General features: G+C 37.9%; 3 protein-coding genes across 4 annotated transcripts; 2 read left to right on the top strand and 1 right to left on the bottom strand.

The window, feature by feature from the left end:
* Nucleotides 1-37,258: 37,258 nt before the first annotated feature.
* Nucleotides 37,259-65,099, bottom strand: LOC139723119 (uncharacterized). Of its 2 annotated transcripts, none has more exons than XM_071634387.1 (8): nt 65,029-65,099; nt 56,212-56,390; nt 53,532-53,688; nt 47,990-48,124; nt 46,453-46,641; nt 45,383-45,537; nt 41,775-42,554; nt 37,259-38,898 (listed from the first exon to the last, which is right to left on the bottom strand). In XM_071634387.1, the coding sequence occupies exons 2-8, from the start codon at nt 56,317-56,319 to the stop codon at nt 38,704-38,706; spliced, it is 1,719 nt and encodes a 572-aa protein (XP_071490488.1). In that variant the 5' UTR covers nt 56,320-56,390; nt 65,029-65,099; the 3' UTR covers nt 37,259-38,703. The 2 variants fall into 2 exon arrangements, with proteins under 2 accessions (XP_071490488.1, XP_071490489.1); XM_071634388.1 differs by lacking the exon at nt 65,029-65,099 and adding an exon at nt 64,402-64,497.
* Nucleotides 65,100-67,380: 2,281 nt separating this feature from the next.
* On the top strand, nt 67,381-97,462 carry LOC139723127 (ATP-dependent RNA helicase DHX58-like). Its single transcript, XM_071634393.1, has 15 exons — nt 67,381-67,704; nt 71,817-71,948; nt 74,067-74,399; nt 75,394-75,618; nt 76,191-76,426; nt 77,990-78,214; nt 79,564-79,641; nt 86,664-86,826; nt 87,537-87,635; nt 88,828-88,994; nt 91,413-91,560; nt 92,260-92,499; nt 93,911-94,078; nt 95,334-95,500; nt 95,954-97,462. Exons 1-15 carry the CDS (start codon nt 67,578-67,580, stop codon nt 96,467-96,469), a joined length of 3,024 nt encoding a protein of 1,007 aa, XP_071490494.1. The 5' UTR covers nt 67,381-67,577; the 3' UTR covers nt 96,470-97,462.
* A 17,600-nt stretch (nt 97,463-115,062) lies between these two features.
* LOC139723132 (BTB/POZ domain-containing protein KCTD9-like) lies at nt 115,063-130,613 on the top strand. The gene is made up of 10 exons (XM_071634397.1): nt 115,063-115,149; nt 116,595-116,716; nt 117,390-117,433; nt 119,338-119,461; nt 120,787-120,845; nt 123,125-123,256; nt 124,788-124,951; nt 125,701-125,850; nt 127,702-127,807; nt 130,606-130,613. The coding sequence occupies exons 1-10, from the start codon at nt 115,087-115,089 to the stop codon at nt 130,611-130,613; spliced, it is 972 nt and encodes a 323-aa protein (XP_071490498.1). The 5' UTR covers nt 115,063-115,086.
* Nucleotides 130,614-144,179: the final 13,566 nt, after the last annotated feature.

Here is a 144,179-nt window from a genome sequence, read left to right as displayed (position 1 = left end):
ACATCTGTGACACAATTACAGGACATGTGTTATGAATTACCCAGAACGGTCGCCAATAATAAGCTATAAGCTATAATTCATGAGTCGTGTAACATCATGATATATATATATATATATATATATATATATATATATATGTATATATATATATATATATATATATATCTATATGTATGTATATATATATATATATATATATATATATGTATATATATATATATATATATATATATGTATATATATATATATATATGTATATATATATATATATATATATATATATATATATTGACATTGTCAAGACTCCTGAAGAGGCGAAGGCCGCTGAAAACTTGGGTTGAATAAACACATTCTTTATTGGCAAGAAAAAAAAATGCATTACCAGTTTATTTCTTCATCTATTCGTGGAGGCAATACGTGAATCCTCAACCTGTTTGGATATCATATGTGTATTATATATTTATATATATATATATTTTTTTTTTTTAAAGGTAGAATGAGCACTTTATAAGAGCCTCTCTCTCTCTATCATATATATATATATGAAGATAATCTAATTGAGATGAGATGGGATAATTGAGATGAGATGACCTCATCTAATTGGCAAACATCACGCTTAAAATTATTACTTATTTTCAACTTGAAAAAAAAATCGTCTTCATTGGTAATGAATTGCATAACACTTTGGAATTAAATACTTTCAACTTATTATCTTTACCTTCAAAACAATAATTTCCAAATCATTTTCATGCGAGATATGCTTTCCCAGAAAAAAAAAACAGTAGGTACAATAGCCTAACCAGTGTTAATTTAAGAAGAGAACTGTTCGTATCTACAGAGCATGCCTATCCTTTACAGTTGCTGAAATGTTCATATTTTCTTCTTCAATAATTAAGATATTAATTTACTTCGTCTGACATTATTTGAATTTGTAGGCATATATACAGCTGTACATATTTACATAATATGCTTGAGTATGTTTAAAACACACACGCACACACACACACACACACACACATTTACGCCTTTATTACTTGTTTACCCTGTATGAATGATATGCCAATGAATAAAATGCTGCTAAATGTACTGTTGACTATTGCCATCTTTGGTTACTATACTAGTAACAGATTGTAATTACTGTACGTATCATACCTGGTACTTTAATTCTTTGCTGAAAATGGAAATGAATAAACGAACAGATATGATACATGGTGACAAGGGATATCGCAGGAAACATATTTTTTTTTTGGGGGGGGGGGGATAACCTTTCTGCATTAGTGTCTTCTTAAGATTTGTTTTCATGTACAAATACATGAAATATAAAGAAATAAACATAATTGGAGGTATAATGGGACGGAAAAGAAGAGCATAAAATCAACTGATAAGCTATACAGGGAATAAAAAGAATAATCGAAATGAGAGTATCTGGAGTTGAAATTATTTCATCATCATTTTTTAAACGACATTGACAAATAAAAAGCACGCGAAGGGACGGTGGAGGACGGTAACAGAACATAGAATACAGAACACAACATAATTGTAATACACAGTTGAAGAATTAACAAGAAACGTTTTGTTCCAATTATTGGTACTCTGCGTCCAAGTACTCTACGGACCAACGCACCATGCAGTGAATGGTTACATTTAAATACAATATATAGACATATTACACACACACACACACACACACACACACACACACACACACACACAAACTGTAAGTGGGTGCATGTATGCATAATCAATGCATTTGTATAATTATTATGTGTGTGAATATGCATATATGTATGTGTGTGTATATATATATATATATATATATATATATATATATAATGTAGATGAAGAAAAAGTATCATAAACATGGCTAGTTAGATAGTTGTCTTAAATCAAAACAAGATATACAAAGAAAAAACAACAACAGTCTATTGTATGGGACCAGCGAGTGAAAGGAAATACGTCTATAAAAGAAACAACTTTCTGATGGCTTTTTCTGACATTTCATAAAAGTCATAACGAGTTGTGTAATTGTGTCTATACACGCATGATTTTTCTTTTTGTCAGATTATGTCATGCATAACTCTGACGAAGGACAAAGAGTACTTCTTGCTTTACAGGAGCATCGTATCATGAGTAAACGCTAGGTTCACCATCGAATACATAAATCTCTTACCTTCCTTATTTTCGAACACGAACTAATTTTACAGCGCCTTTTTATATCTGACTAAGCCGGAAATGAAATATTGAAATGACATGGGGAAAAAAATGAAATTGCTATATTTGTCAGAAACCACAACGTAAGAGAAATGATTGCGTCATTGCCATCTTGAATTGAGTCAGATGATTTGAAATGAACTTGACACTGATGTAGGCTGATATTTCGTCAATTATGAAACCGGAAAACCACACACAAACGACATGCAAAGTACATGTATGATGTGGTTCACGACCCAATACTGACTGGTCGAATGTTTCGTCAAGACACATAGTTACTCGTACTCCTCAATCCTGTTAAACCTCTAAAGGGGATCGGTCACCTTTGCGCACTTTCACTGGAGTTTTGTGGTGGCGATTCCGAGGGGGCTGATTGGGGCTGCTGCTGATTCGTTGAGTCCCATACACTCCAACGAAGCTGCTCGCCGCTTATCACAAGTCTTTTATTCAGAGTCCCGACGGAACGCTTCTCCTTTTCACGTGCTTCAGTTGTGTCAAGAAATGACGTCACAGTACGTACTCTGATATATTACCTTTCTTGACACACCTCCTTGTGCTTCTTATGAGAGCGTCTATAAACTCCTTTGGCTGCAGGACTAGCGCCAGTTCCGTGTTAGACAACTCCAGCTTGAATCTGATCTAAAGGTGTGAAGTTGAAGGATATTTGAAAAACGAGATTTGTGCAAAGAAAAAGAGAAAGAAATGATATTCACATCAAAACATTAGTGATTACATTACAAACAATAAATATTGGATGCAACACCCACACCTTTGTACTATATCTGTGCATCAATGTCTATTTTCTAAACTCTGTCTTATTTAACTTACCACAAACTCAGCTCTCCATGCTACAGAGGCTTCAAAATGCGGCAGCACGCATCATTACACTATCCAAGAAGCACACTCACATCACACCTATTTTGAGATCACTTCATTGGTTACCAGTCAAAGATCGCATTATTTTTAAGATTTTACTTCTGACTTTTCATTGCATTCAGGGCGCTGCTCCTCAGTATAACATTGACTTACTCCATAATTACATCCCTGTTAGATCTCTACGCTCATCCAACTCTGGTTCTCTGATAATTCCAAGATTCACTACAATATGGGGCACACGTGCCTTTGGCCATGCTGCTCCCACCTTATGGAATAGTTTACCTTCAGCCGTAAAAAATTGTTCTTCATCAAACTCCTTTAAAAGCAGTCTAAAAACTCACTTGTTTAAAGCCTCAATTTGACTACTCATTACATGTATTTGATATTTGTATGTCCTTTATCTCCTTCATTTTCTCTTCCTTCCGGGCCTAGAGCACTCTGCAGAGTGGATTTGGCGCTATATAAATCATATCAATTATTATTATTATTATTATCATTATTATTATTATTATTATTATTATTATCAAATACACGCAATAAGCATTTGATTTCTGTATCTCTTTCATTCACTTTAATTCACTTCCCCTGTACATGCATTACTCCGTATTTTCATACCAAAATGACGATTGTCCTTGCCGTTTCTTCACACTTTTAGACAGTTGATGATACTTTATTAAGGCGTAACTCGTATAAATGATTAGTTTTTAATCTTATGTTGAAATGAGCTATGAATGAATATACAGTATTACAATACGTGTATTATTATTCATTATAATAATGCTGGCGGAGAGATAACAAGTATATTACTAAACAGCATTACAGTGGTATTAGTTCGTAAATCGACAGCTCATTGCATAGATTTGTGGGATTTATTGTGATCTTTAAGTAGAGAAACCAAAAATAGGTACTCTGAAAAATCTTAAACAAATCATACCGAACAGCGTTGATGACGTAGGAGCCCAACATCAATCTAAAGGGATCGTACAGTTTTTGGTTGAGACCGTATTTCAGGTGTCTAACATGTTTTGGTGAGATATTGAGAAAACTCTAATGAAATACGAAAGAGCATGTAATTCTATGAGGAATTCAACGTTTATTTGATGAAAATTGGTTTTGAAATGGCTGAGATATCCAAAAAAGAGCGATTCTGATAAAGTGTGGGACCCACACTTTATTACAATCGCTTTGTTTTACTTTGTTTTTGGATGTTTCAGTCATTCCAAACCCGATTTTCATCAAATAAACTTTGAATTCCTCTTAAAATGGTATGCTCTGTACTATATCATAAGTGTTTTCTTGGTATCTCACAAAAAGTTAAAAGCCCAATTCCAATCTCCACCAATACTGTACCATCCCTTTAAGAAAATGAAGCACTGTAATTCCATTATAATATACCACCGCTTGCTTAAAAGTTCACCTGTGTATATAATCTATGCATGCCATCTTCCTTTGTTCTGCTTCCTTGAGCCCTAACTCATGCATTCTCAATGGTGGGGCTGCCTTGGATCATCCTTTTTCATTGCAATTTGTTATAAACTTTGAAACACTCTTATTCCTCATTCCAATCACTATCAATTCTGAAACTCTGTACTAAGTATAATCAATTTATAGTTGTTAAAATGCAAAAGTCTGAAAATCATTCGGATGTCTCCTTTAAAGTAGATCTTCAGATCTGAGAGAGATGGAGTTATTCAGTCTTCGCACCTGCAGTTCATGAGTATACCTGATAACCCGTGTGGTTTTCAATCCCTCCCTCCCCTCCCCCTTCCATTCTCCAAAAACAACACAAGGCAAGCGCCAAATTGTGTGTCGCCCATTCGCGTAGAAGAAATTCATGTTTGTCTAACTCCCGGAAAATCATTGACCCGCCTATGACCTTTGACCTTATGGTGACCTTCAACTCCCGAAGTGACATTTACCATCCAAGTTTGGTCACAAACGGACATAGGGATCAAAAGTTATGAGCCATAATCGAAACGCGCCGTAAAAACTTAACATTGGGCCCTAAAAGTTCGTTGACCCCGTCTGTGACCTTTGACCTTTTGGTGACCTTCAAATTCCCAAGGGACATCTACCATCCAAGTTTGGTCACAAACAGATATAGGCCTATACATCAAAAGTTATGAGCTATAATCGAAACGCGCCGTAAAAACTTAACATTGGCCCCTACAGTTCATTGACCTCTACCTGTGACCTTTGATCTTGAGATGACCTTCATATTTTGTAGAATATGTAACTTTGTATAACCACTCTTCCCTCCAAGTTTGAGTGAAATTGATGTCCTCAGTAGAGAGTTATTCAAGTTTTTTTTTGTAGCATTACGGACGGACGACGGACGGACAGACGCCGCAGGCGATCCCTCAGTCTCCCCACACCTCCGGTGCATGGGCTTGACAAAAATGATACAAATGAATGAGCGCATGCACGTATGGTTTACATAACGCATACCTCCTCATCTTTACAGTTAATGATGCTGATTGGCTGATGGCCATATTCCGTGATGACCCACGTCTCTTGCCTGGCAATCGTCTCGCCCATCTCAGTCAGTAAAGGCGAGTTGTCGTAGATGTGTTTTATCTACAACAGTAAAACGAGATGAAACGACAGGAGCACTATACGGACAAAGCACAGACAGACAAATCCTGTTTTCTACCAATGCATCATAAGTTCTTTTTTTTAATTAATGTTATTCATACACTCAACAATGTGTGTATCTCTTGGTTTTGTTGTTGAGAGAAGCGCCAGCAAAATACCCGTCTTTGAAACGTTCGATACTTGTCATTAGCACGGTTACGAGAAATACCAACTTCATGTCCTACACAGACTCGGGTTAGCGCGTTTGTTTGAATACTTTTATAGCATATATTAAACTTTTGTGGCGTTATATGAGCTTGTAATGGACTGAATGTTAAATATCTCTTGGTCGGAGGAGAACTGTTAACAGTTCTGGTCAGTTCTGGTGATAGCAATAATGTTTATCATCATCCTCATCACCATGATTACAATGAAGGTGATGATGATGATAATGATGACAGCAACAATGGTGATGACTGAGAACTGTTAAGTGTTATGAATTAGGGTTGAACATCATTTTGTTGAAGGGCCCTTCCATAATCACTATCCAAGCATATACATCGGATTGGAGAGGAGTGGAATTTTGTCTTAAGAACATTGTGGAGTCGTTGAGTCGAAGAGTCAAACCAGCACATAGCTACCTATTGTGATTCTTATCTTGAAATGAAGAACGGAGCTGAGTTGAAGCTGAAAGCCACTGTTTACCATTGGGAGCAGTGATTTGATTTAAAAATGTTCTAGTATCACATTTTGATGCATTGTATTATGTGTAGGTAAGTTGTATCACAAAACAGCCTCTAAAAAAATCGCAATTATGCCTAAAATGATATAAGGAGATATCACTATTTTTCTTAATAAAGCAAAACTGTAGATGATTTATCTTTGAAACAATTTTGATAAAACTACCATTCACATTTTGTATATTGAACAATACTTTAACGCTGAATATATTGACTGATATTTTTACATTGGTTGTTTCTATCCCTAACTCACATTTTCAAACTTTTTGAAGCACTAAAGCTGGGTTTTTGTTTCATCTGCAAATGGTAAATAATGCCTTTGATTAAATAACTTCTGCTATGGTAGTTAACTCCCGACTCCCAATCGAAGGACCCGAGTTCGAATCCCGCCCAGTGCTTGGTTCCTTGGAGAAGATGTTTCACCCACAATGTCCCTTTCGACCCATGAGTATAAATGGGTACCTGGCAACGCTGGGGTAGTGATGATGGCAGGGCCCTCTGGCAGAGCAGTGGCAACACTGAAGAGGCCACCGTGGACAAATAAGACCTTATTATTATCATTACTTAGTACTTCGTTTCAGTCTTACTTCGTTTTTCTTGACGTCAAACAGCCACGGCTGCGGCTTCTCCTTGATTGCATGGACCACTCGTGCGTTCGGCAGACGTTTGAGAACAAGGGTAACCTAACCGGGTAAAACATAAAGAGCATACGAAACTGTATAGGTGTAATGTACGGCAAAAATGAAGGAGAAATCTAAAGTACTGAACTGTTCAGCGTATTTCATGAGCGACATACACACATAGTCAGACGAACACAAAATGACAAAGACAGTAAAATAAAAAAAAAAAAAACGGGATACATTTAGTAAACTTTTTTTCTTTTATTTGCACACTATTCTAAGACTCCGAATAATACTGGGCTCATCAGAACCGCAGCGGTACTTGTTTTATATTGAACTTCTACATTTTGGTCAGGAAAAGCGTTTGCATGTCATTTAAATCACGAGGAAAGTTTAGAGGGAGGGAGGAAAGATATAACAAATATGGAACATATTGCACATGAAAAAAAGCGTTGATAATGTTCATCGAAAGATATTTAGCTTGCTTACGATACTATCTATAATCAGGTAAACAGGAATAGACCTATAAAGGAAGCAGAAGTAGTTCAATATATATATATATATATATGTATACATATATATATATATATACATATATATATATATGCATATATACATGTACATATATATATATATATATATATATATATATATATATATATATATATATATATAATTGGGGAGGGAGGGAGAGGGAGAAAGTAAGATAACCAACTAAAAATGCGCCATAATCAATTCGTTAATTTCCTGTTTGATTGGTTCCCGGTATATAACCGGTACTTGTGGAAGTTAGATATGATAGTTCTCAAACCCATGCAGCCCACGTACGGTACGAGATAAATCATGGCACACATCGAGGCCTTACCTTTTCGCCAGCTGACGTCTTGATGAAAGATTCTGTATTTTTCCTCGTTGTGACCTGTTGCTCATTGACTTGAAGCAGCTTATCGCCAATGTGTAGACGATCCTGAAGTTTACTCAGAGATCGTTTCCACGAGCCGATCCTGTGAAACATGCGACATCAATGCACCATGCGTAAATCAATGGACAATGTGTCTCATCATGTCTCAATGTGTCATCATCATGTGAATAATGATAAATGATAATCAGCATTCCAATTAACAAAGTAGATATCATATCAAATGGTAGTCGCCATAAAAGCTGACGAGAAGTGGCTTGGCTGATCATGATAATGATAATGATAATGATGATTACGACGATGATAATTTATTATACTGTATAATGACAATAGTATCTCTTCATTTAGCCCCAGTAAACTTTTCGTGTGTGTGTGGTTTTTTTTTAGATAAAAGAATTAATTTCCCTTGAGAGATTAATTGTTATGTTTGAATTCGTGATGATATTCTTGCTGAAGTATTTCACAATCATTTCATTTTCAATTGTTCAATTCATAATAATAACACAAGGAATGCTCGAACTAATCATACCCAGTATACACCAGATTTCAAAACACAATCTCCTATATTAAAAATATCTTTATAATGGCCATATTCTTTGGAATATCCTTCTTACATCACTCAAAAGCAGTGAGACTTTTTAAAAGTCAATTTAAAATGATCTCTTAAAAAATTCTTTGTGATGAAATGTACCTGAAGTTACGTGAATGAATATGCAATGCTTCCTCCTTTGTCTCTTCTTTCTTTTCAATGAACATTCAATATGTTTGAATATGCAATGCTTCCCACTTTGTCTCTTCTTACTTTTCAATGGACATTCAATATGTTTGAATATGCAACGCTTCCTCCTTTGTCTCTTCTTTCTTTTCAATGGACATTCAATATGTTTGAATATGCAATGCTTCCCACTTTGTCTCTTACTTTTCAATGGCCATTCAATATGTTTGACTATGCTATGCTTCCTCCTATGTCTCTTCTTTCTTTTCAGTGGACATTCAATATGTTTGATGATTGCCCTTGTTGAAATGAAAGAATTATCGTTTGTACAGCATTGCACAAGCCTCGTGTGTGCTTCCGCCATTTATGGCGTAGTAATTCATATTACAGCTGTATTTTGGATTTTTAGGAATGTTTTCATGCCTGGAAATGGAAATAAATGAATAAATTCCGATGGAGAATTACTTTGTTACTTATAACACGTAGCTACTTCCTCACTTGTAACTTGTAACAGGAAAGACGACTCTCAGGAAAATTATCCGCAAAAAAATAAATAAATAAATAAATAAATAGATACACCCTACCCTGCGGTGGTTTAAAATTAGGCGTTTTACAAGGTACTATATGGGGCCCTGTACTCAAGAACACATTCTCAACTTTATTTCGCGAAAACTCCCACGAGAAAAGACTAGGACAAAATTTAACCCATTGAAGACTATCAATGCCGTTATAATCCCCATGGTCCCCAGGTACCACAAGCCTAATGGGTACTCGTCTTGAATGGTTTAAAAGGGAACTCACCAGACAGATGACTGATATTCGACGAACAGGATGCCGTTCACGTCGGCTTTGTCGAGCGTCACTCGAACACTTTCCTCCTCCTTCTCCTGAAGAATGCGGCTGCAGTTAAAGAAAGACAGAGAAGACACATGGCATGTTGTTTACATCCAGCATGACCTAATGTTGTGGGTCTTTTAAAAATCTATATTCAGATGAGATTGCCTGAAAGAGCTTTAGGTTATATGAATGTGTATTCCAGACTGTTTCACACTTTATGATAATACTATATAGAAAATAACGTCATTTTTATGACAATTTGTGCACTTTTGTAAAGTGATGTCAAAAAGCAGTTGTGACATCGCAAAGTACCATCACTCTGTAAAATGTTATAAACAATTATTGTGACATCAGAGAAATAGCATTTCTTTACCATTCACTTTTGTCTGACTTTACCCTGCCTCATTAAAACCAAGTCAGGCATGGAATTGCACTTTGGGAATTCTGTCAGTCTCATCGAGAATAATAATCTGCCTCACCCGAGAAGATCCTTGCTGTCCTGTTGCTCTTGGCTGAAAAAGCCATCGTCAGCGAAGATTTGAGGGTTTACGGAAGGTAGGCCTACCCGACTTCCCCTCTTCTCGGGAGTGTAGCTGGAAACCGGCCCGTAGGGTAGGTCATAAGTGTTATCCACCTTCAATTCAATTCAATTCAATTCAATTCAATTCAATTCGATTCAATTCAATTCTTTCTTATTGTCCATTAACCATGGAAATTTGTTTTGCTTGTATACATATACATTACATCGGTACGTACATTGAATGCATAGCTAGAGAGCATTAAACTTACTATATACATTGACATAATAGACACACTACAAGATAAACGGCAACGCAGCATCAATACCAATGTCAAGAAATACATGCACACACCAAGTAGAAATCTGAATCTGTATACATATATGAACTAACATCGTTTGGTGTAATATGCGCAGGGGCGGATCCAGGAATCCTGTAAGGGGGCGCAACTAATATTTCTGGTGCCACTTCTGGGTTTCATTTCATTTTTTTTTTGGTTTTTTTTTTTTTTTTTGTTTTTAAGGAAAAATAAAGGTGGGCGTGCGCCGGTTGCGCCCCCCTCTGGATCCACCACTGTATGCGTCTACATAGATATGCAAATATGTGTCGTATTAATAGTAATTATGTAAGAGTTTTAAACAGTATAGATATATGTATTTTATGCCTGAAAGAATGATCACATGAATATCTTGAAGATTATATACTTGTGTGTATGCTTATGCGTTTGAATGTGCTAAAAAGTGGGTACATGCATAAATTCAAAGAAAAACATATATCACATCACGATCTTCACTATTCTTCTCCTGAATCAAATTAAAGAAAAATCATAATATTGCTTTGACAATTCACATCCGACGTTGAAAACAACATACAGTAAGGATACATATATTACGATAACACTATAACAGATAGAGTTCGCTGACCATTATGCTGACCTTTGAACTTGTCAATCTTTACATATTTGAAACTTTATAACAAGCGTCATTATTGAAAATACACCACAATGTTATACATGACATACTTATCAAAATATATCATTCATTAACCTCATCGAACTTCCCCGTATTCAAACTTAACTTACATCTTTATTTAATATAATACAAATTTAATTAGGCCTATACGTCAAAATTAGAGAGCGAAACATAAAATACTACGTCACAATCAGAACAGTGCCGGGAGCACCTTTACGGGTGCAACTTTGCACCTGTCAGCCCAGTGTCCCCATCGGAGCTCCTTTCAAGGTGCAACTTTACACCTTTTTAGTCTAAAAGGTGCAAAGTTGCACCCGTAAAGATACGTTCTTCCGGTAGGACACTGTCAAACTTGCAAAGTTGAACCTGTTTTTCTTAGAGTGCATGGTATAAAAAGTGTACTTTCAAGATGGAGCTGTGTAGACGTTTATAACCCCAACTTAGTGTTAAACCTAATAAGAATTACACAAATACACTGTTTAGTTGACAAACGACCGACGTAAATCAATGTATATCCTTTGCACAAACTGTTGCCCACTGTGTGAAATACTTCACACCACCTGTTTACTACTGATCATCGTTAACGGGGTCAAAATTGTTTACTAACCACGTATTTCATAAAACACATTCTTGTCATACCTCCCTACAAAGTTAATGAAGATGCACACCTTGACCATTCTACCTCCTGCGTTGTTCACAGCGTATTGAGATTTTTTACCTTTAAATTTGAAGTTTACTCACAAAAACAAGGTCATTGGTAAAATAAGCTTACCTGTTTGTGCAAGGGAGGGTGTTGGGAAGGAGAACTTGGTCCCAAATATTCGTCATACAATGATTCTGCAGATAGAACGGCGTTTACAATGGAAAGTAGGAGAAAATATTACATAATATCATAAACACTAACAAATGTGAGGGGTAAATACTACTGCATAAAAAGTCATGGATATCGAAAGAGTCGGGTCGTTTAAAAAAAGGTTGGATCGAGCTACTGGCTGGGTTCCGACTAAGTTAACTCAGTGTACTATAAGTTCCGCTCTTATAAAAGTTGAGACCGAACTGCCGTTTTGGATATCTCGGTCATGTCAAAATTCAATTATTTTCAAGTAACCTTTCTTTTGATTTCATAAAGCGCTCTCTAGAGCAAAACCGTGCCAACAGTCCCCTCAACACAAAAATTGTAAAGCTCATAAAACCGATATTCTGAGGCGCAGGAACATTTGAGGATATCCTTGATCACCGTTTGATTGGATTTACCTTTCTTTTCATTCTGTGCCATGATCACATACTGACCCATTCCTGGATGAGACCTGTCGCTCTCCTTGTCACGGACGAAATCGGGTTTGGGATCTTCCGAGACATTACAGTTTGCGAATAGTGCAGGGGGTAAACTGTTTGGGCGGGTGGATAGGTCTTCTGACTTGCAATGTCTTGACTTCTGAAAGTCGCTTCTCTTCTCCTCAGTGGGCTTCGGCGGCAGAGTTCGTCTTCTCAGCCACGAGCTCTGTCGAGATATATACATGTATATGTATATATATATACATTGCTCTTAGTTGAAGCAAAAATATATTTGATGTGTGTTACAGCAGTTCAGTGTATAATATTGATGATACTTGTATCATACAAAAAACATTCAACACTAAGTTATCTTATTCGCTTCGAGGGGAGGAATAAATTGCGTTTTGTCTTTTCCCTGTGTCGCACAAAATCCTTGGAATTTTCCATCGCGTCTGTAATTCTTGAGAAAGGTTACCACATATATTTTGATACCAGCATTATCGCTCATCAAATGTCCCAAGTAAATTTGGGATTCTTACTACTGTAATAATCATTTGACTTGATTTCTCATTAGTCCTATAAGGCTGTTACTATAATAAAAGCTCACTGTGAAGACGTAGTAATTACTTGTACACAGACGCCTGTATCGTGCACTCGCAGTTAAAAACTCGTTCAGTCCTCTCAAGTGCAATCAGAATCAAAGAAATGCTGAAAAAAAACTCATGTGTTACGTAACTATAAATGAAAAAAAAAATCAGTGACCAGTCAGGTCTCGAAATCTCTAGACGAAGATGATTTGGCCGTTGTAGTTTGTTTAGAAAGTGAATAGGCCAGCGATTGTTATTTCCTATAGACAATGCATGCTTACGTCTTTAGGTGTCGCCGCAGGTGGACTATGAGGAGGGGAAAGCCTGGCCGAAACATCGTTAAAAGCGTCAAGCCATAGGCGAAATGTTTGTCTGTGAGTAAGAATGTAACAGAAGATTGAAGTCATATCTCACAGATCATCTATTTATTATCTTCGACCAATTGCCATCACGTTGATGAACTGCAGAGTTTATGTCTGATTATTCACGTCAAAAACAAAGGAGAAAAGAAGATGCAAACAAAACCATAATCATAAATTATGAAGAGCAGATTGTGCTGTCAAATTACATGCACATTTTCATAATAGACCTACATGTATTAGGCTTATTAGTTCCACTATGGAGCTATGCAACACGTAGATCCATGGTTTCGGTTGCAAACCTACAAGGAAAAGTGCAATATAACCTCACACGAAGAAAACGAATCCTTATCGATAAAAAATAATGTAATAGCCTGATCTATATTAGCCATGGAACTCTGCCTAACACCAGATAATCTTTCAAATTCATGAAATTCTTCCGTCGAGATGTTTTTCATTGCAACTGAATGACAAAATATCCCTGCATCGACGCAAATAAACACTGATCAATTCAGTGCTTATTTACGACGATGCAGGGCAACTAGATAATCTTTTCTTTAATTTTATTCATTTATCAATTACACCTCACATGAATCCAGTTACAATGTAGATCGAACAGCAATGTTATTTCGGAAGGCTATAGAACAGAATGACATGAAGAGAATGAAAAATGAATGTATGAATAAATGAATAAATGTATAAAGGAAAAGAAACTTAAAATCTTGTGTACATACTTTACACTTGGCTTCAAGTAGAGGGGATGATGGTCATGAATAACAAGTATTATTCTGCTCAGTTCATCTGAGGGGCACTTGCCCACTTCCATCATACGGACAGTGATGGGGAGGCGAAATGTGTAGGACCTGTCCGCGACCTGTCCGCGGCTTTGCTCGCTCTTGTAGCCGGCCAATCGGTAGCAACATGCGTCAACGCACTGTAGCACGAAATAGACCTTTTCTGACTAATGTTTTGAGAGAGATATAAGAAGAATCCAAAGCAGAGGTGTTCAGTTATTGATAATACAGTAAGGGGACAAAATGTGCCAAAAAAAAAATAGTGTATCATTCTATACATAGCCTCCACAAGAAACGCGACTGTCGAAGATTCTGTTTTTGCATCGTTATTTGCTTGTTTGCTTATTTTTGGTGTTGCTATACTTTGATTAAAGTATACTCAGTGGCGTATCTAGGGAAAAAGTTGTACTTGTAAATCATAAATTGCTGGCACACTGTTATATGGTGGTTTGCCCTGTACATAAAATAACAGATCATGCGACAATTGAATCCAAAAGCTTGCAAAAACTTACAAATCAGTGTGAGCATTTTCTCAACATGTTCGTATATAGGAAGTACGGGATTCTCTTCGATATGTGATTGATAATTCAAGTAATTATCAACATGATAATAAGATGGCTGGTCCGGCTGGATTTATGAATGGTAATTTATACTGACAAATTGAAAAAAAAAATCACAGAGCATAAGAGTTAGTGCAAGCGAGCGCAGCGAGTGAGCTCCTTTTATTTTTCACTTATAGGTTGGCAAATAGCTATATCGTGTTATTCTCAATAATGATATGGTGGCTAATTAATAAACGACATATTACAAACTGGAGAGAGGCATATATAAGTAGTGGAGAGTCAAAATTCTTGTATTATTGCAAAGGAAACGCTGGAGTTTTCTTCCATACATGTATTTGAATGTGAATCACGTTTTTCCTACATACGCCACTGCTAAAACTGCGCCCTTATTATATAGACCTTTTTTCTTTTGTGATCACCGCAACTCAACTACATATATTCAACTACACAACTCAACTACACAACCAAGACATTGGACACTATACAATACTCAGCATTAAAAGTTTGCAGCGGAACAACGTTCTTCACCTCTCTTTCAGCACTTCAAACAGAGTGTGGTGAGATGCCATTGGACTTAAGAAGGAAAATGTTGAGTTCGAAATTTTTAGCAAAGTTAAAAAGCTACCCAGTAAATCACCCAATCAGGGAACCCATATTACCTTGCTGGCAATACGAACTTTTAGATTTCAAAGACGAATCTCCTTTTATCAAAAGAGTCCTTCATCTCACTCGGGAAACTGAAAGCCGCATGTCAACCCATGCAAATGTACCACCCTGGCTCATGCCTCCCCCATTAGTATCCACCGAACTCCACGACGAAATAGAAAAGAAACACACCCCCACCGCAGCCATAACGAACATAACGCTCAACATTATTCACGAAAAATGGAACAAATACACCCACATCTATACAGATGGATCAAAAGACCAACACCAGAACACCAGCGCAGCAGTATACATACCAAAGCACGAAGTGAAAATCGCTCATAAACTTTCACCAATTTCAATATTCCGAGCCGAACAATTAGCTATAATATTAGCATTAGATTGGATTGAACAGAACAAAATAACCGACTCAGTTATTTTTTGTGATTCTTTGAGCGTTTTGTGTGACTTGAAAGATTCAAATACATCCCCTTTTACCATTGAGATTAGACAGAAATTATACGCATTAACAAAACAAAAAATCAAAGTCAATTTTGAATGGATCCCCTCCCACTGTGACATCAGAGGGAATGACAAAGTCGACACGTTAGCAAAAAACGCTCTGAAAAACACTCAGGAAACGGAAGTCTGTAGCAGCATAAGTGAGACGAATATTATTATATTCAATCATTATATGAAACAGTGGCAATTACAATGGGAAAACTCGGAAAGAGGTCGATTCTTATTTCACATACAACCATACATAATGCAAACATGTAAAAGCAATCTGTATTGCAGACGTGATGAGAACATTCTTCACAGATTTAGAGTAGGAAGCTGTTTACTGAATGAAACATTGTTTAAATTAGGAAAACATATTGATGGTAAATGTTCTCAGTGTGGTACATTAGAAACGGTGCAACATTTCCTCCTAGAATGTCCGGGTTATAAAGAATACAGAAATCAGTTGCAAAGTTATCTTGGAGTAAGTAATCTTACTATAGGTAATATATTGAATCATCCTCAACAAAAATATATTATATGTTTTGTAAGATGCACTGGTAAATATTGGATATTATAGTTTGTATTGATATGTTAACACTAGTTGTTTATGGAATAGCATGCATAATGATAAAAGTGCCCGGTGTGTATGCCTCAAAACCAAAATCTGTTTCAGGTTGACAGCAATTTGTTTTAATTAACCACAAAAATAAGTTATTTATGCTAATACAAGAAACAATTTGCCGGGAGCTGTTGCGCAGCAAGGACACAGAATAAAGAGCGCCATCAAACGACTTCAACCAGCAGTGACGACGTGACACACATGAACCACAGAACTCTTAACAGTTCTGTGACATGAACCAGGACTCGACAAGCCAACCCATACACCCCCCAGCCTCAGCCCAGTCAGTTAGCCACTGTACAAGCACAGCTGAAAACGCACCGTACAGAGTGGCGTAAATAGTCAAGTCTGACTGAAAAAACGCCAATAAACTCAACAACAACAACAACAACAAACTACATATATTTATGTACCTTAAATTTGGCAGAAATGCAGGAAATAGTCGTCGAACTTAAAACTGGTATTTAAATTTCTCATAATTATATGTGTCCAAAAATGGGTATTCATCTATAAACATTGTGTATATTGATTTGTTGTTGTTCTTGTTGTTTTAATGAGGGAATGTCTGTGATGACTTATACATTGTACATGATTAGGAGGTCGTATATTGAATTGCTAATGTAAAAACTTAGGGATTTTGTTTGTTTTTCTTTGTCATGCATTTATTTGTGATTATGTAAACTCAATTTTTCATCATCTTACTTTTACACATGCTCAAGTTTGCGTCAAATGAACACCTTTCTCTATAGTGATAGACCCTTTATCCTCTTTTATTCATTTCTTACTTATCCTTTTGCTGACTCATAATATTTTCTCACCTCCATCCTTCCATCCTACCACCCCAACCTCCCTCTGGCTCTCTCTCCCCCTCTCTATCGTTCTCTTTACATATCTCCTTCAGAACGTCTCAACTTTTGATTTATTTCAGAACGACACAAAAAAGAACATGCGCATATACGTATCGTTTTCAAGTGGTGTTTTTTTAATGTCCACCGATCTGCATTGTTATCCTGATACAATGCTTATTATTTTCATGATCTTCTTATTATTGGTGTCCGTTTTCATTACCAAAACACTTATGGAGCAAAAGCATGTAACACTGCATGGGGCACCTCCCGTCCGGGCAAGGTTTTTTTTCCGTTTCAATTTCTTTTTTTTTTTTCTCTTTTTTTTTTTGCGCCCCCAAGGAGTGGAGCCCGGGGCACGTGCCCCCTTGCCCCCCCCCCCCTGAATATACTAATTTACTAAAAGGAAACATGTTCGGTCTCACAAAAGCAAATCATTTTCAAGCTTATAGTCTCGGAGCCTGATTAGGATGAATGTTTCCATCCCTGAGAGTATTGTCTAGCATTATTCACAAAAAAAAAAATATATACCTGAATCGCATAAATAAAAGGTGTGTAAAAATTCATTGCAATCACGAGTATTCACTAATCGTAATAATCTGGCTGTTTAAACAAAGTTTATTCAGAATTGATTGGAATGAGTTTTTTTTTTCTTTTTTACTCTACTGATCAGAACGATGGGTAAGATAGATTTAAAAACATTTTGGTATCCTTATATCACTCACTGTCACACACTTTCCTTTGAGAAATCAAAAAGGAAATTATAAAAGGTTCCATGTTCACCTTGAAAAACAAAATCCTTACTTAGATCCATAAACAGGAAAAATATTTTGTTTTACAGATAGGCCTATGAATCACACAATGCAGCCTTGAATAAATCAAAGTACATTCTTACACTCTTACGTTTCTGTTGCTTTAAGCGAAAAGGATTACTTTTGTTTCTCTGTTTGAACAGCATAAGTCAGACGCAAAATCTACTTGGCATGTAATAAACAGTGTTATTCATAAACATGTAAATTATTGATGAAATTGTCTGTGAAGGCAAGAATTTAACAGATGATGGGGATATTGCGGAAATATTCAACTCTTTTTTATTGATATTGGTCTGAATATGGCCTGCAACATTTCATCTGAACACAGACCCTTTCATTCATACCCATTCAATTCTAATCCTTAGTCTGTATCTTTTTATCACTTTACTTGAAGCAGAGGTCTTAAATATTGCCAATAACCCCAAAGAAGAGTGCAAGTCATTATGGGATTTCTAATCATCTCACGGAATGTATTGTAAATGACATACTTTCCCCATTAGTTCACACTTTGAATTTTATCCTTAATCATTAACAGGTATTCTGCCCGCTATAATGAAAATTGCTAAAGTTACACCAGTTCACATGAAAGTTAAAAAGGATGAGTTGAGAAACAATTATCGACGAATGTCATTTTTGTCTTCCTTCTCTAAACTACTTGAGAAGGTGGTTTATAATCGTTTGATAATACTTTTAAATGAATGTGATATTTTAGCTGATAATCAGGTCGGGTTCCGGCAACAAACATGCAACTACTCATGCTATGTTACTGCTGGTTGAGAAAGTTGTGAGAGCTATAGACACACAGTCGAATACAGTCGGTCTGTGTCTGGACTACTCCAAGGTCTTTGACGGAATAGATCACGAAATTCTTTTGTACAAATCTATTCATTATGGTATTACCATTTTGTGGAAAGGCCTTGGAGTGGTTCAGAAGTTATCTCACTGGAAGAACTCACTTTGTTGCAGTGAATAATCATGACTCTGAAATAAACTGGATTTGCTGTGGCGTCCCACAGGACTCCCTTTAAGGTCCTCTTTTATTTATTTTAAGCATCAATGACTTCCGGAACTCATTCTCTCTTCCGTTCTTTCTTCTTTTCGCAGATGACACAAGTCTTTTTTATTCTTACTAAGATCCTCATGTTTTGCTTGATTCTTCGAATAATGACCTTTCAGGATTTTAGTGGATTCAGGGGAACAAATCATCGCTTATTATGAATAAGACAAATTACGTAGTTTTCAGTAACACAATAAAGTCTCTTTCAGGTTTAGTATTAATAAATGGATTCCAGTTAAACCAAATAGATTCAACAAAATTTTTAGGTATTTATATTGATAGCAATTTTCATGGAAGGTACATTTTGATTATTTATGTAAATTGTTGTGTAAAAATATTGGAGTTATTCACAAACTGAAATATATCTTCCCAAAGCCAGTATTCCATTCTCCCAATTCGACCCTTTTATTACCTTACTTGAATTATGGAATATTGGTCTGGGGAATTGCTTAAAGATTAAAATTGATTCGTTGTTTTTTTATTCAGAAAAAGGCCTCGCGGATAATAAATTGTTTTAGGGATTTTTTTTTATCATCTAATGAATTATTTCTTTCAAGTAAACTGCTAAAAATTTCTGATTTGTATTTGTATCATGTTGGAATTTTTATGTATAAGTTGAATATTGGCGATCTTCCTGGTATATTTTCCTCAATGTTGGTTAAAAATAGTGATATCCATACTTACCTTACAAGACACATGGAAAACTATCATTCATTCTTTCTGGAATGAGTTGGATTCTGTTCGGTTGCAATCAGGTTCTTTAAGTTTCTTTAAGCAAAATCTTTAAGCCATTTTTTTTAATCCTATATTTTATAAATCATTTTACCGTGATCATTTAAAATATCTCTAGGTACGATGATGCCTCGCTTGGGTGACTTCATTCGTTTGATCAATTCGGTACTTTGCTTATAAGCAATGACTAACCAATTTAGTTATATCATAAATATCATTTAATAATTTGTACCTTCCGTTAACTTTATTATTTTCTCGACATATTGTATTCTTTCATTTTTCGTTATTTATCGTCATTGACATATTATTGCACTAAACGCTTATATTATATCTATATGGAACCTACATCCTACAAGCTTTGCTTTTTATATTAGGTTTTTCATATTACACATCACTTATATTTCCTTATACATTTAATTGTGCAATTTTGTTTCAAATTGACCGTTGTGTTAAGCATTTTTTTTCTGAAATCAAATGGAATATAAAACTTGCAAGAAATGTGGATGTAACAAGAACAAATAAAAAGATACATACTTAATAAAGCTAAAAGCACCAAACCAACGCAGGCTTTGCTGTACTACAAAATCAGCTTTATTCTAAAATGTTGTCTTTGTGATTAAAAAACTATACATATAGTAACATACGAGACACAAATTTTGGTCCTGCATTGTGAAGTCCATAATATAACGGGTGAAATGTGCTTTGAGTTCATAACTTCCATATACTTACCTTGAAATTAATGGTTTCTCCACCAGTCCTACATGGTATTTGTTTTCCTTCTTCCATGTACCCCTCGCATAATATACTTCCTGGTTCCGCCATTTTTGCCGAGCTGCACCGAAATGACATAACATAACATTTAAACCAATGAATGTAGCTTGTCAATGGGCAATCGGACAGCGTTGATGATTGACCTGTTTATGTAACAAGTAAGGAAGTAAGAACAACGTATATTAAGGGAAATGTGTACGTCATCGACGTGTACTATACGTCGATGAAAGTTGACGGGGGAACAAAGTGTGGGAAAGTGGTACTCCCTCCAACACGACGGAGCGTTTGTCTCTTTAGAACCGAAATAAAACGATCTGATGCACCGTTTTTTGTGACATAGGGTCCTATCTGGAATATTGTCAGTCCCAGTCCGTACTAATTCTACGAAGGGGCAGAGCAAGGGGATAATGTGAGAGCGGAGCGCCCCCCCCCCCCAAAAAAAAAAAAAAAAAAAACCACACAAGGGAAATTTAGTACTACTGAGTATTATATATTCATTCGACGGATTGCTGTATAAGCTATAGATCCAGATCTATATTTAAAGATCGATATAAATCATAATTGGTCCAGTTCAACACGCACGTACTGTACACGATTAAACGATATGCTCAGACTATCATAAACGACTACTGGACCTGTTATAGGCCTGCACTTACTTGAAGACAGGTCACACGGTATACGAACCTGTGAATTACATCGATTTATAATATCAACTATAGTTTAGTATCGTCGATCTTCAAATTGAAGATGGCAGCGATCATCACGGCATCCAAAAAGCGCCCTCTTCAATCTTTAATCCTTTGACCGTTTAACCCTGTCGGGACCACCGCTGAGAATTGCATTTGAGTTATGCATTGTCTAAATGGTTGCCAATGATAATACGTAACAGGATCAATCAGTTGTACACGTTCAGACGGGAGCCCTTAACCTCAAAGTTAGGAAACTTCGAGGTTAGAGCTTGTAGTTAGGGACCGTGAAGACGCACTCGTAGTTAGCAAACCTCGAGGTTTGCTCGATGTTTCGAGCCACGAGAAATCTTATGGTTAGTGCTCTAACCACGAGCCGCGGGGGGTCCCCACTCGTAGTTAAGCACCGTGTGGACACAAAAAACAACGAACTCGAAGTTAAGAGTGACCTCGCCGTAAACTCCAGCCCCAACAATTTCCCTCTGCTTCCGGGTCAACCTCCCAAATGTACACCACAAATACACTACACGTGAAAAACCTATGACGCACGACACAACAACATCAACTTTTCTTCCCATAAGCTTGATCTCTGAAACTGAACACGTCGAACTCGCTACTGTATTCTATATTCTTCTCCGACGCTAAAAAAATGTTTTCGACGAATATCTTCATAAAGGCATAACGTCATCAGTGCAGTGCTATCTCTGCATACCATGACAGAGAAAAAGAGAACCTGTAAGCGAGTCCGACAGGGTTGGACTAAAGAATGAATAGACGCCTTGTTACCAGTGCGGGCTGTAACTTCCGGTTTTGTGGTTTTAACATCGAGTGGGACCCACTCGTAGTTACGGGTGGTAGAAGCTTAACCTCGAAGTTTCGTAACCTTGAGGTTAAGATTCGTCGTGTGGACACACGTCGTAGTTAGGGGGCAAGAGCTAAACCTCGAGGTTTCCTAACCTCGAGGTTAGGGCCTGCCGTCTGAACGTAAGGAAACATAATTATATCATACAAGAGACATAGTGGGGTCTTTGTATTGGATCATAAGATTATCACACAGTAGAAATCCCTCCTCCCCCCCCCCAAAAAAAAAATAAAATAAAAATGGATTTCCAACATCTGATAACGTTAAATATTGGATTTTTTTATTAAATCAGAATATAAGTCAAAACAAGACCTATTTTAAAGGCTTAGAAAAGTGTGCAACTATTGCACAATATTTACAAAAACTCTTTACCCTCGGAGGGATCCTGAACGCCCCGATTCCATAAGTGTGTTTTGTATATTTTAGGTACAATTTTAACGAAATTTAACTCTTTTTATATGAAAGCCAAATTGAAAATGGTGTGCAATGACACTATACATACGCAGACTTACATGACGCAGTGACTACATCAACCTCAAATAACTTCCTCTGGTTTGCAAACAGATCTTTGATAACTTTCTGTTTAATGGAAGAATCATAGAATTCCCTTTAAAAAGCAACAACAACAACAACGCCAGCAACAAACATAAAGATCAAAACTTTAAAAAAAGGAGACTTCCACTGATTCTCATCGGCTGAAATAACATGAAGCAGTTGAATGCATGTATTTCGATTTTGCTTTTTGTCCGAGAATAACGTTTTTTTTTTCTCTCTCTCATTATTCTGCTTGTTTGGATTATCTCGTCATTGTTTGAATTCCCTTTTATCAGATTTATTTGATCACAATGTGACATGAAGTTGAGTTTCCTCTCACTACTAGTATACTATAAGTATGTTGTCCGCAGGTTTCCTTTAAAGGAGAAATCCAGTCCGAAAAAAAATCGTAGTCTGAAAAAAAGAGTAAAATCTTACGAGTTCAACGGTAAAAATTTGACTGAAATCGGATAAAAAATAAAGAAGTTATGAAATTTTAAAGTTTTGCTAGTTTCGGCAAAACAGTTCTTGTACGGTGATATGAATATGCAAATGAGTGAGCTGACCATATCATAACCTCACAATTATCCATTGATCGTGTGCGAAAAAGAAAATGCTGAAAATTCAATATTTCTGTCATTGAGGTCTGAAACATGATGTTATTCCTGGTTGAATAACTTCAGAATAGTGATACGTTAGATATATCAGGATTTGAGCCTCGGGCAAAACTGCGTTTGAATGAAAAACTAGAAATTTCAAAATTTTATGTACAAACTATATGGCAAGTTGTGAGGGGATGACATGCTAACTTTGCTATTTGCATACACCGCCTACTTAAATCGACCTTTCAAGAATTGTTTCCTAAGAAATAAGCGAAACTTCAAAATGTAACAACTTCCTTATTTTTCATCCGATTTCGATCAAAATTTTACTGTTGAACTCGTAATATTCTATTCCTTCTTATCAGACTAACTTGGATTTGGACTGGATTTCCCCTTTAATCATCCTTCCACCTTTCGGCATGGTCGGACATGGTAATTACTTTAGGTTTGAGGTTCAGTGTTTTCTAATCATTTTACAGGACAAAAGCAACTAAATTGACTTTCGGACTCGCTACGAGATATACACTTGTAATTGTAAAATATTCCAATGTACAAGTCATCTTTAAAAGTTGTTGATGTCTCTTTACCCCTTCGAAAAGACACACGATCAATTCAATCTACGGCTGACTGCTTTACGCCTTCCTTTAGACACTGTTACAAGAGTTCATCACCATATTCTCAGAACTCCCATCATTCTATATACTTTGTAATACGTAGTATATGTCCTTCAATATAAGCTAGTTTGTTATTATGTGTTCAAAGTTGAGATTCCCTCGTTCTAAAGTCAGTAAGTTTAAAAGTTAATCAATAATATAACTTAACGTGCAACAGGCCCGATATGTGCTCACACAACAAGGAGGTGAGAACGGCAAATTAATGTAAATCGAAGACTAGTGAGAGAGGGAGTACATGCGCCCGCATGTGGGTACGAGTACAAGAGAAAGCGGCCGTTTGCTTCACAGTTCGTCGTAAGTTCACTAATGTAGGCCTATGTACGCATACAAGAGACTCCGCTTGAACTCTATACTAGAGTTCAGTGGAGATTCCATCTTATTGTGAAGTTATTCTTTTCACAATGCAATTGGAATGAAACGGGACCATCGTAATAATTGTTCTTTCTTTGTGAGTACGGTCGAATGTGTCATTATAGGCCTACATCAATAACTTGTGAAGTTCCATGTGTACACAGGCCTACGAGTCGCATTTATATCGGGTCTTCCTTGCGGCCTGCAGCCACTCGATGGTGGTTTTCTTGGGCTTGTGCCGAAAGGGTAGGTTGGGTGGTGGCGCGTCGCGTTAATGGGAACACCACCCTTCGTCCAAAGCAGCCCCCCCCCCCCCCCCCCCCGGTTTTGCCGAAAGGGTGCGTTGGGAGCGTTGGATCGCGTCGCGTTGACTGGAACCCCACCCTTTGTCCAAAGCGCCCCCCCCCCCCCCCGCGGTTTTGCCGAAAGGGTGCGTTGGTACTTTTTCTCATGTAATATAAAGCCCAAGCTATTTTGACCCTTCCCAGGCCCGGGGGGGGGGGGGGGGGGCACATTGTGCCCCCCTTATATAACTTCGTTATTGTTTGATGTTTCATCGTCACATTTGGCACATGGGTAGAGCAAATCATAGTCTTCATGACCGCATACTTTAATTTTTTCAAGGTCACACATAGAGGGCGCTTTTTACCAAATATAAAGAAATACATAGGAAATATGCTAAAGACATGATTTTTCTGTATGATTTCTTTATCCCCAGTATATATGTCTTATCATAGACTAATATTTTTCATATTTGCCACAAATGATCTGCAAGTCAAAGCTCATTATTTTTTATGGTTGAAATTTCTCAAGGTCACCACATGATGAAATAAAGAAATACATTAGGAGACCTGTGATGCATTGTTTGGGATAGGTACATGCATAGTTATCATATTTCATATTCCCATAATATCGGAATTTTAAGTTTGCAGATTGATAATGTGATAAACAAATGATATTAGAGGTATAACTTGGGTGAAGGAATCAAAATGACACAAAATAGAATGGCAATCTTTGTTATTTTCAAGTAACTCTATTATATCTATTGTTTTATGGCATTGTCACAGAAAAACAAAGGAAATAATAGGAAAAACATTTCAGGGCCATAATTACTTAACATTTTGCTCCTTCAGCAAATTTCAGCCTAGAAACGCCCATTCTATACATTATAATATGGTTAATTGGAATTGGAACAGAAAAATATGCAAAATCTGACTGACATGGTTGTCAGTTTATTGTTGCCATGGCAACCAGCAATACCAAATATAGCTAAATTATATATCAAAATGTTCGGAATAAGATTTTAGGAAACGTCACCAAATTTGGTTAAAACTGGATTAAGGAGTGGCGAATGAAAATCTGGTAGGGGGCACAATGTGCCTCCCCCCCCCCCGGGCTTTATAGGGTAAAAGACGAGTTTTGAATTTATATCTAACCAACTGATATTAAACAACAAATAACAATTAGACCAAACAGTAATTGGACGAAATGATGACTAACCAACTGGTTATTAGACCAACTGATATTAAACAGTCTATTAGACTAACTGGCTGTAGACCAAGCGGTAATAGAGTGTAAACCGATCCGGACGATAGCCTCTTTGAAATGGTTGTTTGAAGGTTAAATATAAATTCAAAACTCGTCTTTTAATATAACAATGAGAAAAAGTATCAACGCACCCTTTCGGCAAAACCGGGGGGGGGGGGGGGGGCCTTTGGACGAAGGGTGGTGTTCCCATTAACGCGACGCACCACCACCCAACCCACCCTTTCGGCACAAGCCGTTTTCTTGTCACCAGTATACAAAAATGCAATTTCATTATTTATCAGCCAAGTATAAATGCATATAGGCCAACTACTAGTACACTGATGCCAAAGTTTACCAGAGACACGCACGTACTTGTATGTGGAGACGGTGAGCCCAGAAATATAAGTAACAAAGGCCTATTGCGTGATATGCTTGGGAGAAAGTTCTTTAGGTTGAACCATTCAATGTTTGGACTCAATTTTTTCTCTTTCCCACGATGCTTGAGCTTCCTTCTTTATCAATAAATTGCAGATAAATGCATCGCTGTCGACCGCAAACTTCGTCAGTATGTCATACTAGTAATAAATTGTTTTCTCCATAAAAAACAGACATTCAACACATTTGGGTGTCCTATTACAGGGAGATGGCTATCCAAACTCCCCTGTACAAGTTGGGGCGCAGAAGTCAGAGGGAAAACAGACGCCATCGTATGCAGCAATCAGACTTTTTGTTTTACTGGATTCATCGCATTTGTGAAAGACTGAAAGACAACCCCCGAGACGAATCATTGTGACACTTTCCAATCCAACATGGAACACTTTTAGTAAGAACATACCTGTAATATCATCCGTTTTGGACCTATTTACCCCAAGTCTCTCGAAGGTTCAGAGAAGAACGCACGACTTCCAATCAGATGCTTACACTGCGGACTGTGTTATACGCTTCCATGCAACTCGTGTGTAGAAAAATCAAAATTGAGTTGCATCCAGACGACCAGGGGTATATTTAAGCCTTTCATTTCCTCATTTTATTTAGCATTCAGCTCCCATTCACGGTTGGACGCACAACGCCGAATAGACAAGACAAACGTTTTTATGGTTAAGTGTTTCATATTTGTCTTCCCCCCCCCCCCCCCCGAGAGACAGGGAGAGGGAGGGGGGGGGGGACGTGGGAAAAGTTCTGGATGATTGTCAGTGACTGATGAACAATGGTTTTCCGCTAGAGGGATTTTCCCTTCTAATGTACCCTCGTCCCGCTCTTCAGGTAGGCCTTTGTTTTGATCGCATATGTCAGAGGCAGAGCAGGACTTGGTTCGATGCGTTACCTCTGTTATGCGTTCGAGGTCTTTCATCACTGGCTGAAAGGCTCCAGTCAGTCCGCAGCGCGAGCGAAAACGCACGTATTTATTCAAGTCGTATGCACGGCTGAGCGGTGCTTGCATACGTAATGAGCAGATACATGGTCATGAATAAATCCGTGTAGAACGAGTATTTCTCGTCAGTTTTCGACACTTTTAGTATCGACTGAAAGAGAAAACATAAGCAAATATGCCCATGATCAAAATAAACGGAAAAGAAGAATATAGAATATCAAAATCCCTCTCGAAGTTCGGTATTGCATTCAAAAATATTCCTTCACGTTTGACGCCAAAAAACTAACCTGAAATCTTTCATGCCCCTCTAAAATATGGTGAAAACTATGTCCGCTAATGTATATAGTATCACAATAAGGGCACGTTTTCCCGTCTTCATTTCAATACGGGTCAGGAACTAGCAAAATTCAGAGACATGTCTAGCGTCGAGTTTAAAAAGATTATCCTCGCATTCGCACCGGAATTCCGGGTCTGTGATTGGTCGAAATCTGTCGCAAGACGCGGCGTGTCGCATTGCGTAGTATCCATTGGCTGCTGACTCAATGCTGTGAGTTTTAAATGTTAGGTTCCAGATTGTGATCGAATTTTCACTCTCTATACAAAACTTGAACTTTACACAGGAACCAATGATGTGTATGTGAGTGTGCACTTACAATGACCCTGAACAATGGACCTGGCTGCCACCTGTCCCGAGCTCTGCTGCAAGGCACATGAATGCTTAATCAATTATTCATGTGGATTGCCCCGAGCACTGCTAGTCTGAATTCTTGACACAGGGTGAAATGCATGCACATGAAAGAAGTAAGCACATGTTTCCATGTGCTTGCACACACCACATTTCAGAATGAACAAAGACTAGCTGCGATAGTGGAATTCCTCATGAAACATTCCAATCCTGGCCATTGTCCACGACCATTGTCTGGGTATCAACAACACATTCCACGCGTGTTCATTCACTACCCCAATTCCAGTAAGAAAACATAACTTGCCTTGTTTTCAACAGGAAAATTCACAACCTTAAAAATGGTGCCCCTCTTCGTTTTTTAATTGATCATACTCGCTCAAGTTTCACGATTGTGAAATCGAAGAAATTACGGAGATCTACGTATTTTCAATACCAGTCAGGAACTAGCAAAACATCAAACTATGATCTAAAAGCTTCTTGAACATTGGCAAAATAATCGTTTACTTTGATGCTAAAATGGACTACTATATTGACATCAAAAATAGAGAAATTAGGTATCAAATTAATGAGCATAATCAGCTCTATTACTTAACTAACCACCCTGGGTCAAACAATGCACTGCGAAAGCTATGAAAGCTGTTGTTGCGACCTCTGCAAAAACTCTCGCAAAGTATCGCGAAATCTCGTCAGTCTCAAGGGCACAAACTGCGTAAACGTGATTCTGAATAAAATTGTCGTTTGTGCCTCATTATCGCACACGCTGCGGACTGACTGGCTCCTACAATGTAATAACACTCATCCCCGAAAACAAAGCAAAGCGAAGCAAATCAATACAAAACAAAGCAAGGGAACAAAGAGGAAAAAGATAGCGCGTGCGTTGTTGTTTGACAAGCAGATTTAGTCCAGATTCAGACCCGTCTTTTTATTGAGTGCATTTTTTATTTAGCGCGATGTCCACCGATTATCATCACTCATACGACCAGATCACATTCCCTCCGAGCAAACAAGAACTTGAAAGCGCAGAAGTATAGACAATAATATGTGTAGATGCGTGGCCCCGTGTCATAAAACTTGTTATCAGTGAAAAGTTGTGATAGTTGTCAATTATAACATACTGAAATCCTTGCATCTGATTGGCTGAGAGCAAATTTGTCACAGAAATGTGGCAGTTGTCACTGATAGCAAGTTTTATGAAACGGGGCCCAGATGACTCCCTTGCAAGCACGTTTTGCTGGAGTGGGGATTAATGTTGGGCACAGTCAGGCAAAGGAACACCACAGATTGTTGCCGACCCACACATCAACTACAGGCTGTCGTCGGCATCAATCTACAATTTAGGATTATTTTACTTCCTCCTTCTAACCTGGCTGGCAACACGCAGTATGCCTACATGAAGGGAATCAGATCTGGATCAGCATGATGGCGATGAGGATGATAGGAAGGATGATAGTAAAATGGTAATGATGATAGACGGAAGAAAGCTGTCCTCGTATTATTGTAACCCACGAATTGTAACTACCTTGTATGTAATACTAAAGTGTTACCAAAAAAAAAAACCAAACAAACAAAAAAACCCTCGGATAGGACATAAAATGGAAGTCCCGTGTATGAGAGAGTCACAACTCATGCACGTAAAAGATCCCGCTTCATTCATTCATCGTAAAGAGCAGGGTGTTTAACTCGGTGAAGACAGTGGTCTCACCTCACATCCAACTGGACCCCATGGAAGACCAGCTTAGTGTAGCTGAATGTGGGCTATCCAGCCATCTTCGCAGATGGAAATGAACAAACAAACAAACGTGTCTATTGTAGAGGGTTATGAGGTTGTGAGGTCATTGTATAAAAGCACACTCTCACATACAAATCGTTAATTCTTGAGTAAAGTTCAATTTTGTACACAGGGTTCAAATTTGACGAAACTGATTCATGCTCTCATATTCAAATCACCTCCAACTAAATTGTACACCATTCAGCTATTACTCATATCAATCACAGTATTATCTGATGCATAGCTTTTTTAAGGATCAAAAGTGGGAAATGTTTTGTAATACCTAGTATATTATTGTGACCGCAGAGATGTACGATTGCGCAAGAGCGTGACTGTGCTGTTTTCGATATGTCAATAAGGTTGGAAAAAAAAATCAGCACCATCATGAAGAATGTTCGGCATTTCCGTTGTGCCTCGAAGTACGGAAAACAAAAACAAAAACAAACCAAAACAAATAGTATTCTTCAAAGAATAAAACTACTTTTGAAGGTTGGAGTGGAAGGTGATGGTTGTAATAGCGAGATATAAAATCATATAATTATGTATGTATGTATGTTATATATATATATATATATATATATATATATATATACAGCTGTATATTTAATTATTTATTTCATATCGATATGTACAGTATGCAAAACAATGCGATCAGATTTTCGCATTGATAACACCCAATATGATTAAACTGTCTAATTAGATTGATTCACTATTTTAAAGATATCATTGCGGAGGGTCCCGTTCTATTTTTCTTTCTTTTTTTTTTTTGGGGGGGGGGGACGTACGGTATAATAATATATTAGGACAAAATCTAATTGAAGCAGACGTTGCTCTCTACTTTTCCCTTTAATCAAGCTTTCGACCTGTTACGGCCTTCATCAGGATTTTCGAGAGAACAAATTGAAACAATACTGTCTAGATGGCATAATGTGCCATATGATATTATTTATATTTATATATATATATATATATATATATATATATATATATATATATATATATACATGTATATATATATATATATATATATATATATATATATATATACATGTATAAATATATATATTTATAATGGACCCATATACATATTTGAATCCATCTTCAGGGAGACATTGTGCAGATAAGCGATGCCAGAAGTCAAGCATGCAACTGAGTGGGACATGATATAGTTAAAAAACGTTCAGGAGACACACAGTCATGACCTTAAGGTCATGTGTTTCTTTAACAAATCAATCATGAGCATGAAATGTCTCCCTATACTGGAGAGGATGGGGGGGGGAGTGAAATGAAGGATATGTCTGGGGAGATAAAGACCACTAACAATTGGTAGGCTTGAGTGTGTGTAGGGCGTAGGTTTTTGTGTATGTGCAGTTGTAGTTTTTCATATCTTTTTATTATGACGCATACACGAACTTTTTTGACATCTGAATGCTAGGCCTATATTTGAACTTGTCTCATGTATCAAACTGATGGGGAAATGAATGAAAACAGGAACACAAAATTATCTTCGGAAAGAAAAATAGGCTGAGACCACTGTGTGATCAAACGAATGGCTTCGGGGTAGCTCATCACGAAAATTGACTGAAAGACACTGTCATAACTCCCTACCAATCAAAAGGAAACATTGCTCGAAAAAAAAAAAGTGTGGACCCCTTCCAGAAAGGCCTAAAGGTGTTTGTCGTAGAAATATCAATCCCTGTTAAATAAATTTAATCAAGCATCATGGTACTGATCGCCAAATGACAACTTTCCAATGCTTAAAGAGGCTGTGCTCTTAATAAATTAAATGGTTCTGTCAATGATAATTCATATTGAGACTGGAACTGCACCGCGGGCGGAACGGTTTCAAAAGTGGGAGGGGGAGGGGCACTTCCAGGTTTCATGAGCTAACAAGCAAAAACGTCATAATGAATTGTAGAGTCATCATTTAGAAGGGACAGATGGAATAATCAAAATGTACAATGATGACAACTGCAGTAAAGTTTGTTGAGATTGTTGATATGTCTTAGGCATCAACACTGAAAATATGACTTGGGACACAAACAAATCCTTCCTAGAAAGATATTCTATCAATTCTTTATTTTGGAAATGCAATGTATAATATACTGTACTATGAAACACCAGCACTTCTCCTTTCAGATTCTAAAATAGTTCAACCATTGATTTAGTCATTACATTTGCGGATTTTTTAAAACTTCATATAATAGTTATTTATTATTAATAATATCTATTTTTTGTATCTATAATTTCTGCATCTCCTAACTTAACATGAAGCACATAATCAAATAGAACATAAACCAAACAAGCAATACTTGCATCATAATAGATCAAGACGGATAGATCGTGAAAGTCGTATGTTGACATCTATATACAACCGCTTCGACATTGGCATGAAAAGAAATGGTTTGTAGGATGATTGACAGTTGATCACGCATCACTCGCAATTTTTGTTAAGTTTGACACGATGATGGGGCAGAATTGTACTTAGTTCTCTTATTGCAATTAGAGTCCATAAAGTATTGATCTCTGATACAAAATTGCTTGCCCGTGCTGGTGATGATATCAATGCATTGTTGCTTGGCTGTACTTTATGCTTTTACAATACATGCACTTTGTATTTCGTTGATGGGTGTAAAATTGTATGTCACAATTACATAGGACAAATATGCATCAGCTGAACGACTAAACATGTAATTCAGCCAAATGGAAAACATGCTCAAAACATTATAGAACTAGAAATTTTGCTATTGCGACTAGTGTTCCTCCACTACAGCGCACTATTCTCCCAATATAGTCCACAGAACATCTTGCCAATGTAAGAAAACGGTGCCACATTGGTGTCACATTATTGGAAAATAATCACTGATCTGGTAAGACACCAATTTTCATGAACATACATCGAGCCATAAGGATTTCAAAATATCAACAAAACTACTGAAATCTTAGCTGTTCAACTTTGTTTCACTCCATCACCTAAATATTTCCCAATGAAAGTATTGCGCAGGTATGCATGTAAACCAGTAAGCCAGGTTTAATTAATCACAAATATTGAGTCATTTCTAAGGCACATTAAGAAGTATGGGGCAAACATTGTTATTTCACTATTCAGTGGAGTAATCTTAGCATTTTAACCTGACCTTTGAGCCTTGAGCTTTGACCTCATGACTTAAAACTTCCCCAGAGATTCATTGCCAGGCAAGAAATGTGCATATAACAAGTGTCATGAAGGTACATGTTTGTACCTTGAGCCATTTCCAAAATATTGAGGGAAATGTGAAAATTAAGCATGTTCACTTGAACTTTACCCTTTGACCTTTGACCCAATGGCCTTAGACATTCTTTAGACAATCTTCACCTGTTAATACATGCTGTACATACAAAATGTTTCATGAAAATACCCACAGGCATTGTAGAGATGTGTGTGTGGGGGGGGGGAGGGGAAGGTGAAAATTTAAAATTTGACCTTGACCTATGACCTTTAACCTTAAGCACACATGTATGCACCCAAAAGTTGACAGGCACAGCTTTGTCCAGTCATAGATATACAGTATATGCCAAGTTTCATTTGGATACCTAATACTGTACCATACTTAAGTTACGCTCTCCACAAAGTTGATTATGGATGGAAAGACAGACAGATGGACAGACAACCCCAAAACATGCCTCCCGCAACACTTTGTGGTGGAGGCCTAATAAGACGGCATACTCATACTCAACATAGTTATCTTTCACACACAACAATGAAGCTTGATATCTACTCTTTCATTTCATGAGGGACTTATTACCACGAACATGAACCTGTGCAAATACACTGCACACATAAACACATAAATGCATACCGATCTATTATATAGATCTATATGTGTATCACAACAACAAATCTGTATATTGCATCTGTAAGAGTATCTCATAATCATATGATCACCACTATAAGGTATTATCTTTCAATCTTATACATGTATGTACCTATTGCATAATATAATTACTACAGTTTTTTTTTGTTTGTTTGTTTTTTTTGCTTGTGTAAAATATGTAACCTATTAGGTCACAGACATCATGTATATTGTGGATACTATTGCATCCCCATAATCAAACTACATGTACCTCTCATTTCTCTTTTCGGAGGCAACATCCATTAATCGAAATAGCATGTAGAATCATCACCTTACAATGCTTGTCGTGATGACATGTTAATAAGACAGTTCAGAGCTAGCTCATGTGTACGTAGATACAGTTGTACATAATATGACCTGTCTTTTTTCTCAGTAAGTTAGATACTCCACTCTTTTTCAAAGTGACAAAATGTATAAGCTTGCCTGACAGAACAATTTGTGGAATTGATCAATCATACTCGACAAGGGATGTACTTGCGTAGACCAGGTGACCAAAATGATCCACCAATTAACACTTTTGAAAGCATCCATTTCATTATTTTGCATCGGATGTACGTGTATTAACAACTTTTTTTTTTCAATTGATAATGCCAAATACCACTTATGCTGTCAGGTGGATGTGCTGGTAATCACCACTTATAAGGATTACATAAATAACCATTACATCACAGATGCTTATCTCCCTGAACTAAAAAACCAACATGCTCTGCTGGTATAGATAACATTTTGCTGCTCATGCTCATAGTGGAACAACAAACTGGCTTATTGTTCACTTAAATTCGCCCAGAATGCACAATTCATGATAAATGTTATGAAAAAGAGAATATGACTTGCCACTTAAAGGACAAGTTCACCTTCATAAACATAAGGATTGAGAGAATGCAACAATTTTAGTAGAACACATCAGTGAAAGTTTGAGGAAAATTGGACAATCGATGCAAAAGTTATGAATTTTTAAAATTCTTGTGTTGGAACCGCTGGATGAGGAGACTACTACAGCTTGTGAGTCATATGCGTACAACAGTATAAAGAAAATGTAAAAGAAAATTCAACATATTTTCACTTTTTTCGCATAATAAAAGAGCTCTTGACTTGCCTCTTTCTAAAGGCAGGGGGAATAATATTACCCATAACATTTGTCGGTAACGAGTCAGGGGAATGTGTACTTTTTTCAAAAGATGGCATTTTGTGAAATTCTCTTTATATTTTCCTTATATTGTTGTACGCATGTGACATCTAAGTTATTCATACACTGGAGTAGTCTTCTCATCCAGCGGTTACTGCACAAAAACTTCAAAAATTCATAACTTTTGAACGGATTGTCTGATTTTCCTCAAACTTTCAATGATGTGTTCTACTAATATTGCTACATTCTCTCAATCCTTATGTTTATGAAGGTGAACTTGTCCTTTAAAGCAATATGTACAATACAAGGGTGCACAGTACTTAGTGCATACATATAACTGTTCTGGCTTCTCAAGAGGCAATAACCATCTCAATTCAGAGACATACGTAAATGCTAACAAAGAAATCAAATTTCCCATCACAATTGTAGCAGGAATGGTAGAGAGAGAGAAAAAAAAAAACATGAACAAACAAACATGTGTTAAACATGCAGTAAAATTAAGAGGTGCCTACCATTTCATAGTAACATTTTCTGCAGCAATATTTGATAAGTACGTAGGTTAGATCTTACATTTTTTTCTTCCTTTTTTTTTGGGGGGGGGGATTCGACATTCGGGGTCAATGATTTTCACTATGTGATTCATTGAAAGAGGACATTGGTGTTATTGCCTACAAAGGGGAGAGATTCATGCAAGGCACGATGGATTTTTGCAACAGCAAAGAAATTGGTCCTCCATTTCTCAATTAATGAGGATGCAGAGCACATGCAGGATAGAGCATCCACAATGTTTGTTTTTGGGATGACATATTCGTGACACAGTGGACTCCCATTATAACGATGTCCTCGTGACTGGCAGTTTTCATTCATTATATCAAAATTACGTTCTAACTGAACAAATAAGCAATTAAAAAACACACACACAGAGCAGATAGTGTTGCCGCCTGAATTTTTGCTTCATTGTAATGGGAATTTCATTATAACCATGTTCTTTATAACAAGAGAGCACTGTAATTACATTTTACAATAACATGCAGTCACAAAGCAGTGTGCTCTGACCTATATAATGTTATAAAAATATTTCATTTAATTCATACTGCATACAAGAGGTCAATCTGCAGTATGTTCTAGAACAAGAAAATTTGAATATAAAGATAATAAAAAACATAACTGCATTTCTTACAAATGTTTTGAATAGCAAGGCTGAAATTATATGGATTGTCGCAAATGATGAAGAAATACAGATAACACAACATAAATATACTCATCAATAAATCTGAATCCGTGTGTAACATATTAACTAGAACATGTCTATTCAGACTAAGGAATATATTATGGGTTGAAAACCAGAAGGGCTTTATTGCAATTTTGTGGGTAGTGAAGTATTAGTATTAAGTTGTAGAGCATGATCTCCTCTATATTGTGGTGTCCATTTTCAACTATTTTTATTTTCGGTAAAATGATAATTAAAACCACAAGGGTGCTATTTTACCCTATGTATAGCTCAGTGCTTACAAACCTCCTCACTTTTGATTTAAACTAGAAATGTTGCTATGGCGACTGATGCCTCCGCCATAATGCATAATTCTCCCAATAGGTGTATAGTACAATGTCTTCACAATGTGTGATGACAGTTTCACATAACTGGCAAAATATCGAAATAACAGGTTTGTCAGAAATACCTTGAATGTTCACTTTCCACGAACTGGGTTTGCTATAATTGTCTATTAAAGAGTGCAGGTACACATATTTGGGGAATTGACAATTTTTACTTGACTTCTGACCGACCTTATTATAAGCTTATGCATTGAGTATAATTTTCAAGGTATGAAGAAAGAGTGTAATTACAGTACGAAATATATCCTTTTTTTTCATTTAAACCTGACCTTTGACCCTTAACCTTTGACCTTTGACCTTCTGGCTGGAAATTTCCAAGAGAATCTCCATTAAGTAATACATGTAGGCCCTACATACATTAAATTTTAAAACTAATAATGCAATCATTGCATATATTAGTATATGAGGGAAATAGTAACATTTTGAGGAGTTGACCTTGACCTTTGACCCCCTGACTATTGACCCATGACCCCTAAATTCCCTAGATAATCCCTGCCAGTCAGTACATGCATATGTACCAAGTTCCATGAAGATACATTGAACCATTTGCGAGAAAAGTGATATTGCAACATTTTCACCTAACCTTTGACCTTTTGACCTTTGACCTTATGACATGAAACTCTCTCTGGAGAATCTTTACGCTGTAGTACATGTCTACACTAAGTTTCAAGAAAATAATTGCGGGCATTGCATAGATACGGGGGAAATAGCAACATTTTCAGCATTTGACCTTGACCTTTTGACCTTTGACCTCTTGCCAATGTCACTAAAATCTACTCAACTAATTGTCCCATCATACATCATCCTTGGACCAAGTTTGGTGAAAGCTGCTTCATCCAGTTTTGAGTTATCAGGTAAACAGATAAATTTTAGGATTTGACCTTGACCTTTGTCCTCTGTCAGATTTCACTGAAAAACTAATCAAGTAAGTGTCCCATCATACATCATCCTCCAACAAAGTTTGGTGAAATTTGCTTGAGTTATCGCGTAAACGGATACAATTTCATGACTTGACCTTGACCTTTGACCTTTAGCCGATTTCACCCAAAATCTAATCCAATCATTGCCCCATCATACTTCGTACTTGGACCAAGTTTGGTAAAATTCCAGTAAATATTACTCAAGTTATCGCGTAAACGAAAGCGGACGGACGTACGTACGGACGGACGGACAACCCGAAAACATAATGCCTCCGGCACCACTTCGTGGCGGAGGCATAAAAAAGAAAACTTACTGATTGCTTTGTCTTTCATTTAGGCTCAAATCTCACACGTTAGCGCCTTTCCGGTTTTCAGCTGACGATATGCTGTGTTGCAAAAACTTGTGCTCCTAACTAGAGGCTGGTATATCACTTATTTGCAAACGGAACACAATGATGTACCTCCCTCTGTGTTGTGTTTTTAGAAATGTTATTTTTTTGTTCCTTTTATTTCCACTAGCAAAAATAAAGATAGTACTAAAGATATTGACATAAATGACTGTAATAATAAGAAATTACTAAGAATAATATGATCATCAAAATGAGATGACTACATGTCATAACCAAAATAAGAAACAAGAAAATATATAAAAACCAGTCATTTCAGGAGGAGTTACCCAACTATTCTCTATAATTCTGCTCTAATGGAAACATGTTTTAGTCCTTTTCCAGTCAGACTCTAGGATACTAACTGGTACTGATACATTGTAATTCTTTCTGTTTAATGTACTTATCCGTACCACTCTAAAGACACAGAAAGCGCTCAACTACATCTTGTATGGCACTTCATCTATCTCTTTAATTTACCATTCTCCCTTTCATCAGAGCTTGACATATTTTTTTTTCTCTGCTGGTGGCCCACTAGGGCCACTTAAATCTGTAAATATGATATTTTGGTGGCCCAAACAAGAATGTAGTTGTGTGATATGAATGGAAACATTTTGAACCTAAGTACCCAATTGACACATCAAAAGATAACCTTTTTGGAAATTTAGTGGCCCGATATCAATTTTTGGTGGCCCTGGACTGCTGGGTCCCCCTTTAATGTCAAGCCCTGCCTGATACTTGTAATTTTCTTTACCTTCTATCTACTCTCACTTTATTCCTTTTCTGAATGAAATCACACACACTGTTTGCAGTGGTTGGCACTTGAATTGACATAAGACAAATTGGACCCATAAAAAATCAATGAATGTTTGAATTGTTGTCTATCACAGCTGATTGACAACCTGTTCCAACCTGAATATGAATGCCCATAATCATTTTTTTTTCCATGATTATGCCTACTGATGAAACACGAAATGATCAGTGTTCAGATATCAATGAAGGGCACTTTGTCAACCAGTTGCGATAAACTGAATCTAGTTTGAGATAATGACATTTCATTTCAATTCACCAATAAACAAGGGTTTCTTTGAATAGAGATAACGTGCCAATATCTCTCAAACTTCCATCATGATGTACGAGGTCAAAGTGTCAACATAGATCATTGCTCTAAGAGGTACTCCCCCCAACTTTTCGCAACGCTAGGCAAGGAATTTTTAAAGAATGACAGCAGCGTCATTCCCTTTTTGCCCTTCTCTTGGCTGGACTTAGCACTTCCTGCACCCACGCCATCGCCACCTTGGGGTTCAGATCCCGATCTCTGGGCGGATCCAGGTGATTCTCCGGGCAGTGAATTCTATCAACAGTAAAGTAAGAAACATGAACAACAAACTTGAGACCCCTTGGGCCTAGCGCTCATCTGAGCATCAGCATCACACTCTGCCTTCCCGACACTTGTCAGTCTGAAATAAACTTTCAAAGTATCGAGATTGGGGGATAGCAGCAGGTCCCCCTACACAATACCCTTCTAACTTTGGTTTTTGAGAGACTATCCAGGGGTCCCCTGAGGGTACCACCACCATTTGTTCACTACAGACTACCCCCCCCCCCCCCCCCCAATCAACCCTTGATTTCTGTCACTTCTGGTTAAAAATTCAGTCCCACATATTCTAGGAGAAGATGAGACTGTTAAATATGAAAATTTGTTAATTAAGGGATTTTGGTCCCTCCCAAATAAAACAGGCACTCTCTAATATCTTTCAAAGTCCCTGTAGTTTGAAGAGAGCTTGTGCTACACAGCTGGCTCATTTGTTGCCCAACTGTTTAAAGAACAAGTTCACCTTCATCTACACATGGATTTAGAGACTGCAGCAATATTAGTAGAACACATGAGCGATTTTTTAAGGAAAATTGGAAAATCCACTCAAAAGTCATGAATTTTTGAAGTTTCAATGCCCCCATCGCTGGATGAGGTGACTACTACAGCTTGTGATGTCACATACATAAAACGGTTTCAAAGAAAATTCAACCAACACATTGTCACTTTGCTCACACAATGAATGAGCACTTGACTTGCCTCTTTTAGAAGGAGGGGGAATATTATTACCTTTGAAATACGTCAGTAACAAGTTGAGGGAATGTGTACTTTTTTTCTAAAAGTGAAATTTTGTGATATTCTTTCTGTTTTCCTTATATCTTTCTATGCATGTGATATCATACACTGTAGTAGTCTTTAACACGCGGTGACTTCACAGAAACTTTAAAAATTCATAACTTTTGAACAGTTTGTTCGAGTTTCCTCAAAACTAAATTGCTGCAATATCTCAATCCACATGTATATGAAGGTGATCTTGTCCTCCAGGGCTCTGGAGACATAACAGACACTGCTGAATTTGCACTGAATTTATTATTACTGGTGCATGTCTTTATATTCATTTCTGCACTGAGTGAGTGAAGGATTATACACTCAGAAATTATTGGAATCGTTTGGGATGAGGGAAAAGTATTTACATACATTTACACACGGGTGGCCCCTTATAAACGGTCACTCATAAATGGATAACATTAAAGAAGAAATACATTAGAAAATGTTCTACATTTCATAAGAAAAAAAAATCCTGCAGAACAAGGTAACATAATCAAAATTGGATGAGAAATATAGAAGTTATGACACTCTGAAGTTTCAACATTTTTCAGAAAATGCTCCTTGACTAGTCATTACAAATATTCAAATAAGCAAGTTGATGTCATGCTCTTACAATTTCTCATTCATTTCATGTGTGACCATGCACCTCAAAACAAACAGAAGGTCGCCAGACATGAATTTTTAGTTAAGACCATTATTCTGAAAGAACAGACTTTAAGCTTTAAAGTGATGTATAACTCAAATCAAATGGACTCTTCTAGCCTAACTAAATATTGGAAAGAAAGCACAAACTCAGGAAAAGTGTGAACTGAGAAAAGAGGCTCTGAAGTACAGTGTCTATTCAAGCGCTTAATCTTTACCAAACCCTGCTGGCTGTGCGATGAATGGGACAAAAAATAGGAAGTAAACCACCAGAGTAACAACAATGAAGGGATTATCAGATTAAAGTGAAATTAAGCATGCCTAATTAACACATTCTGCCCATAATTAATGCCAACTTTCAAAGCAGTAGCACTATCCTTTCAAAGGTTATTAGAGTTGAAAGTGAAGAGTGTGGACAAGGTTTTTTAGAAATGAAAAAGGGATTCTAAAGACACACCTAATCACACTATTCTACCAAAAATGTTCGAGATAAACTGCTAAAAAAACACACTTTCCTGCCCGTTTTATGATACCAAATTTTAGCATAATGTAAAAGAAGACCCGCTCTTTCAGAAAATATGAAAAAGTCAAGTTCGGCTAGGTTGACCCATTTCACTTATTTTCAGTCCTAACGCAAAATCAGTGTGTGCGACTTTATGTTCGTTTTGAGGTGCACTGTCACATATATACAGAAATGACAAAAATGTCATATAAATATTTCAGCTGTATAAATATAAGACTTGCGTTAAAACCACCCTTAGTAACAAAGAACAAATGTTACCTCTCATTATGTTTTGGTATGGGAATATGCTTTTTCCTGCATTAGCTAAAAATTACATTTTTTTTTTTGAATTTCATATATAACATGCATAAAAAAATTGTGAGGGCATGACATCATCAACTTGTTCATTTGAATATTCATAAGGACTGATCTAGAAATGTTTTCTGAAAAATGTGAAATGTTAAATTGTCATTATCTTCCTTACTTCTTTATCAAATTTTTGTCATTTTTGGAACATTCTGGAGGGATTTTTTTCCTCTTTCTTTTAGGGTTTGTTTATTTTTGGTATGGAGTTCCTCTTTCAGTTAGACATTAAGTTTGGCACTGATGAATTTCCTTTTTATGTCCTTCCTTAAATTCATCTATCTTACAAAGTAAATGTTCTAGATTCATTCTGTGTTTTGCTAACTTCAGTCTCATACCTTATGCAGTGGCAGGTATGTGCACAAACATAAAAAAAAAAAGACAGAGAAATCAAAGCGATATGTATATCAAAAAATTTCAATCAACAAGATCACATGAAATTTAGATATCATATCAACATTCTTTGTATTCCTTTGTAATCATGATTTCATGAAGATTTCAATGAGTGCCATTATTGCTCTAATTATTATCAAAGATCTTATGTTCTGAATGGATTCAATAATGTCCTCTTTTCACCCACCTCCTGGCTGGAACCAGTATTTCCCATGGATCCACTTCCTCCATCAGAACTGGCACTAAAACAGAGATCCCCACTTGTTAAATTTTCATTAAATGGTACAGCATTTTCAGTATTCAGTGGCTGCGGTGTACTATATAATAGTGATGCACATTCTTTTGTCTCCTTGAAGTCAACCGATTTGGAAAGGGAGGATGTTTTCGGAGTCTCATGAAAATCTTCATTCAAGTTTGCGGTTGTACTGTTTAACTTTTTTTCACAGTCGACAGATTTATTCAGGTTGTTCTTGATGTCACCGTTAGTCAGCTCCTTTGAATAGGTACCAACTGTACGTGAAGAACTCTGGCGGGATCCAGCTACGTCGCCTCCATGTCGTGAGTTATGTGGAGAAGTTTCCGATCCCGATCCGATTCCCGTATCACTTGCAAGTGCCTGATGTTTGGAATCTATGTGATGGTCCGACCGTACAATACTTGTACATCCATCTCGGACCACATCAGGTTTTGAAGTGTCTGCCATCTCTGCAGCAGGAGGTGCCGATATGTTGACCTTTGTTGCAGCCACTGCAGGGGTGGGACCATATATTGCAGGTGCTGAATTGGGCATCTGCGTAGCAACTTGGGAGGACTTGCCTGCATCCAGACTTGATGGACCTGCTCGCGGGGTATCCAAGGGTGAGATGGGGTTGTGGTGTCCACCTGCAACATTGCCGCCCTGTGGTTCAGAAACTGATCTCTGGACGGTTCTGGGTGATTCTGTCATGACAGCTCCCGGCGGTAGATTCTGATGACAGCAGAGAAATGAATTGAGTTGCAATTACAGCAAAGGAGACTGTGTGTTATGCATGAACAGCATCTCGTGTAAAGCATGCAACAAAGAAAGAATGGTACATGGTGTACCATGAAACCATCCAAAAACAAATATTCCACCATCATGGAAACCTTCAAAGAATACCAGTGGTGCTAATATTCTTAATTCCAATTTGCAAATTGTTGTGTATTGAATATGCTTGTATAGTATGAACAATTCTTAAAAACATTTGATATGTTATTCATTCTATATTAATATGTGATTTGTAATTTAAGTTCATTTTCAGCCGACTCAGTTGGCTCTGTGTGGTAAAGTTCATCATACTTTCTATGCAATGGTCACATGTCTTTCATATTTGCGAGGGAATGGATTTTAACCCATTGAGGACAAGTCCCCAGTATATTTGTGCAGTGTCTATGGGAAATGCATGTTGTAGCAAAATCAGTCCGTCCTCAACTGGTGTAACAGGTAGTTTTTTTTTTTTCCCAACAGCAATATTCTGAAATTTGGAAAATAAGTATAAACAAGGAAAAGTAGAAATTACGCGGTGCGTAACATATGTCCCCGCCGGAAGTAGCATTTTGTAACAAAATGTGCAATATAGGTAAAAAATCAAGGTCAAAGGTCAAAGAAGTCAAAGGTCAAAATTCTGTGTAGAAGTTTTGAAGCCCTCACCTAGTGCCATCACATAAAGCAAATGGAATCGAAATTGGGTTAGAAATGGCGAAGGAGTAGCATTTTGTAGCCAATGTACAATATAGGTCAAAAATCAAGGTCAAAGGTCAACGAAGACAAAGGTCAAAATTCTGTGTAGAAGTTTTGAAGCCCTCACCTAGTGCTATCACATAAAGCAAACGGAATCGAAATCGGGTTAGAAATGGCGCAGGAGTAGCATTTTGTAGCAAAATGCACAATATAGGTCAAAAATCAAGGTCAAAGGTCAAAGAAGTCAAAGGTCAAAATTCTGTGTAGAAGTTTTGAAGCCCTCAACTAGTGCCATCATATAAAGCAAACGGAATCGAAATCGGGTTAAAAATGGCGAAGGAGTAGCATTTCGTAGCAAAATGTACAATATAGGTCAAAAATCAAGGTCAAAGGTCAAAGAAGTCAAAGGTCAAAATTCTGTGTAGAAGTTTTGAAGCCCTCACCTAGTGCCATCACATAAAGCAAACGGAATCGAAATCGGGTTAGAAATGGCGAAGGAGTAGCATTTTGTAGCAAAATGTACAATATAGGTCAAAAAATCAAGGTCAAAGGTCAAAGAAGTCAAAGGTCAAAATTCTGTGTAGAAGTTTTGAAGCCCTCACCTAGTGCCATCACATAAAGCAAACGGAATCGAAATCGGGTTAGAAATGGCGAAGGAGTAGCATTTTGTAGCAAAATGTACAATATAGGTCAAAGGTCAAGGTCAAAGGTCACGACTGAAATTCTGTGTAGAAGTTTCAAAGCTCCCATGTAGTGCTATCATATAAAGCAAACAGAATCAAAATTGGCTCATAAATGACAGAGAAGTAGCAAATTGAAGATTTTGATCACACACGGACGCACACACGGACACACGGACGGACGGACACACGGACGGACACACGGACACACACACGTACGGAGCCCGTTTCATAGTCCCCTGCTCGAACTCGTTCGGCGGGGACAAAAATAATGTAGTATCTGAAATCTGTAAAAGAAAGTTCTCTCAATTGTTTACGTATACTGTATCCTTCACGGGAAGATGTTGCCAAGAGAAAATGCTTTTGGTATAATTGTGTTTGAAAAGGAAAAAATAAGTAGCTTAGTGGAAATGTATTGACTCCACTCAGAGAAAGAGACAGGTAGTATTACATAATCGCCTCCAGGCAAGGGCGAATGTCAGGGATACTTGGAATGCCAAGACCCGCTCGAAGCTACAGGTCGTATTGCCACAGTGTAGGAGAGAGTCACTCTTCATTTTGGCAGCAGAGAGTCACGTTGTGTTCTGAGGAGCCAACAGGCTATGGCCCTCGAGTTTGTGTTTTGAGGAGTCAACAGGCTATGGCCCTCGAGTTCGAGTACTGTTAATTTTGGGAGGAGTGGTGAGCCCACAATGGTGGGTTTTATCCTGAGTTCATACTCCTACCCCGAGTTCCTGTGCTGCACCTACTCTGAGCCAAGTTCGTGCTCCACTTCGAGTCGCACTACATATTGAGTTCGTACTCCACATCGCAGAGAAAGAGGGGTCAACTTGATTCAATGCCATGGTGCCGTCAACGCAGCATTGATAAGACGAGCACCACAGTATCTACCCACACTGGGGATGCAGCATGCACGCTGCCTCCTGAACGCCAGATGTTTCTTTTGGGCCGCCGTCAACGCACGAGCTGCCATCGCACGAGCCGTCATCGCACGAGTCGCCATCACAGTTACGCCGCTTCAATGAGGTCATAACGCAGTCAACTATAATCGCTGAATGGACTGGACTTCAGTCGTCGAGTAATACAGGAAAGTGCACTTATATTCTTTGGAACTCATGAGACTATGTAATTTCCAGAAATTGATGTCAAGGTGATAGTAATTCAGTTGGAATGGCAATCGTTCAATTGTGATACATAATTTAGTCATAATGAATGTAATTTTGTGATAATTCAACTGGCCATGTCGTAGCTCTCTTCCATTGGTCGTGACAACGGGTAAAAGGTCAATGAGTAAAGTGAAATGTTCCCACTGTGATATGAATATTATGACTGATTTTTTTTTTTTTTTTTTTTTTTTTAACAGGGAGAAAGAATCATGGTCAAGCTAAAAAAACTAATTCTCAGTGTATCACCTACCTCTTGGACCTGTCCTGATCTTTGGCCAGGTATTACATTTTGGCTGCAGGGTACATTTGGGCTAGATGGTACATTTGGACTGGATGGTACATTTGGGCTGAATGGTACATTTGGGCTAGATGGTACATTTGGGCTGGATGGCACATTTTGGCTGCCTGTAGGCACAGAAAGAGGAATGATGAAACATTAAAAGGATGGTATAGTTTTGGTTGAGATGGGAGAAATCAGATTTTAACTTTTTTTTTTGCAATATGATAGGAATCACTTATAAAATACAAATCAAAAGAGCATACAATTCTTAGAAGAATTCAATTCAAAGTTTATTTAATGAAAATCGCTTTTGAAATGGCAGAGATATCCAAAACAAAGTAAAAATACATTTCATTTTTGTTCTTGAATTTTGTGTATCTCAGATATTTCAAAGCCGATGTTCATCAAATAAACATTGAATTTCTCTGAGAATTGTACACTCTTTCACATTTCACAATTGATTTCTCATAATCTCACAACATGTCGAAACCTGAAGCCCCATGTCAACCAAAACTATACTGACATACACAATCAGAACAGCCAAATGTACAAATATAAATAAATGATCTAATGTGTTATAGATTTCTTAATAGCCAAAGTTGGTGACTGGATGAAAGACTACTGAAAAGCAATACATGGTTCTCCCGACAGGTCGAGAATACAGTTGTACATCTTGACAATGTGAGATGACACTTTCACATTATTGGCAGAAAATTGAAATGACATGTTCGTCACAATTGTGCAAGGACAGACAGACAACCTGAAAACGAAGCAAAGTTTGCAAATCTAAAGAAAGTTTAATCCAACACACCATTTTAGATGACATTGCAAAATTCAAATGCAAACATTAATGCAGTTGACCTAGCATGGAGACTGCAATACATTTAGTAAATTTCATGAAAACACACCAGTGCCTGCAAAATACTTTCAGATTTGGAACAAGTTGAAAACCTCAAGAGATTTCTTCAACACTTCAAGCTGTTTCTAAACATCAGACACACAGACTAACATATATACCCCCCCCCCCCCACCACGCCCACCATTCTGGAAGTTGGTTCCACCATCTCCAGGCTGACGGGCAGGGGCTGACATATCACTGTGAGCAGGACTGCACAGAGAGGGGGTGCCAGGGGCATCATTGCTGGTGGTGCTATCGGCATAAGGGGTAGGGGAAATTTTGGCCTCAGGCTCCAGGATTGGTTGTTGGGCTGCAGTCAGCTGGCTGTTCTCTGCGATGGAACAAGAATGCGTAAATATACAAATAACGTACATACACAGGGCATTCTGAAAGAATCATCAACCTGGGGGGCGTTTCATGAAGGAACTTGTTGGATAAAATGTCCGACAAGTCAATTATATCCGACAAGTTCAGAGAAATCAGCCAATCAGACTAAAGAATTTCTCAAAACTTGTCGGATATAATTGACTTGTCAGATATTTTATCCGACAAGTTCCTTCATGAAATGCCCCCCTGATAGTAACTTTCGAACAGTCTGAAATACACAGGGCAAGGCGAAGTGTGCTTGGACTGTTCAAAAATTACAAAGGGTGGACAGGTTTTCTAACAAATGACCAAATGATAGAGCACTATTTGTTTTATATGATGGTAGCACGATTTAAATTCTGTGGCAGCCACTTTCAAGAGATTCCCATGCAGGCAAGCACTAGCTCTATGCTAACTGAACTGCACACACACACAACAGCAACGTATTTATGATCCATAGGCAATGCAGCTGAATGCAGCTGAGTGGTTGCTAGTACCAATCATTGGTATACTAATGCCTAGTTAGAAGTGCATTTATTGGACATTAGGCAAGTCAAAGACTGGTCATGTGATAACTCTTATCAACCATTTGATTGAGGCCCATATCACCATTTATGATGTAGTCTATCAAAAATTGTTGCTGATGTTTATGATATGCGGGCCCACCAAAAGTGTGATTGAACATGTATCCCCAGCTTTCTGTCCTCTTGAAATTCTCCAGACTCTACGCTTTCAAGAATGATCTGTTCCACTATCTTTGCAAACACCTACCCCCGAAACAGTTATGAAAGCAGACCACCTGATATATACAACTTTGAGAAAACATTGGCTTTGTAAGTTAGAGCCATTTGGCTCACATAAGCCTCTTGTCAACGGCCCTGGCCCTGCTGGAGTCTGTAGATTTGACATTGATATCTGGCTCGCTTCACTTGCCAGATAAACCGAGGCATTTGCCCTGCGAGCCCTTGACACCTTCATAAAGAATATTCTTACCAAATATCTGGTCCATGAAAATCATCCAATCAGCACAAATCTACCACAACTTATTCATGAGCTTTGATGCAATTTCCTCTTACATGTACGATGTACACACCATCTGATGAAAAGATGCATCTGTTGTTGAACGGTGATTTTTATATAATTGTTTAAGAATTGGAGATCAAATTCCTCATGATAAGCATGAGTATGGATGTATTTTGAGCATGAGATTGAAGTTATCCCCTTAATGAATAAGACACTATTCCAGAACAGAAGGAAGAAAGTCACCATTAAACATCCCCTATAAAGACAAACAAACAAAGTAACAAACATACGCTGCACAGCTCTACTGGTTTCCACAGCGCCCTGGCCTGGTGGTGGGCTGAAACCTGCCCCTGGTCTGCTCTGCTGGCTGTGGGATGGCGGGCTGTGGGATGGCGGGCTCACCACACATGAACTGGATTGCTTCTCTGTGGAATAAAAGATGACAATGTCCAAGCTCGTTAATGCTACATTTACACCATATTCCGTGCAGCCACGGAAATCACGGTTCACATCATCGTTGAAAAACTGGGATGGATGTGAGACAATGCAGGGGGATGGAATGGGCAAACATGACTGGAGGCAGTCCCTAGTGGGATGCCACAGGAAATAGAATGCTTTTCGGTATTCCAAAGGTTCGTTATTGCAAAGGTTTGCTAATCCCAAATACACAAATTCCCTATACCTAGAGGTTTGTTAATCCGAAAATGAACTAGAAATGTCGCTATGGTGACTGGTATACCTCCACCATAATGCATGATTCTCGTAATAGGTTTAGATAGTACATCTGGACAATGTGTGATTACATTTTCACAAAATTGGCAAAATATTAAAATGACAAGTTTGTCACAAATGTGTTGAATGTTCACCTTCCTTGACCTACGTTTAATTGGATGAATAGGAGAGCATGTATTTGGGGACTTAAGGACTTTAAAGGACAAGTTCAACTTCATAGACATGGGGGTTGAGTGAATGCTGCAAGATTAGTAGAGCACATCAGTGAGAGTTTGAGCAAAATTAGACAATCAGTTAAAAATTAGGAATTTTTGAAGTTTTTGCTCAGTCACGGCTGGATGAAAATACTACTATAGCTTGTGATGTCACATGAGTACAACGACATAAAGAAAGAATAAGGAAAATTCAACATATTTCCATTTTTCTCCCATAACAAAAGAACATTCGACTTCCCTCTTTCAGAAGGCAGGGGTAATAATATTACCCTTAACATACGTCAGTAGCAAGTCGAAGAACTGTGCACTTTATTCAAAAAATAAAGTTTTGTGAAATTCTCTTTTTATTTTCCTTATATACGTAGTTGTACGCATGTGACATCATACACTGTAGTAGTCTTCTCTTCCAGCAGTGGCTGCACAGATACATGTACTTAAAATATTCGTAACTTTTGAACAAATTGTCCAATTTTCCTCAAACTTTCACTGATGTGTTCTACTAATATTGCTGCATTCTCTCAATCCTTATGTACAGCTGTATATGAAGGTGGACTTGTCCTTAAACTTGACTTTGACCCATTCATGCATTTATGCATTGAGTAATTTTCAAGGTATGGAGAAAAAGTGCAATTTCTGTATCAAATAGTAAATTGTTACCATTTTCATCTGGCCTTTGACCCTAAAATTCATAAGATAATCACTGTCAGGCAGAACATGCATAAATACAAATGTATGTAGTAAGTTTCAAGATAACTTGAGCCACTTCCGTGATATGGAGGAAAAAGTTAGTTCAGCGCTTTCACTTGATCTTTGACCTTTTGACCTTTGAGGCAAAGAAAAAAAAAGAAACTAGAAATGTCGCTACGGCGACTGATGCCTCCGCCATAATGCATGATTCTCCCAATAGGTGTATAGTACAATGTCAGCACAATGTGTGATGACAGTTTCACATAACTGGCAAAATATCGAAATAACAGGTTTGTCAGAAATATCTTGAATGTTCACTTTCCATGAACTGGGTTTGCTATAATTGTCTATTAAAGAGTGCAGGTACACATATTTGGGGAATTGAAAATTTTTACTTGACTTCTGACCGACCTTATTATAAGTTTATGCATTGAGTATAATTTTCAAGGTATGAAGAAAGAGTGTAATTACAGTACAAAATATATCTCTTTTTTTTCATTTAAACCTGACCTTTGACCCTTGACCTTTGACCTGCTGGCTGGAAATTTCCAAGAGAATCTCCATTAAGTAATACATGTACATATATTAAATTTTAAAACTAATAATGCAATCATTGCATATACTAGTATATGAGGGAAATAGTAACATTTTGAGGAATTGACCTTGACCTTTGACCCCCTAACTATTGACCCATGACCCCTATATTCCCTAGATAATCCCTGCCAGTCAGTCCATGCATATGTACCAAGTTCCATGAAGATACATTGAACCATTTGCGAGAAAAGTGATATTGCAACATTTTCATCTAACCTTTGACCTTTTGACCTTTGACCTTATGACATGAAACTCTCTCTGGAGAATCTTTACGCAGTAGTACATGTCTACACTAAGTTTCAAGAAAATAACTGCGGGCATTGCATAGATATGGGGGAAACAGCAACATTTTTAGCATTTGACCTTGACCTTTTGACCTTTGACCTCTTGTCAATGTCACTAGAATTTACTCAACTAATTGTCCCATCATACATCATCCTTGGACCAAGTTTGGTGAAAGCTGCTTCATCCAGTTTTGAGTTATCACGTAAACAGATAAATTTTAGGATTTGACCTTGATCTTTGACCTTTGACCTCTGTCCGATTTCACTGAAAAACTAATCAAGTAATTGTCCCATCATACATCATCCTCCAACAAAGTTTGGTGAAATTTGCTCCATACAGTCTTAAGTTATCGCGTAAACGGATACAATTTCATGATTTGACCTTGACCTTTGACCTTTGACCTTTAGCCGATTTCACCCAAAATCTAATCAAATCATTGCCCCATCATACTTCATACTTGGACCAAGTTTGGTAAAATTTCAGTAAATATTACTCGAGTTATCGCGTAAACGAAAGCGGACGGACGCACGGACGTACGGACGTACGGACGGACAACCCGAAAACATAATGCCTCCGGCACCACTTCGTGGCAGAGGCATAAAAAAAAACTTTCCAGAGAATCTCTATTAGGTTATACGTGCATACACCAAGTGTAAAAAAAAAAATCCTGCTGGCATTGCACAAACATGAGGCAAATAGTAAAATTTTGAAGTGTTGCCCTTGACCTTTGACCCCTGACCTTTGACCCCATGAACCCTAAATTCTCTAGATAATCACTGCCAGTCAGTACATGTATATATACTATGTTCCATGAAGATACTTTGAACAATTTCCAAGGTACGGAGAAAAAAGTGAAGTCTTAATATTTTTACTTGACCTTTTGACCTTTGACCTCATGACCCAAACTTTCACCAGAGAATCTTAATTGGGTAATACATGTATACACTAAGTTTCAGAAAATATCTTAAGGCACTGCATAGATATGGTGGAAATAGTGAAATTTTATGTCTTTAACCTTGACCTTTTGACCTTTTACCTTGAGCATGTGCACCCAAAAGTTGACAGGCACAACTTCACCCCCTAATACACATACATGCAAAGTTTCATTGGGATACCTCAAAAGGTTTTTAGTTACGCTGTCCACAAAATTCATTACGAGCGGACGGAAGGACGGACGGACGGACAACCTGAAAACATAATGCCTCCGGCACCACTTCGTGGCGGAGGCATAAAAAGGGTTCATTAATCTGAACATTTGTAGCGTTATTTCAAAGGTTCGTTAATCCAAAAATGTTCGGAAAATAGGGTTTGTCATTCCGAAGGTTCGTTAATCCGACAATGAATTAGGGTCTGTAACGAACCTTCGGAATAACAAGCTTTTGTTTAATTTTCAGATTAATGAACCTTCGGAATAATGAACCTTATTCATTTTCAGATTCATGAACCTGTGGAACAAACCTTACCACATTTTCAGATTAACGAACCTTCAGAATAACGAATCTTCAGAATAATGAACCTTCGGAATAAAGAACCTTCGGAATAACGAACTTTAACCAGGTAATATGTGTAGTCTAGCCTGCCCAGATGCCTCAAGAACGGCGTCTGATATAGGTACATGTCGCAGGAGCAAATGTTGTGTCACCGTTCACTGCAGCAAGGACTGGACCAAACAAGACTAGAAAATGGAGTGAAAGGGGAAAAAGGTAAAAGGGGAGAATATTCCACCGAGCCATGGTGCACTACATTTCGGGCAAACGGGGCTGCCGTGGCCGCCGGGAACATGGTGCAAACATAGCATTTAACAGTGCCACAGTGATAATGAGAGGCTCATTAAGCTCCAGTGCTTATTGCTGTCATGCATAACCACAGATTCAAATCTTATTCACGAGGCATATTCAGCAAGAAATCAACATTCTAAGTGTGGGAGACCATTCTCCATATGACTTCTCATGCATCTATGTCCTAAAAAAAAATTGTCAAAAAGGGTCTGTTCTAGGAACATAGCACCGTTAAGGTTTTTCTTTACAGGTTGTCTTGTTCTAATCTCTCTCTCTATGGCCACTTGGGGGGCCTATTGCACAAAATAAATGTTCAGCATTCACAACTGCATGTTAGATTTGTGGATGAGATACAATTACATCTGACACAGGGGCAGATCCAGGAATTCCGTAAAGAGGGATCTCGTTTACGAAATTAAAGGGGAGACGCATGCACCCCTCCCCCATTTTTTCCCCTTTTATGTCTTTTGTTTCAAGAAAAAATAAAGGGGGCATGCGCTCGGTGCGGTCCTCCCTGGATCTGTCACTGTCTGACATCAATTTAACTGAATTGCAGCTTACAGAACCATTATTTTGCTGAGTAATCTAAACTCATGTCAAAAGCATTTTACTGATATTCAGAACACCATTCTGGGTATTGTACTAGGTGATATGTACGAAAATTTGCCAGATATGGCCTGGGACACCCCTGTTGACACCATTAGCATTTGTTTCACAGGCATGATGAAATGTTTGGGTGCAAATTTGATGTGCTGCAGCAGGTCACTTATTAGGGTCCATTTCTGAGGTGTTTGGATGCTGGTGGGTATGTGACACAACATTTGCTCCGGCAACAATTGCATTTGTCTGATTAACAATTATTGTAAGATATATGGCACATATTTAGATATTCTTTGAGCCTCATATGCAATGATCAGGGCATTATAAATCAACATAGAATCTAGTCAACATGTATTTGCACTGCATTTGTCCTTTAGGTTCATGCTCCCAAACTTCAGACGTACATGTGTACAAGTATGGTTTCAGAAAATATCCATGATCAGAAATAAGCTTGTTGACCTATAACATGTATTTCAGGCAAACAGACAATTTTACCCATGTGACATCTTGTGGGTTCTGTGATTCAAGGTCACACAAATTAAAGAATGATGATAAAACATAACAATCAGTCAATGACGTGATTGAAATCTTATGTACATGTAATTAGACCATATTCTTTGACAACAAAAGGACAATTACAGGAATCGCTTATCTTCTATGGTCAGTGGGTTGACAAAACCTGAATGGAAAATTAATCACTTTTTTTTTTGTCAATCATCAGATTAATCAGTTAAGGGATGTCCTGTCCGAATCCTAGTTGTCTTTTCATAAAATGAAGCCACCATGGCATGTCAAAGGAAAGGTGATCCCATTTGTCCTACATAGTGCTTTGGCTGCTACCTGTGGTTTTGCTCTCCTAAACATTTTGACGTACCAGTACCAGTACAATGTATTTGAGACACAAGGTTTTGTCACCCCAACAACATTACATTTGTACGTACCTGGTCCTTCCAGTTCGTCAGCGAGTGAATGGTACTCTAGTTCTCGTAGTGCTTTCACAAGCTGTTCATACCAGCCGTCTCTCTTCCAGATCTGTTCAAACAGTAGCCAGGCTGCTGCTGTAGGTCCTTCATTTGTGTCCTTGCTCCTGACTCTCTCCTATAAAGTGCACAACACACAGGATCCACTGAGACATCGTGCACATGCACACTGAAAACAATTTAATCAAGGCGATAAAACTGATGCTTTATAGTCAACATGCTGGGGTTCTGCTCCCGCTCCTAAACTGAATTCTGGTCTTTACACGGGATATGAAAAATTGCTACATCTGGTTTACTTCAGATGTATGCTACATCTGTTTTACTTCAGATGTACATACCCGATTTGTCATGTCAGAGCTGAAATGTCACTGTAATTCACACAAGTTGTTTTGATCCATCTTGCAAATAATAAATATTTCATGCTTCGTTGATGCAAGCTGACAATGCATTGCGTCCAGATCGCTTACAGAATAGTAATATGTACTGAACTCCACAAGGGCTTTATTTGTGTAAAATCCATGAATCAACTAATTCTCATGAAATTATTTTAATGCACTGTATTTCAGATTACATGATTTGCTGGTGCATGATACTGCATCAAGTACAACCAGCATGCTAGAGGAGAGACTGAGAAATTTACTCTTTGTTTTGCATGCAAACAAAAATACTGTACATTTAGTATAAACTCTCCTCTTCCAGTCTCCCTCTCTCATCTTTTTCTTTTTTCAAAAGTGTATTACATTCCCCTCTCGACTGCCTGCACTAAGTACATATTCATGAGCATCATTTATCTCTGTTTTAAATTCCCCTCCAGTTCTCTGGTGCAAGTTGTTGGGAATTTTACTTTGTATTATGAAATATCACATGACTCATCAAATGCTTTATTAATAAGAATCCCCCTCGGTGTAGGGAGGAGGGTCCAAGGTCCAAACATGTCGCATGGGAATTTTGATGTTGCCGCACACCATATTCATGTTCAGCTTAAAGGCACAATTTACCATTTTGCAGGTGAAACAGAAACCCAGCATTAGTGCTCTAAAATAGTTCTGAAATGGGAGTTGGGGATAGAAACAACCACTGTAAAAGTTTGAATCCGTACAATCAATGTTAAGTGTTGCTAAATACACAAAATGTGAAAAAAAAAATTGTGAGATACCAAGAAACCACTAATAAAATAATACAGAGCATACCATTCTCAAAGAAATTTAAAATTCATTAGATGAAAATTTATTTTGGAATGGCCGAGAAATCCAAAAACAAGGTAAAACAAAGTGATCTTAATAACAAATGGGTCCCACCTTTTTATTAGGAGCGCTCTGTTTTGAATATCTCAACCATTTCAAAACCGCTTTTTATCAAATAAACATTGAATCCCTCTTGGAATTACATGCTTTTTCATATCTCATAAGAGGGTTCTTATCTCACCAAAAAATAGTAGAAACATGACGTTAGGTCTTAACCAAAACTATTTGATCTCTTTAACAGAATATTGACATTGGTAAGAGCCAAGTATGCAAATGAGCTGAGAGGGTGATGTCAACATCTCACAACTCTTCCACTGGTTTAAAGTGCATAGAATTAGCACAAAACTTTGTTTGGTTCAATAATATTCCCCCTACCAACCCTATCATCATTGCTAGATCAAAACAGCACAATTAAGGCTGCATTTTTTGTAATCATGTCAAAAAGGAGAAGTCTTATGAAGATTTGTGAGACTTTTTGTGTGTAAACTAGGCTTGGTTTTGTATGGACTAGCTGCAGCTAAGTAAGGCAAGCCACAAGAAAACCTTCAGCAGAATTCTGGTTTGTCTTCGGTACTTAGGTACAATGGTCCAGCATGTTTAAACCCCAAAATTGTGCCATATTAATTAATCACTTGGCATGTCCATAACTGTGCCTTCTTCACTGATTGGCTCAAATGTTTAGGCAAGGGACAATGATAAAAAAAATCAATTAGTCTCTTAACACATTGAGGAGGGGCTGATTTTGATAAAACATGCATTTCCCATAAACACTTGCCCGAGTATACTTGGGACTTGTCCTCAACAGGTTAATCTTTATCATGTCACCATGGCCTTTTCATTAGACATTGTTACGCCACAGTGGGCAAACTACATTGCTTACAATTAGGCCAACTTCAGAAGAATGAACTGAATACTAATAAAAATGCAAAGCATGTTAAAGAGCAACACTTTAAGTGCTTGAGCACACAAAGCCGAGGGTTAGTGAAGGTGAACCTAGTGAAGGGGACTTTCACATTGGCCTGCGTAAAGTTGTGAAGTATTGCATGGTGTCTGCCTTCCCAACCTTACTGTACCCTATGCTTTGCCAACGGCTGGCTCCCACAAACAATACACAAAGCAATACAAAAACAGTTTACATGAGACGGGAAAAAATTTTTTTTTAAATAGATGAAAGATGCAAAATCCACGGAAATACCAAAACACTCAAAACTTTTTTTCTCATTCTTGTGATTGCTTGCTTCCTTCAATCTTTTTGCACAAGTACACCGCCTATTTCGGCAAACTTGGTACCCTGCACTAGCGTATTTACACACAGGTCCAGTCTAAAAACCCCGTTAGTGGTTTCCTGTGGGAAACATTAATAACACATGAAGGAGTGAGAAAGAATGATACTATACCTTAAAGGAATCCGTAAGACAGGGGAGATGGGGAAGAAGGCTGATTGCTGATACATTCTGTGTCTTTGGTGCTAGCCTTTGTAATCTCTTTTTGCGCTCACGGTCCATCCTGTATCAGTCGATCAGTTCACGTCGATAAGGTCACAGCATCAGCCAGTCCAGCCTACAATAAATGATCTCTGAGAGAACGATGCACAGGCAAAGGCAGGTTTATTGACTGGTAAAACCTGTTATCCAGGGTTTGTGACATTCATTTGCCTAACCACTTTCATATGAACTTAAAACTGTTTACATGGAAGCACACAATCTGACCTGCAAAGTTTTTTTTGTCACTTGATTCAACATTTTACAGGAATATGGGCCATTCTCTGCTAAAGCGTTCAAAAACTGAAAATATGTGTCGCCAACGTTCCCACGATTATTTCCATTGCTAAAGGCCTTGTTTGAATTGCCAGAATTGTCTATGTAACACCTGAGGGTTTGAGGAGAAAAGTAAAAAAAAAAATTATTGTTGTCGCATGCGTAAATTTTGAAATATCTACTGGTAAAGTTGGAGAAGTATCCCAAAACCCAATGTCGCCGCAATCATGTATTTTTTGTATTATGCTAAAAAATTATACAAAATGAGCTTGAACCCAACATGATATTGGTAAATATAATTAACGTCTGATATATTTATGCATAAACAAGCCAAAATTTGAAATCTTCCACGTCATTTCCCTTCGGAGCTCACTGAAGGTGTGTCGCCAAAATTCATGTCAGATACGTTACCAAAATATCTTAATTGATAAATCGGTGAAAATAGCAGATGTGAGATACGACAATACATGTTTAATATCAGAAGGATATACTTTATCAAATACAGTTAAGTTTGATTTTCTGTCTCTAAATTTCGGTTTTCAAAATCAGACCATTATCTCCGAAAAAGCATTTTCCACATTTTTTTCGCAACAGATACGTTACCTATAAATCACGACCCCCTACAAAAGTGTTTGATGTAATATTGTTTAATTGTACATTGATTAAGACCTTTTGAGATTATGCATCATCACAAAAGATAATTACCCATTCTTTGCAAATGTTTAACAGTTATTGCGCTTTGAAAAAACGTGCGATCAGATACGTTACGTCAGATACGTTACTGAAATATGCGCGCTCTGTGAGCGTAATTTTCCGCCCATGATTACGCAAATTTAGCAAAGAGAGCGTCTCGTTTATCATGTGCTGCAGTCACTTTTTTCATGGCTACCCTTTGTGGAGCGCTCGGTAGTCGTTTCGACGGAGCATTTACAGTAAATTTTCACCGTTCTTCGCGAGACATCTCGTAAATGCGTTTGTCAAAATAATCTTTAGATAATAACGGTACATTTGGCATGTTTATGATATCAATAGTCTGTTTAATGCTAATTTAGTACAAGTGCACCACCTATGCTATACATTTATTCAGTTGTCAGTAACTCGATCATGAATCTAACATTGTGTGTTGTGCCACAAAAAGCTGGTAACGTATCTGACAGGTGCGGTAACGTATCTGTCGGTTAGGATCTGGTGGTTTTTTAATAAGTTATTGTGCCGGTAGACAAATCATTTCTTCCCTAACTGTTTTGAAATGAAGCATAATGATACTTATGATTATCATTACTATTATCATTATCATTATTATTGTTATTATTATTGTTATTATTATTATTACTATAAGGTCTATCTTTAATAATACATTATTATTGGTCGACATCGCACCGAACTTAATACTGATCCACCCATCTCTGTCCTTCATATACATACATACATACATACATACATACATGTATACATACATTTGTGTGCGTGTATTACATATTTGTATATCTTCTTTATATGCAGTTTCCTTAATAAAGCAGAGCCCTGCATTTTCAGATATTTCACTTACCACTTTGCGCTCTTTCTCTTACCTTACAATGTACAGTATATGTTTACTTGTCACCTGTTTAGTCTCATTGTTATTATTTAGGTTAGATCTCATTAAGTTTTTGATTCCAGATTCTTTAATGCAGGCAGTATTCATCTTACATTGGCTAGTTATGACTAGTTGAATTCTTTTTTACACTACTATGATGAACATAATTATTTTGATAATCATTTTCTTGGTTTCATTTCTTCTTCAGAAAATGGGGAAAACACGAGCACAAATACAAAAGGCCTATACATGAAAAGGAAGAAATTACATGACCCATCCTTCCTACAAAATGACAGATATCGCCAGGCGAGATATCATAAACCTGTAGAAGATTTGTCAAGCTCCCCTCAATTTAAAAGACGGGCATTAAACAGGATTCACACTCGAAAGTACAGGTATAGGCGTATATATCATGAGATCATATTTTCATTTTTGCTTAAATTGTTTGTTTAGAAGTAAAACAAAGGACCATAACAACAAAATTGTTTTATTCAATTTGATAATCTAATAAATAGAAATTACAAAATTTGCAACTATACAGAGAAAACCGTTTTCTGCATGGTGATAGAGAGAATATCATACGTCATGAATGAATTAATACACTTGTATAAATTAGAACTCAATAAATGAATATATAAATAAATCAATATATAATAATCATATATATAATATATATAGGATATATGATGTGCTGTCATTACAGGGCAAAGAGAAAGAGCGCTACAGTACAAACAATAAGGCATTATTTCACATTTTCTTTAACCCATCAAGTACGTGCTGCACTACAGTACATGGAAGTCATTTCCAATTTGCTCAAATAAATTGACAACCATTTGAAAATTGAAATCTCACTTTTTCTCATCCAAATTTGCATCATTTCCAGCAGCATGACCTTTGAAATATTTGACTTTGCATAAAAAACATTGAAATATCGCATTTTAAAGGAATCTTCTGTAAAATGAAGAATTCTATGTTGCAAATTTAAAGTTGTAATATGAAAATTGTCTCCTTAAAACTCAAATTAAGTTTTCGACCTTGATGGGTTAACATCTGTAATTATGGATGTGGAATTATATTTACATGATTTTAAATATATGGCAAATCGTGTAAAATGCTATTGTAAATACGTGTTAATTACATAACTTTATCATAAAAATCATATCTTAAGCGTATGTTAGGACATTGCTTGAAAATACTTCGATTGCCTGCTTGAATATCAAATGAATTTTCATGCGGGCACTGTTGAAATGTAGCCGACGAATATGCATTATACTATCATGCATCCTTCTTATGGAGATAGACCTCCTCTAATGCTAATATTGGATGCGTATCAAAAAGGGATTTTCTATGGTATGTGATCAGAACAGGCTACTAAAATGTGTCACCTCGATATGAATAATGACGACAGCCACACAAATACTGCATTTTATCATTTATTACACACAGGAATTACACAAGATACACTTACAATGATGTTTCGATTCTGCCAGGTGCCAGAGAAGGTTACATGATATATTTGCTAGGCAGAAAATGGATAATTATTTTTTTGTCAGATACGTTACCATGACTTTTACCGTGAAAATGATATGTTAATGAAGAAGCATGTGAATTCACTGAATCGCATATTCAGTCTTTTTACTATTTTACAATGAGCATAAGTAATACAAAACATGAACAAGTCTTTCTGATGTGATTTACACCGATATACGACAAGTTACTATTGCAACAGATACGTTACCATGATAAGATTATCAAAAAACTTCCTTTGGTGATTCAGTCATTTACCAAAGTTTGTACCCATACAAAATAATATAATTGTAACATTGTTTTAAATCTATTTGTGTGCCTTTACAATTTGAGCTCTTCACAATACATGGTTTAGAATTTACGGAAAATTAACAATTAGATTATTGGATAAATGTACAGTTCTGATATACAGATACTCACAATACCTTTGAATTTTGATATATACCGTCAAATTTGATAGTAATTGAAGACAGAAAGTGTTACTCTTCCTGCTCTGAGCTCAAAATTCAAAAACAGATAGAGCACATTCATTAAAAGAGGTATCAATATCAATAACAGTTACGAAAAAGATGCAGATACAGATACGTTACCATGGACATGTGGTCATTTTCGAGATTGTTGTTCCAAAAGTGTACAATAAAGCCTTTTGGAAGATGGTCATTTTTGGTCGGGTTGGCCATCCATGTAGTTGAAACCAATTTAATCAAATATATTGGCATTTTTGTTCTTTGCATGTCTAACTGAAATCAAGTGAAAAAAAGTTAGGAAATATCATAAAAATTTGTGCGTGGATTCCTTATCAATCCAGCAAAAAGACAAAGTATATAATGAGTTTGTCTTTATTCTTACTTTAAAAAGGCAATTCGTGTTGTTGTACAGGATCAGACGCCATTCTTGGGTGAAGTTCGGTTTCAAATAGTCCGATATATTGATCTAAACCTGTTTTATACCATGCTGTGTCCTATCGGTAACGTATCTGTCATAGAGTTATATAGAGAAATGTTATGCCCAACTTTGTGCCATTGTTACATTGTAAATGCGTTCCTTTGGGAATTTACTGTGTTTTGTTTCTTATCCAGCAAGTGTTGTTGTTTATGAGACAAGTTTTGAACAAATATTTGTGGTTGATTTTTGGGGTTTACTCTGACTGAAATTGAACACTTTATGTGAGAATGGCCCATATTACAGCACATTGAATGACTATGAACAATGATGGGGATTGACATGTGTACAACTTGACAGAATCAATGAAAATGATAATTGAGAAGAGGCTAACTCACACAAGGCAGCACATATTCCTTATTGGAATGATAAATGCCAAATAAATCCAAGAAAACAACACAACACAGAACAGGGTATCATGTGCACAAAGACCCAAATATTGGTCCACGCAACAACACACAATGGCCATGCAGGCAACACTATAGTCTCTGGCTGTCTGTTACAGCAGGCCAGCTGCGGAGCCTTTAATGACATAGTGAGAGTGGCACTACAGCGCTACAAGTAGCTCAAAAAAGCTTTGTCATTGCCTATCACTGTGACCTTCCAGAATGGTGCACTTATGAATTCATATCCATGTATGCTAAAATTATATTAGATCTTTAACAAACAAACGCCATATTAAAAGCAGGTTTTAGTACCCTTAATCACAAATTTTGTTGCGAGGGACCCCTGGCTGCCGCGGTTATGCCCCTCCGCTTTCTCTTCATCAAAGCTACCTGTCCCGTGGTTGCTAGCTTACAAGCATCCATCACTTCCTTATTAACTCTTTATGTGCCACGTTCGCACGTCCGACTCAGTCGACTGCGTGCCAACTTCGCATATTCTGCTCAACAAACAAAGCCGCCAAAACCGATCGATAATTGGCTAATCACTGCTAATCCCGCGGCACAATGAAAACGTTTCTCGTGCTTTTGTTACTCTCATATATGGCTTGCATTCTATGTGCTGACTGACTATCAAGCAGTATTCCCAACTAGATTTGCTGGTTCATTCTAAGTTTCTGTCATGGTTTTATGTGCAAAAGTCATGCCTTTACAGTAATGTAGCAACTGGTCATTCAAAAGGAAAACTGAAAAAAGATTCGTCATACAATTTGTATTGAAACAAAGCTTGGCATTCCTCTTTAACTTTGCCAACTATTATGCCCATTTTAACAGAAATTTGTAGAAGTTATACAAATGGGAAAAACAGAATTCTTTCTCAAAGCATGACTACCTCCGTGTCTCAGAATAACGTGGCACACAGGGGTTTTCCAACATGGCACATAAAGAGTTAAGCACGACCAACAAATTGTAACACATAACACATTCAACGGATTGTAACATCACTTTTGTGTATGGCCGTACTGTTGTGCAGTGCTGGAGGTGACCTGCACAGAAGAGTCATAAATAGCCACTGGACTAACAGATCATGGCGACTTAAAGGGATCGTACAGTTTTGGTTGAGAACAAATTTCAGGTTTCTGACATTTTTTTTTTTTTTTTTGGTGAGATAATGAGAAACCTCTTTAATGAAATATGTAAGAGCATGTAATTCCATGAGGAATTCAGCATTCAATTGATGAAAATTGGTTTTGAAATGGCTGAGATATCGAAACAGAGCATTTCAATAAAGTGTGGGACCCACACTTTTATTACAAAACGCTTTATTTAACTCTGTTTTAGGATGTTTCAGTCACTCCAAACCTGATTTTCAACAAATAAACATTGAATTCCTCTTAAAATGGCATGCTCTGTACTATTTCATAAGTGTTTTTCTTGGTATCTCGCAAAGTTAAAAGCCTGATTCTCATTTCCACCAATACTGTACTATCCTTTTAACAATAATACCGGTGTAACATTACTACCAGCAGCATGCTCAATCTTGGAAAACTTCAGACTATCTAGAGTTTCAAAACAGTTGCAAAAGAGTACTTCATTCTGATCAGTTAATCAGGCCAAACATGGCTCCTGTTCATAGCTGTTTTGTCATGCCTAGAAGATGAGAAATGAATCTGACAAGCAATCTTGAACCATTGAGCTAAGTAGCTCCATGCTTCAAACATATTATTGTTGGGACACTCACAGACCAATAAAAGAAGGTGGGTGTACTTTTCCAATAGGTCCCTTAGTCTGACAATGAGAAGGGGTGGGTTAATCTGAACATTAGTGGCATTATTCTGAAGGTTCCTTATTCTGAGAATGAAATAAGGTATGCTATATTGAAGGTTAGTCATCCAGAAGTGAAATGAGATTGCTATTCCAAAGATTCATATAAATACAGTACTCTCCGCATAATCGGGTAGGCTCGGGCAGAGCGTTTCTTACCCGATTAAGCGGAGTACCCGATAACAGAAGAACACGTCTCATTCACATTTGACACACACAATGTGTATGTACTTGCATTGTACACTGCACCGAACACCTGTATGCTTAACACACGTGCTTGCAAGGCACATTATACGTACCTTACACTTGCTCAGTCAGGAGCAATAATTTATACCCTTGTTATGGACAAATATGCCTTCATAAAACTTTGTGGTTTGACTATAGACTCCTCGCTAACGTGGAAAATTTGACATTCATGATTTCTTAAAGTGCTATATCTGTAATAAAATGTGGGTAGAAAGTAGATTAGAAGAAAATTATTCACCCATTTATGCGGAGAGGCAACCCGATTATCAGGTAATTTTAATGTGCATTGGAACTGACTTTGACATATCTACCCAATTAGACGGAGTACCCGTTTAAGCGATACCCGATTACACGCAGAGTACTGTATCTGAAAATGAAGTAAGGCTGATGAGATCCGAAAATGCAAAATAGACAGTGCATAATAGTGAACCTTCACAATTACAAACATTATTTAATTTGCAGATTAACAAACTCATGGAACACGGAACCTCTTTTCAATTTCAGATTAGTGAACCTTCAGAATAGCAAACTTTATTTAATTTTTGGATGTAACTAAATTTTGGAATAACAAACCTTGGAACTTTTAGTAATGAACTTTATCTCATTTTCAGATTAATGAACCTTCAGAATAACAAACCTTCAGAACAACGAACTGTAACCAGATACAATACCCTGAGAATGACATCACAAATCCACGGATAAACGATAATCAAATCCCTTAGACTACTGTTACTAATCAAAAGTAATTAATAGGTCCGTAAGCAGAGCAAAAGAATGCATTGGATATGGAACTCAAGGCGGACCTTCAATGCACATGTATCTGCAAAGTGCATCAACGAAAGTCGAAGGAGTTGCAACGGGGGTACTTTCCAGATTAACCGCACCAGCGACCCCAACACGTACCATGTTATAATAGGCTACTGTATTACTAGTTACAGCACCCCGCACCAGGGTTATTTCCAGATATGAAACGGCAACACTTAACAACATAATCATGATTTGTGGCTTTGTGCTACATTCACAGTGCGTCAGTGCTGTGGCTATGTTGGCGGCTAAATGTAACTGCGACCAGCCCCAACGTGCAGCGGTGGAGACCCGCCGCAGAGCGGCGGGTCTCCTGGGCTAGTTGGCGGCATACATCCCATGTCATGCATTTAACCCGTTGAGCGTACTTGAGGACAGGCTGATTTTGCTACAACACGCATTTACCATATAGACCCTTCGTCCTCAACGGGTTAATACTGAGGCAAGGTCTAGAAAACCACAACACTGAAACATTACTAAAGACTATACATAAAAGACCATTTACACTACAGCATAGACTCTATTTACCATGACTCGTTTGGACATTGATGACACCAAGGCGTGACTACGTAGCCCGCAGCTAGGCCTATTGACCTTGTTAGGCCACTCCGGCCGCAGAAATCCAGCACTAACCGGGGTTAGATCTAGACCTCTGCCTAGTCAGTGCAGTGAGAAGAAACGGAATCAATACCAGGGACAGCGACAGGTAGGGCACATTATTATCGCGTTTCCCGTTCCGCAGTAGGTCCTGGAAATCTTCCCAATGATAAAGGGATTCATCAGGGGCAAACAGTACTACATCAGTTACACACTGCTCGCTCGAACAGCGCACCACAACACAACCGACTGAAGTGACCAACATGTCATACGGCAAACGAGTATATTTAGCGCAAAAACACACAATCGGGAGTTCCCTACCCCAGCAAGTTCATGCCCAACCAGCAGATACACAGATGCACACAGACAGACGTACACACGCACAACACAACACACCCTCACCAAACCAGGGCAGGGTCGGGAAAGGGGGACAGACAGACAGGGGATTCTTTGACCAGCATGCCACGTGATAGAACTACAACTGATATTACCTTCGAATTTGATTAAAGTAAAATACGATATAAGACGGAAACACTCTTCCTCAGCCCTCAGAATTACCTTTTAACAAGGTGAGGATCCAGAACAGGAGATGTAGCGCACGCACATAACAGGAGTACCAGAGTCTGGTGCATACACAGCATCTCTGGCGTGTGCGTATCAAACCACAGAACTCTACCCGAGTTTTCCCAACCCGTTCGACCATCGCGTACGGGCGCACACACAACGAGAACGAGCGCTCGCGCCGCGTGCATGCCGCTTAGTACTTCCAATGGAAAGTGTAATAAGGGGGATTTCCCCCTTTCTGCCTGGCTGCCCCGGCCCCACAACGGGTGTGGATACCTCCTATTATATAATAAACAGACCCGTAGAGAACTTTTTGTTGTAGCTCCATGGGACAAACGGGGAGGGGTCTCGCCTGAAATACACTTGTCTGGGTCCTCTATTTACACGTCAGCATTCAGAGATCGACAACTTTGTCAATCGCTCATCATGTCAGTGGGAGTCCCCATCTTATGCCATTTATAGTCATTACCAGTCTGCAATAACTCAATGAATCATCATAAAAATTCAGCCAAGATATGTATTCTCAACTTGAGATCGATAAGACACCTCGAAAAAGAGCATCATCAAGTGTGACAGCCACAGTCGAACAGACTAGAATGCATATTCACAGAATTCCCTGAGACTGATGAGAACATCGGTAGATTGGATAAAGTTAAAAGAAAAAAAATCTGAGGCAATACAAAGATATGAAATAAAATTGTGATAACTTTTGGGTAGATGAATACAATAAATGAAATAAAATGTTAAAGATATAATGATTATTTTCTTAAAAAATCTTACTCAATAAAGCTGTGACCTTTCCATTTCCTTTTCGTGTGCTTATCACACTTACTGAACATTTTGTAAATGATAGATAAAGCAAAAAGAAATCAAAAGGGTTACATTCAGTTTATGGCTTATCAACTAGGGCTTAATCCGGTGAGTGTTTCAAACTCAATGTGAATCATGGAGCATAATCTATGCGTTGCACTTAAAGGGACTGTACAGCACTGGTTGAGGTGAGGATTCAGGTTTATAACATTCCTAAGTGAGATAATGAGAAACCTCTTATGAAATATCAAAGAGCATGTAATTTTAAGAGGGATTCAATGTTTATTTGATGAAAATTGACTTTCAAATGGCTGAGATATCCAAAAAAAAAGTGTTAATAATAAAAGGCGACAGGCAACGCCTTTTATTGGGATCTCTTTGTTCCAGTTCCACCTTGCTTTTGGATATCTCATCCATTTCAAAACCGATTTTCATCATATAAATTTTTTACTCACCTTACTTGGAATTGCATGCTCTTTAACATCTCATAGAGTGTTTTCTGAATATCTCGCAGTAAATCCTCACCTCAACCAAAACTGTACGTTCCCTTTAAAGTGATGAATAACAGCATTTATACTGGAATACAACATGAATGCAATGCGCAATGCGTCACTTTTCTTTGAAAACACACCCCCCCCCCCCCCACACACACACACACATACACACTGTGACACACACTCACCACAACTTCTTCGGCGTACAATTTTGGCGACCGGGAGCACTCACTCCTGACCCATCCCCAGCGCTATACTGTAATCAATGCCCCTACCACCACCACCCCATCCCATGGTAACCTATACAGTAACAGAAAACGTGTGTCTTGCAATGCACCTACTTCGTTCAGCGTGATTGCGAAACTGTTTTTTTACGAAGGTTACTCGTTGTTGTTGTTTTTTTTATTTGCTTGATTTTTTTTCCTTCTTCCCGCCGGGGATTCCCCACGATGTACCGCGCCCCTAATCCCTTGCGCAAGTTGTTTTATGCATAGACTACATGATGTGCAACGCAACGGACTTTTATACGCAGACCCAACGATAAGGACAAGAGTGAGGTTGTGCTTCCAGCGCCTGTCAGATCTCATATAGATACGTTGCGGCAACTTGTTGCGATAAAAAAATGAGTTCTTCCAGACATTTCTTGGTTCCTAACATATTTTGACGTCTCTTGCGTATGTAACTGCGAAAAGAAAGGTGTGTGCGTGCTAGTATTGACCATGAAGGTGCCTTGATTTTCTTCTGACGGTAATCACGACACTGCACTATCGTCTTGCTCAACGTCAACGTGGAAGAACCAAGAAAACAGTCGGGGTACGTAGGCCTTCCTACCAGCCATATGCACCTCAGTTTATGTCAAGACTGAACTTCACTCGAGTCATCGACATCGGAGCTGCCGCTGGTGCATTGCTCGGCAACTGAAGAACTGGCCTGTTAATTTCTAGCTGTTTTCCTTCGACGTTCTGTTGTGTTGTGCTGTTCCTTTTGTTCAGTCGATGACGTTTGAATGCTGATAGTTTGGTTTGATTTGACTGAAAAAAACAACAACAACAACAATAAACCGATATGCGCCACTGAAGTCGATCATCTGTGAGCTGGTCGACGTAGTCATTGGTTCCGAACTATGGAGCAGAGGTCATAGACATACAAACGATCCAGCCCTTGCCACGAAAGTTAGGTCTGAGACATACAAGGGCCTAGCCAGAATAGAAAGAACTAAGAAGAAAAAAATAGAGGAAAATGGAGGAACACAAAGATATCAACATCCTGAGACTGACCATCGAATTAAGAGGGTATATTGTGGAGTATGTGGACCCAAAGTCTATCTTAAATCGTATGACGTCACTCAGGATCCAGCATCGTAAAGGTTAGTATGGAATTGAGACCCAAGTACACAGTAAGATATTGTGTCAGTTGTGAATCAAGTTCTGTATTTCTTAAACAATACAGAGATGAAGATATCTAAAGAGACGCAGCAGAGAGCCGGGAAGGAGGGTGGGGGGGGGGGGGGATTGGATGGGGAGGGGAGAGAGAGTAAATGTTGGGGGAAAATAGCTATTTGTGTCAATATAACATTCTGTCACTTTTTGTACTCCTTATTGCCTCCACCAAGGAAGGAGCTAGTTACTGTAAAACGAGGAATGTTCGCATGCATTTTAATTTCGCAAATTTCCCGAGCGGCAACATTCGCGAAATTAAAATGCACGTGAAAGTTTTTGCTTACACAATATGCACTGGACACCAGTGGCAATTCGTGAAAATTTCACGCCGTGTGAAAGGTCGTCGGCCTCAATTTGTGAAATTTTCATGCTGCGAATATACAGAGCTACCAAGTCTCATGCATTGTGAGTGAGACTCAAGCATTTAGGGTCTGTCTCACGATCTCACGCATGACACCCATTTTTCTCGCGCATTGGGAGCATAGTTTAAAAGATTAAAGTGAGAGTTGCAATTGAAGGCATATTTCCCTTTTGTCTCGTAAAATAAGTAAAGTATAGTCACTTAAGTATGCACCAGCTTGCACCATTAAGAGCTAAAAATTGAAAAAGCTCCCTACCATGGGAGGGCGGACACCCCCTTCCCACACCCCCCCCCCCCACTCAGTCGCTTCGCATTCTCGCTCAATGCGCGCGCCCTGACATGAGGCAAATCTCTCGTTTGAAGAAGCTACACCCCTGTAGACAATGCCAGTGTATATCTTGGCAATCAAGGACTTAAAAACCCAAGGTATAAAACACCTGTTTCTTGACCCTGGCCTAATCTAAGCATCAGTCACCGCGGGGGGGGGGGGGGGGGGGGGGGGGGGGGGGGGGGGGGGGGGGTGGGCAGATTGTTTTGGTTTTGGCATGGGCTATGTAGCTCCATGGTGCGTGTCGACAAACTTCTACAATGCTCTCCTTCTTATTCCTGTATTTTCGTTATTAATGGGTCAAATTTTTTCGTTCGAAATTCAAAACGGATGACTATAGAATTTCTCAATAGAATATAAAATCTAAAACTTTAGAAAGAATAGAGAAAATTGAGTGCACTTTGAATGGTCTGCCACGGGCAGATATCCTTATCATGCTCTTACGTAATATGACAGCTGTTGCAGTCATTAAACCCTGGCTTGGCCTCCAGGTTTGCCACGCCTGAGTAGAGAGTTATTTTGCAGTGGACAAATACATTGGATCTACTCCCACTTCTCAAACGACGAATCGTTAGGGGGGTATAGCACCCCATCAGCTTCGTTTAGCGATGGGGTCTCACCTCAAACGGGGGTTTGACGGCATGAGATGCTGACTGAGTCATGAAAATCTCACTCATAAAAAATTTTTGAACTTGGCATCTTTGGAATATAATGTTTTACAGTATGTCTTCACTGGTGTTTACAGTTTGTTTTGTCTGTGTGCAAAATAACTCAAAAAGTTGGAAACGGATTTGGATGAATTAATACAGGAAAGATTGAGAATGACATGAGGAACAGATAATCAAATTTTGGTTGTGATCCAGGAATTTGAATGAATTTTATGAGGGATTTTCAATATTTTAGAGTGATATTTTGGCAGATAGGGTCAATGAACTTGGGAGTTCCAGTTGCGCATTTTTGAGGTTTGCATGTCATACGTGCACTAAAGTGGGTGCTCTGTTGGGGTGATGTGTTGTGCAACTGGAAGCTGATGACGTATCAAAAGGCTTCTATATTGGATAATCGGGCAATTTTCAGCATGCATACGCATGAGTGAAAATCCCCATCTCTTGACAAGATTTGGTGGAAATGAGCTGCTTGGTGGAGGTCTGCACTTTCAGAGAGCTTCTCTAGTACTCGTAGCAGTGTATTTGTCAACACAAATCAAATGCAGGTATAGGAACAACAAGAAAATTTCAATATTCAATACCATGAGACTTGACTTTAAACATAATATTATGTTTGCTAATATTGGATTGGGTTAGATTGGATTGGATTTGTTTATTCAATACTCCATTAAAAAAACATACAAACAAACAAACAGAGAAAATACACAACATATAAGTACAAATACATTACATTCAAATTCATGTCGTCAAGTGTGTATAATTAAGTAACTGACATGACTGCAACGGATACAAAATATAAACATCAACACAAAAAAATTATGAAGCATAAGAACTTGACAGGAAGGCAGAGCCTTATATGAAGCCAAGTCCTGTAACATGTACCAAATGAATACCATATTAATTACAGAGTTACAAACAGCAACACACACACAAATATTAAAGTAAGTTTCACACATTTTGGCTCCCTCCTGCCAAATTTTCTGAATTTAAGCTTAGCTATTTAAATCTGAACACGGCATTTTGTTTGTTTGTTTTCTTTAGAAACATCTCAACATGGAGTTTTAGGATTGACCTGCATTTAACTTACCATACTGCACATTTAAGCTTTTTGTAGGCCAACTTTCTTTGAACTGTTTATGATTATAGTGGCAAGCTTTGTTTGTTTGTTTGAATTTTTGTCATTTCTTTGTTGTACAGGTATCATATTCTTATCAATGGAATCCTTCAATAGAATATTGATTGAAGACATGAAAATCAATTGAACAATGTGTGGCATCTTTTTTAGCCTTCCATAATGATGGGTCCTATCATTTAAATCTGAAGGGACTATGTTCTTGCTGTGTATTTGCATAAATTTATCTTCTCCTGATAGCGAAAGCGAGAAGCATCATTTTTCTGTCCTCATTAACAATCTAAACTTTCAGCAGCTTAGATCTACGACCACTAAACTTGCACCATAGGTTCATAACCTAAAGATGCCAGTCAAAATCAGATCAGATCAAATAGGAATGAAGTCTGACATGTTCAAAGGTCATATTATATGATGAATGAACTTTCCCTGATAAGCACTGTCCTCATACAGTGTTGTGGTGTACCAGTACTCTCAATAACTTTCCACAGCTATACAAGTCTTGTATGAGCTGTGACCATCCAATTCACACCACAGGTACATCACCTAAAGATGCAGGTCAGGTTTGAATATTGGTGAATTTAGACAAGTTTGGAGGTCAAATGGTCAATGAACTTTTCCTGATAAGCACTGTACACATAATTTTCATTCATTCATTCGTTCATTTTCCATCTCCAACAAACATATTTTTTTTTCTTTACAGAAGATAAGTGCATATATTGATGTACAAAGTATAATAAGTGAAATTTATAAGTATACCATTCACAATTAGGAAGGTTAATAGAAAATTGACCAAAACAGTTATGGTGCTTTCACTAATTGACAGGGCTTTGAGATATGACCACAAAACTCACACCACAGGTAGGCACCTACAGTGTACATCACCTAAAAATGCAGTTGGAATATTTATTGTGTAGGACAATGTCGTATGTTAAAAGGTCGATGAACTTGCATTGAAAAAAAAGAAAAACACTTTTATAATCACAAATTGTGACATGTAGATGAGACATCACTTTGGGTTTGCCTCTTCTCTCACTACATCTGGAAGATGTACTGTACTGTACGCCAAATATTTCGTGAGGTTTTTATTTTCGTGAATTTCGTGAGTCAGCTGCTATTCGTGAAATTAAAGACACAAAAATATTGACTCTAATGCCGATAGTTGGAAAGTCCCGATTCACGAAAATTTAGACTCGCCAAATATATGGCGTATACAATATGTGTACAGTAAGACCTCAATTATTAGGCCATCAGTTATCCAGATTCTCTGTTATTCGGTTGTCGACTGGCTGACATTTTTGTATGTTTTTATGTCTTTATTTGTTTTTATGTATCTTAATCAAGGTCCTGCTGTACATGAATTTAGACTGAGTAATGTATGTCTTCATATCCCTTTACCTGGTACCATATCTTCCCAATATGAAACATGAAAGAGAAAGAGAAAAAGGCATAAAGTTGGCCATACCACACGACCCTTTCCATTGCACATATTTTAGGACTGGATTTTAAAATGATAACAAAAAACAACACCAACTTTGCTTTGTATCATTTAGAGTTTTCAGAGGTTCATGATGCCAGTAGCCGTAGCAGACGCGAGGGAATGGACAAACTTCTCAACGTTATAGATGGCATGACTGACCAAAGAGGTGTCTACAAAATCTTTGTGGAAGCCCTTAGGAAATCAGGTGGGTTCATACAGCTGTAGCTATAAGTGCCTCATAATATGCCCTGTGAGCTACGATAAGCCTTATCAGGGCTGCCAACTCTCACGCATTGAGCGTGAGACTCACGCATTTTGGTCCTTTCTCACTCTAAAACTTTATTTCATTTGCATGCATTTCTATTGATCTCACTCTTTTTGACTCCTAAATTATAGCATTGGTCTATGGGAGTCTCACTCTCAACTAGTTTCCAGTGTTGGCAGCCCTGCTATATACAGTAGATTGTCATAGCTGTGTTTGCTTCTGGGCATGATCACCTTTTTGGATTGCCTTTGTTCTGTTACCAGATGGTGATGGTGATGGTAGAGATGGAGTCTTCAAGCCTGAGCTTACCGATACTTGCTCCCAATGGGGGCAAAATGTTGAGGCTTGCACCCCGTAATCCCACCATACTTCTGATCTGAATATATATCGCAAAATGTGAAATACAATTGTTTTCTACCTCAAGTCTCGGGGTGAAATCAAAGGGTACATTTCACCATGTAAATAAAGTCTGTTACGTGTTACGTGGGCCACAAAAACAGACGTTGTCACTCATGTCAGGCCTAGTGGGTGATAAGCGTCGGCCATGTCGGAGCATGTACATTGTACTATATGTGCATCGCGATTGCAACTAGTAGGCCTACTACGCAACGCACCTTTACTGCAAAGCAACTAGGTCTATCGTTGAAATGACATTTTTTTTGTCTTTCTTTTTTGAGTATGCCTTGTCGGCCTTACGGTTTATGCTGTATGATAGTTTGTCATGGATGGGATTTCATATTTGTAGTAGAAGAATGAACTGTAACTTCAATGGAGTAAAATTTAACTGGTAGATTTTAGCAAATTCAATAGCCCAGAATGAAAAGTGCATGGCCTGAGAATGAAAATCTAGATTTAAAACAAAATGAAGATAATGTGGCTCAGCACTGAATTACTGACTACTAGTATTCATAACACAGGGCACACGTACAGAGACCTCATTTCCTTTGGGGATATAACTACATTGGTTCATACCCATATTGAAGGGTTTGTAGCAATATTAAAAAGCTAAAACCTAGGCAACATGCTGGACTATTTTACACAAATCTTTACGTCTGCTAATTCACATATTCTGCCCAGCAATTCTTAAAGGGTGTGTACAGTTCTGGTCGAGGTGAAGATTTAGCTTTTAACGTTTTGTGAGATATTCAGAAACCACTCTATGAGATATCAAAGAGCATGCGGTTCTAAGGGGTATCAAAAGTTTATTCGGTGAAAATCGGTTTTGAAATGGCTGAGATATCCAAAAACAATGTAAAACAAAGAGATACTAATAAAGTTGGGGCATGTCGCCTTTTATTATTAGCACTTTTTTGGATATCTCAGCCATTTGAAAACCAATTTTCATCAAATAAATGTTGAATCCTTCTTAAAATTACATGCTCTTTCATATTTCATTAGAGGCTTTTCATTATCTCACTTAGGAATGTTCAAAACATGAATCCCTATCTCAACCAGTACTGTACAGTCCCTTTAATGGCATTTAATACCGGTACCGGTACATGATTTCTATGATCCCCACCCCCTGCCCATGTGAGTTGGACGAGCCCATTCAGGCATTAAATTGCCAAAGCCCCACTCAAAAGCGTTTGTGATACAATAGGAACTAGGATGTATTGTACATCTAATTTGATAGCTGGGGGGGGGGGGATCTTATCTATGCTGTTCAGTGAACAGAGCACAAGAAGGGTTAATAATGGAACAGGATCAGAGCCCCATTTCATATAAAAAGATGATACAATAGCAGCTCTTGCTAGAATGGCAACTTCCCATAGCATAGCCAATTAGGAAGCTGAATTCTTGTCATTACCATGACAATTGTCATTCCACCAAGCGTTGTGATCATATCAACTTTTTATGAAGAGGGGCCCAGGTACTGTATATTTTTCTGTCTGAATAGTGAAACATCACTTTACACATTTACATTGTATCAATAGGCCTACAGGCATACTATACGGACAGAAATAGACAAAAATATGTCCAGTCTACTTCGTAATTTTTCAGCTGGTCACAAGTGGTGAATTCTCTCTTTAAATGTGATTTGATTTGAATTGGTGGCAGGAAACAAGTACCTGTATGATGTCATCAATAACAAGGCAAGTTTTGATAAGGACTGGGAGATTTATAAGCTCTTGCTGGCAACTGAAGAGGACTACTCCAAGGTTAATCCACGAGAGCTGATGGTTCACCTGCCGTGCTTGAACGACACCGACAAGGAAGTGATAGGCGCCACCACCAATCAGCACGGAGCCATGTACGGTGCTTTCGAACTCTTCTCGCGTCTGGAGGCACAGCCACCATCCACGGTCAACCAGCTGATCAGGGGGCTGAAGGAGGTGAAACAGGTGCACCTAGCCAGGGAACTCCGAAAAGCTGCTACCGGACTGTTGAAAGGTATACCGCAAAATATCATTATTTTTCACGCAATACAATTTTTGTGTACATGTGTGTGTGTGTGCTGAGCAGCTCAAAAACAAATTTGCGAGTTCTTTGTTTCACGCTGCGCAATTGCTTGTGTGCGTAATCCCATGATTTGACTTTTCACTGCATGATAGTCAATTTGGTGTATAATTTGCGCTAACCAGAAGAAGCTAGTGTGAATTCCACCAAAATTGATATACCAGAAATATTTTCGCATTTTACAGTAACCCTGCCACAGTAGCAGGCTGATATAAATGGTGTCATCATTCTCTTGTGATGTATCACATGATGAAATTGTTGACTGCTCCGTGTACCTGGAAGTTGTATCGTGCAGTGGAAAATTTATGTTAAAATTCTCTGAGGCCCGCTGGCACAAGTGTCGGTGTAATTGTGTACAAGCAGCCTGTATATAGTATCAATTAATGTACTGTACAAGTGGTTTCTTTTGCGGTGGTTTTATTTTTGCGCTTTTCATGCTATGTGGTTGAACCGCGAATTTAACATCACGCAAAAATATTTTGAACTCATTGCTTGTTACAACGCTATAATTACCGACCGCAAATTTAAACACACACGAAAAAGTCGGCACCAATGGAAACCGCGAAAGTTTCTGTACGCGAAAGAAACCACTTTTACAGTACCGGTAGTTAAAATTGGAGGCTGTTTGGTTTTATTCTTGTTTCAGGTGTTCCTCAAATACCGGTACTTCCCATGGAAGGAAGCCAAAGAGACCCACCCGTACTGCATAGTCTATTTTGGAACAAATAGTTGATACATCAGCAAATGATCTCCCATAAAGTGTGTGATTACCTATTGTGAAGACAATGTTGACAACATCCTCGTGTATGGATTTGGCTGTAAAATGAAGGTATAGATAAGATTGTTATGTGCCTGATCAGTATTACCCTTTATTTACATTTTATTTGTTGACTTTTATGTCTTTCAAAACATTAATTTCCTTGAACAGGCATTGATATAGATCCCAGCAGCGACGATGATGACGGCGACGATGACGACAATGACAGAGGCTCCGGCAGCAGTGACAACGGCATTGATGGCAGCAGGCAAGGCGACAGTCATGGTGCCAATGGCTCTGGCAACGACGAGTCGGCAGGTGTGGCCAGCAGCATTGATGCGCTCCTCGACTTGAGTCCCAAAGGAGCCCAAGGTGGTTCCTCCCGAGCAGTGGAAGGTGCAGTGTTCTGTTTGATTGTCATAAATTTGATCAAGTTAACTAAACCGCACAGATTCATGGGAAGTGATAGGATCATTCTTCACGATCCGTGCACCGTGTGCAGTGAAAACTTTACTCCTGTACAGGATTTCCACAATCTCATTAAAGAAATGTGATATGTGGAGGTATTGCAGAGAGTAGCTAGAGGTCATTGTAATGGATTGATACTGTCCATATCAATGCCATGATAGGGCAGTTGTGACCATTGGACATATAACCCTTATATGTTGCTCACCCAATAATTGGGATCCACGCTGCTTCAGTAGGCACTGCTTAAGTGATAAATGCATGTGATTTGTTCGAACAAACTTTTTACATCTAACATTCACAGCTAAAGCAGAACCACAGACTCTAGACAAGTTTATATAATAGTTTTCATAATTAGTGTGCTAGCTTTGTTGAGATGGCACAATAAAAAACTGCTGGATTCAACCAACTAGTTGTGATTACTGGTATCTTTTCTGCTCACACAAGTTTCCACTGAACATTTTGCATGCCTTTTTTTTTTTTGTCCAATCTACAAATTGCAGTCCCTCCTTGTAGCAGTGGTGTTAAGGTTGCAGCTAGGCAGCCTGTCAAAGAATTCTCTTTGTTCGACTACCAACAAGAGCTGGCGGAGCCCGCCCTCAAGGGCAAGAATACCATCATCGTCGCACCAACGGGATCAGGAAAGACAAGAGTGGCAGTAGGAATAGCGAAATCCGTCCTAGAGAATAACCATGGAGCCAGTCCGAGACCTCGGAGGGTCGTCTTTGTGGTGAACAAGGTATCAGCAGTATCCATTTGGTTTGAATTTTACATTTGATGCATCACACGTTACTTTCCCCGAGGTATCGTACATGTAGTACCCCTGGGTAGTGCATTGTGTAGCGCCACCTCACTTCCACTCGAGGACAGCTGCAGAGAAATGCATGCACTGTGTGTGCGTGTACATAGTCATTCCCATGCCACTGCATGTTATACTCTGCATGCATGGTACGCTGTGCTAGCAATAGCGTGTGCTTCAGTGCAGTGCATGCAGTGTAGTGGTTAGCGCGCGCTAGCTCCAGCACCAAAACAATTTCCGCTTTTTAGCAACCCAGGGTACAACTTTTTAGAAAAATAAATAATTCAACAAAATGGCAGATTTTTATTTAGTACCCCGGGATACCATTTATGTCATCATTTGTTTGGAATCACGCTCCCCCATCCATTCAGAATCTCATTTCTCTATATCCTTGTGAACAAGCGAAAAGATGTGGTCGCTGCGTAATAGCTACAATTGTAGAGTGTCAGTTGAGAAGTATTCCTGTAAATGTGAGGATCAGGAGCAGAGCACGTACTTCTACACTTTAATTGAGTACTCTGCATAAGTTTGTAAAATCACAGATCTTGTCTGCAGTTCTACAGAGATTTGCTGGATTACATGCAGTTTCATGTTTCATTTACATTTCAAACTCTGTTTTTCCTCCACAAGACATATACACATACAAAAACAACAACAACAACAACAACCTGATGCAGAGCATGTGCAGTGTCCAAAAGTAGTAGAAAATGCAAGCAGCTGCCTTAATTTGACATTAATTTACAAAAGGAAAAAAAAATCAGTGATAATCATTCGTTATAGGTAAACATGCCTGTTGAGTATTTGATAGAGTATCTGGCAAACTGCTAACATAACAAATATGAAGACATAATACTTTGCATATGCTCGTATGTGGATATCTCTTGATCCAGAATACTCATTAACTGGGGGGGGGGATGGGTAATCTACTTCTCAAGAGGGCTGTTTGCATCAGGCAGTATTGCTGCATTGGTCGGGAAAAACCCGGTGTTCCCCAGATCAGTAACAGGAATAATGAAAAAAGTGCACTGATGATAGGCTCATTCACACACACTGAAAAAGCTCGAGTCAAATTGCAATTCAAATCGCAAAAAGAAAGTCACAATCTGAACCAGTCCACGAAGAATGATTTCCACTCAAATCACACAACTGCTCGTGATGGCCGAGTTTCGGAGTTTGACCTGACTTTAACCTTTGTCCTGTGCACCTTGCATTATTGGATATTAAAAAAAATAATGATAAAATTTTGCACAGCGTTTGATACATACTGCGCACTGCAAATAATCACAGCTGTTCAGAAAAAAAAAGTGTGAATCTTTCAGAAACATTGCACTTCTAGTTGTGCACAGATTGCAATTTGAATCTAACGAATAGTCACGATTATTATGTCCAAGCACATTTAAGAGAAGTGGTTTGATGTGCATCTCCTTTCAAATCGTGACCCAAATAGTCGCAACTATTGGTGGCTGTATGAATGGGTCTGATGTATACTCTTCATCTGAACAGGTCCCGCTCGTTGAGCAACAGAAGAGTGCCTTCCAGGAGTTCATCACAGCAGAGGAGGTGGTTGGGATCAGCGGGAACATGTCGGCCCAGGTGCCCCTGGAGGAACTCCTTGAGCAGTCCAGCGTGGTGATCCTCACAGCCCAGATCCTGGTGAACGGCATCAATGAGGGCCTGTCCCTGAACAAGATTGGACTCCTCATACTGGATGAGTGCCACAACACTCAGGTATAGATGAATCCGACTTCAGGGGACTGTAACTTTAAATATGGCAACCATACATTGTAACTGGGGGGCTTCCAATTAAAGAAGAACAAAAGCACTTTCAATGGGTTATGCAATGAGTCAGGTGCGTTGCTATGTCAGTGCATAAATTATCTTTTGTTATAGGCATACTTGAATCCCCCAGTTTGAAATTACCATTAAAAACATTCCAAAACTGAATTGGTCTAGCTATAGGACAGCTAACTCCACCACCCTGGTGAATGGTTTTCTCCTAAGAATTCACATTGCATTTGAAAAATAGACATGCTATCCGTATTGATTATTGGCAGCTAGTGAGCAATTAGTGGAGTTGGTGTCAGTTATTAGTAGGTTTTTTTTTTTTCCTTTTTTCAGAAGTAGTGACTAATGATGAATATTGTCAGATTTGTGGGAATGATTGTTTGATGTTAAACATTGATAGTTTCGTATGAATAGAGGTCAACATTCGATGTATACTGATTCCAGGCGTTGAACCCTTAGTGTGCCCAGCACAATTGGCTTAACTTGCCAAAAGAAGATTTGTTCAAACTCGACCAGGCTGTACAGTTAGCAAGCCTGCGCAAATGTAGGAATGTGCCACACAATAGGAAGGCAATCAGTGGTACAGTGGTACAAAAAAAAAGTGGCACAGTTGTTGGTAGGTGATTATGTAATCTCTATTTATTGACAATAAGCATGCAAAGCACAATAAAGATTAAAACAATGCCCACTTTCTGCAACTAACTGAATAAATGAAGAGATAAATGAATAGTGAATTAATATTTTATTGACTAGTGCACAAACATCTATTTGATTTTCTTTTTTGAATAAGAATAAAGAAAAAATACATTATGTCTTTTATATCAGGTTTATAATTGATTTGGTAATTAGCAATAAACTATTAAAGTAATGATATACCTTTACATATGAGGGCTTTTTCCTGGCTAAACTGTTGTAATCATTGGCAAAAGAAAATGAAATTGATTTTAAAACAATATGATATTTACCAACCAGTTAAAGAGTTGTGAAGTGATGACATCATCAACGCATGTAATTTGCACATACAGGTATGTACTTGTAACTAATGTGACTGTCGTTTGATAATGTGTATAGATTCCATGACTTTGAACTTCTGCAATTCTGTTTGTTTGATATTACTTGTGTTTACGCCAATCAACTTCAAAATGCGTCAATATCTTATGTAGATGTGGCGTGCTGCTTCTGATTCGGCTTAAATTCACACTGAGCTTGACAGACTATTATTCTCACTGCAACTATCATTCTCACTGTTCTGTGTCTTTCTATCTGCATTTTTCTCTCACTTCTGTAAATAGAAAGGGAATGCATACAATGCAGTCATGGCAGAATACAGAAAGATCAAAAGGGAGAAACCTGAGGAGCTGCTTCCCCAAGTGAGATTTGTTTTGTGGATAAGTCCACATGTCTTATTCTTTTGTAGTATTTTTATGCCTCCGCCAACGAAGTGGCCGGAGGCATTATGTTTTCGGGTCGTCCGTCCGTCCTTACGTACGTCCCGTTTTGTTTTTGTCGATATCTCAAGAACCGTGTGGTGGTTTTACATCAAACTTGGTATGAGGGTATATCCTGGGGGGATAATACTTTGTTTGGATTTTAGGGTCATGGGGTCAAAGGTCAAAGGTCACAGGTTATTTTGTGAAAAAAAAGGTTGAAAATTCATGTTTTTCTCCATATCTCGCAAATGGTTCACGGTATTTTCATGGAACTTAGTATATATGCTTGTTCCAATGGGCAGTGATTATCTAGGGAAGTTGGGGGTCATGGTTCAAAGGTCAGGGGGTCAAAGGTCAAGGTCAACTCCTCAAAATATCTTTATTTTCCTTATATTTATGCCATGCCTGAAGTTTTTTTTTTTTTTTGACTTGATGTATACATGTATTACCCAATATATATTCTGTGGGAAGTTTCTTGCCAAAAGGTCAAAGGTCAAGTGAAAGTGCTGAATTGCACTTTTTCCTCCATATCTCAAAAGTAACTTAAGGTATCATCATGAAACTTACATATTTATGCATGTTCAACCTAACAGTGATTCTCTTTGGAACTGTGAGGTCAAAGGTCAAAGGCCAGGTTTAGATAATGCTATTTTCCCATTTGATACTGAAATTATACTTTTTCTCAATACCTTGAAAATTACTCAATGCATAAACTTATAAAAGGGTCAAAAGTCAAGTAAAAATCATCAGTTCCCCAAATACCTGCACTCTGACATTTTAATCATTCATCCAATTGCACCTAGTTCTAGGAAAGTGAACATTCAGCACATTTGTGTCAAACCTGTCATTTTAATACTTTGCCAATTGTGTGAAACTGTCATCACACATTGTCAAGACATTGTACTATAGACCTATCAGGAGAACCATGCATTATGGCGGAGGCGTATCAGTCGCCGTAGCGATATGTCTAGTTTTTCTGTGCCATGATGTATACCTCCTCTTTCAAAGTATGACACGACTGTCAAAACGAAAGGGAAGTGATCATAATTTCAAACGGAATCATATCAGACTAGTTTCGGAGTGAGATTTGTTGGAAGTTAAAGGACAAGTTCACCTTCATAAACATAAGGATTGAGAGGATGTAGCAATATTAGAAGAACACATCATTGAAAGTTTGAGGAAAATCGGACAATCCGTTCAAAAGTTATGAATTTTTGAAGTTTTTGTGCAGTAACCGCTGGATGAGAAGACTACTGCAGTGTATGAATAACTTAGATGTCACATGCGTACAACAATACAAGGAAAATATAAAGAGAATTTCACAAAATTTCATCTTTTGAAAAAAGTACACATTCCCCTGACTCGTTACCGACATATGTTATGGGTAATATTATTCCCTGTGCCTTTAGAAAGAGGCAAGTCAAGTGCTCTTTTTATTATGCGAAAAAAGTGAAAATATGTTGAATTTTCTTTACATTTTCTTTATACTGTTGTACGCATATGACTCACAAGCTGTAGTAGTCTCCTCATCCAGCGGTTCCAACACAAAAATTTTAAAAATTCATAACTTTTGCATCGATTGTCCAATTTTCCTCAAACTTTCACTGATGTGTTCTACTAATATTGTTGCATTCTCTCAATCCTTATGTTTATGAAGGTGAACTTGTCATTTAAGAATTCATCTTAGTGTTTTATAAGTTTTGCTATCTTTTTTAGTGTGTTTCTTTGCATAATTGTTAAGAACGGGCACATTTCTACAGAACAATGACAATTCAAGTTGATGCGAGATTAATTATACGAGGTGATGCATGGTGATACGGGTTAACGCCTAATTTTTTTTCCTCGGTGGAAACGTAATGGGGTAGTGGGTGATGCAAGGTGATCCATTGTCCACGTTTTTATGTTTTTGATACGAGGTGATGCTAGGTTCGATTTTCAGTAGAAACAGAGCAGTGCCGGAAGTCTCAAATTCTTATTGGTTGATTCTTCACAGAAGTGTGCTCATGATCTTCTCTGTGACATTCTATTCCACAATTTTTGTCTTTTCTGGTCCACCGCATTTTGCAAGTTCTCTTGCGTTACCCTGCACCACCCTGCATCACTGCAGATTTTATAGCTCAGTAGATATGTGACCTGCTACAACAAAAGTATCCTAAAGTCACTGACGGGTGAGCCGAGAAAATCAAGTTTGAAGTCAGATCATCAAAATCCATCAAAACGTTCAGATTTCTGTTTTTGACATAATTTGTAGTCTAATGTATCCGCTATCATCTGCCGAAATTTCAAAGCTATATGATCACAGGAAAGGTAAGAAAAAAAGCGTTTTTCTGGGCCATGATTTTTTGACTTTCAACGGAACAAAAATGTGTCCGAAGATTTGGATTGAGCGCCGCAGCTAGACTCTGCCCTAGCAATGAGGAAGGGATCTCACTGATTATTGCGTGGCGCTAAGCTTGAATGAATATCACGGAGGTTGCTAGGAGCGTACATCCTATTGTCAAATAGTGAAAACTGTCTTGCTTCCCCTTGATCATGACAGCATCGGAAGGAAAACTTTGAAGGCGGTTTTCTCGAAATGCTAATTTCTTAAACCACTCGACATGTGGTAATAAAATCATCAATATCTCCACAACTGAGTACTTTTAAAGAGTCATGTTATATATGACATTAAAGTGGGAGAGTAAGGGAATAATGTCATGTCATTTTCAGAAAATTGTCTTTCCCCAACTTTTGGATCCTTTTGTCGCAGCGGGTCATATGTGACCTTGCACCTCAAAACGAACATAAAGTCGCACACACTGAGTTTGCGTGAGGACTGAAAATAAGTGAAATGGGTCAACCTAGCCGAACTTGACTTTTTCATATTTTCTGAAAGAGCGGGTCTTCTTTTACATTATGCTAAAATTTGGTATCATAAAACAGGCGGGAAAGTGTGTTTTTTTAGCAGTTTATCTCGAACATTTTTGGTAGAATAGTGTAATTAGGTGTGTCTAAAGAATCCCTTTTTCATTTCTGAAAAACCTTGTCCACACTCTTCACTTTCAACTCTAATAACTTTTGAAAGGATAGTACTACTGCTTTGAAAACTGGCATTATTTATGGACAGAATGTGTTAATGAGGCATGCTTAATTTCAGTTTAATCTGATAATCCCTTCATTGTTGTTACTCTGGTGGTTTACTTCCTGTTTTTTGTCCCATTCATCGCACAGCCAGCACGGTTTGGTAAATGCTTGAATAGACACTGTACTTCAGAGCCTCTTTTCTCAGTTCACACTTTTCCCGAGTTTGTGCTTTCTTTCCAATATTTAGATAGGTTAGGAGAGTCCATTTGATTTGAGTTATACATCATTTCAAAGCTTAAAGTCTGCTCTTTCAGAATATGGTCTTAACTAAAAATTCATGTCTGGCGACTTTTTGTTTGTTTTGAGGTGCAGGGTCACATATATAGTTTGATACAGTTGTAGTAACATATGAGGTGATTGCAACTTACAAAAATTTAGGGTGATGGGAGATATTAATTACTGTAAAAGTGGTTTCTTTCGCGTACAGAAACTTTCGCGGTTTCCATCAGTGTGGACTTTTTCGCGTGTGTTTAAATTGGTGGTCGGTAATGATAGCGTTGTACAAATTAGCGACGAGTTCAAAAAATTTTCGCGTGATGTTAAATTTGCGGTTCAACCTCAAAGCGCGAAAAGCGCAAAAATAAAACCACCGCGAAAGAAACCACTTTTACAGTATGAGGTGTCCAGTACAAACATGCACCTTACGGCTGGTAATTAAATCTTTGATTATGTACAGTTCTTGATTGCTGGCTGTAGGAAGGATAAACACACACATTCATTCACTCATAAAGCACTTTCTAAAAGTATAGGCACAAGTTAAAGGGATCGTATAGTTTTTGGTTGAGACCTAATTTCAGGTTTCTAACATTTTTTGTCCCCGCCGAACGAGTTCGAGCAGGGGACTATGAAATGGGCTCCGTACGTGTGTGTGTCTGTGTGTCCGTCCGTCCGTCCGTCCGTCCGTCCGTTTTGCTTTATGTGATGGCACTAGGTGAGGGCTTCAAAACTTCTACACAGAATTTTGACCTTTGTCTTCTTTGACCTTTGACCTTGATTTTTTACCTATATTGTACATTGGCTACAAAATGCTACTCCTTCGCCATTTCTAACCCGATTTCGATTCCGTTTGCTTTATGTGATGGCACTAGGTGAGGGCTTCAAAACTTCTACACAGAATTTTGACCTTTGACTTCTTTGACCTTTGACCTTGATCATTTTACCTATATTGTACATTTTGCTACTAAATGCTACTTCCGGCGGGGACATATATTACGCACCGCGTAATTTCTACTTTTGCTTGTTTTGTGTGAGATAATGAGAAACCTCTTGTGAAATATGAAAGAGCATGAAATTCTATGAGGAATTCAACGTTTATTTGATGAGAATTGGTTTTGAAATGGCTGTGGTACTGTAAAACGAGGAATTTTCGCGTGCATTTTAATTTCGCGAATTTCCCAAACATTTACGCACGTCGCACTCTGAAATCCCACACATAAATACTGTATGTATAAGCGTATACGTAAGCCACATGTTATGCACAAGAAAGGCCGGCTGGCAGCCCGAACTAGAAGTTGTTTACAGGATTGACAACGCGTATAGTAGCGCGCGATGCACTTGTAACAACTTTACTGATTGAGCGTGCACTGCTAGTGTATTAAAACATTGTGACGTCAGTGACTTTACGCTTTTTTGCACGGCCACGGCCGTGCAATAGTAAGAAATCATGCACGCACACGTGACTCATTTCAGCGCTTCCAATTGGCTACATTCTTGAACCCATTTTATAAAGTCTTATAAAGGTTACATGGTTCACCGTGAAACCACCCACCACATTCAAAAGTTTCCTCTGTGTATGCAGTGGTAAAGTCTTATTATGCCTCTGCCAACGAAGTGGGCAGAGGCATTATGTTTTCGGGTCGTCCGTCCGTCCGTACGTCCGTCCATACGTACGTCTGTCCGTACGTACGTCCGTCCCGTTTTGTTTTTGTCGATATCTCAAGAACCGTGTGGTGGTTTTACATCAAACTTGGTATGAGGGTATATCCTGGGGGGATAATACTTTGTTTGGATTTTAGGGTCACGGGGTCAAAGGTCAAAGGTCACAGGTTATTTTGTGAAAAAAAAGGTTGAAAATTCATGTTTTTCTCCATATCTCGCAAATGGTTCACGGTATCTTCATGGAACTTAGTATATATGCTTGTTCCAATGGGCAGTGATTATCTAGGGAAGTTGGGGGTCATGGTTCAAAGGTCAGGGGGTCAAAGGTCAAGGTCAACTCCTCAAAATATCACTACTTTCCTTACATTTATGCAATGCTTGAAGGTTTTTTTATGCCTCCGCCACGAAGTGTCGCCGGAGGCATTATGTTTTCGGGTTGTCCGTCCGTCCTTCCGTCCATCCATCCGTCCGTAATCAATTTTGTGGACAGCGTATCTAAAAAACTGTTGGAGGTATCCTAATGAAACTTGGCATATATATGTATGAGTGAGCGAAGTTGTGCCTATCAACTTTTGGGTGCACATGCTCAAGGTCAAAGGTCAAATGGTCAAGGTCAAATGCTCAGAATTATACTATTTCCCCTATATCTCTGCAATGCCTGGAGGTATTTTCTTGAAACTTGGTGTATACATGAACTACCAAATAAAGATTCCCCAGAGAGAGTTTTGGGTCATGAGGTCAAAGGTTAAGGGTCAAAGGTCAAGTGAAAATGTTAAAATTTCACTTTTTTCTCCATATCTCACAAATATTTCAAGGTATCTTCATGGAACTTAGTATATATATGCATGTACTGACTGGCAGTGATCAAATTAGGGGTCATGGGTCAAAGGTCAGGGGTCAAAGGTCGAGGTCCACTCATCAAAATGCCATTATTTCCCTCTTATCTATGCAATGCCAGCAGGATTTTTTCTTGAAACTTAGTGTATGCATTTATTACCCGATACAGATTCTCTGGGAAGTTTCTTGTCAAAAGGTCAAAGGTCAAGTGAAAGTGTTAAATTTCACATCTTCTTTAAACGTATAAAAGGGTCGAAAGTTGGGTACAATTCCCCAAATACCTGCACTCTTATTAGACAGTATAGCCATTCATCCAAATAAACCTAGTTAAAGGAAAGCGAACATTCAATGCATGTGTGACACACCTGTCATTTTAAAATTTTGCCATTTATGTGAAACTGTCATCACACATTGTCAAGGCATTGTGCTATAGGCCTATTCGGAGAACCATGCATTATGGCGGAGGCATACCAGTCGCCATAGCGACATTTCTAGTTTTTTTTTTTAACTTGATGTATACATGTATTACCCAATATATTCTGTGGGAAGTTCCTTGCCAAAAGGTCAAAGGTCAAAAGGTCAAGTGAAAGTGCTGAATTGCACTTTTTCCTCCATATCTCAAAAGTAACTCAAGGTATCATCATGAAACGTACATATTTATGCATGTTCAACCTAACAGTGATTCTCTTTGGAACTGTGAGGTCAAAGGTCAAAGGCCAGGTTTAGATAATGCTATTTTCCCATTTGATACTGAAATTATACTTTTTCTCAATACCTTGAAAATTACTCAATGCATAAACTTATAAAAGGGTCAAAAGTCAAGTAAAAATCATCAGTTCCCCAAATACCTGCACTCTGACATTTTAATCATTCATCCAATTGCACCTAGTTCTAGGAAAGTGAACATTCAGCACATTTGTGTCAAACCTGTCATTTTAATATTTTGCCAATTGTGTGAAACTGTCATCACACATTGTCAAGACATTGTACTATAGACCTATCAGGAGAACCATGCATTATGGCAGAGGCATATCAGTCGCCGTAGCGATATATCTAGTACTAGATCTAGATTCATTTTCTTCTATGCATTTCTATGCTTTTTCCATTTTTTTTTTTCTTTTCAGGTAGTTGGGTTGACAGCCTCCCTAGGTGTGGGAAAGGCAAAGAGGCAGAAGGTGGCCGAGGAACACGTCCTGACATTGTGTGCAAACCTGGACGCGGAGGAAATATCTGTGGTTCGCAACTGTCAAGAACAACTGAATGCCCGCCACAACAAGCCACACGAGGGTTCGTATGGCGTCATGATAGCTAGCTAGTCACAGACAGAACTGACAAGTGCATGCGAGCAAAATCAGCAAATCCTTGTTTCATTGCACATGGATGCCAACAATAATGAAAACTTCAAAAGAGAAAGTGATTATTAGATGAATATATAGACGTAAGAGTCATATTAGGGGCAGTCTTTAATTGACTCAAGTGGATTCTAATGTAGACAACCTGTCACTTGAGATGGAGCCAAATGTCAAAGGTGAGACATCTGGTAGGATCATTTTTGATCAAGGATTGGCACTATATGACTAAAATTGATAAAGTATTCAATATTTGTTATATAGACTGAACAGTATTAGATATTTAATTCTGAGAAAAGTTTGAAACTTTCAAACGATTAGATATTTATTTTATCAGTGTGAAGTGATTCTAGCAGACCACAGATTGCCTCGCACTATTGTATATAAGCTGTTATGTTCTTGTACAGATATTTTCGCAAATGAGATTTTCGAAAAAGATGTTGGTTTTGCGAATTGACACTGAGGCTACTGTAAAGTGAAGTATTTCCTTAGTGCAATGCAACATTTTTGTGTGTTGGTAGATTGCGTTCCAGCTGTGATTTGCAAAATTCATGAAAATTAAACCCTTGCGAAAATAACAGCTTATAAAGTAAATTTATATCAGAAGAATAATGCCCCCCCCCCCCTTGTCTTTTCTCTTTCTCACAGAGACGTTCAGTATTCGAGGGCGAAGTCACTCAGATCCATTCCAGTGCCTTATAGCCGGAATTATGGACTGCATTGAGAATGCAATCTTTCAGTCAGAAGGTCAGAATGTATTTCAGGGTCCCAAAGTACACACTGCAAAGTGTTTAGTAATTTAGTATTCCTAAATTATATACAATGATGTTTTCTGTCAAACAAGAAATTGTGAGCTATGATTCTCCTGTCACAAAGAAAAACAATAATAACAACAAAAGCCTTTGATATTAAGCGCCTAATGAATGTATTGTATTGTATTATATTGTATTTTATTTATATTGAAATGTATTGTATTATATTGTATTTTACTTGTATTGAAATGTATTGTATTGTATTGTATTGTATTGTATGTTGCCTCATGCAGCAGTGCTCTTTGCTTGAATGCATTGGGTATGGGGACCTTTGAAGATATGACTGGTATGACAGAATTTCAGATTTGCAAAAAAATACAGGCCAGAGCAGTTCAGCAATTAAAAAGGTAGCCACAGTTTATCAGGTTTAGATTTGACATTTCCAAAGGTAATTCCTGTGACCAAATTAGATTGTCCCTTCCATACTTATGCATTATATGTCAGGGCTTGATATTAGGGGTGGCCCGGGGCCACTAAGAATTGATGTCGAGCCACCAAATTCCAAAAGGGTTGTCTTTTGCTGGCTTAATCAGGCAGCTATAATTAAAGATTGAATTTCATATTATCTCCTTTGATTTTGGGCCACGATATTTCCTTCTTGGGCTGTCGACATTTCAATTTCAGAAATTTTAGTGGCCTGAATGGGCTGCCAGAGAATTAAGACTGTCAGTGTCGAGCCTGTTTTTATATTTGTTACTGACATATGTTAAGGGGGATGCTACTGTCCTGCCTTCTGAAAGAGAGAGGTCAAGTGCTCTTTAATTTTGTTATGCTGGAAAAGTGAAAATATGTTGATATTGACACAAAGTCGCCATAGACATGTGGGGCCACAATATAAATCCTCAGCTTGACTCATGTGCACAAGGATTCGTCGTCATTTTCATTCACAGATCACATGAGTCCTTTTGGCAGTGATGGCCTGAAAGCCAAACCTACTGAAATCCTTGCATGTCAACTGAAGTTACCGGCAAAACCAAGAAAGTAATTTTTAAAGCAAAGTTGGTGGGGGGGGGGGGGGGCATTCTTTCTTGCATAGGTTGCAGCAAGAGAAAATGTATTAATAGATATGATTGTATATTCTTCATGATCCCTGCATGGGCAAACTTTCGTCTTCCTTGCGTGTAAAGGTGGAAAGGAATTAGTGAAGAAAAGGGTCAACATGAAGGAGCTGTCTTCACACCAAGGCAGTCAACAATATGAGGGCAAAATCTCGAAGCTGATAGATTACATCAATGTGCACCTGGAAGAAAAACATGAACCAAGAAGTCTTCTAGACTGCGCCGAGTTCCTCAAGGTACAACGATCATGGGATCCTTCGCACAAATCATGACTTTGGCTTGCACATCGCGACATACAAAAATCATTTATTTTGTAATTAGATAGTGTATCACTTAGCATTAATTGCTTTAGATCTTAAAGGTAAAATGTCATTATATAAGCTGCGGTCACACTGGCACAAGATTGAGAAGTTTAAGATCTTGATTTTTTTGATCTTGATCTTTTGCTAGTGTGACTGATGGAAAACTGAAACTTCGCAATCTAAACTTGACGATCTTTTGCCAGTCTGACTGTGCCAAGAGTTTCCACATGACTGCAGCAAGAACAGTTGATTTTTGCTCTAAAATTGAGATGTATGCATTACGAATGTTTGAAATAATGTTGTGATAACACAATTTCAGTTGGGTAATGACATACATGTGAGATATTACCCAGAAAGGTACACTGGAAGTATTGCAATCTCAGAGCATACCCAGTCGTGGTTGCTAAATGTTGTTTTATAATCGATTACATCGATTGCATAAAAGTGCTGTAAAAAAGGTTATTTTCACGTGACTAATTTTTTTGCGCTCGGCCCGGTTAGAAGAGATTCGTGTGTTTTTAGTTTCTGGTTGCGCGAAATGCGTGAAAATTTCAACACTGCGAAAATTTCCACTTTTACAGTATCCAGCCATAGCCGTGTCCATCAATCACAGTATCAAGAGTAAATCTTATACAGCTTTTTAGCTTCATGTGATTTGATACTACTTCTAGGGCACAATTCAATCATCACATACTAGTAACATTCTATACCCCCAAATGAATGGAGACAGTGCTGCAGGAATAACAGTCAGTTACACTTTTATTATTTTACACTTTTTGATGTCAAAAGATTCTCCAAAACAGCTCCTTATCATGGCATATTGTGTCAGCCAGACAAATTTCTGGGTAGAGCCTTTGGATATGTTGCAAGGAAAGTCCAAATGGTGGAAGATGAATTTTTAGCTTAAATCTGATCATCTTTTGAGCAAAGAAAAAAAAATATTGGTATTCCCGGGGCTGTTTATTAGCCCTGATCAGTTACCATAACATCCATATGTGACCGTGCATCACAAAACGAACAAAAAGTCGCACACATTGATTTTGTGTGAGGACTGAAAATAGGTGAAATGGGTCAACACAGCCGATCCTGGCTTTTCCATATTTTCTGAAAGAGCAAGTCTTTTTCTACATTATACAAAAATTTGGGATCATGAAGTGGGGAGGAAAGTGTGTTTTTTAGCAGTTTATCACGAACATTTTTGGTGGATTAGTGTGATTAGGTGTGTCTTTAGAGTCCACTTTTCATTTCTTAAAAACCTTGTGCACACTCTTCACTTCCAACTCTAATAACTTTTGAAAGGATGATGCTACTGCTTTGAAAGTTGGCATTGATTATGGACATAATGTGTTAATAAGGCATGCTTAATTTCAATTTAATCTGATAATCCCTTCATTGTTGTCACTCCAGCAGTTTACATCCTGTTTTTTGTCCCATTCATCACACAGCCAGCAGGGCTTGGTGAAGATTAAGCGCTTGAATAGACACTGTACTTCAGAGCCTCTTTTCTCAGTTCGCACTTTTCCTGAGTGTGTGCTTTCCTTCCAATATTTCAGTAGGTTAGGAGAATCCATTTGATTTGAGTTATACATCATTTTAAAGCTTAGAGTCTGCTCTTTTAGAATATGCTCTTAACTAAAATTTCATGTCCGGCGACTTTCTGTTTGTTTTGTGGTGCAGGGTCATATATGATTAGATGATTGATCAGGCACCATAACATCCATATTGATAGATGGATTGGTTGATCGAAGAAAAAATGATAGACTGACAGACAGACAGACAGACAGACAAACAAACAGACAGACAGACAGATGGATGAATATGGATATATGATTTACGGCAGCATTAAAGGGGACCTCCGGGTGATTTTCAGACTTTTACATCTGAACAACTATAAATCAGCTAAACTGAGTACAGAGTTTCAGAATTTATAGTGATTGGGATGAGGAATGAGAATGTTTTCAAAATTTCTAACAGATTGCAATGAACAAGGATGATGACATGGCAGCCTCACCATAAGAATGCATGAGTTGGGGCTCACGGAAGCAGAACAAAAGAAGAAGGCATGCATAGATTCTTCACAGGTGAACTTGTTGAGCAAGTGGTATTGTAAGGGAATTACACTTCTACATTTCTGAAATATGTGAGTCTCTGATGTCATCAACACTGTTCAGTGTAATTTGTTTAAGATTTTTCAGTTTATTGGTTTCTCTGCTCAAGGACCACATCAAATTCCACGAATCTATACATGGAGCTGTTGATTTATGTACTACATGATATGAAATTATGAAAATCGTCCGGAATGCCCCTTTAATGTGTTTTCCTCAGAGTTTTGATCTTTTTATTCCTTCCCAGATTTACAATCAAAGCCTGTACATCAACAGAGATGCCCGGACATTGGACGCGGTGCATTGCGTGAAAGGTTACATCAGTGAATTGAAAGAAAGAAGTAAACATGCAGAAAACTCCAGCACACAGCAGAAACTCATCGCTTTGTTTGAAGGTAACTGGTCAACTTGAGTAGCATGCGATTACAATCATGATTTTAGCTTTTCCTGAAGGGCATTTGCACATATGACAGTTTTTTTTGTTCTCATCTTCATTCATGCAATGATCCAAACTTGATATACGTATTTCCTGCAGCATGGGGGCTTTAATCATTTTTTGTATAATCTTGCTGAGAGAAATATTTCTAAAGTTATGTTAGAATTCTACTGGTTTATTATTAATTTATGGATAACAAGTGATGAGGAGTATCTGAATACCATATATTAACATTATGCTCTTTCTAATTGTAGTCCAGGCTAGGTCTTGCCTGCAATTCCGATGCTCAAATTTCTCAATCATTGCTTTCAACCATATGAGTACTCGTGCAAATGTGAATACATATACAGTGCAATTCTGAGTAGACATGTTGCATTAACATTTAAGTTCACACCACATAATGATCTAATGTACTTGTATGAGTACATGGCCCAAATGTACCGCAATGTAGTTCTGAGTTCGTGTTTCTGCACTGCAATTCTCCAAGGATATGGCACAGTGAAAAATCAAGAAAGGAAATATTATAGTCCCTGAGACTATATATATATATAAAATCTACATGAATTCAAGGGGATTATGTTGTAGAAAAGCATAATTCTTTAATTTATGCCCATAATAATGATTTTCCATCTTTTATTGAAATCAAATGAACAAACAGCGAAGCAGGGAGACATGCAGGAAATCTGCGACGACCCCCAAAACCAGAATCCAGTCCTGAGGAAGCTGGAAGAAATCCTGGAGACAGAGTACCAAGGTGAGAACAACTCCACACAGGCGATCCTCTTCACCAACACTCGAGCCTCCACGTGGGCCCTCAAGTCGTGGATTGAGGAGACAGATTCACTGCAGAGATGCAACATCAGACCGGGAGTTCTGATTGGAGCTGGGCGGGAAGGAGGTGGGTGTAAATCGTCCCTCAGTTTGCAGCTGCTTTGGCATGCAATATCTATCATCATGAAAGCCTATGATGAAGTCACTGAATATTGATTTGCTGATTTTGGTCATTATGTTTTCCAGTGCTAATATCGATCAAGTTATCCTAGGTTCTGTATGTCATTTGTCTCACATATGCTTCCAGATACCTGCTAGGGAAATGGTAATGAAATTTATCAACCAGATAAACATACGTTGTTATGATTTTTGTGTATAGGGGGCTATGATATTTATATTACATTGGGTGGCTATGAATGGGATACCAGGGAATATTGTACGAGTTAGGGCCAAAATTGCACGAATCGAGGATGAGTGCAATATTGACCCTAATGAGTGCAATATTCCCTGGTATTCCATGAGTTAATGTCATCTAATATAATTATTATCATCTACAATCAAACAGAGCATCAAGCCTAAACTGCACAAAAATACCAGGCTTCTACTTTCTTTGAAGTTGTGAAGCAAGCAACTAGCAAGATGTTTGTGCGCTTGTGAATTGTAACAAAATGATGCGCACTAGTAACAAGCATTTGCGCACTTGGCAAGCCCTCGTGCGACAGATGAGACAGAATACGGTGTGATCTTGAACACCCAGTAACAACGGTAGCCTATGGGGAATTAATAAGTTGGCCTATGCATTTCGTTCAATATGCTCTGATATTGAACGGTAAAAATTGAGCGGACAACTATACACGTTTTTAATGTGCCGCTAAAACGTCCTATATAGCTGATAAATCTGTATACAGCATATATTTAGCAAGCCTGATTTTTTTGCGAATCGGGACTTCTCGAAAATTTCATAAGTGTTTGAATTCATGATCAAGGAATGGACAGTGATGAACAGAGAAATGTTTGCGTGCACGGTAGGTTCTTGTCAGGATCAGACTAAATATTTGCGCGCATGGTTAAATTTGCGAATATCACTGGACTTGCAAAACTCACGAAAATTAAAAACTTATATGTATATGGCATATACAATACCCAAGGAGATAGATTTTGTAGGACTAGTGATGGGTTGTGAAGGATTTATGTTCCTCCTTGTGGGAGTGCTGTGGTGCAGTGGTTGAGGTCTGGGCTCTGAACAAGGAGATAATGCATTCAAGTTTATTTAGTTCAAAATCATGGTGTGTACATCAGAGGACAAGATGTCAGACCCAAGATTTCTCTCCTGACCCAGATGTATCATAAAATGGAAACCTGGCAATACTGGGGTATTGATAGTGGTGTGGCAACACCCTCTGAGAAAGCAGTGCACACTAAAGTGAACAACTCTGGGGGTTTGGGGTGTTTTTTTTTTTAGCCATATTTTTGCCATAAGCGTGATGACTCTTGGCAGGACAATGTATGTTATGTAATCATGTTTATTGTTGCACCAGGGATGACTCAGTCTGAGCAAGACGAACTCCTGAAGATGTTTCGGGATGAGCGGCACAACCTGGTCATAGCCACGTCCGTGGCGGAGGAAGGTCTTGACATCCAGATGTGCAACCTGGTCATCAGATACAACTATGTTCGGGATGACATCGGGAGAGTGCAAGCCAGAGGTGATCATCCTGTTTTTTGTGTGTTTTTTTTCCTCCCTTTTTTTCTTGTTCTTGTCTTCTTTCACTTCTGGTGAATGCTTTTCTGACAAATTGGATATTTCCTTGTTCAGAATTGATTCATCAACATAACGGCAGAATGCAAATATAAAAACAGTGGAGTAAAAAGTACACAAAATTAATTAGGCCATTACAATTGGACATCAAAAAGGTTATTCAAACTCCAGCATGACATTGTTGTGAATATAACATGAATTATTGTGTTTTGGTGTTTTTTAGGTTTTTGTTTTTGTTTTTGTTTTTGTTTTTGTTTTTGAAGTGATATGTAGTTGTGTGTGTGTACAAAAGTGTATAATGACATCTTTTTTCCTTCTATCAGCCAGCATCATGTAAAAATGAGAGCATGTTTATATCTGTTTGAGTCAATGACATCTCTAATGTCCCTCAGCAAAAGCCTTTGTCCCTTTTGTTTGAAAATTATTGAGTTTTGTTTCTTTTCTTACCCCCCCCCCCCCCCCGCAGCATTGTTTCAATAAATATTTGAATGTTTATTTCCAAGATTTTATGTTTTGTGAAGGACTTACATGTAATCCTTCTTGGACCTTAATCCAAAGTTTTTGAAGCATAGAAGTGAGTGAAATCATTGCCAGTTTTATATTTTTTGTTGACCTGTTTTCTCATTTCACATGGATTTTACTCCATTTCACACCCATGAGGTAGATGAACCCCCCCCCCCCCCCCATATGAAAAAAAAAGAATAAAAAATTTAACTGTCAGAAGTGGTCTTGATACTTTAAAATGATAAAAAATAGAGAGGACTTTGATATCATGTTTTAGGAATACCATGATAATACCCCCACTCCTTCTCCCTTTGTCCCTTATGAATAGTAAATCCCTTTGCTTGTAAATTTCTTGAGTTTGTGTTTTTCAGTGCAGTGACACTTGAAACTTCAAAGCCGTATTTCTCAAGAGTAACAATTAGCCTACAGGTTGGGGTTGGATAGCCTGTCAGCTACAGTTAGTAAGGAAAATTCAATTTTTATGAGTTACACATCATTTTGAACCTGGAATCTCTTTAAAATTGGACCTGACCTTGAAAATTTTAATACCGTGGTGACCTTACAAAATGTACATAGGTTATTGACTGAGGTTGGGTCACATAAATTATCCTCATTATCAGACTACCTAAGATGGATATGTGGCATGGCTTTTTAGTTTCTGTAATAGCCACCTGAAATGCTTAATTCTTCCATTACAGGCAGAAGCAGGGCCAAGGGAGGGAAATTCCTCCTCATCTTCAACAATCTGCTGCCCAACCTCGAAGAGAGAGAGCGAATGAACAAGATCAGGGAGCGGATGATGGTCAAGGCCACGGAGACTGTGTGCAATATGATCAAGAATGACCGAAAAGAATATGATAGGCATGTAAGTGTGAATATGATTATATGCACTCTATTGGGCTGCATCCCCACTTATTTGTGTCTAGCAAGTTTCACCTTGATTATGAGAAGGAATAGCTTTGAGCTTTTGTATGATTATATTCTTACAGTGTGCCCTTTCCCTTTCAGCAGGGTGTAATGCTTAACCTGTTGAGGACGAACAGATTTTGCTTCATGTATATAACACACATTTCCCTTCGACACCTAAAAGCTAAAATTTTTAGAGTTAAAATGAACCAAAGTTGTAAAGTGTGTGTCATGCCCACTTTCTATTGGCTGCCTATTTTATCTGCCATGCCAAAAATATCCATAATCATCACAGAAAACTCCAGCACTTACATTATTGTACCCGAGATAAATACATTTCAGACCAAGAAGTGTGTAATATCTGAGGGAAGTGTATGAAGTGTGACATATGAATTTTGATTTGTTTCTTCAGATTCGTGAGCTTCAAAAGAAGGACTTCAACATGCAACAACTCCAAGAGGCGAGTGCATCATCTCAGAGGCGCCAGACGTCGTCCCGCAAGAGCAGTGACATGAAGTTCCTATGCAAATGCCGTCAGTTTGCCTGCTACACTGACGACATCAAGTGCATCAATGGCCAGCACCACATTGCCACACCGCGGAATTTCTTCGACAATGCCCAGGCACACGACATTCCCAAATCAAGCCTGTACGACGACGTCTATGTCACGCAAACGATAAACTGCAAGAGTTGCGGAAACTTGTGGGGATACACGATGATCTACATGGGTCTCGAGTTGCCCCTCGTGTCCATCAAGAATTTCGTCACGGAGAACTCAGCTGGGGAGAGAGCTCACTTCAAGAAGTGGAAGGACTATCCATTTCCCGTCAAGGCCATGACCCACGAGGAACTCCTGAAAAGGTTTGCATCTCAGAGAGAGGATGACAAGTCCACTGAGGAAGATACAGAGGAGAAAGATCCCGAATAACTTGTACAGTAGTCTCCGCTTTAATTGGGTAGTATTTTATAGAGCATTTCATACCCGATTGGGGAGTACCTGTTTAAGTGGAGAGTACTGTACTGCACCTTGTACTGTATTATACTTTACCTATGATAGTAAGGTATGTTCTCTCTCGTAATGTTAGATGGGCTCCGAAAAATTTTCTCCTATTTCGTGTCATCACAATTTAGCTTTATGGTGAGCAATCTTTTGCTCATGCTGCTCCCACACCGTTGAACACTGTTCCTTGTTATGTAAAGGAACCTTTCAGAGCATTAAAGTTCAAAGCGCTTCTCAAGACATTCTTTTGAAAAAAGTATTATAAATGAGTTTTGGTTCTGCAAACTGCAACATCTATGGTACATACAGTACATTTCCTTTTTCCATTTTCAACCCTCTCCCTTGAATAATTAAAGCGCATAGAGACACTTCGGTAGTGGTATGTGCTATATAGGCACTGTATCATAATTGAATTTCCCTAATCAGATATTGATGATTTAATTTTCTTTGATGAGGTGACTTGTAGTATTTGGATTATATATTCTGACTTATATATTGTTTTCATGTCGAATGAAAATGGAGGTGAACAAGAAAAATATCATTTACGTAAATGCACTGTTATGATTTTTCTTAAATTTGTTTGTTTTCACAGGAACTTTTTGCTGCCTTGTTTATTTTCCCTATACTAAGAGATATTTTAAAAAAGACATGGTGAAAAAGATTCATTGAGTCAATGGTAGACTTAATTGAGCAAGAAGAGAGAAAATCCCGATGCAAATGATAGCAAAACCAATATCTACTGACCACTGCCCTTTGCTATCACTACGAAGATGGGGTATTAAACCCGAAAGTATTTTGATATCGAATATTTCACTTTCAATTTCATTCATGTACTGTTTACTTTTCTTGACATTTGTTGACAAAAATCTGTGTGAGCAAGGTAATATCACTCTTTCATGATGAAATTTGAGTGCTTTTCTTTTTTTTTTAGGCATTTCATCTTCTTGTTATATTATATATAACATAGATGGATATAAAGATTGATACCGGTATGCTGTATGAAATACTTTGATAATTTGCTAACAGTAAAAGGCATAGAGAAATGCCTGAGATTATAATGCAGTTCACAGTGTGCAAATGTTTATATTATGACCAAAGACTTGGATATTAGGTTTTTTTTTTCCCTTTTTTTGTTCCTCATCAGCAGGGATTGTAGAAGAATGTCTTTTACTTTGAACATGTTGCAATACTTTGCCTAACCTAGTATTTTAAAGATCAATGAATCACAGGGTCCTTTTTTTTTTATCTGTTCGTGCTTCTGTTGTAAAATGAGAATATGTTTATAGAATTTTAGATGCCCAGGCATTTGTTTCAGTATAGTCCAAAGTTATAAACTATGCTAGTTTCAATGATATGTAAATACTGAAAAGCAGAAGAAAGCTAATACAGTTGGGTAATGATACCTTGATTTATAAAGGATGCCCTCTGCTGTGTAATCATGCTTGATTTGTGGAGAATTTAATCGATGCTGACAGATACTGTACAAAGTCTACAAAGTGATGAAAATTTCTGCACGTCACTGCACACAATCATGTTGGAGACTGGGGAGAGAAACTCAGCTGCCCAAGAGTATTATACAGTAAGATTTATTGCCAATCTGTCACTAATATTTTGTTGCTTTGTAGGTGACTTTTTGTCAATAAATGAAGGAGGAATTAAACAAGTAACAACTTGATCAACCTCAAGTAGCCTCTTTGGTGCATTAAAAAAGAAAACAACAACAACAACACTTTTCCGACATGACACTGCCTTCACCAAATTGGCTCTTTGTTTCAAACTATTTGAAAAAGTGTGAAGATCTGCAGGTCTTTTAACTACACATCAGATCTCAAGTTAGCAATTTCTGTTGGAAATGTCGTCTATTACAGTTTTCTTTTTCTCCTCCAAATGTTACTTTGAGCCTTCTCACTGCCAATGCTCCATCGTTTATTACTTGCACCACCATGTAGGTGTAGTTTAATACTGGCTTGGATATGTTATGTAACACTTAGGTACATAGGATCCTATGGCATTACCTTGGACATACTCATTATCATTGCTCCATTGTTTATTACTGACATATATCATGTAGCTATAGTAGCTGTGATTTTAAGTGACTTTTGTGGATATGTTATGTAATACTGAAGTAAATATACAATCCTATGGCATCACTGTGGACCTACTCACTCTCATTACTCCATCACATATTACTGGCATCATCATGTACGTAGCTGTGGTTTTAAGCAACTTTCCTTGATATGTTATGGGATAATGAAGTACATAGAATTCATGGCATTGCTTTTGGACATACTCAGCTCCATTGTTTATTACTGGCATCATCATATATAGCTGTAGTTTGTAAGTGACTTTTCTGGATATTTTATGAGATACTAAAGTACCCAGAATCCTATGACATTGCTTTGGACGTACATGCTTATATTCAGGGTCTTAGCTTTTTGATTTTTTTTCAAGTTATGCTTGTCATAAGATGGTAATGACACTAAGATGCAAAAGTATACAATGAATGACTTACTCTCCATACAGATGAAATATCTGTGAATGAAGAACATAGGAGATGAAAGTGTAGGAAAAATAATTCACATAATTATTGTTCATTTCCTCATCAAAGATATTTTTGTGTTTGTGTGTGTGTGTGGCTCAAGTACACTTTATGCACCTGTATGTGATAGTTTTTGTATCCTAATTAATATTGATGTAGAGAGTGGTGTTTTAATATAAATTTGTCTTGCACAGTAAAATGCAAAAGAAAAAATACATGCAATAAGACAATAATTGATACAGTAAAACAATGTATATTCACGGCATGAAATTTTCGCAAATTGGAGCCGACGGCCTTTTTCGCAGCATATAATATTCGCGAATTGCCACTGCCATTCAATGCATATAGTGTAGACGAGAACTTTCTTGTGCATTTTAATTTCATGAAACTCGGCGCTCTCGAAATTCACGAAATTAAAATGCACTCGAACATTCCTCGTTTTACAGTATTCTCTGTCTTATGTTTATATCATGAATTTCATTTCTATACGCTGTGTAATTACAAATGCAAAATGCAAGTAGATTTTTACAGCAAATAGAAAAAAAAAACTCCCTTATGTGCATATGCATAGTCAGTCAGTTGCAGTTTTGTGTATGAATGTGTTTTTGTAATTAACCAGAACTTAGTCTCGTTTCAACAAAAGTTATAACTTGAACATGTACGACCATTTAGGGTACAGTATATGTTTGGGTTCCTGAGTTTGTTTAATCTAGACTATTGTTTACATCTTGCCTTTGTCAACAAAAGGAAATTTGGGTACAATTCCACTTTTATATCGCAAATAAAATTGGCAAAATGTACTTACACTTTATAGTGTTTGTCTAATTTCTTGTTCTTTTTCTCGGGTGCCAAAATAAAAGAAGTGAACTTTTCTTGACACTCAGTTTAAAAGTTAAAGAAAAGCAAAACCCACAGAGACTCTTGAATGTGGATTGAGTGAAAGCAGCAACATTATTAGAACGCATCAACGAAAGATCGAGGAAAATCAGACAATCGATGCAAAAGTAATGAATTTGTAAAGTTTTGGTGTTGGAACGGCTTAATGAGGAGACTACTAGAGTTCATGACGTCATGTGTGGACAACAATATAAAGAAAATATAAAGGGAATTCCACAAAAATTCATTTTTCATGAAAATTACCCTTTCCATCAACTTGATACTGACATATGTTACGGGCAGTCATTATTCCCCCTACTTTCACTCAATAGAAATCTGATGAAATTTTTTCAACAATTATTTTGATAGAGAATAGTCCACAACTTGTCCTCAATTTGATTATCACCCTTTAGTGACCTTTACACCCCAAATGATGAATAAATGTTTGCGTGTGTGTGGGATGTGTGTATATATCATACATATAATATATATGTATATATATATATTGTGACGAACTCGCCTTCTCGTCGTGAATTAAGAGAGTGTATTTGACTGTCTGTACAAATGCCTCCGCGAGCCGTGTCAGGATGGCCAAGTAGGCGGAGTTCGTTTTGTTGCAGTTTACAACGATCCCTTTAAATTATTAAAACTACTAGTCTGTACGCTACCATGTATTATGTTGTGTCAGAAGCAGCTCACCAACACAAGCGGCACACATACCAAGTTCAGCATCACTTAAAGTATGTCACTCCCAAGCGTCACTTGTAGAGGGTGTTAAGTTGGTACACTTATTTGTTATTAACTTTTACTACCAACTCTTGCTACCAAGTTCTGCTACCAAGTGTTGCTACCAATTCAGTCACGCTAACGTGGAACACCTTTCACAATCATTATGGTGGCACAGGTATCGTTGGTGGCACGGGGTAAAGTGCTATATCGCACCGTTACCAACTTCCTCAGGCGACGACAGGAACTTGGATTGGGCACAGGGCATATGCGACAAGTCACATTACCACTATTCCCGAAATCCATCGGCGACTGCTGGAACTTGGATTGGGCACGGACTATGCGACAAGTCACATTACCTATATTCCCGAAATCCAACGGCGACGACTGGAACTTGGATTGGGTACGGACTATGCGACAAGTCACATTACCATTATACTCGAAATCCAATGACTTGCTAGTTGATCTTCTCAGGGGCGCTCCAGCTCAGGAACATGTACCACCACCACTCTCCGACCTGTTGTATTGTGGTAGAACCCTCAAGAAGACACAGTACAGTTAAAAGTTCAGGAACACGTGCAGTTTATTACATATAAAAGTGAACATAAACAACACATTGGAACAATACACGGGCTAATTGTTGCGGACTATGTCACACAACGACCACTTCGTATGCCTCCCCTCCTATCGCGGAAGAATACCCGCAGTACTTATTCAAATTATTTACAATATTAGTGTGGTTACAAAATTCGTACAATGATTATACGTTTTAACAGTATCTCTTGTACATGGTTACTATAATTCGGCATGTATCATCGGTCTAAACCGGAGTTGGTATTAAATAACCCAAACTTGCCCATGACAAACAAGAAACCACATATCTAATAATAAATGTTAAAACTCATAATAATGCACTACCACATAAAAATGTTTGTCCAACATTCCGATAATCGCCCATTTCTATACTACAGGCACAATCGATTATGACAAATTATAATCGAACGGTTAAATCGAATTTCGTTACAACATATATGTATGTATGTATATGTATATATATATATATACTAGGTGTTTCAAAAAACATTTTCCACTTTTGATCATTAATAGTGCAAAAACTATTCATCCAATAAAACTGTCATTAATATGAATAATAGCTGAATAGTGTACAATTTTGTTGAAGGTAATTTGGATGTGAAAGCATGAATCAGTTTCATGAAATCTAAGATTGATTTTGAAGTAAGGTTTCAGATTTTGGTCAAATTTTACCCTCTGTACAAAAATGAACTTTGCACAGGAACCAATGATGTGTATGTGAGTGTGTGCTGACAATGGCCCTGAACAATGGACATGCCTGAACCACCTGTTGACTAGGCGTCAGTCTTGAGCTCCCAGGCACATGAATGCTTAATCAATAATTCATGTGGATTGCCCTGGGCACTGCTAGTCTGAATTCATGCACGGTAAGGGGTTAAATGCATGCACATGGAAAAGGTAAGCACATGTTTCCATGTGCTCGCAAACACATTTCATTCCAGCTGGCAATCATTTTCAAATTTTGCTTCACCATATCACTAAAATCTGTGATGATCTAGAGTTCTTCATTTTAATACAACTGTCTACTAATAATCTGACAAATTTTTCGCTTTATCGATAAAAAGAGATCAGTTTTGGTAAAGAGTTCAGCAGCATTTTTCATTGGGGCGATATGTTTCACAATAGATTTATTGAAGGCTCCATATACACAAGTGTATACTCTAATTGATTTTCTTTGCTTCCTGTCACCACGTTTACGACAGAACAGAAGGTATTCATGTAATTTTTTTTTCAGAAGTAGGGAGAGCACTGTTGCCACTCAACGACAGTATCGGCAGGCATTTGACTACACTCAGATACTGCCATAGGCTGAATAAAGACTAGTTGTGATAGTGGAATTTCTCATGAAAAAGTAATGAAGCATTCAAACCCTGGCCATTGTTCAGGACCATTGTCAGGGTGTTAACCACACACTCCCACACCCATTGACCCCTGTGCAAAGTGAAATTTTTGTACAGAAGGTTGAAAATAGAGCAAAATCTGAAACCTTACTGTGAAATTAAGCATGGATTTCATGAAACTGATTTATGCTTTCATATTTAAACCACCTCCAACAAAATTGTACACTATTCAGCTATCACTTATATCAATGACAGTGTTATCTGATATATAGTTTATGAATTATCAAGAATCAAAAGTGGGAAATGTTTTTTGAAACACCTAGTATATCAGCCTGCCTCAGACCTTCGTCAGTGTAGTGTATACTAAGACAATGATAAGTTTTTGCAAAAACTTTAAAAAAAAAAAAAAAATATATATATATATATATATATATATATATATAGTTATTTATATATATGAGGTTTGACTCTATATATGTTGTTTTTTGTTTCTTTGGTTTTGATGGCCCCAAAACATAAAGAAAAACATGCCATAATAAAATCATTTGAAAAAAAAAAAAACTGTTAGCTAATGAAATACACAATGATAATCACGTGAAAATTAGCAGATATGAAAGTGTTTCAATGACCAGAGAGGTTCTCTGCCCACGTCCCTGCTGTGACTAAGACGCAAGAAAAGAAAATATTGGAAATGAAATATTATTCAATAAAACATTAAAACATATGTAACTACAGGTGTATTATTTCTAAATAATGCATAATACTGTGACGATGACACCACGTATGGATGAAATAGTTATGCTTTAATGATAATTAACATCAAAGGTAAACAATTATATAATTGGATAGATAAATTCAGCCGTTAAAAATAACAGTGCGGCAGAATTTGGCCGCTAAATACATTTGGTGTGGCCATCAAGACTAGCGGCGATCTGGCTGCTCTAGTCGTGATCGCAGCAGGTAGCTGAAATGCGTGCAGTTATCAAACACTGATGAACCGTTAGTTATAATCTCCCTTATTCTGGTTGAGAGAAACACATAAACACAATGAAAAGACTAATTGTAATTGTTTAATGCCCCGATCGGGCCACCAGAACAAAACCAGAACAAAAAGTGGTGGCTGAACATCTACTTGTGGGATATAATCAATTACATTAAGAGATTTATTGGGTTTTTTTTCAATTGATTTATCAATTAATTATTCAATGCTTTTATTCGTTTCTTCATTTATTTAATTTGTATTTCTATAAATGTATATTATTCATTTGTTTACTTGTTTATCTATGTACATGGCGCCGGAAGTGGGGGCAGGGGGGGGGGGGGGGGCGGCCGCCCCCCCCCCCCCCCCATCCAAAAAGTGGGGGGCAAAACGCATTTTTACCCCCCCCCCCAAAAAAAAAAGCCCCCCCCCCAAAAAAAAGATAATAATAATAATAATAATAATAACAATAATAATGATAATGATAATAAAAATAAATGAATAAACAAAGAAAATAAAATAAATATGTATATACATGAATAAAAGGGAAAAAATATGGCTGTAAACGGCAGCTTTTGGACTGTAAAATATCAAAATTTTCAAGCTCGCTTGCTTCGCTCGCTCGCATCCAGCAGTTGAGCCCGGTGCGCCTCCCCCTTAATTTCTAAAGCGAAAAACATAGCTACGACGGCAGTTCTTGGACTCTAGAATGTCAAAATTTTCAAGCTCGCTCGCTTCGCTCGCTCGCATTGAATCGTTATGCCATTCTCCTAATGTTGCTGCCAATAATCATTGCCAGCAGTTGCGCCCGATGCGCCCCCATTTATTTCAAAGCGAAATATGTAGCTACAATTAAAACTCCAGTTTTGGAACTGTTGAATATCAAAATTTTAAAGCTCGCTCGCTTCGCTCGCTCGCATTTTATTGTTATGCCATTCACCTTTGTTGCTGACAGTATATAATTTGTCGATCGTTTCACACCGTCATTCCATAATCCATACTTTTAAGGAAAACTTACAATGTTCTTCAATGACTGCGTTGTTGAATGTATCACATTCCGCAATGTATTGTAGTCCCATTATTGCTCACGCACACACGCACAAGCATACAGACCGTCAAAATTACTTTCTGGTTCCCCCCATGTTTCGACCCACCATACTCCACTTTACATAATATATGTATATATATATATATATATATATATATATATATATATATATATAATAGATGTGTGCGTGTGTGTGTGTGTGTGTGTGTGTGTATGTGTATATTGTGTAACATAATTATGCATGGTCTAATCTTGAGCCCCCTCCAATGTTTGCCCCCCCCCCCCCCCCCAATCCAAAACTGCTTCCGGCGCGCCTGTCTATGTATATGATTCCTTATCACTTTGATGAAAAAAAAAAGAGATAAAGTACTCACCATCTACATAATCCGATCTGTACATTGTCCCTAAATACCACCAAACACTCCAGCAGCCATGTCTTATTCATTCAAATAAAGATATGAATATATCCAATATATATATATATATATATATATATATATATATATATATATATATATATCACAGACGATATACCTGCTGATCAAGTGTGATTTAACATTAGATTCATAGTTGTATAGGTTTTGCCTTGAAGACTGGTAACATGCGTGGTAAATACACTCAGCAGAAAAGAAAGTAAACGCTTTTTTCATCTTTCTCATAGATTATTTGGCTAGTATTTATGTTTTATATAATTTTTATATAAAGGTAATTTAATTGGCTATCAACCCATCAGTAGGTCAATAAAATGGCAAATTCACGCATGAGTGAACACATTCGTTTTTCTCTTCCAAGGCAAAAATGTAAAAAATTTCAAAAAATGGGCAAGTTGTTATTCATGGGTATGTGCTCTTCCATATAACAATGAGAACAAAAGACAAATTCAACACGATCTGAAATGCAAATCAATTTGCAAAAAATCAACCTATGATCTCTATAATGTCTCTGTTTTGTTGCATACTGTATACATCAAATGTAGGGCATTATCAATTTAGAAAAGGGAAGATTATATAACCACAAACAAAACAAAGGGAAAAACGTCTAGTGGTGTGATGATGTAAAAAAAAAAGAAGAAGAATCTTCCGTCAAATCCATATTCAAAAGACATAAGAGAAGAAGCATTGGTAACAATGATGATTGAAATTTGAAATGTTATTTCAAATCAAGAAAATTCGACATGATATTTGGTTCATGATTTTGTCCTATAATTTCTTAAATTCCTTAATCAAAAACGAAATAAAGAAATTGTCCATGTTATCCCCTCTGCGGCTTAGTCCCTACATCACTTAAAGTTTAAGCTGACAGAAAATTCTTATGTTCCCTCTTCAGTTTCCCCACTATGTTTTTGTTTGAGAATATAAAGAGAAATAAGGAAACGAAAACTTATTTCTGCTATTTCATTCATGACTCTTACTGCATTGAATTGGTCTTTCGTTATCACTGCTCTCTTCAAAGGCGTTTGGAAATGAATGTCAAAATTTTTTTCTTTTTTTTTTCTTTTGTGCCTTGGAGGACAGAAACGAATGTGTTCACTCATGCGTGAAGTTTACGTTTGTATAAACCTATGTTGATAGCCAATTGAATAACCTTTGATATGGTATATGACACAATGATTTTTATCAAAATCTTCTATGAAAAACATGAACTCAGAAAGTGTTTGCTTTCTTTCTTTTTTTTTTTCTTTTTTCTTTTTTGAGTGTACAATAGCCAACACAGTATAAACACATCATATTGGGAACGTTTTTCGCTGCATGAAACTTCCGCGAATTGTCATTGGCATTCAGTTCATCGTGTGAGAATCGCGCGCATTTGGCTTTCGCGATTCTTGGCTCATCATGAAATTTGCGAAAGTTACATGCATGCAGTGTCGTATCTAGGGGGGGGGGGGGGCAAGGGGGGCACGTGCCTCGGGCGCCACTACTTGGGGCGTAAAAAACGAAAAAAGAAGGAGAAGAAGGGAAAAAAAAAACTTCGCCCGGACGGGGGGAAGGGGTGGGGCAGAAAACCAAATCAAACAAGATAAAAACAAAACATGATGATGACGCGGACAAAATAATAACAAAGTTTATTGTGTTCACACAAGAATTCGTGTCGCAGGAGCAAATGTCGTGTCACCATCAAAGTATATCTTGCAACCGCACCCTGACACGATTTATAGAATTATGTTCGATGAAATGCTAGTTTATACACGTGGACGTGGTAGGTCTTTCATTCGACATTCAAAACTCAACTCAACTCAGACTCAAGGAAGGTATTAAAAAAGTCATCACATTCGAATACAAGTGATATATAATATGTGATATATTTTACAGAAAGAAAAAGGAAAATTAAAAGAATAGGCCTTCGGCTGGTAGCCCATCATTTACCATTAAGTAGTGACAATGATTGCCACTTTTCTGTCTCCGGTCGGTCCATGAGGCCCGGTTTATAGAAAATATAATCAGGCCTACACTCAGATAGATGAGTGATATTAAAATTCAAATATGATGATTTTAAGCATAAGTAACGGTGCAAAATAATCATTACAATATAGAAATTACATAATTTGCCATCAGGTTCATTGGCATGGCAAAGCAAGAAACAGCAAGAACAAAAAAGGAAGAGACCATCATTCTATTCAAAGAAAACCAAGGAATATACTTTAAATGAAGCATAAATCCTTACAGAATACTTAGTAAGTAGAGTAGCTCCTGATTTGAACTTTATGATAATTTATGATTTATATTCAGATAAAGACGAACAAAAATAACAAATTAAAAAAACTATGATAGTGCTGGAAAGGACCTTCATAGTCACCTGTTTACTAACATAACAATTTTATACGCTTTTATAACGACGAAAAAAGAAAAGCTATGGATGTTCTGTTTGTTTGTCTGTTTTTCTTTTTTCCTCGTTATAAAGACGTACATGCATAAAATTGTTATGTTAGTAAACAGGTGATTATAAAGGTCCTTTCATCATCCTCACTTTTTATAATTTCCGTTATTTTGCATGGCCGGTGGCACGTATTTAACAATGGGGAGGGGCACTTTATATTTTTTGGTGCCACTTCAGTGAAGGGTTTCATCAGCCATGGCAAGCAAAAAAAAAACCCCACAAAAAACAAAAACAAGAACAAAAACAAAAACAAAACACACACACACACACACACACACACACACACACACACACACACAAAGGCCCTCGCTTCTGTCACTTCCGGGTTTCATCAGCTAACAAGCAAAAGAAAAGAAGAAAAAAAAAGATCTTCAGCGCAACTTTCTGATTCCGTTTCCGGGTTTCTTCAGCTGATAAGCAAACACAAAACCCTAACAAAACAAAACAAAACCATAATCTATTTATATATTTTTTCTGGTGCCACTTTCGGGGTGAAAAAAGTGGGGGCCCAAAGTGGTTACACGTACCTATGCATTCCTCTGTATTGTGGGAAAAATACAACGTCTATCTGTTTGATGTAAGTTGTATGTATAGCAGTGTCCTAGTTGACTTGAAGTTATAAATAGGAATACTCATCTTCTACTACACCATTATACGGAATAGTTCTTTAGTTGACTCGTAAAACTGATGTGCATGTGCAATCTATAAAGCAAGTCACATAACGCACGTTTATGACTAGGTCGTCTACGTGTACATTACGAATGTCATTTACGAATATTTCTCGCTTTTTTTTTTCTCAATGACATGTCTACTTTCATTTATGCAGAAACGTTAGCCATCAATCATTTTCTTTTTCCCCGCAACTCGAATATATAATGTTTCTTTTCCATACACGAGCGCAACTATATTTATAGTTATGGTAGACATGATCCACGTTTTAGTGAACTATTGTACAAAGCGACTTACTGCCGATTTTCTCCGTAACTTTGTTTTCTCAAAGTTTTCCATGGTGTTCAGTAAAGCTGGATAAATAGGCCACAGAAATGTCCGTCCTCAATTATGATATTTGTATCACACGATATTTACAGAACGCCCTCGGAAATTTGCACTTTGTTCATTCTTAATTTCCTTTTCATTTAAGTAGTATTTTTACTTATACGATTATTACTGGTCCCTGTCATTGATGATTATCTACTTACCTTGGCAAAGCAATCGGCTCTTTAATCAGTGATTATGAACCCTACCCCATAGTTTTTGTCTGCCGTGGTTGCCCCTCGTGACACTGCAACGACGGGGGTCCCTCTGAAATGTATTGTCATACGGTTCCTTTGTTTGTTAGAATTTTGTTCGAGAATGCGGGCATGTGAGTTCGATTTGCAAATTCTTGTTTCGTGTAAGCCTCTGCTTATAAACAACCCAGTATTTGCATGGGTCGTTGTATCATGGACTCATATATAATCAAACGATCTGATTTTTTTTCTCATTACTATTATCCTTATAAGTTTGCATCACAATGTCAACCTGCCACACACACACACGCATCTCATAGTTATGCAGTTCTGTTATAATGTTAATTTGAACAGATTGCAGTTGTGTTAAAATGTTATATAATAGAGATCTGTGTACGGTTGTCTGACACCGGGAAATTTTTTCCAGTTATGTTCTAAGTCTGTAAACACTCTCCTAAAACTTCTGGCTTTGTAGCTCTTTTCTTTCTCAATAGTGATTCGTTCATCGACCCCAAGAATGTTCACGGCTACTTTTCATTTGTTTGAGCTTACGTGTGGGTAGGTTCTATTTGTATGCTGTTCACATTAATGGAGTCGTGGTCACTTACCCTGTGTCCCGGTATGCAGCCTACTACATTGGGATAAAGAACCCTTTGTTTATAATGTGAACAGTCATGTATTATGTATGCATGACTGTCCCATTAAGTTATCCAGTTAAGTTTTATTCCCACTACATATGATTCTGATTACCTCACAATAATCAAGGAATATAGTTTGATATATTTGATTTCTTCCCTTTTTTGCGTATACATGACTACCTTTTCCGTGTTTGCTACTGTTTACTAAAAAAAAAACCGTTAACGGTGTTTAGATGTCCTTTTTGTCCCCTACTTTGAAAATTTATCTGATTTGAGACTAGCAATGTTCAATTCTCATGTTACGACACGATTTGCGTATGTATGTATGTATGTTGTCTTTCTGTCCTTCTTTCTCTGTCATCTTCCTTATGTTTGTCCTCTCTCACCTATCTTCTTTTTCAGAATTCTATGTTTATGTGTATTTGCCTACTCGCTGTACGATTCGCGAAACCGGAATTGTTTGTGCTTCACCTACATGAATGTCAAAATATCTTATACCTCAACCCCGGCAGTTGATATGCTTTCATTTTGGATTTTATGCTCCTCCTTATGGCTAGTCAACTCAATTCAGCGTTTGATTCCCTTAATGATGATGAACTCTATGATTTGTTTAGATGCTCCCCTACAGAATTAAGTCGGATAAATTCACGTTCTTCCGCTACTTTTGATAACCTCATTGCCAATAATGTTCATTTATCTTCGAAAAATTTATATGATGATTACGATTGTGAATATGATTCCTCCCATATTTCTTCAAAGTATGTTACAGTTGATCAATTCACAGATCTTGTCAAAAGTTTTTCAGAAAGTACATTTTCAATGTTACATCTGAATATCAGGAGTATAAATAAGCATTTTGATGATTTACAGATATTATTAGGTAATCAAATGAAAAAACAAATTTCTGTAATAGGTTTAACGGAAACATGGTTATCTTCTGATATTAATTTACCATACGCATTAAATGGTTATGAGTTAATTGTCAATAATAGAGTGAATAGGACGGGTGGGGGTGTTGCGTTTTATTTATCACAGAAATTTGAGTTTACTGTTTGTGAGGAATTACAAATTATGAATGATACTATAGAGTCCTTGTTTGTGGAAATTTCCATTCCGCAAAATAAAAACATTATTGTTGGTATTGTTTATAGACCCCCAAGTTCTAATCCTAAAGATTTTTTGAGTTGTATTGTAAATTTATTGAAAAATCCCCTGTTGGTAAATAAAAATATTTTTATAATGGGTGATTTTGATATTGATTTGATTAAAAATGACGATAATACGTCACAAGAATTTTTTGAAATATTTTTGTCAGCCTCATATTTGCCATTAATTTCGAAACCCACACGTGTTACAAATCATTCCGCCACCCTTCTTGATAATGTTTTCACTAATGTATTGCAAATTTTAAACTCTTCTATTATTTTATCTGATATGACTGATCATTTCCCTATTATAGCGTGTTTTGATCTCGGGTATTCGGTAGATAAATTTGGTTTTTCTCCAACCAGACGTAGAGCTACACCAGAAAATTTGGCTAGCCTTGGTGCTAGCCTAGAAAGGGCTGATTGGTCTAGTGTTTACGATAGTGATGACGTTAATATACCATTTAACAATTTTTCAGGGATAATTAGTAATTATTTAGATGAGTATATACCTAAATCAAAAGATAAGTTAGTTAATTATAAAACATCCCCCAGAATTCCGTGGATATCAAAATCTCTTCTTCGTTCAATCAATAGGAAAAATAGGCTATATTATAAATTCAAAATGGAAAAAACTGAGAAGTCAAAAGAAAAATATACTTCCTATAGAAATACTTTAACTAAGATTATACGGTTAGAAAAGAGGAAATATTATATGTTTCAGTTAGAAAAATATAAACATGATATGAAGAATACATGGAAGGTTTTGAACCAGGCCATGAATATATCAAAAAAGAAATCAAATATTACAACAATAAGATATGGCAACAAAATATATGAAGATCCAAGTGACATAGCTAATATTTTTAACTCTTATTTTTCAATGATTGGGGAGAATTTGGCTAGAAGGGTACCACAGTCAAATACGCATTTTTCAACATTTTTAGGTCAACCAAACCCAAGTTCTATCTTTTTTGTTCCAACTACGAAATATGAAGTTATTGATATTGTTACTGCAATGAATGACAAGCGAAGTGCTGGTTACGATGACATAAGTAATTTTATTTTAAAGGGAATTATATTTTCAATCGCTGACCCACTTTCACATATTTTTAATAGATCTATATCATGTGGTGTTTTTCCTGATTTTATGAAAATAGCTAAGGTTTTCCCTTTATTCAAAAAAGGCGATAGTTCTGATATGAGTAATTACAGGCCCATTTCTTTGCTTTCATCTTTATCTAAAGTTTTGGAAAAATTGATATTTAAAAGAACAATTAATTTTTTAACTTTTCATAACGTTTTTACAAATTCTCAATTTGGGTTTCGACAAAAACACAGTACCATTCATGCCCTTTTGAAGTTTATCGACCACGCAGCGCATACTATTGATAATCATTCCCATCTTATTGGTATATTCCTGGACTTCTCCAAGGCCTTTGACACAATAAATCATGAAATCTTATTTTACAAGTTGTCTCATTATGGGATAAGGGGGAAGGCCTTGGAGTGGTTCAGGAGCTACCTGCAAAACCGCAAACAATACGTATCTCTGAACGAGAACGTTTCAAGTCTCGAATTCATTAAGTGTGGCGTCCCACAAGGTAGCTTATTAGGTCCTTTACTTTTTATCATTTATATCAATGATTTTTGCAGATCATCCGACGTGTTGTCATTTATACTTTTTGCTGATGATTCAAATGTTTTCTTTTCACATCAAAATCCAGATGAACTCGTGCACATTGTTAATTAAAAAAGTGACCCAATGAATATGGATAAGAGCTAACAAATTATCTCTTAAAGGACAAGTTCACCTTCATAAACATAAGGATTGAGAAAATGCAACAATATTAGTAGAACACATCAGTGAAAGTTTGAGGAAAATTGGACAATCGATGCAAAAGTTATGAATTTTTAAAATTTTTGTGTTGGAACCGCTGGATGAGGAGATTACTACAGCTTGTGAGTCATATGAGCCGGATTGGCCAGAAGATATGATATTTTAAGCAGGCAAATAGACGTACCGACAGCTGACCAAGGATACTCATTACAATATTCTTTTTGAAAAAAAAAAATGATAAAAGGAAAAGAAATTTATAGATAAGTGTTTGGCGTAAATATTCTAAAGAGAATGGAAAACGCCACTAAACACAAAACAACAACAACAACAACAACATCATATGCGTACAACAGTATAAAGAAAATGTAAAAGAAAATTCAACATATTTTCACTTTTTTCGCATAATAATAGAGCACTTGACTTGCCTCTTTCTAAAAGCAGGGGGAATAATATTATCCATAACATTTGTCGGTAACGAGTCAGGGGAATGTGTACTTTTTTCAAAAGATGGAATTTTGTGAAATTCTCTTTATATTTTCCTTATATTGTTGTACGCATGTGAAATCTAAGTTATTCATACACTGCAGTAGTCTTCTCATCCAGCGGGTACTGCACAAAAACTTCAAAAATTCATAACTTTTGAACGGATTGTCTGATTTTCCTCAAACTTTCAATGATGTGTTCTACTAATATTGCTACATTCTCTCAATCCTTATGTTTATGAAGGTGAACTTGTCCTTTAATCTTTTGAAAACTAAGTATATGTTATTTAGTAACTCTACAGAAGTTTTACGTAAAGAGATTATTTTTGATGACATTCAAATAGAACGCGTATCTCATATAAAATTCCTGGGGATTACAGTAGACGATAAATTTTCATGGAGGCCGCATATTATTAACATAAGTACAATAATATCACGTAATATTGGAATCATTAATAGACTTAAGTTTCATATTCCATTGTCTTCTGTGCTGACGTTATATTTCTCTTTAATTTTACCTTATCTTAACTACGGTCTTTTAGCATGGGGTAACGCTCATCAAACTTTACTAGATAGATTACTGGTATTACAAAAAAAGGCACTTCGTGTTATCTGTGGCGTCCCGCCACGTTCCCATACAGATCCATTATTCACTAAATATAAGATTTTAAAAATTAAAGATTTGTATTTTTTTCAGCTTGGACAGTTTATGTTTAATTTCAACACAAATGCACTTCCCTGTATGTTCAATTCAATGTTTGCAAGGAATCAATTTTTCCATAACTATCCCACCAGACAATCTTCTGAGTTTCATCTACCTCTTCTGAGAACATTATTGGCTCAGAATACATTTATATACACAGGCCCTAGATTCTGGAATTCATTAAGTAGCGAAATAAAAAATTCTCCTTCTTTGTATTCCTTTAAGCGTAAGTTGAAATCCTTTCTGTTAAACCCTCTCTGATGTTCGTTTTTGTTAATCAAGTTCCAACAACCACAGAGTTTATCATCCAACCATCAATCAATTGATTTCTGAATTCATTAATTTATGAAATAGCCATTATAATTTCTACACAGCTGTATGCAACCACCGGCTGTTTAAAGAATTTCTTCAATTCCCTCTTCAATTCTCTCTTTCGTTTCTTTGATCAGCGTGTAGGCATTCTCCTTTCTTCCTTCCTTCATTTCATTTTCCACCTTTCTGTCTAGTCGTGTCATGTTATTGTGTGTCTCCCATTTGTTTCCGTCTTGTGTAAATCATACTTGTGTCCAGCATATACAAATAAGTATTTAGTTAGAGTTTCTTGAGTGGTTCACAATCTACAAGCTTGCTTTTTAGTGGACCTCTCAGTTCTCCTTTTTTTCAACTGAAACAAAGACTTATATTATTTTGCGTATACATAAAATGTTACTTTATTATTGTATCATTTGATATCATTTGTAAGTTGTGTGTATACGATTGTGATAATAACCTAATTCATACTGTGTTGTGTTTTGTTGGAAAAAGGAGAATGAAATAAAATGAAATGAAAATGAAATGAAATGAAAAAAAAGCGGGGGGGGGCTGTTTTGCGGGCCCTGTTTTGTATGCTTTTATGATATCGAAATGTTTTGTATGCTTTTATGATATCGAAATAAATGAATGGATATATGACCGCAGACCTCCGCCAAGTGCATAAATGGCCTAAATTCCTTATGATCAATAATCATTGAAAAAAAAAATTATAAAAAAAAAAAACATTAAAAAAAAAATCCTGGATCAAGACGGTGATCGGCATCCCGGGTCCGCATCATCGGATCATCACCAATCATCCTGTTCCTTTACGTCATTATCAACTTTTCCTGGAAATTTCATCCAGATGATATGCTCATATTTCTTTTTTTAATTATTTTGCAAACAAATAAACATACAACCAAACAAACAAATAGACAAACAGACAAACAAGTGATTAATGCACTATCTGGCCTGTAATGTAAATGAGGCAACATCGCCTCATTTCCGGAGGGGGTTTGTGACCGCTGCTGCTCAAGATGATCGTGAGGGCAAAATGGGCAGAGCAAAATCTCTTTGGGGCAGAGCAAGTTTCGTAACGCTTGCCTAGTACCTCCTTGGTACTTGTGTGCGTTGTGTAGCTCCAATTAGCTGGGTCGTGCTCTAGCTCTTTGCGAACACTGCCGGGAGGTAAATTGAATACGTAGAAAGAAGTACACCGGCTAACTACGCCGTAGCTGACGATGACATCTAGTCACACTCCTCGCATCACTTTATTCCGGAATGGAAGAAGCTCAGATGGAAAGGTGAGCATTTTGTCAGTTGTACGTAACTGAACATTTGATGATGTTGATTTTGATGTTCTCTGGGAGTTTCTAATGTACCATGTCAAAGTTTACAATGACTTCGCAGGTAGTAATGTTGTAGTGGTCCCAGATGTTTAAAACTATGTTAGTAGGTACATTGGACGTAATATGGGTAAGCCTGTCGTTTGTCCCTGCAGCATGCAGGCCTGCCTGCGCAGTGATACGTTTTGTGGATGAGCAGATCGAACTATCCTTATCTAAATTACTATACTTGGCATATGCTAATTAATAAACTTTCCATGTTTTGAGTTAGGCTCTCTTTTCGATGATACAAAAACGTTTATTCAGCCAAGACAGGTACAGACAGCCGCGGCCGCGGCGGACAGGTCAGGTATAACAAACACACAAGCTGCTCATCAATAAAGGCCATATTTCAACCACAACGACATTCAAAATTTGACCACCTGCTGCATGTAAAAACCTATTATGCTTTTGCGCATGTTTGAACCTTGGCACGGGAGATTGAGCCTTGATTGAACCTCTAGTCTCTATGTTCATGATGTTGAAGTAGAACTGGATGCTAAATTAGTAATGCACTTTCATATAGGTCTACATGTGGAGTAGACATTTCGAATTCCTGAGATCCAAATTGCACCAAAATGACAGGATATACATGTACCTAACCAGTTCCTTATGATACATGGAATTACCAGGTTCCTGTAGCAGCAACTGATATACCGGTACGGGAACTTGGTATACCAGGTTCCCAAAATGTAGACAAGAGTGCCTGCATTTGTGGCTTAAATTCATGTTCATTTATTTTATACTGCCTAGAAAATATGGCTTTGTCGCCTTTGATAGAAGAGTTTCTTCTAATATCTATATGTTCTCTTTCTGTAGGAGATATATCACAGTATTATATACTATTTCTGATTTAGTATACACTTGTTTCGTTATGAAACTCATGCATGTGAAGATGTACAAAGTGATCAAGGCGGAGCTCAGCAGATTTCTGTGTTCGCTGACCCCATGCAGGTGCCTCATTTTGTGCAAAATTAAAGAAATTCTGAGTCCATCAGTGCACGCTCTATTTATACCTTGCGCCCAATCTACATTTTTATCGTTTTATGGCACATGTAGTTGGCCATGGGAAGGTGATACATGTACTGCTTGACTGCGTTTGCACATTTAGATTACTAACCTTTCAGGCAAAAAGAATCTCATTTGAGGGCATTGGGGGCTTTCAGAGAATGGCGGGAGGAACAGGTTTAATAATAGCTTATTTCCAATCGCTCACATAAATTCTGACCAAATCAGTCATTGAGAAGCTTTGATGTCAATGTTGCCCCCCCCCCCCCCCCCCCCCCCCCCGCACTAGATTCAATTTCCAGTGAAAGTGGCAACTGATAAGTTGGACCTCATTTCAATATGTCTCTTTTTACTAGGTCATTGCCTGCCCAGACTCCATGGAGAGATTACTACTTGTGGCAAGCAACTGCCTCGGAATCTCAGCATCTCATGTATTCACAGCTCATGGCGGTAGAATAGAGGACTCATCATTAATAAGGTATAGACCAGATTAAATCCAGATAAAGACAAAATGTTAAGGTATAGGGAATAACATCAAAGACTAGCAATTGCATTAGCCAACAGAAGCCTTTATACAGAACAACTACACATGTTACTGGTATACATCCACAGAAATCAGTACATATTTAACCGGAGGCATTTTTAATGAGATGATTCATTTATTTTGGTTTGCTTTCTTATTCTGTTTCTTAATGTGTCTCTGTTGCTCTTTCCTTCTCTCTTGAAAACATTTCAAAGCCAAATGATAAGCACCATATGACAATGAATTTATGTTTGTACACTTTTGTGTATATCTGGCCAGGTTATGTCTTTATTTCAACGACAGAAGAAGGGTGATAGGCCACAAGTGTACAGAATCATGCATTGAGAAGGGATTTTGTTTCCAATTAAAACTTTGTATAAATGTGAAGCCTGATTTACTAGGGCATTTCTTGTAAGTTGATTAATGAAAAGTTCAAAGGGAGTACAGTTTACTTATGAAATGATAATGTTACTTTGTGATACAAATATCATAGCAGTGCTCTTGTGATGTTCACAATTAAAATCATAATACTGAAGGCGACAAGATGTGATATTCAAGGCATCGCTAATGCATATTTGTGTAACCTTTTTTTTTCTCCCTCTCTCATTTTTCTGTAATGTTGACACAGGGATGATGAAGTCCTGTATATATCAGAAGGGGAACCATTTATAGGTAAGAGACATTACATCAGGACTGTATTTATCATGCCAAACTATTGCCAGCTGTTGTTTTGCTGTGCATGTATGCACAAACCTAGCCTTTTGGCAAGGCCTCGTGGCTGAAAAAGAGACTATTTATAACTGCGAGAAAACGGGTGAATGCGAGACTTAGTGGCGCAGCCGCGAGGCCTTTTGAAACTTGGGTTTTTTTCCCTCCCACCTCCCGACAAAGGCGAATGTGAATTATTCCTGTATTCATGAGTCAGATCGCAGTTGGTACTCTAATGAGGACGTGTCAACGCTTCGCTGGCATTGCAGGCAGCTATGGATGAGAGAGCCGCCAACATGCATACTTATGTGTATCCATCAGATGCGACGGCGTGGTGAGCTATGCGGTCGCTGATTGGCTGCTACCCTTTTTGGTAGGAGAATTGGCGAGAAACAAAGCTCAAGTTAAGAAATTCATGTCAGGTTTCAAAAGGTCTCGCATTCACCCGTTCTCTCGCAGTTAGTCTCTTTTTCAGCCACGAGGTCTTGCCGAAAGGCTAGCACAAACCATGCAAAAGAAAAGAAAAAAAACTTTGAGGAGACATGAAAACATGTCATAATTGAGTTATAATCTCCAAAGCTATGTCAATCTCTTGAACAAGTCTGCATCTGCCAGATCAATGGTCAAAGAAGACATCCACTTTGTAAACTTTGCTTTGGTCCCAAGGAAACTTACTTGATGGACATTGAAATGAATGCATCTTTATCATAGGAAGAGGGCTTGTGGAATCATGTAAGTCGTCCATACCACATTAGTGCATTGCTATTCTAGTGGCCATAGAAAGAATTATAAAGGAGGACACCCCAGAGAAAAATTGTTTGCTTTTGAATGACCACGTAGTAAAACAAAAAGAACAAATGGGCTAAGTGAAAATATAACACAGTAGAACAATAATATTGTTTTCACAATTCATGAATTAATCGTGTGAATCTATGAGTTAATTGTCACAAAATTGCTTAAAACCATTACATATACCGTATGTCACACAGAGTCTTGATTTTTTTTACTTCGTATTCTTTAACCCAGTAGACAAAATTTTGAACTTGAGCAAGTGTGATCAAAGGCAGCTGTGTGTGAGCATATTGGGCATAAGATGTGATGCAGAAAATACGTATGTCTAGAGCTTGCTGCTTTCTCAGCAGCTGAATAGTAACAATGATTGAATTGTTTTATGTTACAATTGTTTTTGCATGACCCTTTTGAAGTTGAGTCACAGTCACAGATTTGTCTGTCGATAGAACAGCAAGATGATGGTGATATGAGTACAGTTGTAGCACACAGACTGAATGCTGCCATCTATCTTGCCTGTCTGCCTGTATGATGCACAGTACTTTATATCAAATCAATACATAATGCAGAGACTCCAACTCTCCCGTTTTCGACGGGAGATCTCCCGCCGAAAGCACATTTTTGCACAATCTCCCGTTCTCCCGTTTGAGATTTGATTTCTCCCGCCCTGGCTCTGTGTCTCCCGGTGGAAAGGATTTCTTACTTATTTCTGTCGTATGTTGAAAAAATAAGCCTAAGATAGCACCAGAGAACATCTAGAATCCTAGGAACTTCGCGCTTCGCACACATCAACTTGGAGTCTCCCGTTTGCTAGGGGTTTCGGGCGGGAGAATCTCCAGATCAGAAGGTGCTTGGGGTTGGAGTCTCTGATAATGATATACTGTGCATCATACAGGCATGATAATGTTTGACGCATAACATGGACATCTCTTAAGACGTTAAGGGCAGGGCAATTATTCTATATAACACACATATCCCATAGACATCCGCCCTTGTACATTCTTAACTGGTCTCCACTTGAGAGGTTTACATTTGTACTTGACTTGCCATCAAAATGTATGTGCGTGAATCCAATCCAGACCCCAAATTCAGCCGGTCTGGCCAGAGCACGGTGATGATGTGCAGTCACGAGAAGACCAATGGAGTTCTACAGAATGACTGGATCACGCTCAATGTCGGTGGGAGGCACTTTATGACCAATAGGTGAGAAAAAAATTAAGATATTAACTACATTGTTCTTTGTTTCGTTCTTTTATGCGATTACTCGTCGTGCGCAGTATGCGTCATCCGTCGTCCATCATGCGTCGTGCTCCGTCCTTTGTCTGTCGTGTGTAAACTTTTTACATTTTTATCTTCTTCTTGAAAACCCCATGATGGATTTTTGCTGAACTTGGCAGGTAGCATCCCAAGGGGAATAGGATCTCAATTTGCTTAAATGGGTGCCATGCTGGGCTCCCCAGGAGGTCCAATCCCCCCCCCTTCCACCCTCCCCCCCCCCCCCCCCCCCCATTTAAGGAATCTTTAAAAGTCCTCTTGTATGGAACCAGAAGTGATACAGCTAAGTAAATACTATGAGTAAGTACATTGATGACTGTAGTTTCAAGTTTTGTTTTGTGTTTTTTGTGACGGATCCAGGGGTGCCCCCCCCCCCCCCCCAAAGGGCGGGGGAGGGGGTCCAAATTGGGACTTGAATTATACAATTTTCTTTCATCTTCTACCTGAAAACCCCATGACAGATTTTCACCATACTTGGTAGGTTACCTACGTAGCATCCCTAGGGGGATAGGATCTCAATTTGTATAAACGGGCACCAATCTCACAGTGTCTGGCTCAAGACCTGGAGAGAGAGACACTTGCAGAGGACACAACAATATCACTGACTGAGAACCAGAAGGACGTTATCACAATTTGGGGGATATTGAGTTATTGGATCACATTGTAGAGCTTGATCTCCTCTACATTATGGTGTAAATTTTCAATCATTTTCATTTTCAGTAAAATCATAAAAATAAAAAACACAAGGGCACTATTTTACCTGTTATTTTGCACAATGCCTATAAATCTACCCACTTTTGATTACTAAGTAAACTTTTTATTTCATGAAAATTTATTGTTTCGTCTTTATTTGTGCTCAAATCTTTGAATGCAATAGCACCTTTCTTCTTCTCAGCTGATGATATGTGGTCTACAGACCTGGAAGCCATTTTGAAGTCTAGAATGGATGTGAAATACATACCTCCAAGCCATTCTGAATTTGGAGGAAAGGATCTGAATTTTGTCCATTTCCAGCTCTTGTTTCATTAAGATTTTTTTTAACTTAATTATTTTATGACACACTCCTATGGGAGCTGCCCTTTTTTGCCTACAACTGTACTTTTTGAGCCAAATCATCCCTTTTCAGTCGCAAAGGTTGTGAGGTCTGGAAATGCAGTACCCCACGAGGTTGGAGAAATCGAGGATAGACAACAGTTACAATGTTCACTTGTTTGTTTTTTTGTTTGTTTGAAATATTTGTTTACTTCTCCCAGGAGTACTTTACGAGGCAGAGATGGTGACAGCATGTTAGCCAGGATGTTTGCTGAAGATGGTAAGGACAAACTGCTTTCCTTCATGTGAACAACTTGTCTTGCCTTCATGGACTTGTTCAGAGAAAATTCATGAGATTGTTTTCACACATTCTGTATTTTCAACCCTCACTGCATTATAATGAATTGTGACCACTGACAACGATTTCAGGCCAAAGTCGGGAATTTTGAAATTTCACTTTTTCATTGAATCACTTTGCCCATTTCCAAAGCTTTGCATTGATATAAAACACTTGTATTCTCTGGCACCGTAAGTGGGCATATAAAGCAAAATATAATGCACTTTTTAAGTGGTAAGCCTGACAAAATTTCGAGAAAACGGGCTTTGAAGATTCACCTCTTTCTCAAAGACAATGTCCAAGTGGCGATGCGAGATGAGAATCACCCATCTGTATGATGGTGCCAATCGAGATTAAGCTCCGCCTCTAGCAACCACAGCGCCTTATGATTGGCTCACTAAGAGAGTCAAATTTCCCGGGCACCTTCCTCGGAACCCAGCGTTTGGAGCCGACATACACAATTTGTTTCGCTCGGGTTCGTTTCGTTGGCAGATACGATAATTGCATGCACTGAAGACTAATGGAGTATGTGTGTGTGGTGCACACATTACCCAATGGCATCAACATGCCATGCCTGTGTCTATGTGTAAACAAAAGCGGGTGGCGAATCCGTATCCACACCTTTATAAATCGCGTTTTAAGTGTGATTAATTTGTCTTTAAATCGCTTGGGATGTTTCGCAGGCAGAAAAACTGATAGAGCTAGCAAGGATCACGCTTCCTGTTGTTTTGTTTTGTGTTGTTTTTCAAGCCATGCATGTGTCGCATTGTGCCGTGGTGTTTATTATAAAAAACAAACAAACACAATTAGTTAGTTTGGTGCAATACACTTGACGTGTAGTATTTGAATATTGGTCATTTATGACCACTCCTTTCCTCTCATCTACTGTCCTTTGAGTCAACTTGCTATCATAATATTTACTACGAGTAGACAGTTTCGAGAATATTGTAAGTTTTCTTGTCACACAATTATACAATATTGCAGCAATTGACGGATGAGTTTCCGATCGCATGTTGCACGATTGTGTAGTGATTTGCGACTCTGATGTGATCAAATCATGTTCCCCATGAATCTGTTTTCACGTTGAAAGTTAGTGCTGCCGTTCACTTTTTGCTTCACTTCTGTTGTCGAGCATTGCGATAGAGAAGCTCGGATAGAAAGCCAAACAAAGAGCCTACACTACAGAGCGAGCGTATCTATTGTAGCAAGAACAATGAAGCATAATGTATGCACGCGTGGACAAAACATTTCCGAAACGCTCAAGACGTGTCTCTGAAAGCCAAACTATGTAAATGTGTGCGATGCACCAGCCAATCGCATGCGAGACCCTACGCCGTAGCAACACTGGGCATATTGGCGCGGCGTTCGAAAGAAGCTCAAAACTGACTAGTGCGATCCAACATACGGTGTTTAAAATTCCATTTTCGATAGGAAAAACTTAGTCTTATGATATGAAATTTAGTGAAGATGTAGAAAACATATCAAAGATTAGATTTCTGCGAAAATCCAAAATCGACAAAAATAATGGTCAAAATCTTTGAACCGTGCTTATGAGGGAATTTGCTCTTGCGACTTTTGCCTGAAACTGTTGTCGCGGGTCACAATTTATGATGTCAGTGCGGAAGAGGTTATTTCAAGGCATGGGGTCATAAACTCGCTAGTAGTGCAGTGTTTACCATGTCTAGCTGTAACCCTCCTTACTAATAAACAAACAAATAGATAATTGTCATAATTTTGTTTTCTTTTCTTTCTTTCTTTCTTTTTTTTTGGGGGGGGGGGGGACACCAACACCTGGCCTCTGCCACATGCATCCTACAATGCATATTTGTGGAAGAGCATTGTTTTATTTTATGCGTTGCGTATCTTACTGTCATCGCTGTTGAGGATTATCACCAAATATATATATTTATATGCATACATATGATTCATACCTACATTAGAGAGATAGACAGATAAAAGTATGATTTATATTATGCTGCAAATGTGGCCACTGGAAAAATTCCCTCCAGATGCATTTAAGTCCTCATTCTAGTTATTTTCATGCATTGTGCTAGTAGTGGTTCCAGGTCATGTACATAATGCTCTGCCGTATACTAAGTAGTCAATTGTAGTATAGGGTAAAGGAAAAAAAATAAGATAGTGTAGTGCTCTTGACTCATGAGGAAGTTTCCATGCATCACAGGAATGCAGACTGACACAGAATATTACCACTTCTCCTCCAGATTTGCCCTGGAGTAGTGCAGTCGACCACTCGGGAGCGTACCTGATAGACAGGAGTCCCGTCTACTTTGAACCCATCCTCAACTACCTCAGGCATGGCCAGCTCATCATGGACGATGGGCTGAACCCAGCAGGTAACCATGGGAACCATGAACTCGTACAAACTGAAATCTCTATGAGAGCTAAATGGATTATTAATATGCATGGAGTACCATTCTATGATATAACATAACTCCGAGGAGCAATCTGTAGTCGATTGGTGATTTAAATTGATTTAAATTGATTTGACTAATCACTGGCAAAAGGGAAGGAGAATGTAAACTCACATCTATATGATTCTTTAAATTCTAATCTGTGAAAAAGCAAAGTCTTGTGGTTGATAGATTCTTGTTTGATTCATTCATTCATGTATGAATGTATTGTTGTTTTTAGTCTCAATATCTGTCTTTAATTCCCTGTTTTATTTTGTTAACAATTTAATTCACACAAGGAAACTTGAATCAAATTATTGTTTATCACAATGATGATGCAAAATACAAATACCAATAGACCATGCAATGAATTCTCTCATCCTTTTTGCTGGGGGTGGGGGCTGAGGCTCAGGCACCCTTTTTTTCACAAGAAATAGGAATTGACATAGGGTGTAACTACCTTAGGCCCCCACTTTTTACACCCCAGAAGTGTCACCGGAAAAAATATAATGTGGGTAAGCTTTTTTCTTTTCTTCTTTTTTTTTTGTGGCTTGTCAGCTGAAGAAAGCCAGAAGTGCTTGTAAGCTGATGAAACCTGGAAGTGGCAGCAGAAGTTGTGCTGAAGGCTTTTTGTTTTGTTTTGTTTTTTATTTGCTTGTTGGCAGATGAAACCCTGAAGTGGCACCAGATATAATAGAAAATAGGAAACGAAAAGGGTTAGGAGTCTTTAGGCTAAGGGACATTGTCATCATAAGAGAGAGAAGGAAGATAGAGAAAGAGAGAAAGACAAAGATAGAGATGGAGAGATAGAATGAGAAGGAGAAGGCATTACAGTCATTGTCCTGTGTTATAAAGAGTTTGGATTGCTTCAAATCAATCATAACTTCCCCAGTCAATTTTGCCTTTGCGATTGATTTCAAATCCATCTCATGAGAAAGTTGCTGTTGATGTCAATCAAAACTTTTTGGGGGGACTGAATTGATTGCAAGTCTATCAAATGATGTGACTGTTTTGGAATCGATTGTAGGAAACAAAGAGTCAGTCACAGAATTTAGGCTGCCATCGAATTTGCAATTAGTCATTCTTGACATGAAAATTTTGAAATCATAAAGGGAGTTTGTGATTCTTTACCACAAAAATTATTGGAACTTCACTGGAAATTCAAATTTGTAATACAAAGATACCAGAGTAAGGTGTACTTTTTTGTGTCATTGTTATGAAATTGATACAGTTCATACAGGTTAATCGCAATTCAAGTTTGATTGTTTGATTAAGACTGATATTTGCAATTGATCACAAGTTCAAATCAAGTTTGATAACTTTTCAAATTGATTTCAATCACAATTTTTATAAGACAGAGTCGAGTCGGCTGTGGATGTTTTAGGGTATAAGCCCATGTGACAAAGATATCCTGTCATTTTCTCTAACACTCCTTTGACAAAATCCAATCCTGTGTTCAACCAAACGTGGGCAGGCGTGCTTGAGGAGGTGAAGTTCTTCGGCATACAATCCCTCGTAAAGCCGCTGGAAGAAATGATACAGGCGAGAGAGCCGCCGGGCGACCACACCCCAATGAAAAGGTGGGAGTTTGTACGCATGCTGCAAGGGGCTCCGTCCAAGTATGACCTCCGCTGTCAGGTATGTGGGTGATTGTCTTCATTGTTGAGAGAATGTTAGAGAATTAAAGGGTATTCCCTACACCCTTTCGCCAGCAAGCTATGTTTTGTTGCAGTTGGTTGTTTGTTGTATTTCCCCCGAGAGTGGGTAGTCAATATGTATTGTTGTTTTTTTCATACATTTATTTGTAAGTCATAAAAGCAGTCTACCGAACAGAATAATCTTCCCTTTGCAATGTTAAAGGGATTTTTCAGGCCACCAACATTTGGTTTAAATCAAGATCTGGGAATGTTTTTGCAGGTCCATTTTCACTTTATATCTAATATTGGCAAACAAGATAGAAGTTCAAGTTCATGTATATCCATCAAGATCTGAGGACTAGGAGCTTTTTATGCTGCAGAATTTATCAGTCATTTGTCATCATTTACAAACACAGAAAGATGTAAATGAAAGGTAATCACTCCACAGTATCATGAAAATTGGTTTCTGGGACATAGCGCTTGCAGCCTTTTGCACTTCTGAAACAGATGCCTCATCCAGTGTGCCTATTCGCTGCCCTTGAACAGTGTTATAGGAATCTTTTCTGATGTCATTGTCACGCATGCAAATTTTTCTCTTTGTTGACTGTGAAGTTTTGAATAAACATCCATGATCATTGAAATCTTTGCATAGAAACAGAAAACTCTTATTTTAAAACAAACACTGTTTCATCTCTGAAATTTTCTATAAGTGATCTTACATTGTATGTTTTTTCTTCCCCCTTTGCCCAGGGAATGAACTTTGAGGGCGCAGACCTGTCCAAGCTGGACCTGAAATACATCAACTTCACCATGAGCAACCTGTCCTTAGCCAACCTGTCTGGAGCTAACCTGTCTTACTGCTGCCTGGAGAGGGCCAACCTAGCAGGGGCCAAGTTGGATGTATGTTAGTCTTGTTCAAAAGCCTTCGTGCTGCCCTTCAAACTGACAATTCAGTTTCAGTTTCAGTTTGTTTTATTTCTCCACGTTTGCAATACTTTTCACTTCGAAATGTAAACAATAAAATCAAAATATCATTTTTTTGATCACTGATTTTTTTGTGAATTTTGCGACCAAATGCTGGAAGCAAAATTCAGTTTTAAAGTTAAAGTCATGAGTTAAGAAATTCAGACAGTTTTTCAAAGGCTCTCTCACCGGGTGACTTGACTGAAGTCTCGCATAATCACCCTCTACTTGCTACTCTTGCATACAGTGAGAGGGTCTTTGACAAAGGCTAGATAGATGTATATATGTGTAACGCCCAACAGGGCACATATTTCATGTCCAGTGCATTAATGGTGAAATGTTGCATGGTTGACTCCACATTAAAACGGTGTATACATTGTACTGTACATGGCTCTCCATGAAGGGATCAGTGTAGTGTTTACATTTTCTGCCTGTGTATGTTTAGGGATAAACATTGCATGGCTATATTTAGGGTCAAATATTGCATGGTTATGTTTAGGGTTGAATATTACATGGTTATGACCCTTTGAAGCATTTGGTCACAGAAAGTTGTCACAGACAAGGCCAAGTGCATGTCAAATATGCAGCAAGTGGTGCCAGCATATTTAATCACATTTTCTCTATCCCAAATCAAAGAAGAAAGAGACACGCCTGCAAACAAGATTTGTCCTGGCGTCTACAAAAGCACTCATCTGCAGGAATCTCCGTCAAAAAATGTCAGCATGGTCCCTATATGTTTCTTAAATTCTCATGGACTTTGTGCAGCATGCTGCAGGGCCCTGTTGCATTAAATGTTGAATACTCAATTCTGATTGGCTGATACCTGACTTATGTTTGAGTTTCTGACTTATATATGATTGCGTCTTTTATGCAACATGGCCCAGGTTTGTCAAAAGTTATTGGAATGCACCTTCCTCAAATTCTAAATTGAGCATAACTTGCATGTTTGCATACTACATCTATAATCAAATTAGTAATCTAGCAGTCATTGACAGATGATGTCATCGGCAGAATCTTGGTTTTTAAACTATTTTTAGGGGGAGGGGGTGGATCCAAGTAATTTGAAAAATATCAATATATGGTACAGATTTAGATATTCTCTTGGCCACATACTTGTAAGTGATAATTAGGACATCATAAATCAGCACAATTCAACACAATGTATGCATTTTTATTGCAAATATACAGGTACATTCATATATGCATTATATGACCACCCTAAGGAAATAGGAGGTGTCCACTTCATGTTCACATGATATTTGTAATAGATATTTAATAGTTCATTACATTTGTGTGACCTGTACTTGTGTAAATACAAAAACCTATATTTGGCTGTACTAATTTATGTATCAAAATACTACATGAGTTCAAGAAACAGTGTTTCCATGATAGCTTCTCTGTCTCATGGTTATGAACTCACCTGGCTGTAATCAAGGCTACTTTGCAAGATATGGAATCGCTGGCAGAAAGTGCAATTGTACATTTGAACTGACCAATTCATCAACAGAATTTGCTCAGCCTTCAGTGCCGGTATGTGTCAGGTGTATGGAGGGAAATGTTGCCAATGGGAGATAAAAGATTTCTGCCATATGCAAGGCCTGTATAAACACAGATTCATCTCCAAAAATGTTTTGCAGTGGCCATGCATTCAAGAGGCCGCTGTGGACAGTTGGCCATTGAGGACAGGTTCGACTGTCATGTGTACTCTGCAAGATCAATTTCAGCTGTTGGCGTAAACATGTATGCAGCCCCCTCTGAGGTGGAATGTCCTTCTTTTGTTATCTACAGGGAGCAAACCTAAGAGGGGTCAAGATGGTCCTCGCAAACCTAGAGGGCGCTTCACTCCGCGGCTGCAATTTTGAGGACCCTGCCGGTACAAAGGCCAACATGGAAGGTAGGCTTGCATACCTGCGAAAAATTGAAAATGCATCACGATATTTTGCTGTGTTGCGCACCCGTACATAGATTTTCATGGAAGTGAAAACATAATTTGCAAGCCACCATAGCATGCATTTCCTGTGAACCACAGTGTAGGACCACCTGTAGAAATATCAGTATTGCATTGGATTATGTAATCACTTCTGCCAAATCTGTGATTGCAGCATGGGTTAAAACTCAGATGGTCTTTTATTTTCAGGATTTCATAGTTGATAGGGGAGAGGGTTGGAATCTCTAATAAGAATGATCTCACGGGCCCTGATAATTCACTAAGGGCCTCCGTGACATTTGCTTCTGCGACAATTGCTCCCATGAAATATCTGCTCACTAAGCCAAACATAAAATCTACCCACAAACATAACCCTAACCGTAATCCTCTTCCTCATATCAAAATGAATTTAAATCTCTCTCACAACACTAACTCTAGCCCTTGTCCTTGAAGTCCTTGAAGAAAATAAGACAAGAGCATGCCGGAGCAAATGTCACATCACCCACAAAGATGGTTTGAAATCAAATCTACATTGTTTACCATCATGGTACATTTTATCCAGGGACTGAACAAGGACGAAATAGGTGTACCTTGCACACTTCATGTGTTGGAGAGCTCTCAGTATGGGATGTCTATTTTGCATGCACCTATTATGTAAGTTAACCAGAACGTGCCTGGATGCATAAAGGGTCAATTGTGTCTAGATGCTACGTAAAGACAAATTTGGTAAATATTGGTACGGCCTGGGAGTCACCATCTTCTTTGACTTTGCTTACAATGATTGCAAGATAGCATGCTGGTCACTATATTTTTACTTTGAGACCTTAAACATTGACAGAGAGCTACATTACTATGAAGCTGTCTTGTTGGATAAACTGACAGTAAATTGCTTGTTGGCACATGGGTCTGTAGTTAGTTTGCCCAGCACTTGCCTTTACAGGCAAACACTGCTCTTACAGGTTTCTCTGTAGGGTTACTTGTAACTGCCATCCAGTCACACGTATAACATCTTTTCTATTTCAAGAAATATTGCAGCCATATTTTCCGCTATCGGTTTGATGAACACACTGGTTTTCACATTTTAATTCATACCTTTATAACAAAGGATTTTTTTTAAAAATGCATTGTCATGATAACCACAAGACTTCTCATAGGCCTTGCCAAACACAGCATTAATGAATGAATGCACATTGGATTTCAGGTTTTATCAGGCATAATGCAGTGATAGGTGACTTGAAAAATGCATACCTACCTATAGGTCTCCAAGGAAATGAATGCATTTTGAGATAAGCTGGCAAACTGACATATGAGTTGCAGTTCTCTGCGCAGATAGGCTCCATCTGGGGAACGAAGATTATGCCGTGACATCAGATGTGGATAATTATCATGCCACATCCTTCGCAGGTGATGGATATTGTTGCACACCAGTGTCAATACTAGAGAGCTTTAGATTTTTGCAATGCGGACGTTCACAGGAAAAAAGGATGTTCTGCGCATGCGCAAAATTGCTCATCAAAATCAATCTATTTTTAGCTTGCGTTGTCTAAGTTTTCAACTAAGTTTTCAACTACACATTCTAGGCTATTTTTACATCCGCTCAAGTAACGACGCAGAGAGCTGCTAGATACCCTGTTCCTATGGGGGGCCATTTTCCTTGGGAAAAGTTACGTCTCTGTGTGATCTAAAGCTGTTTGCAACACAACTCGGGGAGAGAGGAGATCATGGCCAATGCGATCATCATCTCAAACGTCCATGTCTCAAATCTATAGCTCCTTAATATCTACACATCTCTGATGGAGATGCATGATTACATTTCGTATTGTGTGTCGCAGATTTCATGATAAAGTGACAGCTTTGCTGCAGCTTTTGTAGAAGGTCACTCTGCTTGCTGCATTTGTGAAGTAACAATCTATGTTTGGCTATCACTCTTTGGTTTTGATTTTGCAGCACTGCCAGCATGTCTTAAGTGACTATGCGAATCAGGGTCATGTCAGGCTTACAGACTAGTTCGATTTTTCCATGAGTATGATCAAGCGTGAATTGATTAGAGAGAGAGAGATAGATAGGGAGAGAAGAACTAACTTGTAGTAAATAATATCTGAGACAACAGTTACATGTGAAATTCAGCCCTAGGAGTGCTTTTTGGATCTTGCCTCGGACCGGCCCAAGGCGGCTTTGCAATCCTTTTACACATGTAATTCAGGCTAGCTGAGCAACAGCACTCCTCATGGATGCATGGGCCAGCCTCGCATCAACTTTCCTTTATACTCCACTGTGGGAGTGCCCTTTCAGTAAACAACATTTCGTGCGTATTTGGTTTCGTCATAATACTACCATGCGCATAACCCCAGCAGAAGGTCTTGTGACCTGTCAATCCGCACAGCTCTAAAAGCCAGTTGCAGCAAATCTGGCCCTGATGCAATGATCAAGTTAGTGCGTCATAAACACCCGAAAGATTCAAAGCAAAGACTTTGACATTTGGAGAGGAGGTAACTCATTTATCATGTGGTGGACCTTTTGAGGATATACAAAAGTTGTATCAAGTGACTTTATGAGGGTTAGATATATTGTACTGGTGGATCACCTGTGCACTGCCTGGACTTTGAAACAAATATATCAATTCATCAATATACACCCTCATGCTGTTTTTGCCTGTTTCATTCTTGTTAATACACAGTTAAGTCCCATAAAGTTCTCATCATGCAATTAATCATCTTCCTAGTACGACATATACCCCTATTTTCCTATTTGTTTTCTGTGGATAGAGGATTAATGATACCTGTTCTGATAGTTCGTATAACCCCAGGAATACAAAAGAAAGACAGAAAGAAAAAAACAACAACAAAAGATTAGCTACACTAACTTTGCATATTGGTCATGGCCAGTATTGGATAACTATGTTAGTCTCAGCTTGTAAACACTCAAATAAATAAAGCCCCCTAATTTTATTTTTGAAATAGGAGACAGAGATGCAGGTATTGTATGCCTCAGCTGTTGAGAGAAAGAAATTGGCTGCCTATCGGTCATCTGAAAGTGTATTTGGCCCTTCCTATACAGTGGTCATGCCAGATTTATACACCCGCATGCATTGCCACAAGAGCTACCAATCAATCAATTAGGGTATTATCATGCAAATGTAGATAGGAATCCGCTTGCTGTTCAATGCAGTGACATTGATGATATGTGAAAATGCTGTCTTACACACACAATATGAACACCAAACTTGCTGTTTTGAGTGATGCAAAATATATTTGAATATGATTGATTGCAAAATTATAATACATGCAATCTTAAATGTGTTGTGATTGGAGTAGATTTCTGCAAACCCAGAATGCAAGAAGGATATTAAACAGTAGGCAGTGCTACCACAAGCCCCGGGGCCCTGTTGCATTTAAAAGTTGCAATTGAGCATAAGTCAGAAAAGCAACGTAAAGTGTACGTCAGGTATCAGCCAACCAGAATTGAGTGTTGAGAGACTTATGTTTACTTCTCTGACTCAAATTTGATCTCAACTTTTTAATATGCCACTGAGCCCAGCTTGCGAGAAAGGTGGTTATTGCTGGAGCTCTCAAATCAGTCCTTCTGTTTATAGATGCCTGTAACTCTCTCCAAATTACCAACCATCTGCCTTTTTTTATTGAATGTCAATTACAATTTCAGATGGTGGTTCTGACAAGGCTGATTAGCTTTATTTGCATTGTATGAATACATCATGTTTATCATGTTTCCAGATCAGAGGAAGAGGAAAACAAAATCATTTATTAAACCTGTTGAAGACTAGTCCCGAGTACACTTGGACAGGTACCTGTGGAAAACGTGTGTTTAAGCAAAGTCAGCCTGTCCTCAAAGGGTTAAAAACAAATATTGTGATCTGAGATGAAGATGTTTGTCAAGATCATGTCAAATTCTATGTTTCATGTGAATTTTTCAGTTGTTGTTTACTGTAAAACATGATATATTTGCGGCGTGAAATTGTCGCGAATTGGAGCCGACGGCCTTTTTTGTGGCATGAAATTTTCGCGAATCGCCGCTGACATTCAATGCATTTAGTGTGGACAAGAACTTTTATGTGCATTTGAGTTTTGCGAATCTTGGTGCTTGCAAAAATTTGCAAAAATGCACGCAAACATTCCTTGTTTTACAGTATTTCTTTGGGGATCTATGTATGTGTGCCTTTAAGTTACTACTTTCATGTCTGAAATGTTCCCTATGACTCAAAAAGTTGGCATAAATGATGCCAATAAATGGTATACTGCACTAGAGTTTGTATACTACTAGGCATGATGTCATGGTATGTTGCATTTGTCTCCATCTGCATTTTGTTTTCAATATTATTGACGTCATAGCAATGTTATGTTTCATCACGTGATGCTGTGAACAGGGTTTCACTAATGAGGATTAGAACAATGAAATAATTGTTAGACTTCCATCTTGCTAGAAAGGCACCAATGGCAATTGTGGTGAACTATGAAAATTTCACTAACTGGAGAAGTATCGCCCTTCAACTCCGCTTCCGGCCTACGAGGCGATTACACTGCCACTTTCCTGCAATCCACCCACCCTGAAGGCAACGATGATACGATGATAGTACAACGCGACTACGGTCTTGCCACATTTCCAGGCCGATGTGATGCACTCCTTTTCTGATGGCACCAATCGTATGATGAGATTTGTATGCTTATCGGGACTTTGTGCTACAAGTGGAGTGACTGTTAATAAAAAGACTGGGCTATTTTGGTAGCTCGAAAGACTGGGGGGGGGGGGGGGGGGGGGGGGGGGGGGGCCTCAAGGGCCCCCCCCTAAGATCTCGGCCGTGGATCGCGCGATCGCCGCGGAACTTTGCACAATGGTAGTGTGCGATGTAATATACAAGATCGTGTTTTAAATTTTAGAAAATAGTCTTCTTTTATTTTATTTTGATTAATTAGGATAATTTATGCGAGAAATCAGAATCTTTCATCTAAATCAGTAAATAAAGCTCCAAAAGTGCTCATTTTTGGTATAATTATTCTTTGTGGCATTCTTAGCAAATGTACTTGAAAAAAAATTCGGTATCAAAATTAATTTCTTATTTATTTTATTGTTTCATGAATTTCTTATGTATTTCTTTGTTTTTTCGACCTTTTGTTTTTGTTGTTTTTTGTAACAAAATTTGTCACAGACACTTTTTGAAGCATAATACTCCTAAAACAAACTAATTTTAGCCATTGAGAGTAAAATTAAACACGAATGGCAACTCACTGTCCGACCTCAATTTATTGAGATATAAATCAGGCTGCACAAACATTTCAGATACTGTAAAATGAGGAATGTTCGCATGCATTTTTATTGTGCGAGAGCCAAGATTCGCAAAATAAAAATGCACGCAAAAGTTCTTATCTACACTATTTGCTTTAAATGCCAGTGGCAATTTGCGAAAATTTCATGCCGCAAAGGAAGCCATCGGCTCCAATTCGTGAAAATTTCATGCCGCAGATATATCATGTTTTGCAGTATGATGGAGAAGATTTTAATTGATCAAGCCACGTTCTGTCAAGCTTTGTAGATTCTTGAGAATCAAAAAACGCAAAGCCATTTTTTCCCCACAATACTCCATAAATCAGGTTAGAATTCATAGGCAGCTTTGTCAGTGTACAATGAGTCAGATTTATGGATTTTGTATATTTTGCAACATTTTAGAGAAAATATTTGGAGAATATTTGGCGTAATTCAGTTTATATAGTCATAAAATATCACACTTGTCATGCTCAACCTGTTGAGGACGGGCTGAGTTTGCTACAACATGCATATCCCATAGACACTTGCCCAAGATACTTGGGACTCATCCTCAACGGGTTAATTCAGATATAAAATGTACCAGAACATCTCACTCTTTATGGCATATTGGTATAGATCTGTGAAAGATCAGAAGTCACATAATTATATACTCTTTTAAACTTGCCTAAAGTAATCCTATCCAGTATGGTTCACAGGCAACTTGCTGATGAGCCATAGACTTGTTGACCAGTCACTGCTTGCAAAAAGTATTTTGATAGTTTGCCAGATGTTATTCCCCTACGAACACACAATTTAATCAATAAGTGCTGTCTAGTAATGTGTTATTATGTGTCTTTATTTTGATTTTTCTTTTCATAACTTGGGAGTTGAATATAACTAGAGGAAAGGCTGGAACTCTGATGTTATCACCATGTGAGCCGGATATCTTATCTTTTCCTCTCTTTTTTTTTTTTTTTTTTTTTTTTTTTTGTTGTTAATGTAAGTTCTTCCTTCCGGACAATCTTGTATGGATTTCTTTCTTGGAACGCAGTTAGAATTTGTGATTCCGGGAAATGTGATAACTACTCTGAAATATTTGCAGGTCGTACACTGTACATGCACAGTCAATTTGAATTAGTCTATTATGAAGGGTTTCTTGTCACTGAAAAAAAAAATGGTGACTACGTGGGAGGAGGGTGCCCACATCGGTGCTTAAGTTAAATTTTTCACTCATGCCAATCTTAAATGCAAACCTTATTTTGTGAGACAAATCCTTGTGGCTGTCAGTTTGCCGACCAGACCACTTGATTCCTTCAGTGCAAATGTAATTGCACATGTCAATTTTGACATAAACTTGGGAATAACTGAACCCCTCCTCCGTTTAAATCCTCGAGTCCAGTGGTGGTTTCTAAATCTCACTGCTTATGATGGATGTGAGGTTGAAAAATGAGGGAAAGAATAGAGATATGGGAAAAAGTGCTGAGAAAGAGAGACATTAATTGGAGTATGTTTCTCTACTTTGTTCTGACAGCAAAACTTCCTTCCTGAGGCGGATCCTTGTGTGTTGTCAGTTTGCCAACAGACCACTTGAAAACTCAAAAAGTACCAGTATGTAGACATGTCAATTTGGATGTAACTTGAGAATAACCCTCCTACCCCCACCCCCAATCAAAGCTTAAAGTACATTGGTGCAACATACTGTAGCTTCTTGCATTTGTACAGTTTGTATCTGGTAAATTTCAGTCCTACACAGAGTGCAGTCTGATTTCCATAAAATCCTCATTGAAAAGAAAAAAAAAATGTGTAGATGTGGGTGTGTGTAACAGCAAGAAGTTATTATGTCAATTTTAAGTATTGTATCAAAAGACTTTGTAGACCTATTTTTATGGTCTCAAATATGGTCTTCTGTATTTTTGCCACATGAGGTACAGTGTAGCAGTGTGTAAGATTGTGCATGAAAACCTAGCTGAAACATTTCAAAAAATAGTCATTAGGAACATTAATTGATTACTTGGACTCAATCATGGAATGTGTACCAAATTTTAGGTTATTAGTGGAAAAATGAGCAAAGAAAATGGGATTCCATCGGGATTCGAACCCCAGACCTCCGGATGCTAGCTCGGTGCTCTAATGACTGAGCTATAAAAAGCCCTAGTTCAGTGTTCGTCCCAGAAACCCTAAATTCTCAATGCTCGGATGGTCAGAAGCTATAGCAGTGTGTTTGTGTGTGACACACACGCACACACACTTTAACCTGGCATAAACCCGAAGGGCAATTCAACTTGGGGATAAATGTGAGGGATCATCGAAGTGATGCAGCTTTTTGAGTATGTAACAAATGTAGACAAAAAGAAAACTGACAAGAAATTAACATAATTTATTTGTGGAAAAATGAGCAAAGAAAATGCAGTTAGGTTGGTCTGATTATCTCATCAAATTGGTCGCCATGGAGTTTAACCCCCCCCCCATTTTTTTTTCTTGGTCACACTCAAAGAAGGGGTAAGCTTTTTTTCCTGTGCACATGTGCATGTACATTTTACGAGATCCTACCAACAGCTGTATCATTAACAACCACAAATAGATTGATTCTAGGACGATGGGGCTCATGTTACAGCCTGTACAGGAACGTCTTAATGTCACATTTTTGTCCGACTCGCTGGCGACAATAAATGCCCCACTCTACCAGCAGATGTATTTCCTGTGGTCTGCGTTTCATGTACAAAGCCAGAATAACAACTTGAAAGGATGTATCCTATCATGTGATACGTGGGATTGGGATTCGCTGTTTACTGTTTAATCAAGATATTAACCCTCTGGTTCTGTAAATCTGTTGGGTTTCCACACAGCATCTATGGGTGCATTCAAGCGCTCTCTTAGACCCTGTTTACGGTGCGAGGCTTGGCCGCGGCCAAGCCTGCCTTCATTTCAGTGTAAACACGCAAAAGGCCAAATGCGGGGCCAAAATTGGCCGCGCATTTGGCCATGTTCTGGAGGTGGTCTCGGCCACGGCTCGGCGGCGGCTGAGCCCGGCCTTTTCTCAGTGTAAACGCAAACTGGGCCAAATGCGCGGCCAATTATTGTCTGGCTTCCAAACCCTCTGCCCGTACTATTTCGTTATTCAGGATATTAACCCCCTCAACGTCGAAAACTAGTATAGTTTAAGGCGGTTTTGTCCTGCAAAGGATTTTTCCTTTGGCAAAGGCCTTTGCCCGAACGGCGACTTCATCGCCATGGAATCCAGTTGGCAAAGGGTCTGAAAACCAGACTATACCAAATTGCGTTTGTTTGCAAGCAGAGTGCCACCACGACAAAATATTGAAAGGTTTGAATTAAAAGCGCGGCCAAGCCCGGCAGTGTAAACGGACAAAATTGCGGGGCTCGGCCCTGCAATTGAGGCTGGCCTCGGCGGCGGCTCGGCCCAGCCCCGCACTGTAAACGGGGTCTTAGAGGACGTGCCGTACCGTACCATACCCCGCGCCAGAGGAGCGCTCAGCTCCTACAGTGTGCTGTATCATACAATTCTGAGGCAAAAAGTGGACCACTTCTGGATGTGCTTGAAAAGCGTACCGTACCACGCCTGAAGTTGCCATGAGAAGAATGTACTTAACACACACTACAGTATGACATAATAAAAGAGTCGATTCTCTTTGTTAAGGACACCTGTAAGTAGCATAAGAATCTAAGAGGGAATGAGTTAATGCATCTTTCCAATAATAGTGATTTCATGTTGAGGTCTCCGTCAGTATGAGGAATAATTTGGTAGAGATGATAAAAATATGTTGACTGGAATTGATGTAGCATACCGTTATGATCATGTGGAACATCAAGGAGATACGGTACTATATTTATCAAATAGATTTCATGAAGTGAAAAGAACATTAAAGTGCCCCGACCTTTCCAAACTGTTTCAAATTCCCTGTATGATTTCATCTGACATCTTGAAGCAGTTTGTGCGTTTGTTTTTTTTTTTGCACATGTTTGTATGTGTGTGTATACCATTATTCTCCTGTTAATCTGGTCAAGCTCATCACTCAAGATCAACATTTTGTCAAGTAAAATGAACAAAAGACAGTGTGTCACATCTTTGATATTTTTTAATACCGTACCATCAAATCTTAGTGCCATTCCGTAAAGAAAATGTGAATAGCTACACAAGTGATACAGTAGTCATGTGCACAAGATAACTATTAGATACTCCTAGTATTATTCAGCTATGTCAAGTGAAATAAAGATTCAAGTTGCCAGTATTTTTGTTCACCATACATTGTACGCACATCTCAAAAATGTCACCTGAAATACACCATATTGGCACTATGCACAGTCTATCATAAATCCAGATGATACAATCTGAGCATGACATTACAATATCAGGAAATAAAGTTTCCAGAGTGTGCGATGATTGATATGTTGACATAAAACACTGATATGTTGACAAAAAACACAAGACTACCAGGTTTTTCTTCTCTTTTTTTTTTTCAGATTCATATATATGTCTACTTTCTGTCGGCTCTTCCTGTATTTTGTAGGGTGTTCTATTCCCAGTAGAGTGAAATATAAAGAGTATGTTGCACAGGGAGAGCATAGCAGTGTCATTTTATATTCCTTGCCCTTTTACTAGATGCCAGTATTATGAGGGAATGACAGCAATAAAATATAATGGATCATAAGATTTGCTCTACATTGATACACATCCTGCTTTCTGTCCTGGTTCAATGGCACATACAGGCTGTTTGCATTCGCCTGCCATTTTCTTACCAGCAGAAAGATAAGACTGTCTCCTGATAGTACATCAAAAAGTAAACATGTACACCATATCCTTGTAGTTTTCTTATTTTGTTTTGTATGTTTGTTTGTTTGTTTTTTGGAGGGTTTTTGTCGGTTTTTGCTTTTGCTTGGAGTCTTTCATGAAAGCACAGGAAGGGATCAAGAGGAATGCTATCTTTCCACGCGGACAAGTTTTGACAATAATCACTGATAGCAACAAATCTTGGACATGACACTATAAATCACTGAAATTTGATTCTCATCAATTTCTATCTTTAACTGTACTTTAATGTGTGCATTCACAGGGGTGGATCCAGGGAGGACCGCAACCGGCACATGCCCCCCCCCCTTTATTTTTTGTTGAAACAAAAGAAATAAAAAGAAAAATGGGGGAGGGGTGCGTGCGCCCCCCTTTAATTTTGTAAACACGCCCCCTCTTTACGGAATTCTTGGATCCGCCCCTGATTCATGTCGAGTATCAGTGACATCAGCTCTTATCATTATACCCCCGCCAAACGAAGTTTGAAGGGGGTATATAGGAATCAGCGGACGGTCGGTCGGGCGGTCGGTCGGGCGGTCGGGCGGTCGGGTCGGGCGGTCGGGTGGTCGGGCGGTCGGTCCGTTGCAAATCTTGCGTCGCGAACTACTTCCTCAGTTTTCAACCGATTCCCATAAAACTTGGCACAGATGTGTGCCTTGGGTTGTAGATGTGCAAGACGTATTTTTTGACAGTACCCAAAAGTACGTTGCCATGGTAACGGCATATTATGGGCAAAAATGGGTACAAATCTTGCGTCGCGAACTCCTCCCACAGTTTTTGATCAATTTTTATGAAATTAGGTACAGGTGTTCATCTGAATATGTTAATGTGCAAGACACATATTTCCACAGTGGCAAAAAGTGCGTTGCCATGGTAACGGCATGTTATTGGTAAAATATAGGGCAAAATGCTTCATGGCAAAACTGCTTCATCAGTGTTCTTCCAATGCTCATTGAATTCATATTGAATGTTTGTCTTAGGATATTGGTCAGCATGACACATTTCTTGACAGTGACAAAAAGTATGTTGCCATGGTAACAGCTCACATATTATGAGCCAAAATGATGGAAAATTTTGTGTTGCAAACTACTTCCTCAGTTTTTGCCCAATTTCCATGAAACTTGGTACAGATGTGTGCCTTTGGTTGTAGATGTGCAAGACGCATTTTTTGACAGTACCCGAAAGTACGTTGCCATGGTAACGGCATATTAATGGCAGAAGATCAAGGAAAGATCTTGCGGATTTAACTACTTCCTCAGTTTTTTGACCAAAGCTTATGAAATGTGGCACACACCTTGATCTTGGTGGGAAGATGTGGAAGACATATTTTTCGGACGTGTCGGAAGCTGCGTTGCCATGGTAACGGCATATAAATGGCAGAAGATCAAGGAAAGATCTTGCGGATTGAACTACTTCCTCTGTATTCGACTGAAGCTCATGAAATGTGGATCACACATTGGTCTTGGTGGGAAGATGTGCAAGACATATTTTTTGGACGTGTCGGAAGTTGCGTTGCCATGGTAACGGCATATTAATGGCGGAAGATCAAGGAAAGATCTTGTGGATTGAACTACTTCCTCAGTTTTTGACAAAAGCTTATGAAATGTGGCACACACAATAGTCTTGGTGGGAAGATGTGCAAGACATATTTTTCGGACATGTCGGAAGCTGCATTGCCATGGTAACGGCATTTAAATGGCAGAAGATCAAGGAAAGATCATTCCTTGGGTAAGACTGTCGTCACGGGGCGGGGGTATTAATCACCTTAAGTGATATTTCTAGTTGATATAGTTGTTATTATTGTCATCTCTGTTGTTGTTGTTCATACTTCTGCAAAAAGCATAAGGAGAAGTACAAATCATTGCTGCTACAGCTGCATTATTATCACTTTTTTATTGTTTATTCATTTAAAGCAAAATGTAAATCATTAGGTGATCCGAGAATCCTCTCGGATCACCTATTGTATCTGTACGGATTCTTTCTTTCTTTCTTTCTTTCTTTCTTTCTTTCTTTATTTCTGGACAAAAGTTGTGCAGAGGTTAGCTCAGAAAGTGCATTGCCTACCAATGTCAAACTTATACCATATATGTATCATGTCGCAAAGACGACAGCGCAAGTAAAATCATAGTGATCAGTCGACCGTGACGTCACTATGACGTCATTATATGAAAACACATTTTCATGCATATCTCATTAATGGAATGGAATATTTCAATGAAATTTACGTCACATATATTTCAAGTCAAGCGCATTCTACTCATATTCTCAAAATTCATTTTTATCTCAAAACGCGCGCGTACGCGCGCGTTGAAATATTTGTATGCTCAAATCCAGCTCAAATTTTTTTTGCACACGTTTCAGACCATTTGGAGCATTTTTTGAAAAATTGAAAAAATTGGACGGACGCGTACGCGCGCGCACATATACGCACGCACAGCTAATATGAAATAGAAATTTTCAATTTTTTCACACGGATCGGATGTCCGAAATTTCAAGGAATATTTCTACCAAGTTTCAAGTCGATCCGACTCAATATGACGTCATACGGGCCCGTCAAATTCAAAATTCCGCGCGTGCGTCAATGGGGATACACAGTGCAACTATGCCAAAAAACCGCCAATTTTAAATCGGATTTTACTCATCAGGATGGACGGTGACCCCCCATTTTCTTTACATATTCTGAAAGGTGATGAGTTGTACATGTCATTTCATGGGCTGGCTATGCTGATAAAATGATTAAAAGATATCAAATTTCTTAATAAAGTAAAAAAAGTAAATTTTCAAAATGACGTCATCAAATTTCAAGTTTACTCGAGCGTATCTCACTAATCCTTTGCCAATTGTCACCCAAATTTCAATATGTTGTAGCTTATGAAATGCTCTTTCATAAATGTAATTAAACAATTTTGATTTGATGACGACATCACCTCGAAAAAATGGATTGAAGGTAACCTTGTCAAATTTGACTAGTTTACGTGTAATCTCTATGGGAGTGCAATTTTTATGGAAATGAAAATTGACATGACTATCTTTATTGAGCACTAGCTCACTTATGCTTCGGTGAATTTCTCTAAGATTTTAATATGTTGTAGCTGAGATGTAGGGCTATCGTAAGTGTGCCCTTCGTTTTTTCATACGTTGTCGGGATCACGTTAAAAAACTTGGTTGAAATTAAAGTTTATCTTCGATGTATTGAAATATTTCTGTCTTTCTGCAACTTTCTTTGCAATAACTCAAGAAAAACAGCCCCTATCACCTTCATATTTTGCACATGTTTAGTTCATGTCACGAAAATTATTTCATAAAATTACAACTACTTGATCAGACGCCATCTTGGGTATGTAAATTAGGGTCAAAGGTCATAGATGTTTCATCCTGTATCTTGGTGAATACATGTCTTATCTTTCCCATATTTTGCACACGTAAAGACCATGTTACAGGGATCATTTCATAAAATAACCACTTTTTGCTCAGATGCCATCTTGTCTGTGCAAAGTGGGGTCAAAGGTCATATGTACTTCTTTTTCTATCTTTGCTATGACGTGTTATCTCTATGGGAGGGAATTTTTTAGATGTGAAAATTGACATGACTCTCTTTTTCGAGCACTAGCTCACTTATGCTTCGGTGAATTTCTCCCAGATTTTAGTATGTTGTAGCTGAGACTTTGGGCTATTGTAAGTGTGCCCTCTATTTTTTCATACGACGTCGGCATCACGTCGAAAAACTTGGTTGAAAATGGCACGAGGCTTCGATGCAGCGTCATTTTGCTTAATACACAGGGCCTATGGAGAATGAAATAGGTCATTGCGTAGCGCATCCGACTCGTAATCCTAAGGTCCCTGGTTCGAGGCTCACCCCTGCCAATATTTTTTTTTTAATTTTTTAAAACACTTTTTTCTTCTTTTTCTTTAGTTAATCTCAATCTCCCTTTCCTCATTTTATCTTTTTCTGATTTTTTATGCTTCTCCTTCAAATTTCTATAAAATAACATAATTTTTCTTTATTTTACTTTCTTTCTACTACTTTCTGTGCAATAGATGAACAACAACAATGGCTATCAATCCCATATTTTGCACATGTTTAGTACATGTCACGTACATTATTTCATAAAATAACAACTACTTGATCGGACACCATCTTGGGTATGTAAATTAGGGTCAAAGGTCATAAATGTTTCATCCTGTATCTTGGTGAATACATGTCCTATCTTTCCCATATTTGGCACACGCAAAGACCATGTTACAAGAATCATTTCATAAATTAATCACTTTTCGCTTAGACGCCATCTTGGGTGTGCAAAGTGAGGTCAAAGGTCAAATATACTTCATTCTGTATTTCCGTTAGTGTATACGGAATTCGGTAACAAAGATGGCAGGTCTCACTTGTTGTTGTTTTTTTGTCTCAAGAACCATGCCTTCAGTATGTAATGGCTATGAAGAATTACCATTTCTCAGTGGCGATGGGTGTATATATGATATATAATTGTGAATTTATATTGCGCAGTTTCTATGAAGCATATATAAATACTCAACTGCGCAAACTGTGTATGGTGCCAGTTGATTATAATCTTCACTGTCACTGCTTTCTGTGCAGATTGGCACAGATGCCTGGTACTGTAAAAGTGGATATTTTCGCGTGACTAATTTTTTGCGCTTGGCTGGGTAAGAAGAGTTTCGCGTTTTTTTTTAATCCGCGGAATCAAGACATCACGCACAGGACCGTATGGCAAGCAAAAATATTCGCGTGCTTTTATTTTCGCGCTAGTTTCTGGTTGCGCGAAATGTGCGAAAATTTCAATACTGCAAAAATTTCCACTTTTACGGTAACTAATTTTTGATGAGTAGAGATTACCTAAATCCGCTTTATACATAAGCCCTGTAGTGTCTCCTCTGGTGTATTAATACACCTGAGTGAGTTTGCTAACTTTATGGCTTGGTCAAATTTGAATGGGTCACTGAATGAAATGCCAATGATAAAGCACTTGACAAGTTAAGCTATGGAAAGTGTGTTGGCACATGAAGAGTGAATGCTGGCAGTCATGAAAGTCACAATGATATAGCCCTCTCCCCTTGCCCCACCCCTACCCTTTTCTGAAAATGAAAGAAATGTTTCCCCCCTCTTTGCAATCCATTTATCTTCATTTCATGTGATTTGACCTAAAAAAAAAGAGAAGATTGCCCAAACATGAAGAGATATTGAAAACCAGTCAGTTGCACATATCACTTTTTATGGTGTATAAACCGCGCCCCAGATTTTCGAATCCTGGAGGAAAAAAAAAAAACAACAACAACAACAACAACAACATCAACAACAACAACATCAACAACAACAACAAAAGTACCCTGTTCCAGTTCGTTATTCCAAAGGTTCTTTATTCCGAAGGTTGGTTAATTTGAAAGTGAAATAACTTTCACAATTCCAAAGGTTTGTTATAAAATCCAAAAATTAGATAAGGGTCATTATTTTGAAGGTTCATTATTCAAAATGAAGAGAGATTTGTTATTCTGAAGGTCCCTTAACCCAAAAATGAAAAAAAGAAAGAGAGAAGTTTGTAAATCCAAAAACAAATAAGACTGGTAGATTCTCACGGTTCGCTTGTATGCACCTCTTTTCATTTTCACATAAACAAACCATAGGCCCTATTTCATTTTTGGTTTTACAAACCTCCAGAATGATGAACCGTACTTTATTTTCAGATCAACACCTCTTCAGTATAATGAACATCACCCCCCCCCCCCCAAAAAAAAAAAAAAAAGTGTCAAATCATTCTTGTAATTCTTGATTTTCAAGACACAAATGCCAGGGTATACAGACATTTTTTTTCCTGTATTTTTTTTCTCTATGCAAATGCTCATTTCAATTTGATTTGATGCGTACAAGGAGGGATTTATATTTGTGTAAATACAGATCATGACTGTCAGGAAACGTTGCTTTAGTATCCTTTAATATTTATTCACTTTCTTGGGGATTTTTATAGGGACTTTGACTGAGAAAAAGCAGCAGAATAAATTGAAAAGATAAATCAACATGGAATTTTATTCTGATGAGTTTGGAGAAGTGTTGTCTGGTGAATCTAAGAAGTGTTGCTGTCACTTCGGAAAAGTCTCTTGATTCCGATTGCTAACTAACATCTTAATCTGCCAGATATGGAGGGAAATTGCACTGAAAGCCCTACAGGCACAGAGAAAAATGTAGGCTAATGACATCAGTGGAATTGGGTTTCACATTATCTGGTCTGCCAATGGGTCTATTTTTGTCATTCTAACTCTTTACTTTTA

The sequence above is a fragment of the Diadema antillarum genome, unplaced genomic scaffold (genome assembly GCF_040938485.1).
Source record: "Diadema antillarum isolate AM-2024a unplaced genomic scaffold, OU_Dant_1.0 scf00000181, whole genome shotgun sequence".
Lineage (NCBI taxonomy): Eukaryota > Metazoa > Echinodermata > Echinoidea > Diadematoida > Diadematidae > Diadema > Diadema antillarum.
Note: the sequence above shows the minus strand (reverse complement) of the source record. Positions and strands in the feature narration are given on the sequence as shown.

Excerpts from the sequence above, each read along its gene's own strand:
- LOC139723132 (XM_071634397.1), top strand. The coding sequence starts at position 115,087 with ATGACATCTAGTCACACTCCTCGCATCACTTTATTCCGGAATGGAAGA. Across the intron at positions 115,150-116,594 it reads GAAGAAGCTCAGATGGAAAG|GTCATTGCCTGCCCAGACTC; the intron begins GTGAGCATTTTG and ends TCTTTTTACTAG. Across the intron at positions 119,462-120,786 it reads AGGCACTTTATGACCAATAG|GAGTACTTTACGAGGCAGAG; the intron begins GTGAGAAAAAAA and ends TACTTCTCCCAG.
- LOC139723119 (XM_071634387.1), bottom strand. The coding sequence starts at position 56,319 with ATGGACCGTGAGCGCAAAAAGAGATTACAAAGGCTAGCACCAAAGACA. Across the intron at positions 53,689-56,211 it reads GTCTTACGGATTCCTTTAAG|GAGAGAGTCAGGAGCAAGGA; the intron begins GTATAGTATCAT and ends TGCACTTTATAG. Across the intron at positions 38,899-41,774 it reads ATACTGGTTCCAGCCAGGAG|AATTCACTGCCCGGAGAATC; the intron begins GTGGGTGAAAAG and ends TACTGTTGATAG.
- LOC139723127 (XM_071634393.1), top strand. The coding sequence starts at position 67,578 with ATGGAGGAACACAAAGATATCAACATCCTGAGACTGACCATCGAATTA. Across the intron at positions 78,215-79,563 it reads ATGAGTGCCACAACACTCAG|AAAGGGAATGCATACAATGC; the intron begins GTATAGATGAAT and ends TTCTGTAAATAG. Across the intron at positions 91,561-92,259 it reads ACTCATCGCTTTGTTTGAAG|CGAAGCAGGGAGACATGCAG; the intron begins GTAACTGGTCAA and ends ATGAACAAACAG.